At 42.7% G+C, this 141,215-nt stretch overlaps 13 protein-coding genes and 1 non-coding gene across 21 annotated transcripts in view; 10 read left to right on the forward strand and 4 right to left on the reverse strand.

Moving 5' to 3' along the window:
- Window positions 1–3,063: 3,063 nt before the first annotated feature.
- Window positions 3,064–7,865, reverse strand: LOC112214734 (perilipin-2). 2 transcript variants are annotated; one of them, XM_024373711.2, is made up of 9 exons: window positions 7,763–7,865; window positions 7,410–7,441; window positions 6,854–7,049; window positions 6,332–6,414; window positions 5,726–6,011; window positions 5,249–5,433; window positions 4,923–5,030; window positions 4,444–4,734; window positions 3,064–3,682 (listed from the first exon to the last, which is right to left on the reverse strand). In XM_024373711.2, exons 2-9 carry the CDS (start codon window positions 7,437–7,439, stop codon window positions 3,560–3,562), a joined length of 1,302 nt encoding a protein of 433 aa, XP_024229479.1. In that variant the 5' UTR covers window positions 7,440–7,441; window positions 7,763–7,865; the 3' UTR covers window positions 3,064–3,559. The 2 variants fall into 2 exon arrangements, with proteins under 2 accessions (XP_024229479.1, XP_024229480.1); XM_024373712.2 differs by lacking the exon at window positions 3,064–3,682 and having other exon boundaries at window positions 3,977–4,734; window positions 7,763–7,849.
- A 3,164-nt stretch (window positions 7,866–11,029) lies between these two features.
- Window positions 11,030–12,808, forward strand: LOC112214737 (stabilizer of axonemal microtubules 1-like). Its single transcript, XM_042298388.1, has 4 exons — window positions 11,030–11,306; window positions 11,777–11,959; window positions 12,096–12,295; window positions 12,389–12,808. The coding sequence occupies exons 1-4, from the start codon at window positions 11,248–11,250 to the stop codon at window positions 12,790–12,792; spliced, it is 846 nt and encodes a 281-aa protein (XP_042154322.1). The 5' UTR covers window positions 11,030–11,247; the 3' UTR covers window positions 12,793–12,808.
- A 130-nt stretch (window positions 12,809–12,938) lies between these two features.
- LOC112214736 (stabilizer of axonemal microtubules 2-like) lies at window positions 12,939–13,876 on the forward strand. Its single transcript, XM_024373714.2, has one exon. The coding sequence runs from the start codon at window positions 12,957–12,959 to the stop codon at window positions 13,392–13,394; it is 438 nt and encodes a 145-aa protein (XP_024229482.1). The 5' UTR covers window positions 12,939–12,956; the 3' UTR covers window positions 13,395–13,876.
- Window positions 13,877–14,011: 135 nt separating this feature from the next.
- On the reverse strand, window positions 14,012–23,440 carry larp7 (La ribonucleoprotein 7, transcriptional regulator). Its single transcript, XM_024373713.2, has 13 exons — window positions 23,135–23,440; window positions 22,605–22,838; window positions 22,171–22,271; window positions 21,984–22,067; window positions 21,729–21,893; window positions 21,525–21,630; window positions 21,006–21,362; window positions 20,699–20,837; window positions 20,309–20,463; window positions 19,955–20,070; window positions 19,681–19,840; window positions 14,949–15,040; window positions 14,012–14,765 (listed from the first exon to the last, which is right to left on the reverse strand). Exons 2-13 carry the CDS (start codon window positions 22,819–22,821, stop codon window positions 14,688–14,690), a joined length of 1,770 nt encoding a protein of 589 aa, XP_024229481.1. The 5' UTR covers window positions 22,822–22,838; window positions 23,135–23,440; the 3' UTR covers window positions 14,012–14,687.
- A 1,947-nt stretch (window positions 23,441–25,387) lies between these two features.
- Window positions 25,388–27,661, forward strand: LOC121839347. Its single transcript, XM_042297809.1, has 6 exons — window positions 25,388–25,489; window positions 25,842–25,875; window positions 25,987–26,164; window positions 26,263–26,299; window positions 26,439–26,839; window positions 27,121–27,661. The coding sequence occupies exons 1-6, from the start codon at window positions 25,412–25,414 to the stop codon at window positions 27,659–27,661; spliced, it is 1,269 nt and encodes a 422-aa protein (XP_042153743.1). The 5' UTR covers window positions 25,388–25,411.
- A 572-nt stretch (window positions 27,662–28,233) lies between these two features.
- Window positions 28,234–35,796, forward strand: LOC112214738. Its single transcript, XM_042298389.1, has 9 exons — window positions 28,234–30,116; window positions 30,221–30,322; window positions 30,674–30,707; window positions 30,820–30,997; window positions 31,096–31,132; window positions 31,272–31,786; window positions 32,068–35,065; window positions 35,266–35,356; window positions 35,604–35,796. The coding sequence occupies exons 1-9, from the start codon at window positions 28,287–28,289 to the stop codon at window positions 35,765–35,767; spliced, it is 5,949 nt and encodes a 1,982-aa protein (XP_042154323.1). The 5' UTR covers window positions 28,234–28,286; the 3' UTR covers window positions 35,768–35,796.
- A 173-nt stretch (window positions 35,797–35,969) lies between these two features.
- Window positions 35,970–44,652, reverse strand: gltpd2a (glycolipid transfer protein domain containing 2a). Of its 2 annotated transcripts, none has more exons than XM_042298390.1 (7): window positions 44,515–44,652; window positions 40,279–40,415; window positions 39,187–40,143; window positions 39,015–39,085; window positions 37,964–38,085; window positions 37,455–37,823; window positions 35,970–37,270 (listed from the first exon to the last, which is right to left on the reverse strand). In XM_042298390.1, exons 3-7 carry the CDS (start codon window positions 39,269–39,271, stop codon window positions 37,042–37,044), a joined length of 876 nt encoding a protein of 291 aa, XP_042154324.1. In that variant the 5' UTR covers window positions 39,272–40,143; window positions 40,279–40,415; window positions 44,515–44,652; the 3' UTR covers window positions 35,970–37,041. The 2 variants fall into 2 exon arrangements, with proteins under 2 accessions (XP_042154324.1, XP_024229488.1); XM_024373720.2 differs by having other exon boundaries at window positions 37,964–38,181.
- Window positions 44,653–48,453: 3,801 nt separating this feature from the next.
- Window positions 48,454–55,594, reverse strand: LOC112214742 (zinc finger HIT domain-containing protein 1). Its single transcript, XM_024373727.2, has 5 exons — window positions 55,451–55,594; window positions 53,598–53,774; window positions 53,346–53,425; window positions 49,350–49,519; window positions 48,454–48,867 (listed from the first exon to the last, which is right to left on the reverse strand). Exons 1-5 carry the CDS (start codon window positions 55,473–55,475, stop codon window positions 48,846–48,848), a joined length of 474 nt encoding a protein of 157 aa, XP_024229495.1. The 5' UTR covers window positions 55,476–55,594; the 3' UTR covers window positions 48,454–48,845.
- Window positions 55,595–65,219: 9,625 nt separating this feature from the next.
- LOC112214743 (coronin-1B) lies at window positions 65,220–81,363 on the forward strand. 3 transcript variants are annotated; one of them, XM_042298391.1, is made up of 11 exons: window positions 65,220–65,825; window positions 66,849–67,054; window positions 67,706–67,828; window positions 68,167–68,296; window positions 73,084–73,265; window positions 75,679–75,798; window positions 77,614–77,718; window positions 77,840–77,985; window positions 78,229–78,286; window positions 78,480–78,806; window positions 79,380–81,363. In XM_042298391.1, exons 2-11 carry the CDS (start codon window positions 66,851–66,853, stop codon window positions 79,500–79,502), a joined length of 1,518 nt encoding a protein of 505 aa, XP_042154325.1. In that variant the 5' UTR covers window positions 65,220–65,825; window positions 66,849–66,850; the 3' UTR covers window positions 79,503–81,363. The 3 variants fall into 3 exon arrangements, with proteins under 3 accessions (XP_042154325.1, XP_024229496.1, XP_024229497.1); XM_024373728.2 differs by having other exon boundaries at window positions 65,248–65,825; window positions 78,480–78,818; XM_024373729.2 differs by having other exon boundaries at window positions 65,248–65,466; window positions 78,480–78,818.
- An 11,587-nt stretch (window positions 81,364–92,950) lies between these two features.
- On the forward strand, window positions 92,951–98,886 carry LOC112214744 (major centromere autoantigen B). Of its 2 annotated transcripts, XM_024373732.2 has the most exons (4): window positions 92,971–93,104; window positions 94,885–95,002; window positions 96,448–96,577; window positions 96,898–98,886. In XM_024373732.2, the coding sequence occupies exon 4, from the start codon at window positions 96,900–96,902 to the stop codon at window positions 97,548–97,550; it is 651 nt and encodes a 216-aa protein (XP_024229500.1). In that variant the 5' UTR covers window positions 92,971–93,104; window positions 94,885–95,002; window positions 96,448–96,577; window positions 96,898–96,899; the 3' UTR covers window positions 97,551–98,886. The 2 variants fall into 2 exon arrangements, with proteins under 2 accessions (XP_024229499.1, XP_024229500.1); XM_024373731.2 differs by lacking the exon at window positions 94,885–95,002 and having other exon boundaries at window positions 92,951–93,104.
- A 230-nt stretch (window positions 98,887–99,116) lies between these two features.
- Window positions 99,117–99,188, forward strand: trnaa-cgc. Its single transcript has one exon. It is a non-coding gene; the product is annotated as a tRNA-Ala (tRNA).
- A 664-nt stretch (window positions 99,189–99,852) lies between these two features.
- LOC112214745 (E3 ubiquitin-protein ligase DTX4) lies at window positions 99,853–116,396 on the forward strand. The gene is made up of 9 exons (XM_042298392.1): window positions 99,853–100,319; window positions 100,518–100,732; window positions 103,528–104,352; window positions 104,409–104,631; window positions 112,091–112,152; window positions 112,457–112,618; window positions 112,824–113,206; window positions 113,352–113,441; window positions 113,595–116,396. The coding sequence occupies exons 2-9, from the start codon at window positions 100,525–100,527 to the stop codon at window positions 113,823–113,825; spliced, it is 2,184 nt and encodes a 727-aa protein (XP_042154326.1). The 5' UTR covers window positions 99,853–100,319; window positions 100,518–100,524; the 3' UTR covers window positions 113,826–116,396.
- Window positions 116,397–122,468: 6,072 nt separating this feature from the next.
- LOC112214746 (myb/SANT-like DNA-binding domain-containing protein 1) lies at window positions 122,469–125,194 on the forward strand. 3 transcript variants are annotated; one of them, XM_024373735.2, is made up of 4 exons: window positions 122,469–122,691; window positions 122,790–123,090; window positions 123,358–123,645; window positions 124,021–125,194. In XM_024373735.2, the coding sequence occupies exons 2-4, from the start codon at window positions 122,831–122,833 to the stop codon at window positions 124,319–124,321; spliced, it is 849 nt and encodes a 282-aa protein (XP_024229503.1). In that variant the 5' UTR covers window positions 122,469–122,691; window positions 122,790–122,830; the 3' UTR covers window positions 124,322–125,194. The 3 variants fall into 3 exon arrangements, with proteins under 3 accessions (XP_024229503.1, XP_024229502.1, XP_024229504.1); XM_024373734.2 differs by having other exon boundaries at window positions 122,470–123,090; XM_024373736.2 differs by having other exon boundaries at window positions 122,470–123,084.
- Window positions 125,195–131,003: 5,809 nt separating this feature from the next.
- The window catches only part of LOC112214747 (regulator of G-protein signaling 12), an 82,170-nt gene continuing 71,958 nt past the window's right edge, over window positions 131,004–141,215 (forward strand). Inside the window, exons 1-2 of the mRNA XM_024373737.2 lie at window positions 131,004–131,188; window positions 132,911–134,881. Coding sequence (XP_024229505.1) covers window positions 133,004–134,881 — 1,878 coding nt within the window. The 5' untranslated portion in view covers window positions 131,004–131,188; window positions 132,911–133,003. The remainder of the gene's footprint in view (window positions 131,189–132,910; window positions 134,882–141,215) is intronic.

Below are 141,215 nucleotides of genomic sequence, written 5' to 3' on the forward strand. Positions count from 1 at the left end.
TTGGATAATGAAATTATGGTCATTTGTAATACTGCTTTCAAAATAATTTGTGTAATTGGTAAATATGTTTCTTATCCATATGTGTAATTTGGACCAGTGTGAAGAGAGAGTAGGGCATTGCTTTTAACTAAGGGTATGCTGCTTTAAGTCTATTTTCCTATGACCATAGGGGTTAAATAATTTTTCTTTGTGGAGTTTTTTTTTAGTTTGGTGATTTTAATTTGATTAGGTTAGCTGAAGTTTAGTTTTACATTACTCTCATACGGAGAGATGTGTGTAAAACATGGGGGAGGATTCAGTGTTGTTTTACATTACTCTCATACGGAGAGATGTGTGTAAAACATGGGGGAGGATTCAGTGTTGTTTTACATTACTCTCATACAGAGAGATGTGTGTAAAACATGGGGGAGGATTCAGTGTTTTACATTACTCTCATACGGAGAGATGTGTGTAAAACATGGGGGAGGATTCAGTGTTGTTTTACATTACTCTCATACGGAGAGATGTGTGTAAAACATGGGGGAGGATTCAGTGTTGTTTTACATTACTCTCATACGGAGAGATATGTGTAAAACATGGGGGAGGATTCAGTTTTTGAGGGTTTGAATTAAAGTTAAACAATTTAAGTGATATGTGAATGAGTGTATTGTATTGTTGAGTGTATTGTATTGTTGTGTTTGTTTTGTTCTATTCCTGAGAGATATAGGTCTAATTTCTTGATCCTTGGCTCTACGGTGGAGTTGACAGTGAGATGGGGAGTATAAACCATTTGAAAGAAGTTTCAATAGAATGTTTTGATATTCTCTGTGAAATATGTTTAGATATGTGTGTTAAGAATAATTGGTAAAAGTAATCATTTATCATGTAGTTAATGAACTGAACTAAACTGTTGTTCTGATCTGTTCTTTCGAGGTTATCATGAAAAGTGACATCAGACGGTATCTTAATGCATGGAAGAGATCATTTGGACCGAATGGTGTGTGTACCTCAAAACCCCCTCTACCTGGCTGAAGAAGAGAGACAACGGCATTGAAGGAGGCTTTCCTAACCACTTCTACCGAGAGAAAAGAACCAAGCCAGAAATTGGTGTACAGTATCAGATCTAAGCTATCAACTGCTTTTCTTTCATGGTTCTGTCATACTGTGAGGAGTCCACTTGGAGTGATCATGGAGAAAGATCTGTTCTAACATTTTCTTATGATACTGGTATATTGGTTGACGAATGGACAAGACATGAGTGGTAAAGATGAGACATTGAAATTGGGACATTATCATGGGCCGTCCATTTTGAACTGTAAAGCTATCTGAAGAAAAACGAAGATGCCAGAAGATGCCGTGCCTGTGTAAGGGGGGTTTAATCAAACTGTGCCATTAAAATTGTTTATACTTTTGTGGTATCAGATTGATTGAAGAGGTCTACACCATGTAAATTGTAGTAATTTAGATTAAGAATGCATTGAGATACTGATCTGTATTAAAATCATGATTTAAAAAAGTTAGTAGTAGAATTATCCCATAATTCTACTACTATGTAAATCTGCTAATATTTGATGTGTGTTAAATTGAGGTTTTTACTTTAAGTGATAATGACCCATTTGAATCACTGAGGAATGTTGGATAAATAGTTGGGTTGTTACTTATGATTTGGAATATGAATGATTTCACTGCCCTATTCTCTATTCCTGAGTATATTTCTGAGCATGAGTACTTAGAGGGATGTCTGTCCTATATGTTGTGAGGAGGCCTGTGTTTAGACACTGTTTCTCATGTAACTGAAAGAGCATAAATATGTTATGTTTTTATTTTCCTCAAATGGATTATTCTGTGTTATTAAAACATGTGCAAGTTTGTCTTGTAGAATAAGGGTTGTAATCTTAGTTTCAGAAGGGAGAAAGCTTACGTATAAGCTAAGGTATTTGACATTAAGGGGATTCTTCAAAAGGGACTTAGTCCCTTGAGAGGGGAATGTCGTGGAATTATCAGAATTTGTTGGTAACATTTGTAAGATGTTTAATATTCATCAAATGTGTGAAAGTTACTTCTCATAAGAATGTATTTTGTTGTACTATAGTGGTGGCCATTGGCAGTTATCTGTTCTATGTCAGAACTAAGTTGCCTGGGCCGCTGAGAGGGGAGAGGTCAAAGTGTCATCATGTGTAAACATATCTTTTACTCCCTACCTTTTCTCAGGGGGGGGAAAGGAGGGTGGAATCATTCTATGCTCCCTCTTTGTTGACCTGTAGGGTCACTCTCCTATCTGTGAGTTTGTCCAGGAGTTTGTATTTAGAGTGGGTTGTATCTAAATGGCAATTTGATATATGCCTGTTGATATGGAGGATTTGGTTTATGGTTCTGAGGTTTGGAAAAGGAGACAAAGCTGAACGATGAGTTATGTCTATGCTGTCTGGCTATGGGTGTCTTTGCTATTAAAGGAACTCAGTTGCATTGTAAGGGGACTCTCAGAGAATTCACTGAGGAGACACTGAATTTATCTGAGAGTCACAGGATTGTGATAAGAGCTCATATAATTAAAGATGGACTTTTATAACTAACTCTGACGTGTGTGGTTTGCTCCCATGATTTGGTAAATAGAGGAAATTTCCACGACACTACCAAATACTAATTGAGTGTATGTAAACATCTAACGCACTGGGCATGTGATGAAAGAAATAAAAGCTTAAATAAATTGACATTTCACATCCTTAAAATAAAGTGGTGATCCTAACTGACCTAAAACAGGGAATTTTTACTAGGATTAAATGTCTGGAATTAAGACCTGATCGGAAGACATGTGAAGGATTCCTGGCAATGTTTTTGTAGAGATTTTGTGTAAATGTCTATTCCTCATATTTGTTAGACATTGTCTTGAAGGCTTTTTGAGCAGCATGTCAAATAAAGTGGTCCCAGCTTTTCTTTAGTTTGTAAGTGTCTTTACTGAATAAAGAACTGATCATTGAAACACAACAGGTTACATTTACTCCTAAATGATCTGCAACTGATTATTGTATTCTTGTTAGTCTGTATCCCACTGTCTTCCATTATGTTCAGCTAAGGACACCATGGTTACTGTGTAGCTGCAATGTTTATTTAAAGACTCACACACCTGACATGAAAATACGCTGGGAAAGTGGCCGCCTTCTGTGCCTTGTAGTTTTTAAACGGTTCAGTGCAAGAAGTACAAAAATAAAAAATGCTGTCGCTAAGGCATCAGTAGATAATCCACAAAAACAGTATCTTAAATGACTGTGTTCATGAATTCTATGATATGTTGAATCCCATTCAAAACTGTATTGGACATGGAAGTAAAACGGAAGAGGTGGTCACTTTCACAGCGAATAAATATTTTTTCAATCCACAACAGAACAGACCTTTGTTCAAATCCATGCGTATTTAATACCTACATATTTAAATGCATAGTGTATTTTCAAATACACTGGCCAAATCAACTACTATGATTGTTTACCAATGGTATTTCAAAAATATTAAAATCTATTTTCAAATATAACTAAGCATTACAGACAGATGACCTGTGGACATTTGATTTATCTGACAATGCAGATTATTGGTGAGCAAGGGGAGCTGATAGGGGTTCGTTGCTGTTGGACTCATCTGACATGCCATCGTCCTCAACTGAGGAGAGGTCAGGTTCCGAGGCCAAGTCTGAGAAGGTGAAGTCTGGTACCTGCCAATGGAAAATGCAACTAAGTCCAACAAATGAAATGTGTTGGTATGTTCTTCAAACTACAAATAAATACAGGGAGGGTTGTATCATTCTTGCAAAACCTAGTCCTGGAAAAACATACCACTACTGTTCAGTTAGTTGAATCACTCAACTCCATATCCAAGATATCTCAATGCATTACACACACAATTCACTGAAGCGGAAGATGGGTGCGACAATGTATAAAAACACCAAATTCCATTTTCTCATGCTTTCAAACCGGTGTATTTTCAAGGCAGCAAGACAACACACAGATATATTAACCCATTTATTAGACTTGTATAAAGATGAAAGCATACATGGTTATGCGCTAACATGAGTCTATAACTACTATATGGCAAGTTATGATTACAACAGGATATAAAATGATGTCAAAAACAACCGTATCAAAAGCATTGTGCTGCACAAGACAAGGCATGGGCAAATGTAGCTAGATTATTGAGCACACATGGAGCAACGTTCAGTCGGAATGCCTAAATATTGTCAAACAGTATGTCATCATTTATTCATCAACATGCTGAATAAATGCAGGCTCATTAGTGTGACTCAGGGATGTTTGATGAAGGAATAATACTATGGTATATGATAGAAAGTCGTTAAACAGGCAGCTAGTGCTTAGAGTCCATGGATTTCATCTCCACCTCTGCGGGGGCTGGTGTCTTCTGGGACGGGGAAGATGCAGCGGTGTGGGGTGGGGCCAGCCGGGGGTAAAAGGGACCTACCAGCCAGTTGAGGGGTGTGTTGTTCACCAGGTAGTCCATGACGTCATCCAGCGACTCCTTCATCTTGTTCAGCTGGGCCTTGCTGCTGGCTAGAACGCCATCCGACAGGTCCCCGAACGCCGACGCCTTGCTGAAGCTGGAGTAGATTTGCGAGGCAGAGTGGCTAAGGGACAGCGCCTCCTCCTGGATGTTCTGTGGAAGGCCCTGCAGACCAGAGACTAGCGCCAGGCACGTTGTCTGCAGCTGCTGAGTGAGGGAGCGCGCCATCGCCAGGGTCCTCGATTCTATGTTCTGGGGGAGAAATAAGGAAGTCCATTTAATTAATCTATGTTCACATTAAAATAGCCTTTCCCCAATGATTAGCCAAATAAAATAACTGAAATATGCAATTTAGATGCAACCTGCCAGAGGGTAGATGTACAATATCACTTGGCTAAAATAGTATTTTATGAGACTGCTCTTTGGAACGTGATCATTACCTCTGCCTCATTGCCATCTCCTTCATTAGACTTCCACTCGACCAGGGAGCTCAGTTTGCCTTTCACCTTCTGGTTAGCTCCGTCAATATTCTTTCTGGCGTAATCAATCTAAAAGGGTTGGGGGAAAAATAGATTAAAAATATATAATGTTCCATCCATACAAAAATTATGTTTGTATTCTGTCTCAGTGTAAAACGAGTCTCATGAGATCTATAGGATCTTCATTTTCAATCATTTGAAAGAAAGGTTATCTCCTCATCCTCTGAAAATGTCCACATTCTTTGGACAATTAAAGTTCTCGATTTCCACAATTTGATGTCACTCACCAGGTCCACAGTGTGGTTGAGCTGTGAGATGGACTCCTGGCTGCGCTGCTTGGTGTCTTTGATCTGGGCCAGGGCCTTGTGGTACGCTCTCTTACGCAGCTTGGTAGACAGAGAGCCCAGACGAACATAGTAGTTAGGTGCATCCTTGGCCACGTCGAACCCTTTCACCGTTTTAGCCTCCATTTCTGTCCAGATGAAAAGAGGAGCATGAAATAAAGCATTGCATTACTTTGAAAGTTTTGTGTAAAAAAACCTCAAGCGCCTTATAAAATCATTATTGTAATCCTCAGAAATGCTGTCCTTGTATGTGTTTAGAAGTTATGCGTTGTGAATATTTTCACACATTCTAGGAAATGGATTTATGAGTAGTTCACTTTCTAACAGAGTCCATTGACAACATTTATGTTTTGGATTGTAGGAAAACATTGTGTACAGGATTATGCCCACTGAGCCACAAGTTAGAAGTCTGACACTCACCCAGCTCGTCCTCAGTGCGAGGCAGGTACTGGTCCACCAAGCGCTCAGAGGTGGTGAGGGCCGTCTCCATTCCGCTACTGACCATCTGGGCCATGCGGCTCTCCATCACCGTGTTTACGCTACCACTGACCGCAGCCCGGGTCATCTGCACGCTGTCCTGCACAGCGCCCCTGGTCCGGTCCACCGCGCTAGTCAAGGTGTGGGACACACTGTCCTTGGCCCCCGTGACGGTGACAGACATCACGTCTTTGGCACCGGTCACTGCATCCTTGGTGTTGGCAACAATCTAAACAGGAAGATTTGGATTGAGAAAAAAAAGGGTAATTTTTTCAGTTTATCCTTCATTTAAAAAGTTAGATCACATCGAGGTTGACATCTGATTTTCAAGTGAGCCCCGTGCTTTAAATGACCTCTAACTGACTAGACACTTTTTTACGACACAGGGAGAGACAGATCCAAATGGGTGACCCGTCACTGGTTGCCACCCAGGGTACGAGTCATTACTCCTCCCTCTACGGTTGGCCTCCCTGACTGGCATGCGCTTGATTCGTTGTGAAGTGTGACAGTCAGTGCTAAGTAAAGACTGGGCAGTGAGTCATCACATACCTGCTCAGAAGGCTGGTGCAGGATTGGCAAGGTCTTCTCAATCTTATCCAAACCTTTACAGGCCAGGTCATTGGCCATGGCAACTGGGGTCAGAAAAAGGCAGAAAAGAATGAGCTAAATGTATCACATTCAAGGTTGGGAAGGGAGAGTAATAATTTGTATCACTACACATAAATACATACAAAAGAAAAAGTCTTACTGCTTCAAGGCAAGGCCTTACACATTACTGGGTAAAAGGTCATGTTGTTGAGCAACAGCTCAGAGATGACTGCCAGACTTCATGCTCCTTACAAATGAGGAAGTCGGACTCAATCTTCTCAGCGTCACAAAAGGCTTGGCAGTTGACCTTTGTGTTAGTAATAAGCATGTGCTTATTCTGGCATCTCACAATAGAGTATTTTATTCTGTTTTTTTTCAGTTTCTGGATTTTACCAATGAATCAAACAGATGAAACTCTATGTAGGTCTACATTAGTGAAAGTATACCAGGTTGCTATAGATTTGGAGATGGCTAGATTCTTACTTTGTGGCTCCAGCTTGCCGATGATGGGCGCTGCACCAGTGAGGGCCACAGTGGTGATGGTTCGCACCCCCAGCTCGGCCACCTCGCACATGGACTTGAGGTAGGGGTGGTTATCCTTGGTGGTGCAGTAGGCACTGGACACCATGTCATAGGTGGAGCTCACCAAGGGGAGGCTGGCCACCCTCTCAACCACATTCTGGTGACAGTTGAAAGTGGATGTTAGAACACTCGGTCAAGAAAATATCTCAAGTACAAAAAAATACTAGGTTACAGGTTGCTAAGGAGGTTAGGATGAGCAACCCAAATCATATCCACTGGAGGCAATTAGCAAAATAATGATTGTGAATCCATGTCTGGGATACTGGTCCTGCCTACAGTAGTATAGTGTAAAACGGTGTAACTAGCTAGGATTTTTCACAATACTGGACAAGAAAACACAAAATCAATAAAAAAAGTAATTATCAATGCCACTTGAACATGTTAGTTATTTGAATTTGTGTATGTTATATTCTGCTCTCATGTTTTATTTTTAGATACTTTAGTCCCAAAGTCAAACCTGATTATTGACGACTTCAACTGACTCCATGTCTGCAAACATAAGCAAGAGGAGAAAAGTAAATGTTATACAAATCAGTCGTTTCATTAAAAAGATAAAAAGAGAACTAGTTGATTATGATTATTTTCTGCTGACGAGACGAATTAAACTATCTACCTCTGTATGTTCTGACATACCCCACGACAGCATACACATTAGTGCAAGTGATATTGATTGATACAGTATAGCAAAGGTTACAGCAGCGCAGTCAAAATCGAAAGATGAACTCTCACGTTCGGACAGTTTTCCACAAAACACAACCACCGTCACTCATAAGCAGCCTATATAATAAAAACTTTGAAAAATGTACCTACCAAATCTGTTGGGTAACTTTGTTAAATGATGTTCCCAGCAGTATAGTAACTCACTCTATATCAGGTTTGATTTGACAGTGAACAGACAGCGTCCGTATTTATAATATCTGCTTCTCGCGAGATATTGCTCATAATTTGACGTGGTCGCCACTAAAAAATCTAGGGCAAAGGTAACGAACTGCCCTGCATCACTTGAGAATAAATGATGTCAGACATACATTGTATGTGCTTTATACTTGATAGTCAACATCTAGTGTATATCCCATAGTGATATGGTCTATTTATTTCAGTGCATACAATGTCATAACTTTCTGCTGTTTGGATTCTATTCTATGCTGGTTGTGTTCAGAGAATGTCTTTGAATCATAGTCCCTAAAAGTAGGTGCTGGCCATTTTGGATTATATCCCGAGCAAAAAGTCCTAGGATTCCATAGACTGACCAGCTATTGAACCTGGATTTTACAGTACTTGAGTCTTTACAGTCATGGGTGTCAGAATAATGGATACTTTTATCAAAACGTTTAGGTTGTATGGTACAGTCATTGGGCCCTGGACAGTGTGCCTATAATTACAATGCCTGTAATTAAGTGTAATTCATCTTTAGGCTGAGTCATCATGCCATGTGATTTTGAAATACTCAATACTTTGGTGTTACTCAATTAATTATTCCCCAGTTGGCTATTATTTTTGGCCATGCTCAAACGTCTGGTTTAAATAGATATTGAACTAAGATACTGATATTTTCTACATAACTGAACTAAACCCCATTTCCTTTGCCTTTTATAGTTATAAGCAGGAAGGTAGTGGTAAAATAGGATAAATTCTGAACACCATGGGTAAATAGGTGGGCATAAATCAATGAGCAACAAAAAAAATGTAACCTTTATTTAACTAGGCAAGTCAGTTAAGAACAAATTGTTATTTACAATGACGGCCTACACCGGCCAAACACAGACAACACTGGGCCAATTGTGCGCCACCCTATGGGACTCCCAATCACGGCCGGTTGTGATACAGTCTGGATTCGAACCAGGGGGGCTGTAGTGATGCCTCTAGCACTGAGAGGCAGTGCCTTAGACCGCTGCACCCTTCGGGAGCCCAAATGATCTATAGTAATAGGTGGTTAACCCTATTCACCAAATAAACAAGTGGGTAAAAACAAAGTTTACACTCCACTACGTCACTGGTTATAAAATGTAGGCTAGAACCTTCCAATGACTAAGTGACGTTTGTGATTACTACGCTGTACTGGTGTGAACTATGATACGATCACATAGTGTATTATAATCCAGAATGGATCATCATATAATTTGAATTGCCCAGCATGATGTGATGACAAGCAAAGTACAACCTATGGATCAAGAACAAACAATGAATGTCATCACTTTTTTTCATTCACTTTGTGATGTCACCATTGTACTAGTAGTTACTGATGTCTTGAATCTTATACCATAGGTGCTCTAGACCTATACATATCATAGACAGTAAGCGATATTTGCATTTGGAAATATTAGGAAAGTCTAACGCAGCTTTAACTAATCAACAAGTTGAAGTTGTCTAGCAGCAATGCATAATCAAAGTGTAACTTTGTGTTTTTGTCACATTGTGTTTTGTTATTAGGCCTAGGCTATGTCTAGCATGTGACATGAGAAACTGACAAGATGATGTATTTGTACAGGATGTGGTAGGTTTTGTAATCCCAACTTTATATAAATGTTTACTCAATGTTGATTGATAGTGAAATCAGCTCCAATGGCCTGTTAAGTGTTATCAAAGTTCAATGTCCTATTTTGACTTCCTTGACTACATCTGTCATGCCACAGCTTTACAGTTTAAAGTTAACTCTCTCGCTCTCTCTCTCTCTCAATGTGATTCAATCATGTAATATGAAACCAAGCAGGTAGTACGATTGTGTTGATAATGAAAGAAACAGGATATGGCTGCCTCTGTGTGGACTTTTTGAGACATTGCAGGCTAAGATTGGAAATGCTTTTGGATTAGGGTCCACTCACTACATACTGTATTATGGGCCTTATGCCCAGCGATGCATTAATGGCATAATGGAATTGATTTAATATAGGTTGAGGTCACTATGACAAATCCACAGAAATATAATGAGAACAGCCCAGATATCAATGTCATAAAGTCTGTCACATCCAAAGAATTTTTTACAATTCTATGATCACACTCGTGGAACAAGCCTAATTATGACACAAAAACAATAGCACATTCTCAAATATTAAATTGCAAGCTTGGAATCATTATTCTCTCAAAACACTGTTATAAAAAAATGACGAAACCATAGCAATCCAATGCATGTGCCAGATATGCACCTGCGGGTAGGTACCAATATCCCTACCGACCGGTGCACTCACCCAACGCTTTCAGCTGCAGTCTACTGCTTTTTTTGGCTAGGAAAGGGTAACAGATGGACAGCACTGCAACTACGACACGGCCTAGGTCATGGAGATGGCACACTGACTCAAAATCTGCTGCAACATGTCTCATGGCCTATTATAACTGGTAACCTACACTGACTGTACAAAACATTAGGGAAACACCTTCCTAATGTTGAGATGCACCCCCTTTTTCCCTCAGAACAGCCTCAATTCATTGGAGCGTGGATTCTACAAGGTGTCGGGTGCTGGCCTATGTTGACTCCAATGCTTCCCACATTTGTGTCAAATTGTCCTTTGGGCGGTGGACCATTGTACTTTGGGCGGTGGACCATTCTTGAGACACACAGGAAACTGTTGAGTGTGAAAAACCCAACAGAGTTGCAGTTTTTGACACAAACCAGTGCGCCTGGCACCTACCATACCCCGTTCAAAGGCACTTAAATATTTTGTCTTGCCCATTCAACCTCTGAATGACACACATACACAATCCATGTCTCAAGGTTTAAATATCCTTTAATATGTCTCCGCCCCTTAATCTACACTGATTGAAGTGACATCAATAAGGGATCATAGCCTTCACTTTGATTTACCTGGTTAGGCTATGTCATGGAAAGTGCAGGGGTTCCTAATGTTTTGTACCGTCAGTGTATGTCAATCATTCATTTCCACTCCAATTTCGTAATTGGAGTGGACATGGAATGACCTATATATATGCTGTTCATTCATTTAAATGTAACTATTTTTGTTTACTAAAAGTAGCTGGACTTTATGTAATCCATTTCCACCACAAAAACCCTAAAAATGATCCTCTAGTACAGAGCAAAAGGACAGCCGCGTCCAGAACTTCTCACCCTCATCAAATATGGACAGCACTGCGTCTTCGCTCAGTGCTTCAAACGCGCCAGTTAGAGAGGGAGTAATCCACTTGCATTTATTTTTTAGAAGCGCTCTGTCACTACGCACTTCATTTGTAGCCTACTACAACACAATACATGTTCTTCTGGTCAATAATTTCAAATCTGTTTGGTACGATGGATTGGGTCACAACGCCCTAGCGTAAAGCGTAAAGATGCGCAGGGATATTCCATGAGGGCGATGTTTCAAGGTATATCCAGAATTTGGAGATGCCCACCTTTGCCAAGGAGGTAAGATTAATGTTTAAACTTTGCGGTCGTTAATACATCGGAGTTCCTATCTGATCGTGCATGGGGTGCGAGTTATATTCTGGTGATAGCGAGAGTAAACTATATGACTGATAAATCGTTGATGAGAGGAAGAAAAAACTGGGTATGGGTTGCAAATGCATGTTTACTTGAAGGTAGGGTAGGCTTAGGGCTATGCCTTCCAAAAGAATGCAAACATACTGACTGAACTGATTAAACGACATTATCAAGTTTAAGGGCTGTAGACTTGATTTCCATGCTGTGTGGGAGCAAATAATTATTTGAATGTAGCTGAGAGACACAAAATAACTGGAGATCAATATAATTTCTGATAAGAAAAACTACATTCCATTACTGTTTTGAACACCAATTTGGTCTAAAGCATATTCTCAACAACACACTCTCTTGGCCATTCTAACCAATCCCAACACTTAATCCCTTTTTCTTGGTAGGAAGCACCACTGTTTTCAAGGATCCCATCCAGAGGAGCCGTGTGTCCTGATCCCAGGCTGCATGGTCTCGGAATACCAGGAAAAGTACCCTGCCTACTGCAACACTGTTGTCCGTGCAGCCAAGAAGCTGAAGAATGAGTACCAGCCAATGGAAGGAAAGATATCCAACATGACCACTTTCAGGTAAGAGACAAACACATAATTCATCAAAGACGATATGATATTCTGATTCTGACAACATTCCCTCTTTAATAGTTTGCGTAGTTCATTCAGTCTGCACGTTGCAAGTCATGAGTGTAACGTCTTTAATGTCTTTCAGGTCAGACTACGTGGCCCATGAAGTGACCCAGAGGCCACCAAAGGTCACCAAGTTGTATGTGCCACCTGATGGGAGAATGAGACACAGCAGCACTTACGTCAGGGACTACCCAACTCACCCTGTTCAGAAGCACATCGTGACCAAGCCAGATGGGTACCATCCGCCCACAGCAAAGATGGTTGCCCAGTCTTTATACAAAGGTACAGTATGTGCATCTTCGGGAATGTCATCAGATACCAATAACCTATAGATTTCAAATGAAACTAAGTCCTCTCTTTCATTATTATTTTCAGAGGATTTTCGAGAATGGCAAATCCAGAAAGTCCAACCCTACAGGACGAGTGACAACCTGAAGTTGAACAACAGCAAATTTGAGGTGACCACCACCTATCAAGACGAATTCTGCTACAAGGGCCCAGCCGAGGCCAGGGAGAGATTCAAACCAGCCCCCGATGCCCCAGAGACCCTGCCCTTCGATGGCGCCACCAACTACCAGACGCAGTATATGTCCCATCCTGTCTTGCCCAGGCAGCCCAAGGAGAAGGCCGTCTACAGGCCCTCCAGCCCCCCCCAATGGGGTCTCCACCTACAGGCAGGACTCTCTGGGCCTGCCGGCCAAGCCCGTCAAGCCCTTCAGGGCCAAGGTGGCTTGGGAGAGCAGCCCGGCAATCTTTCAGGGGACCACCGAGTTCCATGATCAGTACAAGTCCTGGCCCCTGCAGCCCAAGCACCGGCACCATGCTCAGGGCACTATGGTTGGTCTGCCCACAGCTCATGCTGACCATGTCGGTCAGCTCATGCTGACCCCCGGTCGAGGCCTGGACAAAGGAGGCCAGGGCACCCCTCCAGACCAGGTCCACCATGAAGGAGCACTACCGTGCCTGGGACATGTTGCGTCGCCGCCCCACTTTACACACAGATGAGCTAGAGAAACCCATGGGGGCTTTCACCAACACCACCACCTTCCACTCAGCATACACACCCAAGACAGCCCAGCGCACCACTAGCTTCAAGCCCACTCAGACGCTGCTGAGTCCCAAGGCCATGAATGAAGACTCTGTCTGTCGCCCCACCTACACGCCCAAGGAGATCCCACCTTGCCCAGCCTGGGATGGCTGTCCTCCTGGCTTTGAGTACAGCTCCATGGGGGCTGGAGGACACAGGCTGTACCGGACCATCTCGATACAGGAAACAGGGCCGAGTCAGCTGGCCGCAGCCACGAGCGATGAGTCTCCTTACTCCCACAGCAGGAAGAGCTGCATGGTCCCCAGCCAAGCCAAGAGGGTGCCAGAGTCCTGACTACTAACCTGTACACACACAGCTAGCTAGAGGACTTTCTTATTTTTCTATTCAAATAGAGCACCTTTGGTATTTTTTATAGTCACATTTAAAAAAATGTGATAATGCTAGTTGTGCATTTTATTTATTTTATACAAAGATGTCAGAAATTCTTACTTGAACATTACATCGTTAAGCTTTTTGCTATTTTATGTTACATAAGTTAACAATGTGGACACAAACGTAAAAGATCAGACACCATATAGCATAGTAACGCACCAGATGCAGCAGAATGTGTGTACCAGCAATATAATCAATGAAGTTTTTATTAATGAGCTGAATAAAAAGCCAGTCCATTAAAGGCCCAATGCAGCTGTTTTTATCTCAATATCAAATCATTTCTGGGTAACACTCCATCCTGGTTACTGTGTTATCTGGGTGAGGGTGGTAAGTACCTTAGTGTGATTGTTTTCAATTAAAATGGTCAAAAAGAAACAAAAATAGCTTCTTAGCAAAGAGCAATTTCTCAAGCAAGAAACCGTCTGGGAGTGGTCTGTGTGGGGACGGGAAAACTGAAAACAAGATGTTATTGGCAGAGGTTTAGAACTCTTTGTTGGTCTATTAACTCATTTATCTCCTGGTGATGTCTCCAGGCAGGCTGAAACTCCATCCCACCAAAACTGGCAGAAATTTCAAACAGCACTTTAACTAAAAGGGCATTTTCACAGTGTGGAAACGCATAAAACACAGGAAATTCACGTTTTGTTTTTTTACTTCACTGGGCCTTTAACCACCAAAATGTATGTTTATTAATTAGAAAATAGGTACATTACTTCAAAAAGAAAAGTTTATCGGTGCCATGACAAATTACAGAAAACAGATCTTGGGCGAAGCTCTGAGCAAGTTTTGAAATCCTATGTACAGCATATATACATTCATATTTCATAACTGAAATCTGGGCAGCTCTCACTACAACACAATAAAAGAAGACTAGTGAGCGAACCTATTCGCAATTTAAATAATGCAGCTGCTTTCTGCTTGTAGAACATACATAACCTTCCAGTTAGTGGAACTGAAACTACATTGGACAGAATGGCTGTTTAAAAAATAAACACAACGTTACCATGACTTATTAAAATTCAATTTTAAAACCATGGCTTCTCTGCTTGTACCACTCATGAACAGTAAAACAAAAACATCAAACTATTTAGGAATGACAAAATGGCCGACATTTCAATAAACTCTTAGGGAAGAAAAGGATTCCGAAAATGATTCAGAAAAGAAAGGACGCACAGTAGAACTTGACAGTCTTGATCAGTCTTCCATGAAGCGGATGTGCTTAGTGGCCTCCTTGGCCCGGGCTATGATGATTTTCTCGGCTTTGGAAATGAGCTGGGGCAGAAACAGAGATGAAAGGGAGACATTGCTCTGTTAAAATCAATTTTAACGCCTAGAATAATATGAGTGAACAACATGCTCATTCAAAAATGGTTTTCCTCAAAAGAAAAAGGTTGGGTGCTGCTAGAGATACTTGTAAATAATCCATTAAAAAATGTAAATAGGACAGAACTCTACCTTCTCTGTGCCCCGTTTCTTGTCTCTGGGCCGGTTCAACTTAGCTTGGCGGTCCACCAGGATCTTCTGCCAGTACCTTTGTTCATGGTCGCCTACAAGTACAAATTAATGAAGAAATTAGCAATTGTCCATTTCAATGTAACCACCAGCCCTTCCACTAGAATGCAGCAGCACATGAAAACACACCCGAACATCTCTTTCCAAAGTGCAACAAATAATTCAGCTACATTCTTCTCTTAATAAGCAAATGAAGCCAAAACAGTCAGACATATTTTGGTTAAGATGTCCTTCATGAATATGCTTTCTTGATCCTCAAATTAAGATGCAGTAAGGGGACTCGAAAAACATCATGTATAATAATAATATATAATAATGAATTACTGTATGAAATATTAGAATAATAAAATGCCATTTAGCAAATGCTTTTATCCAAAGGGACTTAGTCATGTGTGCATTTTACGTATCGGTGGTCCCGGGAATCAAACCCACTATCCTGGCATTGCAAGAGCCATGCTCTACCAACTGAGAGACAGAGGACCAGCAATTGTTAATTAACAAAGATATTACAGTGCATTTGGAAAGTATTCAGACCCCTTGACTTCTTCCATATATTGTTACGTTACAGCCTTATTCTAAAATGTATTAAAATGTTTTTTTCCCCTCAAAATCTAAACATAATATACCATACCAGGCTTTTAGAAATGTTTGCAAATGTATAAGAAAAAAAGAGAGAGAAAAAAAAAAAACACATTTACCTAAGTATTCAGACCCTTTGCTCAGTACTTTGTTGAAGCACCCTTGGCAGCAACTACAGCCTTGAGTCTTCTTTGGTATGACGCTACAAGCTTGGCACACCTGTATTTGGAGAGTTTCTCCCATTATTCTTCTCCCAGATCCTTTCAAGCTGTCAGGTTGGATGGAGAGTGTCGCTGGACTAGAGGTCGACCGATTAATTGGAATGGTTGATTAATTAGGGCCCATTTCAAGTTTTCATAACAATTTGTATTTTTGGAAATCGATCATGGCCGATTACATTGCACTCCACGAGGAGACTGCGTGGCAGGCTGACTACCTGTTATGCGAGTGCAGCAAGGAGCCAAGGTAAGGTGCTAGCTAGCATTAAACGTATCTTATAAAAAACAATCAATCAATCTTAACATAATCACTAGTTAACAACACATGGTTGATGATATTACTAGTTTATCTAGCTTGTCCTGCGTTGCCTATAATCGATGCGGTGCCTGTTCATTTATCATTGAATCATAGCCTACTTCGCCAAACGGGTGCTTCAACAAGCGCATTCGCGAAAAAAGCAGTCGTTGCACCAATGTGTACCAAACCATAAACCTCAACACCTTTCTTAAAATCAATACACAAGTAAATATTTTAAACCTGCATATTTAGTTAATATTGCCTGCTAACATGAATTTCTTTTAACTAGAGAAATTGTGTCACTTCTCTTGCGTTCTGTGCAACAGAGTCAGGGGATATATGCAGCAGTTTGGGTCGCCTGGCTCGATGCGAACAGTGTGAAGATGATTTCTTCCTAACAAAGACTTCAACTTTTTTCCAACTTCACCAAACGGGGGATGATTTAACAAAAGCGCATTTGCAAAAAAAGCACAATCGTTGCACGAATGTACCTAACCATAAACATCAATGCCTTTCTTAAAATGTATATATTTTTAAAACTGCATATTTAGTTAAAAGAAATTCATGTTAGCAGGCAATATTCAACTAGGAAAATTGTGTCACTTCTCTTCCATTCATTGCATGCAGAGTCAGGGTATATGCAGCAGTTTGGGCCACCTGGCTCGTTGCGAACTAATTTGCCATAATTTTACATAATTATGGCATAACATTGAAGGTTGTGCAATGTAACAGGAATATTTAGACTTCTGGATGCCACCTGTTAGAATACAGAACGGTTCCGTATTTCACTGAAATAATAAATGTTTTGTTTTCGAAATTATAGTTTCCGGATTTGACCATATTAATGACCTAAGGCTCGTATTTCTGTGCGTTATTATATTATAATTAAGTCTATGATTTGATAGAGCAGTCTGACTGAGTGGTGGTAGGTAGCAGCAGTCTCGTAAGCATTCATTCAAACAGCACTTTACTGAGTTTGCCAGCAGCTCTTGGCAATGCTTCAAGCATTGCACTGTTAATGACTTCAAGCCTATCAACTACCGAGATTATGCTGGTAATACTAAAGTACCTATTAGAACATCCAATGGCCAAAGGTCTATGAAATACAAATGGTATAGAGAGATATAGTCCTGTAATAACTACAACCTAAACCTTCTTACCTGGGAATATTGAAGACTCATGTTAAAAGGAACCACCAGCTTTCATATGTTCTCATGTTCTGAGCAAGGAACTGAAACGTTAGCTTTTTTACATGGCACATATAGCACTTTTACTTTCTTCTCCAACAAGTATCTGACTGAGCGGTGGTAGGCAGAAGCAGGCGCGTAAACATTCATTCAAACAGCACTTTCTTGCGCTTTGCCAGCAGCTCTTTGTTGTGCGTCAAACATTGCGGGGTTTATGACTTCAAACCTATCAACTCCCGAGATGAGGCTGGTGTGACCGAAGTGAAATTGCTGGCTAGTTAGCGCGCGCTAATAGCGTTTCAAACTTCAATTACTCTGAGCCTTGGAGTAGTTGTTCCCCTTGCTCTGCATGGGTAACGCTGCTTCGATGTGGTGGCTGTTGTCGTTGTGTTGCTGGTTTGAGCCCAGGGAGGAGCGAGGAGAAGGACGGAAGCTATACTGTTACACTGGCAATAATAAAGTGCCTATAAGAACATCCAATAGTCTCTAAGGTTAATGAAATACAAATGGTATAGAGGGAAATAGTCCTATAATAACTACAACCTAAAACTTCTTACCTGGGAATATTGAAGACTCATGTTAAAAGGAACCACCAGCTTTCATATGTTCTCATGTTCTGAGCAAGGAACTGAAACCTTTTTTTACATGGCACATATTGCACTTTTACTTTCTTCTTCTTCTATTTAAAACAAATTGAACATGTTTCATTATTTATAATGAGACTAAATTGATTTTATTGATGTATTATATTAAGTTAAAATAAAAGTGTGTTCATTGTTCATTCAGTATTGTTATATTTATCATTATTACACATACATATACATATATATATATATATATATATATATACACACACACACACACACACAGAGGTCGACCGTAGAGATACCAATACCGATTTATTGGAGGTCCTCCAATAAATTGGTATTGAAAAATCATAATCGGTCGACCTCTACGCTGGACAGCTATTTTCAGGTCTCTGCAGAGAGGTTTGATCGTGTTTAAGTCCGGGTTCTGGCTGGACCACTCGTGGAAATTCAGAGACTTGTCCCGAAGCCACTCCTGCGTTGTCATGGCTGTATGCTTTGGGTCGTTGTCCTGTTAGAATGTAAACCTTCTCCCCAGTCTGAGGTCCTGGGTGCTCTGGAGCAGGTTTTCATCAAGGATCACTCTGTACTTTGCTCCGTTCATCTTTGCCTCGATCCTGACTAGTCTTCCAGTCCCTGCCGCTGAAAAACATCACCACAGCAGGATGCTGCCACCACCACGTTTCACCGTAGGGATGGTGCCAGATTTCCTCCAGACTTGGTGCTTGGCATTTAGGCCAAAGAGTTCGATCTTGGTTTCTCATGGTCTGAGAGTCCTTTAGGTGGTGCCTTTTGGCAAACTCCAAGCGGGCTGTCATGTGCCTTTTACTGAGGAGTGGCTTCCATCTGACCACTCTACCAAAAAGGCCTGAGTGCTGTAGAGACGGTTATCCTTCTGGAAGGTTCTCCCATCTCCACAGAGGAACTATGGAGCTCTGTCAGAGTGACCATTGGTTTCTTAAATCACCTCTCTAACCAAGGCCCTTCTTTCCCGATTGCTCTGTTTGGCTGAGTCTTGGTGGTTCCAAACTTCTTCCATTTAAGAATGATGAGGCCACTGTGTTTGGGGACCTTCAATGCTGCAAACATTTCCCCAGATCTGTGACTCGACACAATGCTCTCTCGGAGCTCTGCGGACAATTGCTTCGACCTCGAAGGCTTGGTTTTGCTCCGACCTGCACTGTGAACTGTAGGACCTTATATAGACAGGTGTATGCCTTTCCAAATCATGTCCAATGAATTGAATTTACCACAGGTAGACTCCAATCAAGTTGTAGAAACATCTCAAGGATGATCAATGGAAACAGGAGGCACCTGAACTCAATTTCAAGTCTAATAACAAAGGGTCTGAATTAATATGCAAATAAGCGTTTTTTTATTTTTAATACATTTGCAAAAAAAATCTAAAAATATTTTTTTGCTTTGTCATTATGGTGTATTGTGTGTAGATTGATGAGTAAATCAATTTTAGAATAAGGCTGTAATGTAATAAAATGTGGAAAAAGTCAAGGGGTCTGAATACTTTCCGAATGCACTGTATATAGCCATTGCCTCTTTTCAGATGTAGTAAATAGTTTATGGCCCCATTTGAACTCTCCCAAATACATCCATCCCTTCTCCCATCCTTGAAAAAAAATCACTAATCTAATATGATTTGATCGGCGTGAGCAAGGCTACCTCTGTGTTGCTGTCACTAGTAATGTCAGCGCTTGCCTCAAAGAAGGGAGGAAGAAAGAATGCAAATAAAGATTATTTGAACAGGGCCCTTGGTGAACTATAGTGGTAGTAGTGGGAGAGTCAGCCTACCAGAAAGGATCTCCAGCTGCCAGCTGTGTTTGTGCTGCAGCTCGGTACGAGCGTCAATGATGGCCTTGGCCTCTGCTGGAGTCTTGAAGCGGACGTGACCCTCGGCATCCCCCTCTAGGGTGTCCACATACACCACTGGGGACACCTCAGAGAGAGCGTCCTAGATACACACAAACTTGGAGTTAGAAGAACACATGGCTCTAATCATTTATATGTGAAACAATGAATGCATAATAAACATGGTAAAAGAAGAGCGTTAAAAGCTCATCTCTACCTTGATGACTTTTCTGCCAGGTAAGGGTGTGGTGTGGGTGATCCTGACGATGCAACCACTCTCAAACTGAGGGCCAAGGGGGCTCTCCTTTTCACCTGCTTTCTTACTCTCCTCAGCTTAGGAAAAAAAAATGGTGAAGAAGACATAATATTGTGTGTGGAAATGGTCAACTGTATGGGAACCGGTTTCAAATGATTTTCAGCATTTATTCTGATGTAATATGTGGACAGCAAACTAACATGTGACTCAGTATCAATATGTGGGAGATTTATATGAGAGTACTAGGGGATTTAAACATGCAGAAGTTGTACTACTGACAGATAGGTAAGTAGTGGATAAATATTAGGCACTAACAAGATGTCTGTTTCTGTTGGAGACTGGTGTCCATCTCCATTTTCTCTCCTGCTCCTGCCCCCTTGTGGTGGAACTTGGTCAGGCACGCCTTCAGAGCTCCCATGCTCCTCTTTTGCAGGGTCAGATACTCCACCTTCAACTTCAGCCAGTCTTTCCTTCCATCCAGACAGCAAACGGGAGAGAAGGAGGAAGAGAAAGAAGAGAACGAGAGAGAGCAAGCTCTCGATTTGAATAACAATATCTTGTCTAACACTGGGGTATTGGATTGTTCAATAAAGATGCTATGGTTTAGACCAATTTAATTAGGGATTTATTTAGATTAAATCAATGCCATTGGTCTGATTGACTCAGAGCAGGCTATTAGTCATAAAGACGCATGAAGGTTCTTACTTGGAGAGAACCCGGAGAGGAATGACCTCTTCACCAATCTTCGCCCTCTCCTTGTGCTTCTTCTTCCTCTTCCTCTTAGCTTTTAGCAGGGAGTCGTCCATCTTCTCCTCCTCTTCCTCCTCAACCTTGACAGGCAAATCTGAAGACACCAGATTACTATTAGGCATTATTTGTCTCTGCTGACCAGTAGACCATCTTTTGGACTGGATTTAGTCAAAACTGCCCACATGTATTTTCTTGTACCCAAAACCAGTGATTTTATCTGTTCACAAGCAATGTGTAGGTTCAATACAATGAAGATCCTTACCTTTCCCATCGCACACCTTCACCTTGTCTTCCTCCTTCACCTTGCCCTCCTCCCCCTCGCTCATCCTTCTCAGCTTAGCGGGCATGTCTCCCTGGACGTCACTCTCTGTGCTTTCCCCTGCCTGGGACCGCCGTCTCTTCTTCTCTAGCCTTTTGGCCGGGGCCTTATCTGTGCCCCCTTCAGGTGCTACAACCTCTGCACCCTCTGCCGTGCATTTCCTCTTCCTGTCAGAGGGCTTAGACTCAGATTCTATTTCTTGTTCTTTGGCCCCGCCCACTGTTGTCTCAGCCTGTGACGGGGTGTCCTCTTTGGTGCTACCCCGGGACTTCTTCTTCTTCCTCCTTTTCTTTTCCTCGTCTGCAAAAAACAGGCACAGTAGTTTAACAGATGGTAAAGGGCTTTAACTTGACACTTAAATGTTGGCACTTAACTAAAAAGCTTCCAAAATATGCATTTGTTGTAATTGTGTGTAGTCACTCTGGAGTTAACCAGCAATGCTTTATTCTTCCCAATACCCACCTAGTGTGGTGTTCAGGGTGGGTGGATCGGGGATAGGCTTCCTGTTCTTGGTCTTAGGGAAGATGCCAGGTTTCCTGGGGGCGTCCTCTGGAGGGTTGTTCAGCATCTGGACGAGGAGAACATGGTTAGTTCTCTACCTTATTACTAGGTAGGACACATCCATTTGATCACAAAAGTAATTACAGAGGAATCTTTATATCTCACCTCTATGGCTTTCTGTGCCTCCTCTTCCGTCTCAAACTCAATGAAGGCGAACCCTTTGGAGTGGCCCGTGGTTTTGTATCTCGGTACACTGACGTAAACCACATTTCCACATTTGGTAAACACTCGTTCTAGCCAGTCGTGTGTTACTTTCTTGGGCAGAAGCTCCTGGGGGAAAAATATATTTATTTAATATAGCATTTTGTATTCAAAGGACCACATCATGACTTGACAAACATGAACAAAACTGGTATTTACCACATAGACTGTTCGGTTGTCTACATCTTTCGGATCCTCTCCAATTGGACGCTGCCGTCGCACTTTAGTTCCCTCTAGGTTGACCTGAAAGACCAAAACAGATCACAGTGAACACCATATGTCTAGGATTTCAATACAAAATTCCAACCAGCAACTGAAAAACTGATTATGTACAGTAATACTTGACCTCAACAACAGATGAATTTTTCAGTGCCCTTGCAATCAATTTGCAATCAGTTGTCAGATTTTTCATTCGGTTGAAGGACGTCAAAACAGATATATCAACATCTGTAGAAAATAAAACCACTGTTAGTTGACAGGAACATAATTCCAAAGGAGCAGTACAGGACAAGTGAGAATAGGATGATTGTTGTATGTTATCCCTTAATCTCCATCACAAATCTGGGCCAAAATTCTACCCTGACCACAAGATAGACAACACACTTATTGTTGGTGTTTTCAGCTATGTTAGCGTGGTCCCGGATCTGTTTGTGCTGTCTTGCCATTTGTCAACTCAATGACCATAGGAGTTGGCAAGACAGCACAAACAGATCTGGGATCAGGCAACAGCTATGTAGGATGGGACAATGACGCCAAATGCTGCCCATTACAACTACTTACATCCATCTCGTGACTCCTCAATGAGTCGTCTTAGAAACCTGTCCTTGTGAAGGTTGACATCCCCAAACCAAAAGTCCACCTGCTTCTTCACGTCTGCAAGCAGCTGTTTCACACGGGACCTCTTCTTCTTCTCATTCTCTTTGTTCTTTCCACCTGGGTTCATGGTAGATGATAGGGCACCACCACCACCTACGACTCTTTCCTCTGTGTCTACCATTATGTGTTTAACTACACCTGTGAATGATCATATCTCATGATATATCTCATACTCATGGCTGAGTAACATTGCACTGAAGGTATTGGCATTCATTCATCATTAGTTATCTAGTGTTTTGAATTCTACAAGTGAGAACACGGAGTCTACGTTATGTAGCTAATGTGCATGCTTATATGTATTTAGCTCATTCGAACTAAGTTAGCTAACAACCTAATTAAACGTTAACTTCCTAGCGACTTACGCAGTCTAACAAATAACAGTATGGCTGTTTCAAAAGATTTTAGAAGGTAGCAAATCAAACAGAAGACATTACCTTATTATCTGCGGCAATAAGTAATCATTTAGCTAGCTATATATTAGAATCCAGAGCTACTGGCGTGTATGTTTCGTTTTCCAGTGAGGTCCTCGCACAGTTGAGAAACAGTCAGAGTCGCTCAACCTTTCTTGACGAATAATTAATTAGTTAACACACTATAATTTAGCAAATTAGTATACCCAAATTACAAATGTGATTATACATATCAGAGGAAATGCGTTAAACACAGGTAATAGTACCAAAAGCTAAATTAGATGGTCTGTATTTCTCTAAAAAGGCTTTCCTTTGGAAACCTATTTTGTCTCTTCTTGATGACGTTTCCTCCACGGGAATACGAAAAAAGGAGCGAAATACAAAAATACGTGTTCGAGAGGATCAAAACCATAATGTGTCATGGGTAAATTGTGTTTGACTGACGGATCTACAAATAACAATGAGATTTATTGAGGATGCAAGGTTCTTTGTATTGTAGATCAGTCATTCAGAAATCGCCTGCACTTTCGGCTGCAATGTAGAACAAGCCTACAGACACATCGTTATGTCATGTACAACTAAACATAATCAAAAACTTCTATTTTGCTACCATTTAGATTAGAACCTTGGAGACAGTGTCATGAGCCCGTGTCGTTGTTTTCCCCTAGTTTGCCTTAAAGCTAAAATCCTTCATTCGTTTTTCAGCTAAACAGCACTGCTGCCCAGCCACTTTTTCTATAGGCCTATTACTAAGGGATGAGGTTGGCTCTATGGTGAACAAACCATGTTATGGATTTAGAATATGTTTTAGACATGTGTGAATGCTTATGGCAAAACTGTTTTATTTTAAAATCTTAGCATTTATTTTGCCTCATGAAAAGATTGATAACGCCACAAAGACATACACACGCCCATCTCTCTGTTACGTCATGTACAACCATTGTGTAGCCTATCATTATTAATTGACATCCCACCACAGAAACATTTTCATCAATTCAACACAGAGATGGATGAAGAAACAGTAAGTGCCTTATCTCGCTTATTGAAAGCTATGGCTATATTTCAAAAATATTTCTTACTTTGCCTAATGCAAAATATAGTCAAAACCTTGTGTTTTGCTTACCATCCAGATCAGAACGGACAGATAGTGCTATCGCCTGTGCCATTTCCCCCCATAGTTTGCCTTAAAGCTACAATCTTTACTTCGTGTTTTCACCCAAACTCCAGCCCGCCACTTTTTGTTATAGGCCTATTACTGAAGGATGGGGTTGCACGAGAGACGACCGCTGTCCACTGCACTTTGGTGCTGAACGCGAGATCGCGGTATTCCGATTCAGTCGTTGTCAATTACAATTATTCTTAAATTGAATCTCCAATCGCGTCTGTTTTCGTGTTGTTTGCGTAGTCCTACTTTCACACCATCGTTTTTTTTTTGCTGACAGCTGTGACAAAGTCGACACACGGTTTTTGTCAACGTAAAGAATGGTGAGTAATAGCATACATCTTTTTTGAAATCAACCAAGTTGAACTTCTATTGGGTTGACTTGCAGGTGATGTTGACTTGCATGTGATGAAGGAAATCTATCACAGAGGCCTAGCTGTTATATTGTCGCGTAGGTCTAACTGTGTGGATGGAACCAGTTATTATGCCTTGTCAGAGGACTTGGGATAAATGCGGAAGACACATTTCATTTGAATGTAATTCATTTGCGCAACTGACTAAGGTATCCCCCTTTCCTTCCATATGCCGGCCTTATTATTACTTCAACCGAGATATTTATTTTTATCATATTAGGCTATTTTTAATGGTTGCATTCAAATTCCTGTGCAGGGCCACCCGTTGTACACTATGCCATCGTTATGACGTCAATAAGGTCAACACCATAGAATTAGGAATTAGAACCTTGGAATTAGAATGCTTTTATTTAATAGGATCTCTAATGGTCAACACCTATTTGAGTACTTTGGCTGCAGTTCAGGCGGACCCTTCTCTGCTGTGTCCTTGGTGCAGACTGTGCTTAGATGGCATAGCATATAACTAGAACACATTTCTGCACTTTTTGGTTTCGTTTTACAAATTCATTCAAAGTCAGACAAAAAGGAGGTAGGTCTATTTTGGCAGCTTTGTGTTACCTCTTATTAACACAACTTTTCACAATGTCTACAGATAAAAAGCTTCATGGGTTAAAAGACTTTTAATGACTTTAATTTTGAGGATAACTGCAATAGGCTAGTTATGATGATTATAACAACAACACTTGATTACAACAGGACTTGGAAGATAGCCACCAGGAGAAAGGGATGGAAGAGGAGGAAGAGGTGGAGGCAGAGAAACCAGACGCTCAACTAAAGGAAGAGAAGAAGGTCATGTCTGGCGAGGTAAGATTGGTCCTCTTATCATTTCTTTACATTTTTTTGCTAGGTTTTAATCTATCCTGTTTCATTTTACAAACTCGATTCAATGTCAGATGAAAAGGAAGCAGTCTTTCAACAGCTTCACAGCTTTTCAACAAAAAGTTTACAGAATCTCTACATATTAAAAAAACTCACTTTCATTTTGATAAACACTGTATAGGATAGAAAGAATGAGAGGAAGGTGTGATTGGTCCTCTGGCCACTTGGGTTATTTTCTAGGTTTGAATCTATCTTGCTGTCAATTGGCTAAATAATGGACTGCTTTAACTTGATGTTACAAATAATAATGTGTGATTTGAAAACTGTATTCTTGAAGGCCCCCAAAAAATCAGCAGACCAAGGCACTGAAGGTTAGAGATTTTTCTATATTAAACTATTTATTTTCCTAGTACATGTACTGTTTTGTTCCTTTTGTTGTGCAGATTCATTATTTTAAAAACTAATTTATTTTTGTCCTTTAGGTTCCTCAGTGGCATTCTGTTCACCCCGAGCTCACTATCCAGATAAATACCGAAACAGAGCGGCCGTAATTCAACTCTTACATGAGGAATTACACAAGAGTCAACTTTACCCCTCAGGAATGGAAGAGGACGTCTGCTTCCCAATCCTCATCAATTTCATGAGGAATCTCACTGATAGGTATGATCAAAAACTTTAAATAGCATCCATTCTTTATACAACAACCCTGTCTGGACCACTACAAAACAACTGAACATGTTAACTTGTGTCTTTATCAGGCAGTGGGAGGTTATTCAGGAGGGCATGAGAAATCCTGTAAGTTTATCTGTCAACATTTGATGTGTGATTATTTGATAGAAAGTTGGACATGAAGTTTATCATATTGACTAACTAAGCACTTGACAACACAGCCCCTCAAGAATAAATATTATGCTCTTTTTTTTTATTGAAACAGACAACCAAAGTACAACTTGCCAAAATGTGTAGGAAGATAGCGAAAACGGTTTCCCACATTGCGGTAGAGATCCTCATCCCGACCCTTGCACAAATATTAGAGCTTGATTCCGCTGGAGAAGCTAGTTCCTCTCCCTCGCTGACTGGTTCAGAGTGCGCCAACATTGCAAGCATCCAGGAACATGTGGTGAAATTGAATGAAGATGGTCTACCTCAGAGGCCTGGCAGTGGAAGGTCCCTGTGCAGTCAATGGGTCAAGATTCCCTACCCCTCATCCACTGAATTTGAACAGAGGCTGGAATTGATCCGCGGACACAGTTACCACAACAGAGAATTGAGGACGAGCGACAGTGGCAGACATTATTACAGCTCCCACACACCCACTCCACGTTCTTCCTCAAGGTATGTTCACCGACCACACTTCAACTGTGTGCCTGATCTTAGCACTGTGTACATACTGAATTCAAACCAACTTTTTCACACATTACACAGCATATGACACTTCTAAGAATGAAAAGCTAATGAATGACTGTTTTTATGGTAAAATAAGAAGGCAGACACCACATCTTTAGAGAACTAAATATTATAATTATTGGGATTTAGGTGAATTTAAAGTATTGATTTGCAGAGATCAATATGTAAACATTAGCCAAGACTGATAAATTCTTGTGTTTGTTTTGAAGTTCCCAGACGTCGTTGCAGAGGGCACATCGAGTAGACATTCGACTGACAGATCCTCTGAATGCCCTCTTTGGGATCACAGAGGCCACAATTCTCCAAACGCTGGGTGATCAATCCTGCTCTTCTGGCTCACCTGGATTGACCAGATCTGTGGTCAGAGATGTCGTGAGTCAGGTGAACTCTGACATCTCACTGATCATCTCCTGTTCCAGCTCAGGTAAATCAAGACCAGTGTTGTGTGACACTGGCAGGCGATATGCCATGCAGGCCGCCCAGAAGCTGGTGTCTGTTATCTGTGCCAAGTTGCGGAGGTTTGGAATCACTGGACAGGCTGCGCCTCAAGCCAAAACCAATCCATCTAAGGAGAATGTGGACATTGAGGCTTCTCTTGCACCATTGACAGGAGAGGTCATGGCTGTTATGGTCAACTCCAGAGAATGCCAGGGAGGAGAGCAAGGAACAATGGATGTGCTTCGAGAAATAACACACAAAGTAAATGTTTTGGCTTCAAGGGATAGTGTTGGTCTTCTGGAAGACTCCTAGCAGAGGAAAAAAATCTGAAAGAGACTGTATCCTCTGGCAGCTTGGTGAGTCCAAACATCCTCATACTTTCACCTTCTGAGAAAAAGCTTGGATCTCCTGTAATGACAACCATTGAGAAATTCTCCAGTGGTGAATTGAAGTCAGAAGCCACTAACGCTATTAGCGAAGTGCTCATTAGGTCTAGCAGAAGTCTATCTGCACAAATGTCTGCTTGCACACCTGAGCATTCATGTAATCTGGCCAGTGAAAGGAATCTGCCAGCTATGCCAGAACTTTTAACAACTACAATTAATGTAGGTTCTGAAGCCTCTGAAATTATGGATTCCTTTCTGAGCGATATGACATGTATCGCACAATCAGATTTCACAAAAATGAAAGCTCTACCCGCGGCCCTTAACCTTTCTAAAAGGTTGCAGAATACGCTGAGGGGATTTTACTCTCGACTTTTGGCCCCTAACAGCTCAGAACGAGACAAAGAGGAGAATCTAGAGCAAGCTAAAAACATTTCTGCTCCTACTTTGATCCAAAAGTCATTTGGATCCAACAAGAGTGAGCGTATGCTTCCAGGGTCATATCACCAGGAGAAGTGGCTCTTCATAGACATCAGAGCGAAAGCTCCAGACCTATGGCTCTTAGCCCTCAGATCATTCAGCTTCACCTCGACTCTACCACTAAGGAGGTTGTGAGCACAATTGTGTCATGTTACAAGCCAGAAGTTCCTGAGGAAGAATTGACATATTCACATGAAAAGATGTCATCGGATACGTCCCTTTTGGCTACTGAGTTTGTGGACCATGTCATAGCTTGGTTAAAGGTCATCTCTGCCACAAGTTCTGCAACTTCTTCATCAGAGAGTTTGTGCGTTTCTCCAAATGCATTCATTTGCGAACTCTCCAGTGAAACGTTTCAGACACAGGCTGTGAAACGAGTGAAACAAGTCCTAATTGAATCTGTCAGGTGCTTTTCCAACTCAGGAAGTTCCAGCATATCAGAGTCCCACACTAGTCGGGTCAGTCAATCAGATTTTGGCATTCAACAGGATTCCTCCTCAACTTCCTTTATGAGCATGGACTCATCCTCTTTTGGTGTTGTTGCAGCCGTTGTGAAAGACATGAAGAGCCTGTTGCAGACCACCGAATCAACTGATAGTCTACAGCCAACTGATCCTGCCCTTCTACATGGTACCACAAGTTATTCTGAGACATCAAGAAAGAGCTGGCAAAGTGGTATTGCCATTTCTGACTTTAAACTTTGGTCTACAGCACAGACTATTTATAGGCACCTGCGGAACAACCTGAGAGAGTTTTTCATCCGGCATCATCAACCAGATGTAAAAACCACAGATGCTATCATAACGCAAGCCAAAAAAAGTAGCAGTCAAATCTTGCTTGCCATCCAAGAGGAAATGACCAGATCGGAGGAATTGATGACCTCACCGGAGCTGGTGCAACTCCATGGCATTGTGGGAATGATGCTGGAGGGTGTGGAGACAGTTTGCAGTGAGGATGATACAGAGCAAGAGTGGCAAGAGCTTCAAAGGCCTTCAACTTCTTTATCTACTGCTTCAAAAGGCTCAATGTCTCAGAGATTGAACAATACTCACACTCTCCCAGGAACTCCAATGTCAACTGAGTTACTGGACAGTAGCTTACCTGTCATTAGAAGCACATGTATTGATGCAAGAGATGATATTGCATCCGGGGCCTCATTGAGTGACCTAGGAAAAACCCTGAATGGTGTGGCGTGCTTCATCATTGAACATCTTGATCCTGAAGTGATGCAGCAGATCACTTCTCCAGACTCTGATCTAACATCACTAGAAGAACTTATCTCAAAGGAGAAGATTCACTCATTGTGCCATGACCTTGTTGCTCAACTTGAGAGCCTCATTCAGGAGCAGAACAGCGTCCCACTAATCAAATCGGTGGCAGTCGCTAAGTGTGTCTCTGACACAGTTTTGCTTAACCTAGCAAGGAGGGAAAACCAAGTGGGGAAACCCTTCTCCTCCAAACTCATCTACATGTTCGCTGAGGAGTTAGTGAAGCAATTGCTGCTTCCTTTGATCTTGCCTCCTTCATTGTGGGGCTTGGATCAGGAAGCCTCCCTTTACGATGTTCCATCGAGCACATCTAGTCACCGCAGCTCAAGTTCCACTACTTCTCTAGTGACTGTACTTGATTGTAGCAGCTCTCAGGTGTCTGCTAGTTCTTCGCAGGTTTACGATGACACAGTGAATCTGTTCACAAGCGCGATCTGTCACCAAGTGATGGACAACATTTCTGGAGCCTCTAGTCACACAGTGGAGGACAACATCCATGACAGAGAGGCATCCATCATTGCTACTGGGTCTGTGGAGCAGGCCCAGAGTGATTCCAGTTCTCCCCGGGCTGTGAAACAAGGCAAATGGAGGTTCAGATTCCTCCCAAAGTTTCCCAAGTTCAGACTCAACCTCAAGGTAAACCAGAAATGGGTCTAAGTGAAATGTTGTCATTGAGTTTTGCTGTAATTTCTTTACAGGCTAGTTATGATGATTATAACAACAACACTTGATTACAACAGGACTTGGAAGATAGCCACCAGGAGAAAGGGATGGAAGAGGAGGTGGAGGCAGAGAAACCAGACGCTCAACTAAAGGAAGAGAAGAAGGTCATGTCTGGCGAGGTAAGATTGGTCCTCTTATCATTTTTTACATTTTTTTGCTAGGTTTTAATCTATCCTGTTTCATTTTACAAACTCGATTCAATGTCAGATGAAAAGGAAGCAGTCTTTCAACAGCTTCACAGCTTTTCAACAAAAAGTTTACAGAATCTCTACATATTAAAAAAACTCACTTTCATTTTGATAAACACTGTATAGGATAGAAAGAATGAGAGGAAGGTGTGATTGGTCCTCTGGCCACTTGGGTTATTTTCTAGGTTTGAATCTATCTTGCTGTCAATTGGCTAAATAATGGACTGCTTTAACTTGATGTTACAAATAATAATGTGTGATTTGAAAACTGTATTCTTGAAGGCCCCCAAAAAATCAGCAGACCAAGGCACTGAAGGTTAGAGATTTTTCTATATTAAACTATTTATTTTCCTAGTACATGTACTGTTTTGTTCCTTTTGTTGTGCAGATTCATTATTTTTTAAAACTAATTTATTTTTGTCCTTTAGGTTCCTCAGTGGCATTCTGTTCACCCCGAGCTCACTATCCAGATAAATACCGAAACAGAGCGGCCGTAATTCAACTCTTACATGAGGAATTACACAAGAGTCAACTTTACCCCTCAGGAATGGAAGAGGACGTCTGCTTCCCAATCCTCATCAATTTCATGAGGAATCTCACTGATAGGTATGATCAAAAACTTTAAATAGCATCCATTCTTTATACAACAACCCTGTCTGGACCACTACAAAACAACTGAACATGTTAACTTGTGTCTTTATCAGGCAGTGGGAGGTTATTCAGGAGGGCATGAGAAATCCTGTAAGTTTATCTGTCAACATTTGATGTGTGATTATTTGATAGAAAGTTGGACATGAAGTTTATCATATTGACTAACTAAGCACTTGACAACACAGCCCCTCAAGAATAAATATTATGCTCTTTTTTTGTTTTGAAACAGACAACCAAAGTACAACTTGACAAAATGTGTAGGAAGATAGCGAAAACGGTTTCCCACATTGCGGTAGAGATCCTCATCCCGACCCTTGCACAAATATTAGAGCTTGATTCCGCTGGAGAAGCTAGTTCCTCTCCCTCGCTGACTGGATCAGAGTGCGCCAACATTGCAAGCATCCAGGAACATGTGGTGAAATTGAATGAAGATGGTCTACCTCAGAGGCCTGGCAGTGGAAGGTCCCTGTGCAGTCAATGGGCCAGGACTCCCTCCCCCTCAGCCACTGATTTTGAGCAGTCACACATGGTGACATTTGATGACAAAGATCTATCCACAAGGCCCAGCAGTGGAAGGTGTCTGTACAGTCAATGGGTCAAGAGTCCCTACCCCTCTTCCACTGAATTTGAACAGAGGCTGGAATTGATCCGCGGACACAGTTACCACAACAGAGAATTGAGGACGAGCGACAGTGGCAGACATTATTACAGCTCCCACACACCCACTCCACGTTCTTCCTCAAGGTATGTTCACCGACCGCACTTCAACTGTGTGCCTGATCTTAGCACTGTGTACATACTGAATTCAAACCAACTTTTTCACACATTACACAGCATATGACACTTCTAAGAATGAAAAGCTAATGAACAACTGTTTTTGTGGTAAAGTAAGAAGGCAGACACCACATCTTTAGAGAACTAAATATTATAATTATTGGGATTTAGGTGAATTTAAAGTATTGATTTGCAGAGATCAATATGTAAACATTAGCCAAGACTGATAAATTCTTGTGTTTGTTTTGAAGTTCCCAGACGTCGTTGCAGAGGGCACATCGAGTAGACATTCGACTGACAGATCCTCTGAATGCCCTCTTTGGGATCACAGAGGCCACAATTCTCCAAACGCTGGGTGATCAATCCTGCTCTTCTGGCTCACCTGGATTGACCAGATCTGTGGTCAGAGATGTCGTGAGTCAGGTGAACTCTGACATCTCACTGATCATCTCCTGTTCCAGCTCAGGTAAATCAAGACCAGTGTTGTGTGACACTGGCAGGCGATATGCCATGCAGGCCGCCCAGAAGCTGGTGTCTGTTATCTGTGCCAAGTTGCGGAGGTTTGGAATCACTGGACAGGCTGCGCCTCAAGCCAAAACCAATCCATCTAAGGAGAATGTGGACATTGAGGCTTCTCTTGCACCATTGACAGGAGAGGTCATGGCTGTTATGGTCAACTCCAGAGAATGCCAGGGAGGAGAGCAAGGAACAATGGATGTGCTTCGAGAAATAACACACAAAGTAAATGTTTTGGCTTCAAGGGATAGTGTTGGTCTTCTGGAAGACTCCCTAGCAGAGGAAAAAAATCTGAAAGAGACTGTATCCTCTGGCAGCTTGGTGAGTCCAAACATCCTCATACTTTCACCTTCTGAGAAAAAGCTTGGATCTCCTGTAATGACAACCATTGAGAAATTCTCCAGTGGTGAATTGAAGTCAGAAGCCACTAACGCTATTAGCGAAGTGCTCATTAGGTCTAGCAGAAGTCTATCTGCACAAATGTCTGCTTGCACACCTGAGCATTCATGTAATCTGGCCAGTGAAAGGAATCTGCCAGCTATGCCAGAACTTTTAACAACTACAATTAATGTAGGTTCTGAAGCCTCTGAAATTATGGATTCCTTTCTGAGCGATATGACATGTATCGCACAATCAGATTTCACAAAAATGAAAGCTCTAACCGCGGCCCTTAACCTTTCTAAAAGGTTGCAGAATACGCTGAGGGGATTTTACTCTCGACTTTTGGCCCCTAACAGCTCAGAACGAGACAAAGAGGAGAATCTAGAGCAAGCTAAAAACATTTCTGCTCCTACTTTGATCCAAAAGTCATTTGGATCCAACAAGAGTGAGCGTATGCTTCCAGGGGTCATATCACCAGGAGAAGTGGCTCTTCATAGACATCAGAGCGAAAGCTCCAGACCTATGGCTCTTAGCCCTCAGATCATTCAGCTTCACCTCGACTCTACCACTAAGGAGGTTGTGAGCAAAATTGTGTCATGTTACAAGCCAGAAGTTCCTGAGGAAGAATTGACATATTCACATGAAAAGATGTCATCGGATACGTCCCTTTTGGCTACTGAGTTTGTGGACCATGTCATAGCTTGGTTAAAGGTCATCTCTGCCGTAAGTTCTGCAACTTCTTCATCAGAGAGTTTGTGCGTTTCTCCAAATGGATTCATTTGCGAACTCTCCAGTGAAACGTTTCAGACTCAGGCTGTGAAACGAGTGAAACAAGTCCTAATTGAATCTGTCAGATGCTTTTCCAACTCAGGAAGTTCCAGCATATCAGAGTCCCACACGAGTCGGGTCAGTCAATCAGATTTTGGCATTCAACAGGATTCCTCCTCAACTTCCTTTATGAGCATGGACTCATCCTCTTTTGGTGTTGTTGCAGCCGTTGTGAAAGACATGAAGAGCCTGTTGCAGACCACCGAATCAACTGATAGTCTACAGCCAACTGATTCTGCCCTTCTACATGGTACCACAAGTTATTCTGAGACATCAAGCAAGAGCTGGCAAAGTGGTGTTGCCATTTCTGACTTTAAACTTTGGTCTACAGCACAGACTATTTATAGGCACCTGCGGAACAACCTGAGAGAGTTTTTCATCCGGCATCATCAACCAGATGTAAAAACCACAGATGCTATCATAACGCAAGCCAAAAAAAGTAGCAGTCAAATCTTGCTTGCCATCCAAGAGGAAATGACCAGATCGGAGGAATTGATGACCTCACGGGAGCTGGTGCAACTCCATGGCATTGTGGGAATGATGCTGGAGGGTGTGGAGACAGTTTGCAGTGAGGATGATACAGAGCAAGAGTGGCAAGAGCTTCAAAGGCCTTCAACTTCTTTATCTACTGCTTCAAAAGGCTCAATGTCTCAGAGATTGAACAATACTCACACTCTCCCAGGAACTCCAATGTCAACTGAGTTACTGGACAGTAGCTTCCCTGTCATTAGAAGCACATGTATTGATGCAAGAGATGATATTGCATCTGGGGCCTCATTGAGTGACCTAGGAAAAACCCTGAATGGTGTGGCGAGCTTCATCATTGAACATCTTGATCCTGAAGTGATGCAGCAGATCACTTCTCCAGACTCTGATCTAACATCACTAGAAGAACTTATCTCAAAGGAGAAGATTCACTCATTGTGCCATGACCTTGTTGCTCAACTTGAGAGCCTCATTCAGGAGCAGAACAGCGTCCCACTAATCAAATCGGTGGCAGTCGCTAAGTGTGTCTCTGACACAGTTTTGCTTAACCTAGCAAGGAGGGAAAACCAAGTGGGGAAACCCTTCTCCTCCAAACTCATCTACATGTTCGCTGAGGAGTTAGTGAAGCAATTGCTGCTTCCTTTGATCTTGCCTCCTTCATTGTGGGGCTTGGATCAGGAAGCCTCCCTTTACGATGTTCCATCGAGCACATCTAGTCACCGCAGCTCAAGTTCCACTACTTCTCTAGTGACTGTACTTGATTGTAGCAGCTCTCAGGTGTCTGCTAGTTCTTCGCAGGTTTACGATGACACAGTGAATCTGTTCACAAGCGCGATCTGTCACCAAGTGATGGACAACATTTCTGGAGCCTCTAGTCACACAGTGGAGGACAACATCCATGACAGAGAGGCATCCATCATTGCTACTGGGTCTGTGGAGCAGGCCCAGATTGATTCCAGTTCTCCCCGGGCTGTGAAACAAGGCAAATGGAGGTTCAGATTCCTCCCAAAGTTTTCCAAGTTCAGACTCAACCTCAAGGTAAACCAGAAATGGGTCTAAGTGAAATGTTATAATTGACTTTTGCTGTAATTTTTTGGGTGTTTATTACTTGCTGTTGGGTGTCTTACTACACAATATGAAAACCTCTCAATGGCATTACTTTATAATTGTTGCTGTTGTATAAATGATGTTGTTTTAAGAATTACATTCAGTAAGACATTTTATTTTGAAACAATAAGTGCTTGAGGCGGCGCAACAAAAAGCAGGTACAGCCCTCAGAGGAAGCCCAGGACCAGATTAAGGTTCCCCGGGAAGAGGACCATTGCATATGTAAGTCTAACGGCTAATTATTATTTTATCACAGTTTTTTATATAAACTCTGATAATATATATATATTAAATGTATATATATTAAATATATATATAAATATATATATATAAATATATATAAACTGCATAATATTTCACAGTCGCACAACATTAGCAACATGAAAGGATGAGCACACAATCATTTTAAAACCAAGTTCATGTAGGTTTGTTGACTAAAGTTCATGCCAACTTTCCCTTCGGTCTCTAGTACCCAACACAGTGCCAAAGGCTGTCATGGCTCCACTTCAAGAGAGTTGTCTCTCCACTTCTCAACCCAAGGAGAAGAAACACAAACCCTCCATCTTTGTCAGGATGTTCTCGGCCATCAACAAATGCTTTTGGAACGCCTTAAAATGTCAATCTAACAAATAACAACACCTAATTAATAAAATAAAGATTTACTGCATTCAATTAATTTCCTTGTTATCTTTTCATGTCGTTTTTCACAAAAAAGACACTGTAAAATTAAATGTAACTCACTTAAATGTATTTCAAAACAGAGTATTCATGCTGCTTTGTGATTGCCACTAGAGCATTAGGAGGCTCTGAATGTGAAAGAAGTAGTTCACTCATCAGATGCTCAACAAACACGCTGTTTATTTATCAGTTTGCATTTGCTTCAGCATTGTCAATATTGAGTGAACACTGTAAATAAGGGCTCAGTAAACTACTTACTTCATTTGATTGAAAAACTATTGGTATAATATGGACCTCGAGGGGACCTGTAACATCAAGCATGTGAGAGATCTAGGATAAATACACATAAAATATACAGCAACATATGCACTGTAGCCTACATAACAAATGGCTACCTCTGAAAAAGAGTACACGATTACAAAGGGAAAGAACGGGTTAAGAAATTATTCTGAAAACAATGTATGGCCTATCACATGCTGCCTTCAGAGATAAAGTCTCACCGGAGATACAGATTCATTTTCAACATCATAGGATTTGGGGAAAATAACTTTGAATTCTAGAAATAACTGAATCTGTGAAAGTCAATCCTCTGCTATTCAAAGAAAAGGAAAACCTCACAGAATAGTAAGGCATGGTAAACCATAACCTCAAATTCTATCTAGACTACAGAGAGCTCAGTCTGTGAGAGCCAATCCTCTGGGGGTCACAGAAGAAGGAAATAAACAATTCACATAATAGTAGGGTAAAGCATCACTGACATAGGACTCTAGTCTAACTCCCATAACTCAGCTGTGGTCTTAAAGCAATGAAGCCAGAACCCAGGATAGAGGGGCTGCGTGAATCTGGTCTGGACACTGTGGAGGAGGGTCATTGTGTCAGAGACACTGTAGAAGGACAGAGTGCCCGCCTGGTGATCCAGGTACTTAATTCTACTTCTGTGATTTACAGCAGTAGACACACACACAGAAGAACAACTACAGACATGTGAATAAATAACATGTTTATTCACTCCTTTCACTGACACAAAGCAAGTATTCCACGGTTCTCATTAGTTATAAGGGCTTTTCTACATATATAGTTGTTAACAGGCTTATACGGCAGGCCTAACTAACTGAGTTGCTGTGTGTTTCTAGTCTTTCTATCACGTGTCTTTATAGTCTGTGCAGGCTATGTGTGCTGGCATACCTGTCTGTCTGTCTGTCTGCCTGTCTGTGTCTGTCTGTGTCTTTCTATGGCAGCTCTATCATGTTGTGTTCTTCCAGTATGCTCTGTGTGCGTGTGTATACCTCTCTCATAACGTCTACAACAATGTTGAGCACCGGCCCAACCTCCTCCTCTTTTCTCACACAAACTATATCCAGGAACACTCTTCTGTCTGGCAGAGCTACAAACACCAGCTCAGCCGCACTGCGGATCAACCAGGGGTGATGGGGGGCCAGGGCCACGGTGTACGCATCCCTAGGGAACAGGGGCAAGGTTAGGGTTAGTGCGTGTGTGAGAGAGCAGGCGTCTGTGCCCACGATACTGGCAAGCTGGCATGGCCATCAGGCTATGGGTAGTGTGAGACTTGGTCTTCAATCATTTAGTGAAATTGTGAAGTAACCTTTTGAGTGTGTGTGTGCATGTTTTCTGTCTAAGATACCTGCAGAGCTCCCCAGGGGTGCGGTAAACCCCCTGTGCGTCCGGTCCCTCCCCCAGGCCCTGCAGTAGCAGCAGGATCCAGAGCAGCGAACGGTGGAGCCGCAGCAGATTTCTGCAGCCGGAGCGCGTCCGCACACTGAAGTTCACCAAGCCCCTTTGCAGCTCCGACTCCACCATGGAACGCACCGAACTGTAGGCCGCTGGGCCTTGTAGTCCTGATGCGCGAGTTTGTAGTCCAGAGTGTCCTTCTACTGGACTTCGTTTCTCAAGGGCCTCTTTCTCCTGCTGGGCCAGCTCTCTGATGACAGCAATCTTATCTTTGACCTTCTGAGAGAAAAAACTGACCAGAGGTCCGAGAGATTCCATAAACCTAGAGAGAGAGCGAGAGAGAGGAGTGGGGAATCAATGTAGAGCCCTTCACCTAACAACTCCTTACTGTATCATTTATGGCAAGTTTAAAAGGTGTTCCCCTTATAAACACTCTCACACACAGACACACACACACCGTACTTGATGAGTTCATCCCAGCTGTAGAGGTAGTGCTCCATCAGAACATCATCAGAGTGCGTAGCCATGGAAGAGGTCAGGTGGGACATGAGACGCCACACCTGGAATTGTTGACCTTGACACACCTGGAGAGGGGGCACAGAACTCAACACTACACCCCTCTCACCCTGCTGTCCCCCACTCTGCACCCCTCCTGGATGAGGAATAACAGGGCTCTCCAGCTGGAACAGGAGAGAGAGGGAGAGAGGCGGAGAAGATGAAGTATCATATCTACACTACATGACGAAAAGTATGTGGACACCCATTCAAATTAGTCAATTCAGCTATTTCAGGCACACCTGTTGCTGACAGGTGTATAAACTGAGCAACACAGCCATGCAATTTCCATAGACAAACACTGACAGTAAAGCTGCCCTGGTAAACTGTAAGTGATGTTATTGTGAAGTGGAAACTTTCAGGAGCAACAACGGCTCAGCCGTGAAGTGGTAGGCCACAAAAGCTCACAGAACGGGACAGCGGAGTGCTGAAAAATTGTCTGTCCTCGGTTGCAACACTCACTCCCACGTTCTAAACTGCCTCTGGAAGCAACGTCAGCACAAGAACTGTTTCGTTGGGAGCGTAATGAAATAGGTTTCCATGGCCGAGCAGCCGCACACACGCCTAAGATCCCCATTGGAATGCCGACTGCAAGCCAGGCCTAATCGCCCAACATCAGTACTCGACCTCACTAATGCTCTTATGGCTGAATGGAAGCAAGTCCCAGAAGCAATGTTCCAACATCTAGTGGAAATCCTTCCCAGAAGAGTGGAGGCTGTTATAGCAGCAAAGGGGGACCAACTCCACATTAATGCCCATGATTTTGGAATGAGATGTTCAACGAGCAGGTGTCCAAATCATTTTGGCCACGTAGTGTATGTCCTATTTATCTTTATTATATATTACAATCTATCACTTGGTTTCACACTACAATGTAAATTATAGAACAACTAACTAACTGTTAAGACATTTCTCTACAGGCTAAATTGTGTGTGAGTGTGTGTGTGTGTGTACTCACTGTTGGAAGGTAGAAATTGAAACTCAGACAGGGGTGCCAGGAGGTCTCACAATCACGCATTGCAATCTGAGCTGAGAACGAGAGAAACACGTGTACAGTTTGTCACAATATACACACACAGCCACACAGAGAACAGTATCAGCTAAATCCTATGGTTAAAGTGGAAACTCACGGAGCCAGAAAGAACTGAGGAAGAGCAGCAGAGCCGTGATGGAGGCTGGCAGCAGGTAGCGTTGCAGTCGCCCATTAATGCCCATCTTGTCTACACAAACAGGTACTGTCCTGAACACAGACACACTCAGTAGACCACCCCTCACATACTGGTAGGTAACCTCGTCCCCAGGCTATTCGCGACAGAGAGATCCGGCTGGGGAATACAACTAACTAGTAGTAAACGGCTGTCCACCCTAGCTGTATTTCTCTATCTTCTTGTCCCTTTGCAGCTTACACTATTTCTTAGTTTTGTTTTCCTTTCCCTCTCTTTCTAAATGCATTACAGTAAAGAAACACTTCCTCTTTAAGCCACACCTTCTGGAACACTCTGTACTTGACCTTTAACCTTTGGCTCTTATCTCAACCACTGTTTCATCAGCCCTCTATCAACGCACACACAGTCTCTGTATCTCATGATGTCTCTAGACTCTGGCCATGGGTTGGATCTTATCAGTGAAGTTACACACACACACACACACACACAATAGAGACAAACAAGTATGTTGTGATACATTTGATAATTTATTTTTTTACAGAGAGAGACCTACTTCACCTCACCACATTGCTTTCCATGTCTTACATGAAGAGGTACAGTGTGTGTGTGGGTAAGTCTGTCGGTGGGTTGGCATTGTGTCTATGATGTTAATGTGTTGACAATGGCACATGGCAGTATAGATAGTGTTTGATAATGTGTCATTCAGTTCTCAACTCCAGTTCCCGGAGGGCCACAGGACTGCTGGTTTTCATTCATTTCAATTACATTATACAGTAGCTGGGGTCATCAGGGGCACTTTAGCTTAGTCTAACGCTTTGTCCCATTAGACAGCCTGGGACCTGCCTGTCCTCTCCTATTGGCCATGGAGTCTGAGCGGAGTGTCTGGTTGGCTGCTCCTGAGGCAGTGGCAGGGCTAGGATTCTGGAGCACAGAGAGAGAGAGAGTCAGGAAGAGTTTATATACACAACAGTAGATCAATTCTCACATCTTGCCCCAAATACTTTCTGTCCGCCCCCCGTCCAGAGAAGACAGTGGTGTGACACACACACACCTTACCGTTATGCCCCTGCCCCGTCCAGAGAAGACAGTGGTGAGTCCTTTAGAGACAGAGACGTGCTTCATAGGACGGGACTGAGATTGACACAGCTCAGTTAGCAGCTCAGGACTGGAGAGAGACAGGAGAGTAGTGCAACCTACACACACACACACACACACGTTATTGTACACCACTATGTTACACACAGCAGCTCGACTGGACACACACACACACACATTACTACTGTACTAGTATACCATAACTACACTACACTACTACTAGAAGTATACTATAACTACACAACTACTACTAGTATAATATAACGACACTACTACAACTAGTATACTATAACGACACTACAGCTAGTATACTATAATGACAAAAGTACAACTAGTATACTATAACGACACTACTACTTGTATACTATAACGATTCCTTATATTAAGCAAACCAGACGGCATAATTTTCTTGTTTTTTAAATTTATGGATAGCCAGGGACACACTCCAACACTTAACACATCATTTACAAACAGCCAGATCAGAGGCAATAGGGATGACCATGGATGTTCTCTTGATAAGTGCATGAATTGGACAATTTTCCTGTCCTGCGAAGCATTCAAAATGTTACAAGTACTTTTGCGTTTCAGAGAAAATATATGGAATAAAAAGTACATTATTTTCTTTAGGAATGTAGTGAAGTAAAAGTAGTCAAATATAAACAGTAAAGTACAGATACCCCCCAAAAATACTTAAGTTGTACTTTCAAGTATTTTTAATGAAGTACTTTACTGCTACTAGTATACTATAACTACACTACTACTACTACTGGTATACCATAACTACACTACTACTAGTATACTATAACGACACTACCACTACTAGTATAACTCCGTTACTAATACTAGTGTACTATAACTACACTACTACTACTAGTATGCTATAACTACAATACTACCACTAGTATACAATAACTGAACTACTGCTAGTAAACTACAATGACACTACTACTACTAAAAGTAGTATATTATAACTACACTACTGGTATACTACTGGTATACTACAACTAAACTACTCCTAGTACAATATAACTACACTACCACTAGTATACCATAACTACACTACTTTAGTAGTATACTATAACTGCTCAACTACTACAATAGTATACTATAACTACACTACTACTGGTAGTATACTATAACTACACTAATAATACTAGTATACTATAACTACACTACTAGTATACTATAACTACACTACTACACATTCTATAACTACACTATCACTACTACTAGTACACTATAACTACACTTCTAGTATACTATAACTAAACTACTACTACTAGTATACTATAACTGCACTACTACTAGTATACTATAACTACACTGCTACTAGTATACAGTAACGGCACTACTACTAGTATAATATACCAACACTACTACTAGTATACTATAACGACATTACTACTAGTAGTAATATACTATAATGACACTGCTACCAGCAGTATATTATAATGGCACTACTACTGTTAGTATACTGTAACTAGACTACTAGTCAGTGGTGGAAAACGTACCCAATTGTCATACTTGAGTAAAAGTAAAGATAGCTTAATAGAAAATGACCTAGGTATCTTTATGAAGGTCACCCAGTAAAATACTACTTGATTAAAAGTCTAAAAGTATTTGGTTTTAAATATCCTAAATTATCAAAACTAAATGTAATTGTTAAAATATACTTAAGTATTCAAAGTAAAAGTATAAATCATTTCAAATTCCTTATATTAAGCAAACCAGACGGCACCATTTTCTTGTTTTTTTATTTACGGATAGCCAAGGGCACACTCCAACACAGACATCATTTACAAAATAAGCATTTGTGTTTAGTGAGTCCGCAAGATCAGAAGCAACAGGGATGACCACGTATATTTTCTTGCTAAGTACATGAATTGGACAATTTTCCTGTCCTGCTAAGCATTCAAAATGTAACGAGTACGTTTGGGTTTCAGAGAAAATGTATTGAGTAAAAAGTACATTATTTTCTTTAGGAATGTAGTGAAGTAAAAGTAGTCAAATATATAAATAGTAAAGTAAAGTTCAGATACCTAAAAAAAAGACTTAAGTAGTACTTTCAAGTATTTTTACTGAAGTACTTTACACCACGGCTACTACTGCTATGACTACACTACTACTACTAGTATACTATAAGCACACTACTACTTCCACTACTACTAAAACTACTACTAGTATACTATAACTACACTACAAACACTAGTGTACCATAACTACACTACTACTGGAATACTGTAACTACACCGCTACTACAAGTATACTATAACCACACTACAACTACTACTAGTATACTATAACTACACCACTACTACTAGTATACTAAAACGACACTACTACTAGTATACTAAAACGACACTACTGGTATACTAAAACAACACTACTACTAGTATACTATAATGACACTACTATTAGTATACTATAGTAACACTCATACTATTAGACTGTAAGTACATTACTAATAGTACACTACTACACTACTCCTACTACTTGTATACTATAACTACACTATTGACAGTAAACTACACAGTCACTACTAGTAGTATTCTATAACGACACTACTACCACTGCTAGTATACGATAACTCCATTACTACTACTGGTATACTATAACTCCATTACTACTACTAGTATACTATAACTACACTACTACTACTACTACACTACTACCACTACTGGTAGTTTACTATAACTACGACTACACTACTACTAGTAGTATACTATAACGACACTGCTACCACTACTAGTATACTATAACGACACTACTACCACTGCTAGTATATGATAACTCCACTACTACTACTACTACACTACTACCACTACTGGTAGTTTACTATAACTACGACTACACTACTACTAGTTTACTATAACTACACTACTACTACTACTGGTGGTAGTTTACTATAACGACACTACAACTAGTAGTATACTATAACAACACAACTGCTACTCTATAACGACACTACAATTAGTAGTATGCTATAACGACACTACTACTAGTAGTATACTATAACGACACTACTACCACTACTAGTATACTATAACTCCATTACTACTACTGGTATACTATAACACCACTACTACTTCTACTAGTATACTATAACACCACTACTGGTAGTTTACTATAACTACACTACCACTACTACTACTGGTGGTAGTTTACTATAACGACACTACAACTAGTAGTATACTATAACAACACAACTGCTACTCTTTAACGACACTACAATTAGTAGTGTGCTATAACGACACTACAATTAGTAGTATGCTATAACGACACTACTACTAGTAGTATACTATAACGACACTGCTACCACTACTAGTATGCTATAACGACACTACAATTAGTATTATGCTATAACGACACTACTACTAGTAGTATACTATAACGACACTGCTACCACTACTAGTATGCTATAACGACACTACAATTAGTAGTGTGCTATAACGACACTACAATTAGTAGTATGCTATAACGACACTACAATTAGTAGTGTGCTATAACGACACTACTACTAGTAGTATACTATAACGACACTGCTACCACTACTAGTATGCTATAACGACACTACAATTAGTAGTATGCTATAACGACACTACAATTAGTAGTATGCTATAACGACACTACAATTAGTAGTATGCTATAACGACACTACTACTAGTAGTATACTATAACGAACCTACTACTAGTAGTATACTATAACGACACAACTGCTACGCTATAACGACACTACAATTAGTAGTATGCTATAACGACACTACAATTAGTAGTATGCTATAACGACACTACAATTAGTAGTATGCTATAACGACACTACAATTAGTAGTATGCTATAACGACACTACAATTAGTAGTATGCTATAACGACACTACAATTAGTAGTATGCTATAACGACACTACAATTAGTAGTGTGCTATAACGACACTACTACTAGTAGTATACTATAACGACACTGCTACCACTACTAGTAGTATACTATAACGACACTACTACTAGTAGTATACTATAACGACACTACTACTACTAGTATACTATACTGACAATACTACTCGTATACTATACCGACATTACTACTAGTATACTATAACGACACAACCACTACTACTACTATTCAGTGGCTGAGAACTGGAGAGAGACAAGCATCACATGACTTTACTATCAGTACTAGACCATGGCACTGCTTCAAAACTCACCCTCTTTAGTGGGCATGGAGGAGGACAGGGGCTGTGGGGGGGGGGTAAGGGTGGAGGTGGTGATGGAGGTTAGGAGGGAGACCAGGGTGGAGCTGGGGGAGGTGAGGACATCGCTGGTGTCACAGGAGACAGTTCTCAGACCACGGCTTGCTCTCCTCAGAAACTCAGCCTGGAGCTGGGGACTGGACAGGGAGAGGGGTGGAGGAGGGGAGGAAAGAGGGGTAGGAGGGGAGGAGAAGAGGGACACAGAGGGGGAGACAGAGGGAGAGGGTTGGTGGGGAAGGTTTTTGTGTCTATCCGAATCGTTGTCGGGGGAAGCAGCTCTGGGAGCTCTTCTCAGAAACTCAGCCTGGAGCTGGGGACTGGACAGAGAGAGGGGTGGAGGAGGGGAGGAAAGAGGGGGAGGAGGGGAGGAGAAGGGGAGACAGAGGGAGAGGGTTGGTGGGGAAGGTTTTTGTGTCTATCCGAATCGTTGTCGGGGGAAGCAGCTCTGGGAGCTCTTCTCAGAAACTCAGCCTGGAGCTGGGGACTGGACAGAGAGAGGGGTGGAGGAGGGGAGGAAAGAGGGGGAGGAGGGGAGGAGAAGGGGGAGACAGAGGGAGAGGGTTGGTGGAGAAGGTTTTGGTGTCTATCCGAATCATTGTCGGGGGAAGCAGCTCTGGGAGCTCTTCTCAGAAACTCAGCCTGGAGCTGGGGACTGGACAGAGAGAGGGGTGGAGGAGGGGAGGAAAGAGGGGGAGGAGGGGAGGAGAAGGGGGAGACAGAGGGAGAGGGATGGTGGAGAAGGTTTTGGTGTCTAGCCGAGTCGTTGTCAGGGGAAGCAGCTCTGGGAGCTCTTCTCAGAAACTCAGCCTGGAGCTGGGGACTGGACAGAGAGAGGGGTGGAGGAGGGGAGGAGGGCTGAAGGGGTAGGGGTCGAGCTGAATCCTGGGGCGAAAGTGATGTTGAAGATCTCATTGGAATGATGAGGACTTCTCCAACTGGATGCTGAAGGAGAGGACAAGAAAGAGAGAGAGACAGAAGAGAGAAAGAAGGAGAGGTAGAGAGAGAGGGGTTGGTGTATGATCAGTGGTGGAAAAAGTACCCAATTGTCATACTTGAGTAAAAGTAAAAGATACATTAATAGAAAATTACTCAAGTAAAAGTGAAAGTCACACAGTAAAATACTACTGGAGTAAAAGTCTAAAAGTATTTGGTTTTAAATATACTTAAGTGTCAAAAGTAATACTTAAATATTGAAAGTAAAAGTCAAAATCATTTCAAATTCCTTATATTTTGCAAACCAGATGACATCATTTTCATGTTTTTTTTTTAAGGATAGCAAGGGGCACACTCCAACATTAATTTACAAACTAAGCATTTGTGTTTAGTGAGTCCGCCAGATCAGATAAGTATGAATTTGACAATTGTCCTGTCCTGCTAAGCATTCGAAATGTTTCAGAGAAAATGTATGGAGTAAAAAGTACATTATTTTCATTAGGAATGTAGTGTAGTCAAAAATATAAAAGTACAGATACCCCAAAAAAACTACTTAAGTAGTACTTCCAAGTACTTTACACCATTGGGTATGATGATCAGACGTTCTGCAACAGATCCTGTTTCATTGAATCGCAATAAAATATTCCGATATTACCTCTTTCCTCTCCATGGCAGCAGCAGTAGTATCAATGGGGGTCTGGGCTATAGCCCTGCACACAGAGAAACACATTCATAACATCTGTGCAGTGTGCACACCTCTAATCCAATCGGTTTTGCGCTCCTCAGAGAACACAGAGCTTGGCCAATCAAGGGCTGATGTCTATAGACAGTGTTGTGATTTTCAGCATCAAATAAATATTAAAAACGCGAAAATCAACATTAAAATAAAATCATGCTTCTCTGAGTGAAAACTGCGTTATTTGGCTTGGCTATGCCCGTTTGAAATGGACGCCAGCGGTAGCCTATAGTTTATTGTGTCTAATGATCACCGCGCATCGAAAGAGGGATTAATCTGCCCGCGGTCTCTGCCATCCCCCGATAGTGGTTTGGGTAGGATAATCGGATCCAAGATCTGTGTTAAAAGACGAACCATACACCCATTCTAGTCTACTCACCTTGCGCGCTCCAGAGGTCGACTCGCTTGACAGCCCGAGGAGCCCCCGTTCCCCTACTAGCTTTGCTTGACAGCTGCTCGCGCCACATTACTGGATTTCCGTACACACAACACTCCCTCACCGGGCAAAGTCTGCGGTGCGAACATTGACCGATTATTGTACTGAGCCTAGCGCAGTCATCCGCCATTTTCACAGCGCCCGATGCAAGCGCAGCTTTCACTCGTTGACAGGAGCACTCAACCTCCCAGTTCTGTAAATGGGGTACAAACACATACAGCCTACTCAGACGTCCTGTCTGTGCCAAATCAGGCGCTACCGTGGCTCTCTCATCCACTGGTCGCCACTATAGTTAGCACAGCCACAAAGTCATAAACCCCGCCTATTTCGACCATTTCTCTTTAAAGATTGTAACCCTAATCCTACCCACACTACTGCTGACTTTATGCCTAACTATAAATTAAGAGCACAAAAGCTATTTTTTTCCATTAAGTTTTACAATATAGCCAACTTTTACTTTGTAGCTGTTGTAACTAGTGGAAATCCCCCCAATATGCTTGCATTAATAATTAACGTCCCTTTACAGCTGAGGTTCAGGGGTTGTTGCCCTTAATTACCACCTGACCCCTGTGCCCCCTTCCTCCAATATAATTATATAACCTATTCATAACATGCAATACATAAACATATAATCATATACTTTACCACTGATAGACTTTAGTCAGTTATGCAGAAGGGTGTGTGTTGATGTCAGGATGTGTGTGAGCAGTGGTTTCAGAAAAAGGAACTTGTTTTAATCTTCCTGGAAGCGGATAAGCGCACAACCTGTTGTTCTCTCTAAGAACATTCTCCCTAACAGGACAGAGCTCATAAACAAACATCTGTATACAAACCTGAACCAGGGTACACACACACCAGTCACACAAACAGGCTCCACGTGCACACATACACAGGAGATTACTCTATAGCATAAAGGTTTACAATAAACACACTGAGTCATAATCAGACATGTTTAATTAAATCATTACAGCAAGTCAGACAGTCAGCCCCCCCTACGACACAAACCCCTCCCTTACTCCTGCCCTGTCTCTGCCCCCTTCAGGCCAGTGGCGTGTATTCATGGATGCCAAGCTTCCAAGTAAAAAATAAAAAAAATATATCTTTTTTGTCTGTTTTTCATAATTTTCAATTTGCATGAGGCGGAATGCATCTCACTGGAGAAAGCTTCCGGGCAAGCGAAACAGCGCCCCTCTTTCTCTACACGTGTAGGCCATCTATCTGATGCTGTCTGGTCCATTGCTGCAGCCCGTAGCATTGAATGGAATGCAAGGGAAGCCAACGAGCATCTGGCCTCTTGATAAAAAAAGTATAAACAATTAGCCAGTCAACATTGAGCTAAATTGAACAAGCTCAACTGTGAATGGTCCTGGTCTGCCAAAAAAAAAAAAAGGGTCAAGGGAAGCCAGCTTGGATTTTGGAATTACTCCTATCAAAACGCATTGAAAGCATTAGTCATTGACAGAAACAAATTGAATTGTTGCATCTCGTTGTGTTGTTGTCCTCCGGTGGCTAGCTAGCTAGCTAAAGTTATCCCTTTCTTAAATTAGCCATGGATGGAGATATGGATTTGGACTTGTGGTTCTACTTAATTCTCCGTACCGGCCAATGATTATAACGGCGATTCTGTTCCAACCAGAAATTCATACATTGTTGTGCCCCTGGCCTGAGAGGATGGAAATTCAATATGTAGCTAGATGTAGAAGGCTAATGTTAACTAGATACAATTTCCCATGAATGGAAGTTAACCTAGCGAGCAAGCATTTTAGCCAAGTAATCTAGGACAACAAAAACATTTTAAAAAGTGTTTACTGTATGACAGAGTGATAAACCTATCTGTGAAGTAATATGAATTAACAAGTTATAGAGCAAACAATGCAATTATAACACATAGGTTGTAATATGGCTTTTTTTCTTGCTTCCCCAGTGATTTTACCCACGCACCACTACCCTACTCCACAACACTGACGTCACACCGCAGAGTGCTGAGTCACTGTGTGCATGTTTGTAACTTTCTAGTAGCGTTCCCCATTACTTCTCTGGTAGTGTTCTCTCCATAGCATCTCTGGTACACGGTCATTATCCGTAGCGCCGTTCCTGTGTTGTAACATTCTATACAGCTACTGGTAGAAGAATTTACCATCCACATTTTGTGAGCATGACCAGGTATAGTCAGATCAGCTGCTACAGAGTCATCTTCAGACACCTGAGAGAGAAAGAAATAGAGAGAGATATGAGGCTAAGGGTAGTAGGGTTAATATACAACCCGGTGTGTGTATGGTATTGTGTGTGTGTGTGTGGGGGGGGTGTGTGTAATGTGTGTGTTCAGTGTGTGTGTTGCATTCATGTTACGTAGCCTCTGTGTGTATGGAACAGTGTGTGTGAGTGTTAGAGCTGGGCAATATGGACAAAAATTCTTATTGTGATAAATTGCCTAATTGATGCGGTAACAATAAATCGAACAATAAGTTAATAGCAATGTGCACCACAGTTTTTATTATATTATCCTTCAAACTACTACTATTGGTTTGATGGTTGTAGCCATCAAATTGTCCCATTAACAATCACCCATATTAGCGAACACATTTAATTTCGAACTTCACATTTCTTTAGTATAGGCTACTTATCGTAATGAACGATCATTTTCAGTTTATGGTCCCAGCTCTAGCGTAGTGTAGTGTGAGTTACCTGGTCTCTCTGTGCGTGATAAGACAGCGTGTGGAACAATAGCGCCCCCCACAGGAGCAACAGGTGTAGGAGGAAGGAAATCCACAGACGGAGCAGAACAGACGAGGGGGGAGCGAGGAGGGAGGGGCTGCAGCTGACAGGTAGTTAGGCTCCTCCCTCTCAGACACATTCTGCCAATCACAACACAGCAAGGACAGGGTTAGCCTCTCAGCAAAAACGGGGGCTATAGATGGGTTAGCGAACAAAGCGCTTCCTTGGAGCAGAAGTCAGCGTATTGTTGTGATTCTGGATGGACAGATTGCTAGCAAAAATGACAAGAAACTGACATGTGGGGAATCGTAAGTAGGATAGTTTCAGCTCGTTTTATCTTGTTCTTGAGGTGTTCTGACTGATTTCATATCAATGCTAATATGGCTAAAATTCATTAGCTAGCTAACCAACCAACAACTGTAAGGATGTATTTGAGAGGATACAAGAGCTAGTTGTGCAAATGTATGTTTTCAATAAACATTGGAGACAAAATATAGCTTACATGTTGTCAACAATCTAAGCCAACCCTGTCTATTTTGCATGTATTGGTTTTGTTGCTAAACAACCAACCAGTCTATGGGAAGATCTCAATTAATGATTTCAAAGGAAATTTTTAAGTGTAAGAAAAATGGTGGAAGCTCCCACTAGCCAATTCCTCCACCAATCCAATGCTTTTAGATTTGTGGGTAGTCGTGAATGGGTTTACTTTGGGGCGTTCTGGATCAGACAAGGCTTAAGTTTACTTTTTTGAATTTAGTGAATAAGTTCACACTTCAGGAGAAAAGAGATATTATTGGTACACACTAGAGGTCGACCGATTATGATTTTTCAACACTGATACCGATTATTGGAGGACCAAAAAAGTCGATACCGATTAATCGTCCGATTTATTTTTTTATTTGTATTTTTTTTAATGTATTTGTAATAATGACAATTACAACAATACTGAATTAACATTATTTTAACTTAACATAATACATCAATAAAATCAATTTAGCCTCAAGTAGATAATGAAACATGTTCAATTTGGTTTAAATAATGCAAAAACAAAGTGTTGGAGAAGAAAGTAAAAGTGCAATATGTGCTATGTAAGAAAGCTAACGTTTCAGTTCCTTGCTCAGAACATGAGAACATATGAAAGCTGGTGGTTCCTTTTAACATGAGTCTTCAATATTCCCAGGTAAGAAGTTTTAGGTTGTAGTTATTATAGGACTACTATTATAGTAGCTGACAAGGTGAAAATCTGTCGTTCTACCCCTGAACGAGGCAGTTAACCCACCGTTCCTAGGCCATCATTGAAAATAAGAATGTGTTCTTAACTGACTTGCCCAGTTAAATAAAGATTAAATAAAGGTGTAAAAAAATGATCTTTTAAATAAAAATAAATAAAATCGGCGCCCAAACATACCGATTTCCGATTGTTATGAAAACTTGAAATTGGCCCTAATTAATCGGCCTATCCGACTAATCAGTCGACCTCTAGTACGCACCCAGGGTCACGTTCAGAAGTCTCTATAGCAGAGGTCAACCGATTAATCGGAATGGTCGATTAATTAGGGCCGATTTCAAGTTCATAACATTCGGTAATCAGCATTTTTGGGCACCGATCATGGCCGATTACATTGCACCCCACGAGGAGACTGCGTGGCAGGCTGACTACCTGTTATGCGAGTGCAGCAATGAGCCAAGGTAAGGTGCTAGCTAGCATTAAACGTATCTTGTAAAAAACAATCAATCTTAACATAATCACTAGTTAACCTAGTAATATCATCAACCATGTGTAGTTATCTTGCATGTCCTGCGTTGCATATAATCGATGCGGTGCCTGTTAATTTATCATTGAATCATAGCCTACTTCGCCAAACGGGTGATTTAACAAGCGCATTCGTGAAAAAAGCACTCTCGTTGCACCAATGTTGATGTTAATGGTTTGGTACACGTCTTTCTTAAAATCAATACACAAGTATATATTTTTAAACCTGCATATTTAGTTCATATTGCCTGCTAACATGAATTTCTTTAAACTCAGGAAATTGCGTCACTTCTCTTGCGATCTATATATATGCAGCAGTGTGGGCCGCCTGGCTCGTTGCGAACTGTGTGAAGACTTTTTCTTCCTAACAAAGAGCCAACTTCGCCAAACGAGGGATGATTTAACAAAAGTATATTTGCAAAAAATGCACAATCATTGCACGAATGTACCTAACCATAAACATCAATGCCTTTCTTAAAATCAATACACAGAAGTATGTATTTTTAAACCTGCATATTTAGTTAAAAGAAATTCATGTTAGCAGGCAATATTAAACTAGGGAAATTGTGTCACTTCTCTTCCTTTCATTGCACGCAGAGTCAGGGTATATGCAACAGTTTGGGCCACCTGGCTCGTTGCGAACTAATTTGCCAGAATTTTACGTAATTATGACATAACATTGAAGGTTGTGCAATTTGACAGGAATATTTAGACTTATGGATGCCACCCGTTAGATATTATACGGAACGGTTCCGTATTTCCCTGAAAGAATAAACGTTTTAATTTCAAAATGATAGTTTTCCGGATTTGACCATATTAATGACCCAAGGCTCGTATTTCTGTGTGTTATAATGTTATTATTAAGTCTATGATTTGATATTTAATAGAGCAGTCTGACTGAGCGGTGGTAGGCAGCAGCAGGCTCGTAAGCATTCATTCAAACAGCACCAGCAGCCCTTTGCAATGCTTCAAGCATTGCGCTGTTTATGACTTCAAGCCTATCAATTCCTGAGATTAGGCTGGTGTAACCGACGTGAAATGGCTAGCTAGTTAGCGGGGTGCGCGCTAATAGCGTTTCAAACGTGACCCGTTCTGAGACTTGGAGTAGTTGTTCCCCTTGCTCTGCAAGGTCCGCGGATTTTGTGGAGCGATGGGTAACGATGCTTTGAGGGTGGCTGTTGTCGATGTGTTCCTGGTTCGAGCCCAGGTAGGGGCGAGGAGAGGGACGGAAGCTATACTGTTACACTGGCAATACTAAAGTTCCTATAAGAACATCCAATAGTCAAAGGTTAATGAAATACAAATGGTAGAGAAAAAAATAGTCCTATAATTCCTATAATAACCTCAACATAAACTTCTTATCTGGGAATATTGAAGACTCATGTTAAAAGGAACCACCAGCTTTCATATGTTCTCATGTTCTGAGCAAGGAACTAGAACTTTAGCTTTTTTACATGGCACATATTGCACTTTTACTTTCTTCTCCAACACTTTGTTTTTGCATTATTTAAACCTAATTGAACATGTTTCATTATTTATTTGAGGCTAAATTGATTTGATTGATGTATTATATTAAGTTAAAATAAGTGTTCATTCAGTATTGTTGTAATTGTCATTATTAGAAATTAATATAATCATTTAAAAACATTTTTTTTTTTTAAAGTCAGCATCGGCTTTTTTTGGTCCTCCAATAATCGGTATTGGTATCAGCGTTGAAAAATCATAATCGGTCGACCTCCACTCTATAGAGCTGACGTCATTCCTTATTCTACGTGAGAGAAATGTGCTACATGGCATTTAGCAGACACTTTTATCCAAAGCACTTTAGAGACACGCATGCATACATATTTATCGCTTGGGTGATCCCGGGACTTGAACCAGTTACAAGCATCATGTTCTACCAACTGAGCTACAGAGGACCATACATACGAGGGTTAGCGTCAATTCCGTTTCAATTCAGAAAGTAAACGAAATTCCAATTCAACATTTCCCTTACTGAAAAGCATTGAAATTTCAGTGTACTTCCTGAATTGACTGGAATTCAAATGAAATTGACACCAACCCTGATACATACCATCATAATGTATTTCTATCGGAACGTTCTGTGAGGATGCACCCCTCTGCACATGATGCTAGTGTGTTTCAAATGACGCCCACTTCTCCATATGGCGGACTACTTGTGGGGTTAGAGGTGTTCTCAGTCTATTACCTACCTCTTCTTCTAGTAGAGTCTGGAAGTTTTTGCGAAATCTCTGTTTGAAGTGATCACCTCTAGTTTTCCTCTTCTTCTTACCTAGAGACAGAAAGAAAGAGGGAAGGCGGAAGAGGCAGGAGAAGAGGGAGTGGAAGAGAAAGGATAAAGAGATGAAAGAGAAGGGAGGCAGAAGTACACATGAAGAAATTAATATAGAGCTCTCCACCAAACAATAGCACTGGGCAGATCTAAAAGGCGTTTCCTCACACACCGGGTTCCTCTCCTTCGCTAAAGGCGGGCAGACGGGCAGTAGGACCAGAGGGAGGCAGGGAGGAGAGAGGGTCATCCTGGAAGTTGTCCTTCTCTAGAGCATCCAGCTGCCGATTTAACCTCCGCTGGCGTGTTGCATCGTCCAACACACGCCTCTGTCCTGCCTCCGCTACACGGGCTGGGAGAGATAGAGGGAGTAGGGGTAGTGAGGGAGAGAGAAAGATGTTTTTATTAAAATATCCAATACCTGTAGTCATATGGATTAAGTCATTTGAGTCTACATTGGCCTCATGTTTTAAAGTGCTCAGCATATGTGGGAACTGTTGGAAAAGCTTTCCAAGTGAAGCTGGTTGAGAGAATGCCAAGAGCAAGCAAAGCTTTCATCAAGACAAAGGGTGGCTACTTTGAAGAATCTCAAAAATAAAATATATTTTGATTTAACACTTTTTTGGTTACTACATGATTCCAGATCTGTTATTTCATAGTTGTGATGTCTTCCCTATTATTCTACAATGTAGACAATAGTAAAAATAAAGAAAAAAAATCCATGTTTTGTATCAAGTGAGAAATTCCAGCTTGCATGTAATTTACATATTTTGGTCCACTGTGTGTGACACACTGTCATCTACTTCTACACATGGCCGTGTCGCTTAGAAAAGAGCTGGACACAGACATTTATAAGATACAATTTTCTTCTGAATCGAGAACGAAGAAAGTATCGCCCAAGTACAGGTTAGTTGAATATGTGTCTGCTATGCTTTACTCAGACCGAGTTTTCTTAAAGCTGGAATAGGGCTGGACAGGTTTCCTGTGGAGATTAAGATGCAGCGGAGCCAGCGCGAGATATGGCTCGGAAAGCGTTCCTCAGTCCATGGATGAGAAATGCATTGTACTCCAAACTGTTCCATTATCCCAACTGTTATACAGAGAATTGTACGACTGCTAGTTAAGTAAACTGCCGTGTTTCGTTCTCATGCTAGCTAACAGTAGCCAATCTCTCATTCCATTCAAAGTGGTTTGGAGGCTGGATATTTTTTGAGTGGATTAAAGTGCGCAGGTAGCCTAGTAAAAGACCCATTTGAAGTAATTGTTTGACAATCAGATATAAACATCATGACTGGTTCTGTTTGCCACAATAAAAAGTAATACATTTCTAAAGTTAAATCTCAAATCTTTACAACTAGTCCCACAGAGATCCTATTGAATTAATAACATATAATTACATATAGACTGTATGATTCGGCTCACATGTTTTTGGTTTAGGAGGTACTGTATAGCGAATAAATTAAATCCACTTTCACCCCTGCTTAAGCTACACGTCTGTCTGACCCTAGTGCAGCTGTAAGCAAGTGGGTCAGATCTGCTGGCTAGGTTTACACTAGCTACATATCAACGACTATCACACAGCTGGAACAGCTAAAGCCTGACTCGAAGAGCTAGTAATGGTCGGACTAGACGATGATTTATTAGCTAACCTTGCTGTTGGAAAAGTACTGAAAATTACTTTCTGTTGTCATGTACTTCCTCTCATTGCAATTGAATACCTTTTTCGCCTGCTTTCTAGGTTAATATGAGATGATCTAGTTATATGTTTCGGTATAGTATGTCATAGTATGTATAGTTTATCCGGTATAGTATGCTCACAACCGGTATTTTTTGTGATGATTGCGCATTTGTACGATCTGGACACAACACCACCAGGTTAGCCAGTTAGCAAGCTCAAGTGACAAACGTACGGTTGTTTGTTAATTAAATTGTTATTGTATTATTGACTTGTGAACTCAAGTTATGTACTCGATATAGTTATTATAATCAGAAGCAACCATTTCACTAAGAAAAGAGAGTTAAACTCACCCGAAGACTTCTTTTCAAAAACCATTTGATCCTTTCTACTTTAGCAGGAAACGTGTTCGGATAATCTACGTAGGCCTGTAGCGAACAATTTGTCCCAGATTATTTTCTTGCGCGTTTCTCTTCGTGTGACATGGTCGCCCTCTTGTGGTATCTATGAGCATGGAATTAAAATGATATTTCTAGTGGTACGAAATAGATCAAATATGACCATATGGATTATAATAATTTATTCACCCAAATAAATCACACAAATATATACACCGGTATATAATAATTTAGCGCTATTAAACTATTTAAACTTTATTTCTCAATGATAACAAATCATTCACATTTGTGCTAATCACGAAATAAAAATCAAATCAAAGGGATGACATACTTTGAGAGCTCTAGAGTTGAGCTCAGTTGCATCCTGTTTCCATTGATGATTTTTATTTTTTTAATGTTTTTATCTAACCTTTATTAAACTAGGCAAGTCAGTTAAGAGCAAATTCTCATTTACAATGACGGCCTACCAAAAGGCAAAATGCCTCCTGCGGGGATGGGGGTGAATTAAATATAAAAAATATAGGACAAAACACACATCACGACAAAAGAGACACTACAACACTACATAAAGAGAGAACTGAAAATAGCTGTGCAGCGACGCTCCCCACCCAAACTAATAGAGCTTGAGAGGATCTGCAGAGAAGAATGGGAGAAACTCCTCAAATACCCAAGAGGACTTGAGGCTGTAATCGCTGCCAAAGGTACTTCAACAGTACTGTTCTGAGTAAGTTCTGAGTAAAGAGTTTAAATACTTATGTAAACGTGATATTTCTGTTTTTTATTTTAGCAAAAATGTTTAAAGCCATTTTTGCTTTGTCATTGTGGGGTAGTGTGTGTAGATTGATGAATGAAAAACACACACATTTTAATGCATTTCAGAATAAGGCTGTAATGTGGAAAAAATCAAGGGATCTAAAAACTTTCCAAATGCACTGTATGTGGCCAGCTTTTGATGTGGTTAAATGATACTGACTGCTTTTGCTATACAGTTGAAGTCATACGTTTACATACACTTAGGTTGGAGTCATTAAAACTTGTTTTTCAACCACTCCACAAATGTATTGTTAACAAACTATAGTTTTGTCAAATCATCTACTTTGTAGAGTAAGTCATTTTTCCAACAATTGTTTACAGACAGATTATTTCACTTATAATTCACTGTATCACAATTCCAGCCACTAAATTGACTGTGCCTTTAAAAAGCTTGGAAAACTCCAGAAAATGATGTCATGGCTTTAGAATCTTCTGATAGGCTAATTGAACTCATTTGAGTCAATTGGAGGTGTACCTGTGGATGTATTTCAAGGACTACCTTCAAACTCAGTGCCTCTTTGCTTGACATCATGGAAAAATCCAAATAAATCAGCCAAGACATCAGAAAAAAAATTGCGGACCTCCACAAGTCTGGTTCACCCTTGGGAGCAATTTCCAAATTCCGGAAGGTACCATGTTCATCTGTACAAACAATAGTACGTAGGTATAAACACCATGGGACCACGCAACCGTCATACCGATCAGAAAGGAGATGCGTTCTGTCTCCTAGAGAATAACGCACTTTGGTGTGAAAAGTGCAAATCAATCCCAGAACAACAGCAAAGGACCTTGTGAAGATGCTGGAGGCAAAAGGTACAAAAAGTATCCATATCCACAGTAAAACGAGTACTATATCGACATAACCTGAAAGGCCCCTCAGCAGGGAAGAAGTCACCAAAACCGCCATAAAAAAGCCAAACTACGGTTTGCAACTGCACATGGGGACAAAACACTTACTTTTTGGAGAAATGTCTCTGGTCTGATGAAACAAAAACATAACTGTTTGGCCATAGTGACCATTGTTATGTTTGGAGGAAAAATGTGGAGGCTTGCAAGCTGAAGAACACCATACCAACGGTGAAGCATGGGGTGGCTGCATCATGTTGTAGGGGTGCTTTGCTGCAGGAGGGACTAATGCACTTCACAAAATGGATGGAAAATTGTTGATGTATTGAAGTAACATCTCAAGACATCAGTCAGGGAGTTAAAGCTTGGTCGCAAATAGGTTTTCCAAATGGACGATGACCCCAAACATACTTCCAAAGTTGTGGCAAAAAGGAAAACAAAGTCAAGGTATTGGAGTGGCCATAACAAAGACCTGACCTCAATCGCATAGAAAATGTGTGGGCAGAACTGAAAAAGCATGTGCAAGCAAGGAGGCCTACAAACCTGACTCAGTTACATCAGCTCTGTCAGGAGGAATGGGCCAAAATTCACCCAACGTATTGTGGGAGGCGTGTGGAAGGCTACCCGAAACGTTTGACCCAAGTTAAACAATTTAAAGGCAATGCTACCAAATACTAATTGAGTGTATTTAAACTTCTGAAACACTGGGAATGTGATGAAAGAAATAAAAGCTAGAAAAAATAATTCTCTCTTCTATTATTCTGACATTTCACATTCTTAAAATAAATTGGTGATCCCAACTGACCTGAGACAGGGAATGTTTACTCTGATTAAATGTCAGGAATTGTGAAAAACTGAATTTAAATGTATTTGGCTAAGGTGTATGTAAACTTCCGAGTTCAACTGTATATGTGCAAATACAGTACCAGTCAAAAGTTTGGACACACCTACTCATTCAAGGGTTGTCCTCTATTTTTAATATTTTCTACATTGTATAATAGTGAAGACATCAAAACTATGAAATAACACATATGGAATCACATAGTAACCAAAACAGTGTTTAACAAACACATGTTGGCTGCTTTTCCTTCACTCTGCGGTCCAACTCACCCAAACCATCTCAATTGGGTTGAGTTAGGGTGATTGTAGAGGCCAGGTCATCTGATGCAGCTCTCCATCACTCTCCTTCTTGGTCAAATAGCCATGACACAGCCTGTAGGTGTGTTTGGGGTCATTGTCCTGTTGAAAAACAAATGATTGTTCCACTAAGCGCAAACCAGATGGGATGGCGTAAGGCTGCAGAATTCTGTGGTATTCATGCTGGTTAAGTGTGTGTTGAATTCTAAATAAATCAGAGTGTCACCAGCAAAGCACCCCCACAACATCATACCTCCTCCTCCATACTTCACGGTGGGAACCACACATGCGGAGATCATCCGTTCACCAGTCTGTGTCTCACAAAGACATAGCGATTGGAACCAAAAATCGTAAATTTGAACTCATCAGACCAAAGGACGGAGTCCCACTGGTCTAATGTCCATTGCTCGTGTTTCTTGGTCCAAGCAAGTCTCTTCTTATTATTGGTGTCTTTTAGTAGTGGTTTCTTTGCAGCAATTCAACCATGAAGGCCTGATTCATGCAGTCTCCTCTCAACAGTTGATGTTGAGATGTGTCTTACTTGAACTCTGTGAAGCATTTATTTGGGCTGCAATTTCTGGTAGGTTGGTAATTCTAATGAACGTATCCTCTGCATCAGAGTTAACTCTTGGTCTTCCTTTCCTGTGGTGGTCCTCATGAGAGACAATTTCAGCATAGCTCTTGATGGTTTTTGCGACTGCACTTGAAGAAACTTTCAAAGTTCTTGACATTTTCAGATTGACTGACCTTCATGTCTTAAAGTAATGATGGGATGTTTCTCTTTGCTTATTTGAGCTGTTCTTGCCATAATATGGACTTGGTCTTGTACCAAATAGGTCTATATTCTGTATACCACCCCTACCTTGTCACAACACAACTGATTGGCTCAAACGCATTAAGAAGGAAAGAAATTCCACAAATTAACTTTTAACAAGGCACATCTGTTAATTGAAATGCATTCCAGGAGACTACCTCATGAAGCTGGTTGAGAGAATTTCAAGCTGTCATCGAGGCAAAGGGTGGCTACTTTGATTAATCTAAAATATTTTTTGGTGTTACATGATTCCATATGTGTTATTTAATTGTGTTTTCTACAATGTAGAAAATAGTGAAAATGTAGAAAAACCCTGGAATGAGTAGGTTTGTCCAAATTTTTGACTGGTACTGTATATGCATAGTCACTTTACAAATTACCATGACTAACCTGTACCCCTGCACATTGACTCTGTACTGGTGTTGTGCCGAAAATCTCCCCCCTGACAGAATTCTCCCCCCTCTTCGCGTGAACTCGCACACACTCAATTCTTTATTGCTCTCGACTTGCTTGATAGTTGAGATTTCTGATCACGTTAGACTGCATTTCATTTTATTTTTTATGTCGGTTTGATCGTGGGGGAGGCACTAGTAATGTCTGCAGTTTTTGGTTTGGCTACGTGTATTAGTCTATAAATAAAGCTCTTTGCCAAAATTCATCACCTCCCCAATGTCTTATTCGTCTAGTAGTTGTTCTGAAATGTGTTATGCTTGCCTAAATTTTACTCCCTCCTCTATGTTTAATTCTCAATTGGATTTATATGTTTAAATGAATGACTAGAATATTCCACCCTGAAACCATATGATTGTATGAAATTCATTAGAATCATGAGATTATTCGAATGATGTGTGTGGTTTTAGTCAGTAGAACTATATATCCGTGAGTGTAGTTTTTAGTCAGAATTAGGGTAAAACATTATATCTGTACAATATATTGTTTAAGGTATCTTAAACACAGACTGTCTGAGCAAAATTCGGTGCCAACCTGACAAGAGATTGGGAGAGGACAGGAAGTACGTCCCAAGGTCTCCCTAATCTCTGTCGGCTGGGTAGTGAGACAGTATGTGTGTAGGATATCTACTGTTTGTGTGGAAGTATGTGCGCAGCTATAAAATGGATGTCTTTGTATTCTGGACTTTAGAACGTTCTCTGAATAAACTGTACTAGCCTTTTGCATAAACTGAGTCTTTGACTAATTATTATTATACCCATGGTCTTACAAACCTCGGGGATTAGTCAAAGCTATTGATTGTTAGTAATTATCATTGGGATTGAAAATTCTCGTGACATTAATATAACACACATACAGTTGAAGTCAGAAGTTTACATCAAATCAAATCAAAGTTTATTATCACGTAAACTGAATACAACAGGTGTAGACCTTACAGTGAAATTCTTACTTACAGGCTCTAACCAATAGTGCAAAAAAGGTATTAGGTGAACAATAGGTAAGTAAAAAAATAAAAACAACAGTAAAAAGACAGTGAAAAACAGTAGCGAGGTGTGGCATACAGCAGGTCAGCCACCTATTCTTTTGGACTATTATTTTAATAAATACCTTTGAAACTGAGCTACTCCTACTCTGTCCGTGTCTGATCTGTGTAAATGTTTTGACCCAACCCCATGGTCTGCCACAAGTGGTGGAGATTGCGGGCACTCTGACATCGTGGTCAGATCAGGGTTGACGATTACGCAGCATCAGCATGGACAAGTTGATAGCTCAGTTCATCCGGGCCCAACAAGCACAACAGGCGGTGCAGGAACGAACGCTGGAGGAACAGCGGCTACAAAATGTCCGCCTCATTGAGGAAATCAGGAAGCTACAAGGAGGAGTGTCTACTGAATCACATCCAAACCTATTTTTAATCGAGCTAACAGAAGATGACAACATCGAGACCTACCTCTGTACGTTTGAACTACGGGAAGGATGGCCAAGGCATAAGTGGGCCAGTCTGCTGGCTCCATTCCTCTCTGGGAATGCCCAAAAGGCGTATTGGGAACTGAACGATGAACAAGCGGCTAACTACGACAGACTCAACCAGGAGATACTCAGCCGCTACGGGTACAGCCTGGCCCACGGGCTCAACTATTCCACAACTGGAGGTTCGTAGCCGACGCATCCCCTCGAGCCCAGATGAGCAACCTACTACGCGTCCCCAGGGGATGGCTCCTAACTGACATATCCACCCTCTCCATCCGAGTCAAAGTGGTCCTGGATCGCTTCCTACGGGCACTACCCCACGACATGAAGAGGGCAGCGAGTCTATGCGTGCCCCAGACCTTGGCGGGCCTCCTGGAAGCAGTGGAGATGCATCAGAACACTCAGGCCCTGCTGAGTGGGAGCCGGGCTGAGTCGACGACCCATTCGAAGGAGTCTGAAGGACAGCCCCACTGCTGGGTACCCCAAACCGACAGTCAGCAGGGCCAAAGGACCGCAAACCCATGGAGAGACGGCTGGGGTAGGGCCGACCCGCCACCTACGACCCCAGGTAGATGGAGACCAAACAAGGTGTTTTGAGTGTGGTGCCCGGGGGCACATGGCCTGGAATTGCCCCGCTCGAGAGGAGTCGATGCTATCAGCAAGCCATGGAAGTGAGGTGTGTCACGCAGTGAACTACGTCACCCCCTGTTGGGCACACCATGAATCAACTGCACCTATGGTCCCGGTGAAGGTTGACGGACTCGACACGGAAATTCTATTAGACTCTGGAAGTATGGTTACCCTAGTAACCACAAGCCTGCTGAACCAGGTGACTGAACGGGGTAGGGAGATGTCCATTTCCTATGTTCACGGGGACACAAAACGTTATCCAACCCAATGGGCCAACATTGTGACGCCACAAGGGAACTGCCAGCTGATGGTGGGTGCAGTACCAGAGATGCCGGTACCTATCCTAGTGGGACGAGATTATCCACTGTTCGCGGCCCTGTGAGGGCACGAGCTGAGGAAGAAGATACGAAGCCGTCTGAAGATGAGAGCGAGGACGACCCATCGCCTGTGCGGCCCGGAAGCAAACGGTTGACCCCCCCCCTCCCGGGGAACCACAGGAGGAAGACCTCAGCCTCCCCCTGGGGGTCGAGACACCCCCTGGGGGCCAACTGAGGGGACAATTCGGGACGGACCAGTGGGAGGACCCTAACTTGAAAGCCAACGCAGCCCAAGTGATAGCAGTGGATGGACAGCTACTTCCGGGGGTGAGTGACTGGCGATACCCCCATTTCCAAATCAAGAATAACCTTTTGTATCAGGTGGATTTAACAGATTTACCATGTGAACCTGTTGAAGAAATGACACGAGAGGACAGGCTTGTCCATGTTATGGCCGGGACCCAGGACACCGACGGTAGCAGTGGTGGTCCCGAGCAATGAGGACCAAGAGCAAGAGCTCAGGGAGCAAGAGCTCAGGGAGCAAGAGCTCAGGGAGCAAGAGCTCAGGGATATCGTCGATCGGAACAAGTCAGTGTTCTCCGAGAAGCCTGGGCCGCATGACCCTCATTGAGCACCACATCCGTACCCAGGCCGGGGAAATGGTATGAAAGAGGCAATATCGGATTCCAGAGGCCCGAAGGAAGGCCGTAAACAGGAAGTGGAGGCTATGCTGGGTGTCGTTGAAGTCTCACAGTGCATGGTGCAGCCCCGTTGTGTTGGTGCCCAAACCGGACGGTAGCCTGCCCTTCTGTAATGATTTCCGGGGTGTGAACGATATAAGCTTGTTCAAAGCCTACCCTATGCCGAGGGTGGACGAGCTCATCGACCAATTGGAAAAGGCAGCCTCCTCCCGGGAGAAGACGGTGTTTTCGACACCAGACGGATTGTATCAGTACCGGGCGCTCCCGTTCGGTCTCCATTGAGCCCCGCCTACATTCCATGATATTATCATCCACAGCCAAGGTTGGGAAGAGCACCTGACGCGCCTCCAGGCGATGCTGAACGCACTCAGACAAGCCGGGTTGACCGCGAACCCCAAGAAATGCAAACTAGGGTTTGAGGAGGTGGAGTACCTGGGGTATTTGATCGGACGGGGGAACATCAAACCCCAGTAGAGGAAGGTTCACGCGGTACGTTACTGGCCTGTTCCACGCACCAAGTCCTTCCTAGGACTGGCAGGATACTATAGACGGTTTATCCCCAACTTTGCGGCTATAGCTTCCCCCCTAACCGATCTAACCAGGGCCGACTCCCAAAACAGTAAAATGGATGGACGAGACAGAAGCGGCGTTCAGCTCCCTGAAGGAAGCGCTGTGCTCCTATCCGATTCTCGTAGATGTGGTTAAAGTGACTGTGCATATATGATGAACAGAGAGTAGCAGTAGCGTAAAGAGGGGTTGGCGGGTGGTGGGACACAATGCGGAAGCCTGGTTAGCCAATGTGCGGGCGCACTGGTTGGTCGGGCCAATTGATGTAGTATGTACATACATCAATGTATAATTAAAGTGACTATGCATATATGATAAACAGATTAGCAGCAACCTAAAAGAGGGGTTGGGGTGGGGGGGACACAATGCAGATAGTACGGGTATCCATTTGATTATCTGTTCAGGAGTCTTATGGCTTGGGGGTAAAAACTGTTGAGAAGCCTACACTTGGCACTCCGGTACCACTTGCCATGCGTTAGTAGAGAGAACAGTCTATGACTAGGGTGGCTGGGGTCTTTTACAATTTTTTGGGCCTTCCTCTGACACCGCCTGGTGTAGAGGTCCTGGATGGCAGGCAGCTTAGCCCCAGTGATGTACTGGGCTGTACTCACTATCCTCTGTAGTGCCTTGCGGTCGGAGGCTGAGCAATTGCCGTACAATGGCAGTGACGCAACCAGTCAGTATGCTCTCGATGTTGCAGCTGTATAACCTTGAGGATCTCAGGACCCATGCCAAATCTTTTTAGTTTCCTGAGGGGGAATAGGCTTTGTCGTGCCCTCTTCACAACTGTCTTGGTGTGTTTGGACCATTCTAGTTTGTTGGTGATGTGGACACCAAGGAACTTGAAGCTCTCAACCTGCTCCACTACAGCCCTGTCGATGAGAATGGGGGCGTGCTCGGTGCTCCTTTTCCTGTAGTCCACAATCATCTCCTTAGTCTTGGTTACATACACTTAGGTTGGAATCATTCAAACTTGTTTTTCAACCACTCCACAAACTTCTTGTTAACAAACTTTCACTTATAATTCACTCTATCACAATTCCAGTGGGTCAGAAGTTTACATACACTAAATTGACTGTGCCTTTAAACAGCTTGTAAAATTACAGAAAATGATGTCATAGCTTTAGAAGCTTCTGATAGGCTAATTGACACCATGTGAGTCAATTGGGGGTGTAACTGTGGATGTATTTCAAGGCCAACCTTCAAACCCAGTGCCACTTTGCTTGACATGATAGGAATATCAAAAGAAGTCAGCCAAGACCTCAGAAAGAAAATGTAAACTTCTGAATTCAACTGTACATTAATTATTAATTTCGGTTTGTTCTATAGAAAGTATTTGACACTTGCCACAAAATTAAGGAAATTAGAAGGGCGGGATTTCGGCAAGGCCATGTCTTGCCTTCCCGAAATCGCCCCTTCTAAATAATTTTGTGGCTAGAGTCAAATACATTCTGTGGCACACATCAGAGTCAAATACTTTCTACAGAACAACCTTAAGCAACCGAAATTAATAATTAATGTGCTTTATATTAAACATAGAGGAGGGAGTAAAATGTAGGCAAGCAATAAACACTTCAGAACAACTACTAAGTCGAATAAGACATGGGGGCGATGACGAATTTTGGCAAAGATATTTATTTATTGAAACAAACAGCCAAACCGAAAACTGCAGACATTACTCGGGCCTCCCCCGCGGTAAATCCGACATAATTTTTAAATTTAAATTAAACGCAGCCTAACGTGATCAGTGACCCCAATTTGTATGGGAGTCGCAGCAATGAAGAATTGAGTGCGTGCGCGTTCACGCGAAGGGGGGGACTCTGGCAGGGGGGAGATTTTCGGCACAACACCTGTACCACATGTATATAGCCTCGTTATTGTTATTTCAGTCACATGAGTGCATGTATGGCCTGATATATGCTTCTGATATGGTTAAACAGCTTTTTTTTTGTTGCTGCCATCATGTAATGCCAATGTTGACAGAATACGTCATTTACACACATGCTAAACACTTGTTTAGCATATCAGGTAGTACAGTAGGCCTTTGTTTTTAGTGCAGCAAACCAATCCAATAGAATACTGTTGAGAAATGCGATGGATACAACAACGCCACATCCACTATATCCTGCCAGGGGCGGAAGTCTGGAAGTCTGTTCCAAACAGTAATCATTCCAACACGGAGTGTGAAGTGTCAGCATCTCTCCCGTCGCACGCCCATAATTCCTGGTAACCATTCCCTTGTTGTCTACATTTTAATTTACCAATATTTTGACGCGTTTTTACATGTTTGTTCATTTTAAGTATTGCACCACAGATACGCATTTTTTAACCAACTAGGTGGAAAATCATTTTGCAACAGGATTGTGCACCGCGCGTCTTTATTTTTTTGAGCGCTAATCATCGTGTGTGTTTATCCATCTACAACAATTATTTCCTGCCATCGTGGTAGGTCGGCTGTGTAGCCGTCTCTCAGACATAGCAAAGGATTAAGTTACTGCTGGTGGCGGATTATTCTATTGGCTTCCTCTTGTCACGTTCTAGTCTTCGGCCTTTATCTTTTCCAATTGAAGTTGCCTGCAATCGAGGTAGAGTAACTGAAAAAATGTCCGTTTTGTTTAACTAAAACTCCTTGCTATTGTATTTACTTCGACTAATCTCCTCAAACCTCACATTGTCGAAATGCTTCTCCAAGTAGGGCAGGCTACTTTTAGGCAATTTGTTGACACATTATCTTAGTTGTATTTTGTGTCCTTTTATTTTTATATTTTCTGACCCACCTTTTCCATTAATGTTGATGCTAATAATGTGCGTTGTGCATCTACAGTATTTGCTAACTACACCTACCACTCCCAGTGACAGTCTTACATTCAAATGATCTGGATGCAAGCCAAGCCAACATTTCTCACTATCACGTTGTTATAGGCTACATTGTTACGTTAGATGTAACACATGTTAACACCCTTGTTTAGATGGATACTGGATCGTCAACTATAAAGCATTGAGTAGCACCCCCTCCCCTCTGTAGTCGTCTCTCTCTAACTGCCAACCCCCCCCAATGTTCTTCTTTAGAACTGACTGACTCACATTATTGGAGAATTTGGCTGTTGCACATTGTTTACTTACCTTCTTATCCCCAGCCTCATTAAATGTTACTGATTAACTGAATATACATTTTTTTTATTGGTTAGTGCCATATTGTGTACCCCAATCAGCTCCTATTGAGCTGATAAGGGTTTCACAGAGACAGGACAAGACAATTTGTTTCATAGGCTTGACTCTTGACATTGTAGCCTCCTTGAGGATGTTCTTAAAAGAACATGGCTCAAAAAGTTTTGGAACTCATAGGCCTACCAGTTACCACGAGTCTATTAGTACTGACTTGCAAGAAGCAAAACTAGCACCACCAGAATTCTAATTGCTACTTGCATGTGAGTGTCTCAATATGTATTTGATGTGGTAGATATATTGGAACCATGGTACATTTCTCACCTGGGGTGTGGCTGCATAGGCTAGCTACATCATTAAAAGTTGAGGATAAAAACCACATCGATTTGTCATGTTGTTGCTTAGGGTGTATTATTGTTAACAAGTAATATCTCCCTCTTCAGTCATGTCGTTCCGAAGAGGCGTGGTCAGACAGAGCAAGTTTAGGCACGTTTTCGCCCAGGCATGGAAGGCTGAGCACTGCATCGATGATGTCCGAGTGTCCCGTGTCACATGGGACGGGCCCCTCTGCGCTGTGAACCCCAAATTCACCGCAGTCATCATTGAATCAGGCGGAGGAGGGGCCTTCCTCGTTCTGCCACTCAACAAGGTTTGTACTCGCCCACATAAACATCCAACCTCTCTCAGATTGAGGATAAGCATCGGATCAATACCCCAAAGGTGTTTATGGGCAATTCCATGGTAATGGTATTATGCTGAGACTCTGATTTTTCACTTTAAAATATATACCAAACAAAAACCATTGATTTCAAAATTTAACAAACCAAAGAACTCAGAACATTTTACAAAAACACATTCAGAGGAAGAACTGTGCACCTACAAAGTTTAGAATAAAACTGAGGGCGATTTTACCGTAATTCTGTTACCAAAATTGCATCTGCACAGTTTTTCCAGTAAATGTTTTTATTTATTTTTTATTGACCATGTAAATTGTTCAAAGTAGTCATTGTGCAAGGAGTTCTATGGTTTGTTAAACTTTGAGATCTTGGCTTTTGTTTGACATACATTTTAAAGTAAAGCATAATTCCGTTGCCATGGAATTGCTCTTACTGGGCTGACATTACACGATGGGTTGTAGCAATATGTTAGCAACTCTGAGTCTTTCTCGCCCACTGATTTTCATGTTAAACAGTGCTTTTCGGTTGGTGAGTAAGTAGTATTGAGATCAACCTTGGAGGTTGTGACTTATCTGATGATGAATTGTCACCTGGCCCACATAACACCTGCTTCTCTCCCACAGAGTGGCAGGATTGACCAGGCCACTCCCACGGTGTGTGGACACGCAGCCCCGGTGCTGGACGTCCAGTGGTGTCCTCATGACGACAACATCATCGCCAGTGCCTCGGAGGACTGCACCGTAAAGGTGAGTGATGGGAACGTAGCTGCCTTCTAAAAAAGCAGCGTAAGCAGTTCACAGTAGTCTGTGATGACGCATTCAACCCTTGTCTAGATCTTGGCTTGGATTTAGGTGTACTGCTGGATGATAGTTATGGGTTCATTGAGGGAACATAGCAGATGCACTATTATATGATGGCATTATGTTGGCCTTGTGATAGTTGTTCTACTATCCAGAGGGAATATTTGTGTTGAGAATGTTGCAGATGCAGTCATTGGTTAGGCCTATAGAGTTGAAACAAAGGTTCAGTTGTATGCTCTACTCCTGTAACAAAGTGTTGTCATTGGTTATATTGTCTATGGCAGGTTTGGGAGGTCCCTGATGGAGGGCTGACAGGGCCAATGACAGAGCCTGTAGTGACACTGGAGGGCCACAGCAAACGAGTGGGGATCCTGGCCTGGCACCCGACAGCCTTCAACATCCTCCTAACTGCAGGTAACCTCACCTATCTGCACCTCATTGTCTCACGTCGGATACTGTGATCATAATGCCATGGCCGTCTGAGAGGACAAAGCATGGCAGACTACTTGAGGTGCAGACATTGTCCCCTGTCCTTGGACTATCCAACTCACTAGCGATTCCTCTTGTATCAATGAATGTGATTGGTAAAAGGAAAGGTAGACATGGTAGGGGCACAATTGGATCCCCAGGTCCATGATAATGTGATACCTCTTATGTTAGGACTTTTCTGAGAAAGAAGAACTGAGTGTTTTAAGAGGGAAGTGTTGCATGTAGTCACGCTCACACCTGGAAATGTTGCATGTAGTCACGCTCACACCTGGAAATGTAGACATAATGATAGTGTTAGGACACAGTTTGGTCACGCGTCAGGGTAGCATGTAGCTAGCTAGTTAGCCACCCATGTGTCGAACGTTGGACCCTGTGTGATTGCCAGAGAAAGCTAACATGTAGCAGTCAATGTAAATGGTGAGTCTAAGGACAGCTCTAAACGTACTGGAGAGGTGTTACATGAAAGACAGTTCATTTGAAAGACAGTTCCATTCCAAATGCATTATACAAGCTAGGAATTGAGTTTCCTTCCCTTGCAGTTAACAGCATGTGATTATTATTTGACCCTGCTGGTCAACTATGAACGTTTGAACATCTTGAGGAAAGATCTGGCCTTATTGGCCATGTACTCTTATAATCTCTACCCGGCACAGCCAAAAGAAGACTGGCCACCCCTCAGAGCCTGGTGCTTCTCTAGGTTTCTTCCAAGGTTCCTGCCTTTTTAGGGAGTTTTTCCTAGCCACCGTGCTTCTGCATAGCTTGCTGTTTGTGGTTTTCGGCAGAGTTTCTGTATAAGCATATTGTGACATCTGCTGATGTAAAAAGGGCTTTATAAATACATTTGATGTAGTTTGCAAGTTTTAAAGGAGACTGTGGTTAACATGAAACTAAAGAGGTTTCAAGAGGTCGTAGGAAGGTTTCAAATGTTAGAATAAAAAACATGAGCTGGTGCACACCCAGAGAATTATTTTATGTAGAGGTGCTGACTAATGGCGGATAAACTATAAGCTATAAAAATAATAGTCGCAGTCATATACAGTGAGTACCATAATTCATTGGACAGTGACCATTTTTTTGGTTCTTTTGATTCTGTACTCTAGCACTTTGAGTTTGAAAGGATACAATGACAATGAGGGTGAAGTGCAGACTGTCAGCTTTAATTTGAGGGTATTTTCATACATATCGGATTAACCGTTTAGAAATGACAGCACCTTTTGTACATGGTCCCCCCATTTTAAGGTACAAGTGTTTGTTGTATTGGCTTCACAAATGTATGTCGTTAGGCAGGTGTATTCATTTGTGTCGTTGGTGAATGCAGGAGAGCTGTTGGGGAATAGTATTGATTCTAGACTTTGCTATTGCCTTTGGAGGTTGTTGTTGGGGTGTGACAACATGAGGAAGACAGCAGTGTCGATGCAAATGAAGGTGGCTGTCGTAAGGCTCAGAAATGAAAATCAATCAATCGGGAACATTGCAAAAACCCTGGACATGCCCAAGTCAACAGTTTGGTTCATCATTAACAAGAAAAAAAAACAACCGGTGAACTCAATTATGTCAAAAGACCCAGTAGACTGAGGAAGACCACTGTAGTGGATGACCGGAGAAAACCCCCCAGACAACAGGCCAACAGATCAAAAACACTCTCCTGAATGCAGGTGTAGATGTGTCAAAGTCTACCATATGTAGAAGACTACACCAGCAGGACTACAGAGGGTACACTACAAGATGCAAACCACTGATAAGCCTGAAGAACAGAAAGGCCAGATTACAGTTAGCTAAAAAGCACCTAAAAGAGCTCCAAGAGTTCTGAAAAAGCATTGTGGACAGATGAGACAAAGATTATAATGTACCAGAGTGATGGAAAGAGGAAAGTGTGGAGAAAAAAAAGACATGCCCATGATCCAAAGCATCATCTGTGAAACATGGTGGAGGGGGTGTTATGGCTTGGGCCTGTATGGCTGCCAGTGGAACAGGCTCACTTGTCTTCATCAATGATGTGACTGCAGACAGAAGAAGAACAATGAATTCTGAAGTCTACAGAAGTATTTGTTCTGCTCAGATAAAACCAAATGCCTCCTAACTCATTGGATGGCACTTCATCATGCAACAAGACAATGACCCTGAACATACTGCTAGAGCAACAAAGGGTTTTTTTGATGGCCAAAAAGTGGAAAAACCTTGACTGGCCGAGTCAATCACCGGATCTGAATCCAATTGAACATGCATTTTACATGCTGAAGAGGAGACTGCATTACAGGCAGCCATTACAGAAGATACCCAGCGTCTGGTGATGTCGATACATCGCAGACTTCAAGCAGTCATTGTATGCAAAGGATATGCGACCAAATTTTAACAATGATTACTTTATTCTACATTATGTTAAACTGTCCAAAGTTTTTGATGGCCAAAATGGGGGGACTAAGTACAAAAGCTTCTATAATTTCCAAACGGTTCATCCGATATGTATGAAAATACCCTCAAATTAAAGCTGACAGTCTGCACTTCACCCTCATTGTCATTGTATCCTTTCAATCTCAGTGCTACAGTACATAACCAAAATAACAAAAAAATGGTCACTGTCCAATTAATTATGGTGCTCTGTGTGTGTGTGTGTGTGTGTGTGTGTGTGTATATACTGCTAAAAAAAATAAAGGGAACACTAAAATAAAACATCCTAGATCTGAATGAATTATGAAATATTCTTATTAAATTGTTTTTTACAGTTCTTTACATAATTGAATGTGCTGACAACAAAATCACACAAATTATCAATGGAAATCAAATTTATCAACCCATGGAGGTCTGGAGTTGGAGTCACACTCAAAATTAAAGTGCAAAACCACACTACAGGCTGATCCAACTTTGATGTAATGTCCTTAAAACAAGTCAAAATGAGGCTCAGTAGTGTGTGTGTGGCCTCCACGTGCCTGTATGACCTCCCTACAATTCCTGGGCATGCTCCTGATGAGGAGCTCCTGGACAGTCTGTGGTGCAACGTGGCGTTGCTGGATGGAGCGAGACATGATGTCCCAGATGTGCTCAATTGGATTCAGGTCTGGGGAACGGGCGGGCCAGTCCATAGCATCAATGCTTTCCTCTTGCAGGAACTGCTGACACACTCCAGCCACATGAGGTCTAGCATTGTCTTGCATTAGGAGGAACCCAGGGCCAACCGCACCAGCATATGGTCTCACAAGGGGTCTGAGGATCTCATCTCGGTACCTAATGGCAGTCAGGCTACCTCTGGCGAGCACATGGAGGGCTGTGCGGCCCCCCAAATAAATGCCACCCCACACCATGACTGACCAACCGCCAAACCGGACATGCTGGAGGATGTTGCATGCAGGCAGCAGAACGTCCTCCGCGGCGTCTCCAGACTCTGTCACGTCTGTCACGTACTCAGTGTGAACCTGCTTTCATCTGTGAAGAGCACAGGACGCCAGCGGCGAATTTGCCAATCTTGGTGTTCTCTGGCAAATGCCAAACATCCTGCACAGTGTTGGGCTGTAAGCACAACCCCCACCTGTGGATGTTGGGCCCTCATACCACCCTCATGGAGTCTGTTTCTGACTGTTTGAGCAGACACATGCACATTTGTGGCCTGCTGGAGGTCATTTTGCAGGGCTCTGGCTCTACTCCTCCTTGCACAAAGGCGGAGGTAGCGGTCCTGCTGCTGGGTTGTTGCCCTCCTACGGCCTCCTCCACGTCTCCTGGGGTACTGGCCTGTCTCCTGGTAGCGCCTCCATGCTCTGTACACTACGCTGACAGACACAGCAAACCTTCTTGCCACTGCTCGCATTTATGTGCCATCCTGGATGAGCTGCACTACCTGAGCCACTTGTGTGGGTTGTAGACTCCGTCTCATGCTACCACTAGAGTGAAAGCACCGCCAGCATTCAAAAGTGACCAAAACATCAGCCAGGAAGCATAGGAACTGAGAAGTGGTCTGTGGTCACCACCTGTGGAACCACTCCTTTATTGGGGGTGTCTTGCTAATTGCCTATAATTTCCACCTGTTGTCTATTCCATTTGCACAACAGCATGTAAAATGAATTGTCAATCAGTGTTGCTTCCTAAGTGGACAGTTTGATTTCACAGAAGTGTGATTGACTTGGAGTTACATTGTGTTTAAGTGTTCCCTTTATTTTTTTGAGCAGTGTGTATGTGTGTGTGTATATATATATATATATATATATCTCTCAGTAGACCCATATATACACACACTCTTTTTCAGGTGACCCAATAAATTACTGGGTGTTTATATAGTGTGCGACTAATTTTTATATATAGCTTAAGGTTTCAAATGTTGAAAGAAATTTGGTTTGTCTGCATTACTTGGGATGTTATGTCTGTATTATGACTATTTGCATGCTTTTCAAATACATTTGATTGTATCCATATGACATTTGCGTTTAGATTTTAGTTGTCTACAACTACAGAACTCCTACACACTTTTACTTCTGCACTTTTATTGTGGTTGACATCTTGGTGAACTGAGATTGGTAGTGTGCTTGTTATAACCCTCTTCTGTGAACACTGTTTTGTCTGTGCTTTCCTAGATGCTGTGTAAACACCTGTTTTTGAATGTTGCATCTCTTCTCTCCTTTCTTGTCGCTGTCTGTGTCTTGCTGTGTCTCTCTTTCTCTGTATCGCTCTCTGTGTCTTTGTCTCTCTGTATGTGTGGCTCTCTCCTCTCTCTCGCTCTCTCTCAGGCTGTGATAACCTGGTGTGTGTGTGGGACGTGGGCACGGGGGAGCTGGTCTACCAGATAGCCGATGCCCACCCAGACCTGATCTACAGCGTGAGCTGGAACCGGGAGGGCAGTGCCATCTGCACCGTGTGCAAGGACAAGGCGTTGCGTGTCATCGACCCGCGACGGGGCACCGTCCTCAAGGTGAGTCCTGTCTGTCCTATGTCGTATGACACACCCATGCAAATGAATGGAAAGAAGTCTTAAGAGATTTGGATATAATGACGAGATATCTACAGCTGAAGTCGGAAGTTTACATACACCTTAGCCAAATACCTTTAAACTCAGTTTTTCACAATTCCTGACATTTAATCCTAGTAAAAATTCCCTGTCTTAGGTCCGTTAGGAACTCCACTTTATTTTAAGAATGTGAAATGTCAGAATAATAGAAGAGGGAATTATTGCAGCTTTTTATTTCATCACATTCCCAGTGGGTCAGAAGTTTACATACACTCAATTAGTATTTGGTAGCATTGCCTTTAAATTGTTTAACTTGGGTCAAACATTTCAGGTAGACTTCCACAAGCTTCCCACAATAAGTTGGGTGAATTTTGGCCCATTCCTCCTGACAGAGCTGGTGTAACTGAGTCAGGTTTGTAGGCCTCCTTGCTCGCACACACTTTTTCAGTTCTGCACACAAATGTTCTATAGGGTTGAGGTCAGGGCTTTGTGATGGCCACTCCAATACCTTGACTTTGTCCTTAAGCCATTTTGCTAAAACTTTGGAAGTATGCTTGGGGTTATTGGTTGCAAATGGGTCTTCCAAATGGACAAACTTTAAAGATCTTTAACTGGTGTCTTGAGATGTTTCTTCAATATATCCACATAATTTTCCATTCTCATGATGCCATCTATTTTGTGAAGTGCACCAGTCCCTCCTGCAGCAAAGCATCCCCACAACATAATGCTGCCACTCCCGTGCTTCACGGTTGGGATGGTATTCTTCGGCTTGCAAGCCTCCCCCCTTTTCCTCCAATAATAATGATGGTCATTATGGCCAAACAGTTCTATTTTTGTTTCATCAGATCAGAGGACATTTCTCCACGAAGTACAATCTTTGTCCCCATGTGCAGTTGCAAACCGTAGTCTGGCTTTTTTTTATGGCGGTTTTGGAGCAGTGGCTTCTTCCTTGCTGAGCGGCCTTTCAAGTTATGTCGATATAGGACTCATTTTACTGTGGATATAGATACTGGAGGAAACAGGTACAAAAGTATTTTCACAAGGTCCTTTGCTGTTCTGGGATTGATTTGCACCAAAGTCTCCTTCAGTATGAAGGATGCGTGGTCCCATGGTGTTTATACTTGCGTACTATTGTTTGTACAGATGCACATAGTATCTTCAGGCGTTTGGAAATTGCTCCCAAGGCAACCAGACTTGTGGAGTTCTACACTTTTTTTTTCTGAGGTTTTGACTGATTTCTTTTGATTTTCTCATGATGTCAAGCAAAGAGGCACTGAGTTTGAAGGTAGGCCTTGAAATACATCCACAGGTACACCTCCAATTGACTCAAATGATGTCAATTAGCCTATCAGAAGCTTCTAAAGCCATGACATCATTTTCTGGAATTTTCCAAGCTTTTTAAAGGCACGACCAACTTAGTGTATGTAAACTTCTGACCCACTGGAATTGTGATACAGTGAAATAATCTGTCTGTAAACAATTGTTGGAAAAATTACTTGTGTCATGCACAAAGTAGATGTCCTAACTGACTTGCCAAAACTATAGTTTGTTAACCTGAAATTTGTGGAGTGGTTGAAAAATGAGTTTTAATGACTCCAACCTAAGTGTATGTAAACTTCCGTCTTCAACTGTACATCTCCATCTTAAAAATGGGATTTGTTGTCCACAGAGCAGAACGGTGGGCTGTCAAGCTCCTGCCTATTCCTCTCTTTGGATTGATGGCTGCATTTAGTTTATTTTAATACTTTTTTGAATATTAGAATTTGTGGCGTTAATGTCAACCGCCTGTATTCAATGGAGAGAGATGCGTTGATACCAGCCACATGTCATGAATACGCATAGCCATCTAAAGAAAATTCTGATATAAAAAATGAAATCTTAAAGTTGCCGGGGTGTCACGAGTCCTACTTATATCAGTATGCTCGTAACAACCTAAGTATTATGAAACTTCAATTAGATCAAATAAACCTCACGTAGCAAATAAGCCATTACATTTTTTGGTCGTTGACCAAATTTGAAACTCAATGACTTCCATACCAAAAGTCCTTGCTTGGTGAGTGAAATAAATTAAATAAATCTGTCTGGAGAAGACAGATTTTTCACCCAGCTGTCCCTCTCGCTTTGCCTTTTCCTATGGTCTTTAAGTACCAATAACAAGCAATACAACTTTATTATCCTTCAAGGTGAAAGTAACCAACACAAAGTGGACTGTAACACACAAACTCTCCACTGCTTAAGAAAATCTCCTTATCAAAGAAAATTGGATTCAGCCAAATCCCCCAAGTACTGTATATTGTTTAGATTGTATGAACTCTACCTTCTGTACATGTGGCTTTTGACATTGACTCTACCTACCACTTGTTGCTGTGTGCCTCAGGTGAAAGAGAAGGTCCACGACGGCACCAGGCCCATGAGGGCCGTGTTCCTCTCGGACGGGAAGATCCTGACCACGGGCTTCAGCCGCATGAGTGAAAGGCAGCTGGCCTTGTGGGATACGGTACGGCAGCTGGATGGACACATTTCATATACACTGAGTATAGCAAACATTAGGAACACTTTCCTAATATTGAGTTGTACCCCCCCCTTTGGTCTCAGAAGAGCCTAAATTGGAGCATGGACTTTACAAGGTGTCAAAAGCATTCCACAGGGATGCTGGCCCGTGTTGACTCCAATGCTTCCCACAGTTGTGTCAAGTTGGCTGGATGTCCTTTGGGTGGTGGACCGTTCTTGATACACACAGGAAACTGTTGAGTTTGAAAAACCCAGCAGTGTTGCAGCTCTTGACAAAAACCGGTTCACCTACTACCATACTCTGTTCAAGGACACTTAAATATTTTGTCTTGCCCGTTCACCCTCTGAAGGACACACATACACAATCCATGTCTCAATTGTCTCAAGGCTTAGAAATCCTTCTTTAACTGTCTCCTCCCCTTCTGCACTGATTTTGAAGAGACATCGATAGGATCATAGCTTTCACCTGGTCAGTCTGTCATGGAAATGTGTTCAATGTTTTGTACACAGTGTACATGACCTTGTTGAGTCGTATGGGAGTGTATGGTAGAGGAGAGTGTTGTGCTGCGGTGTCATGACAGTACAGTTCAGGTCAGCCCTGTTTATTTTTCCTTGACGCAGCACCTAGGGGTTCACTACACACTGACCAAGTAGTGGGAGCTAAGTGAAAACTAACTGTAAACAATGGAATCTTCATAGTGCCTTGGAAAGGTAGCTAGATCAACAGGTTCAGCTGCTATATGTTCAGCCAGGCACAGCAGTGACGTACATTATCAGCATGAGATTAAGTACATTCAAATCCAAGCTCATAGTTTCAAGTTTTGTTAGTTGTAAGGGATAAGTACAGATGGTATACACACCAACTATCTCGACAATGCAACAATAATAAATAAATAAATAAATATAAGAATACAAACAAAGTAAATGTCTCAGTAGAATAAAATAAACATTTTAGCATAAGTATAATACAGGAGGGACATTTTTTACATTTAACAATATTAGCAATAAGAGTCTGGTAGCAGTGTGTGTGAATGAGTAAGTGATTGCACTCAGACATCATGCTCCGATACAGTTTGCTTGACTGTAAGGGAGTGAACAGCACGTGGCTGGGGGGTGTGGGGTCCTTGATGATGCAGGACTTCCTCAGGCACCGTTTCAAGTAGATGTCCTGGATGGGTGGGAACACGGCCCCAGTGATGTATTAGGTCCTCTTCACCACCTGTTGGAGGGCCTTGCGGTCGTGGACAGAGCAATTCCTGTACCAGACCGTGATGCAACCGGTCAAGACGCTCTCGATGGTGCAGCGGTAGTATTTGGAGAGAACCCGGGGCGGTGTTGGTCCATGTCAAATCATTGGTGATGTGTACGCCGAGGAACTTAAAAATGCTGACTGTTTCTACTGCAGTCACGTTGATGTTGGGGGCTTGCTTCCTGAAGTCAACAATCAACTTCTTTGTTTTGTTGACGTTGAGGGAGAGGTTAATGTCCTGGCACCACAATGCTAGTTAATTTACCTCCTGATAGGTTGACTCGTTGTTGGTATCTGGCCTACAACCGTGGTGTTGTCAGCAAACTTGATGATGGATGTTGGTGTCGTGCAAAGGCACACGGTCGTGGGTAAACAGCGAGTGAGGACACACCCCTGGGGGGCGCCTGTGTTAAGTCAGTGTGGAGGAGGTGTTGCCAATCCTCACAGCCTGAGGTCTTCCCGTCAGGGCTCTGAGTTTGATGACGAGCTTGGAGGGAACAATAGGATTCAAATGCTGTAGTCAATGAAGAGTATTTGGTATTTGTGTTGCAGAATGATATGTCTGAGCCAATGGCAGTGCAGGAGATGGACACCAGTAACGGTGTTCTCCTTCCCTACTACGACCCTGACACTAACATGGTCTACCTGTGTGGAAAGGTACAGTACACCCATTTCCTACAACACTTTCAACAAATTCTGCTGGTGGCATAGGATCAAATTAGAAGATCCCCCCTCTGGATGTTTGGTTCAGTCCCTTTTGTCTGTTGATCACTCTCAGGGGGACTGCACCATCCGGTACTTTGAGGTGACGGACGAGTCGCCTTACGTCCATTTTCTCAGCCTGTACAGCAGCAAAGAGCCCCAGCGAGGAGCAGGCTTTCTCAGCAAGAGGGGCGTGGACGTCAACAAGTGTGAGATTGCCAGGTGAACAGGTTTTTCAGCATGACTTCATGGTTGTTAGTTGAATTCTTCCTCTGTGTATTTGCTTCCTTTGTTTTCTCTTTCACCACTCCTCTCTCCCTCCTATATTCCCCCTTTCATGCCCTCCCACTATAATTCATTTCTATCTAGTCTTTCTTTCATTCATTCACACTTTCATTGTCTCATTCATTCACTCTCTCGCTTTCTTTCATTTAATCTCGGTCTCCTCTCTTTCTCATATTGCAGGTTCTACAAATTGCATGAGAGGAAAGTAGAGCCCATTTCTATGACGGTACCACGGAAGGTAAGCCATGCAGTTCGAAACAAAGCCATTTGAATTCACACATTTTTGCACTAAGGCCAAATTCCAATAGCCATACTAGCGTCCCACGTAGAATCCATGCCCAAAACATAACATTCTACTAAGTGGCATGTTAATGTGGATATTGGAACAGAGAGTTTTCCTCAAACCTCCCTCTCCTCTCTTGCCGCCTCAGTCAGACCTGTTCCAGGGGGACCTGTACCCGGACACTGCCGGTGTGGAGCCCTCTCTCCTGGCCGAGGATTGGATTGCTGGGCAGGACGCGGCACCCCTGCTAGTCTCTCTGAGCGGGGGCTATGCTGGCACCCCCTCCAAGCAGAGAGACAAGCTCAGGAACAAGCCCAAGCTGCTGTTGCAGGGCTCCGGGACGGATTCTTCCCCAGTCCCCCGGCAGGCCGCCTCTCCCACGGCAACCACCACCGCCAAGGAAATGGAGAGCGAGGGGGTGGGGGTGGTGCAGCAGAGGGTCACTCGAGCAGAAGGAGAAGGAGCATCCGATAGGGTGAGAAGAGAGGTGAGAATGGAGTTTGGTTATACGTGGGTATGGCAGTAAGCATAGCAGGGGTGTATTCACCAGGACACACTGTAGCCACTTTAAAAACGGATCACTTGTCACTTTAATAATATTTATATATCTTGCATTACTCATCCCATATATATATACTGTATTTTATTGCATCTTGCCTATGCCGCTCTGTCATTGCTCATCCGTATATTTATATGTACATATTCTTATTCCATTCCTTTACTTAGATTTTTGTGTATTAGGTAGTTGTTGTGGAATTGTTGGATATTGCTACACTGTCGGAACTAGAGGCACACGCATTTCGCTACACTCGCAACATCTGCTAACCATGTGTATGTGACCAATTGATTTTGGATTTAGCAAAACGTTTTGTAACGAGAGTTTCTTATTGCTCAAGTTTAGGAGGTCTCCCTTAGGGAAGTAAGTATGAGTATGGAGGTAGAAGTGCCAGAAAAGTGACAATTTAGGATATCCTCATGTATGTGACTGCATTCCCCCTCCACCTTCCTCTTGTCCCATCTATCCCTCCATCCCTCTCCCCCGCTCCAGGAGGAGGTGCTGAGTGAGGTGCTAGCAGAGGTGAAGGCCCTTCGTTCGGTGGTCTTGGCCCAGGGCCAGAGGATTGAGCTGTTGGAGAGGCAGCTGGTCCGCATCGAGGACGGGGATGTCTGATTGGCCGATGGGGCATCACCACTACACCCAAAGGGCATTCTTACTAAAACTCCATAGACCATAGCCTTACTAGAATCAACAGCAGTACCTTAAGCTGAGTGGGAGTATGTAGTGAAGTGTAGCTCTGTGACTAACTGTGTATTTCACAGAGGGGCTGAGAATAAGGTGAACTGTTATAGTGAAGGTGTTTTGTGGGTGAATCTAAATTGTTTCCTTGTTCCCTCGCATCCTCTCCCCTCGCCTTCTCAAAACGCATTGGAGGACAAGGTCAGAGGTTCCTCCCCTCAAGACTTCTCTTCCAATGGGTTTTGAGAAGGAAGAGGGAACAAGGAAACACAATTGAGATGCACCCTACATCTCTTTAGATGGTGCTTCAGTTAGATGGCAGGTGATATAGGATGAATGGAGATCATCTGTATAAAACATCCATACTGCAGTAAGACATGTCACCAGATTTTTTGAAGGAGCATCGATGGTGACAGTATTTGAAGGTGTATCACTACAAAACCTAAGACATGCGTAATCAATCATAGCCTACTCACGAATCCTTATGACATCTGGCACAAAGGTCTATGTTAATTTGGTACATTTTGCAAAATGGCACATCAGTATACATTGTATGTGTGTACACCCTCAATAAATGTTACCAAGTAGATTGCCAGATCATTTACAGTTGCTGTGTTCATTGAAGCACTCGCATTGTGAATCCATTAGGGATTGTTTCATCAGGTAGTTACAGCTGCTAATCATGTCATATCAAATGTGATACTCCATTATTAATACTTATACATTTGTACATGTATGGCTTTATACGTTGGCTTTATACATTACCATCATAGGAAGCTATTACTCTAAAATCAGACCATTGGTATTATAAATATAATTGTATATGCTAATAGCGCTATGCTGTTTACAAAACTGCACTGGTTCATTGTGATTGGATTAGTTGTATTGAATTGTGCTGTACAGCGCATATATTGACATATAAAGAAAAACAGATCGGTCAATTTCCAAATCATGTTTATTTTGATATGCTCTTTTTCTTACAAATGATGTGAAGGACGTGAGTTGGAGGTAGCTTAAAAACATTCCTATCATGTATTCATGTATGTTTCTCTTTTTGGATGATTTTTGTAATGATTTTTTTCAACCTTAGAAGGTAATACTTAATTTGTGCTCTCCAACTAAGTTGTCTTAGGTGAATGAAGCAACATGCACTATCATTTGTCACAAATTCCAATGACGGTTTATAACAGAGTTCAAGTTAAGTGTTACCTCAGAGAATGTGTTCCAAGCAGAACTAACGTAATATACCATTAAAACCATAGCAGTTGTATGAGTGTCACGAGGCACAGAACTTTAAAACGTTACAATGAAATTAGATTGAACTTTATTTTTTTTACTGTGAATGATGTAATCCAAGCCAGTAGAACCTACTAGACTAATGTAGCAGCAGCCGCTGTGTTTCTATTTGAAGATGGGAAAGAAAGGGCATACGATGCTCGACTGTTGGACGGAACTGAAAAATAATAGTTCACTGTTACATTTAGATTTGTTTGCATTTATCCGCAGTTTTTAACTCACCCCTTTTGCAGCCTTGGGTACTGTTCACATATAGCCTGGTCCCAGATCTGTTTAAGGCTGTATTGTCTACAATGACTACAGGAGTTGGCGAGACAGCACAAACAGTCCTGGGACCAGGTTAGTTCACATCGGGCTCATGTGTTTTGTTTTATTTACTTGATGAATATTTCTGTATGCTCTGTCATAATACACATTTTATGTGTGTGGTTGTGAACAAATAGAGGATGAAAATAACACTCCACTGTGCAAATCTTCCAATAAACACTCCTTTCTCTTTTGCATTGTGCAACAGGCACTTAATTACCCTCACTGGTCATGTGTCAGGAAGTCATAGCTGTCATTAAAATGTATTAGTAAGCCAGTGTACTGGCATACACACAAAAAAATAGGAAAGTAAACAAACGGGGAATATGTTCTACCAGTAGTACAATTATTTAGTTTCATAGCAAACGTGTATCCTAGTGATTACCATCTTGTGTTATCAAATCAAATTTTGTTAGTCACATGTACCGACTACAACAGGTGTAGTAGACCTTACAGTGAAATTCTTACTTACGAGCCCCCAACCAACAATGCAGTTTTAAAAAATACGGACAAGAATAAGAGATAAAAGTAACAAGTCATTCAAGAGCAGCAGTAAAACTACAATAGCGAGACTATATACATGGGGATACCAGTACAAAGTCAATGTGCGGCTGCACCGGTTGAGGTAGTATGTACATGTGGGTAGAGTTATTTAAGTGACCATGCATAGATGACGACAACCGAGAGTAGCAGCGGTGTAAGGGGGGGGTAATGCAAATAGTCTGGGTAGCCATTTGACTAGATGTTCAGGAGTCTTGTGGCTTGGGGGTAGACTTGGCGCTCCGATCAAAGAGGATATAACTATGTTCAGATTTGTGTGTGTGGAGTATAGGTGTTCCAGAGATTTTTTTTCCTCTGGTTGCACGTTTAACATGCTGATAAAAATTTGGTAAAACAGATTTGTTTCCCTGCATTAAAGTCCCTGGCTACTAGGAGCACCACCTCTGGGTGAGCGTTTTCTTGTTTGCTTATTGTGGAATAAAGCTCATTCAATTCCGTCTTAGTGCCAGCCTCTGACTGTGGTGGTATGTGAACAGCTACGAGAAATACAGATAAACTCTCTAGGTAGAAAGTGTGGTCTACAGGTTATCATGAGATATTCTACCTCAGATGAGAATAGCGCGATACTTCCTTAGATATCGTGCACCAGCCGTTTTTTTTACAAAAATACATAGTCCGCCGCCCCTTGTCTATCTTGCCGGTATAGCGTGTAACCAGCCAGCTGTATGTTGATAGGGTCGACGTTCAGCCACGACGCCGTGAAGCATAAGATGTTACAGTTTTAATGTCCCGTTGATAGTTTAATCTTCCGCGTAGCTCATCGATTTTTTTTTCTCCATGTTTGCTAGCAGAATGGAGGGAAGTGGGGGTTTATTAGATCGCTGACGAATTCACGCAAATCGCCGTGATCTGGGCCTGTTACCGAGAAAGCAGTATATCCTTAGCGTCAGAGTCGTCAAAGGAAAAAAAAGGATTCTGCTTCTGTCTAGAAGTTATTTTCAGTCATAAGAGACGGTAGCGACAACATTATGTACACAATAGGCGAAAAAAGTTGCAAATAAACGAACAAAGAAACACAATAGGTTGGGGACACGTAAAACGTCTGCCTTCATCTCCGGCGCCATAACCCAGTAGTTATCATCTTATGTTATCATCTTGTGTTATCATACACTGTGTAACCCAGTGGTTATCATCTTGTGTTATCATACAGGGTAAGCATGCTCCTGAAGCTTTTCTGATTGGTTCCTCAACTCTTTGGAAAGAAGAACTCGATTATATTCAGCATTAGAAATGGACTGTCAAGTTTAGTCCTCCCACAACATCATAGCAAAATTTACATGAATTCAAATCTACCTCTACGGTTCCCCAGTAGTTTATGGTGTTGTGTTTCTACTAGCCAGTGGAGCACATAACAGGATGTGGTCCCAGGTTGAAAGAGCATCAGCTCTGTGTCTTTTGAACCACTCACTTCCTTCCTCTGGGCTCTGCAGTGTCTGTCAGCCGAGTGGTTCTACACTGCTTCAACTCTTAACATTCGGAAAGTATTCAGACCCTTCCACTTTTTTCCACATTTTGTTACGTTACAGCCTTATTCTAAAATTGATTAAATTGTTTTCCCTCATCAATCTACACACAATACTCCCCATAATGAAAAAGTAAAAATTGAGTTGTAGAAATTTTTGCAATTGTATAAAGAAATACAAACTGAAATATCACATTTACATAAGTATTCAGAACCCAGGCTCCGTTCATCTTTCCCTCGTTCCTGACTAGTCTCCCAGTCCCTGCCGCTGAAAAATATCCCCACAGCATGATGCTGCCACTACCATACTTCACAGTAGGGATGGTATTGGCCAGGTGATGAGCGGGGCCTGGTTTCCTCCAGATATGACGGTTAGCATTCAGGCCAAAGAGTTCAATCTTGGTTTCATCAGACCAGAAAATCTTGTTTCTCGTGGTCTGACAGTCCTTTGGGTGCCTTTTGGCAAACTCCAAGCGGGCTGTCATGTGCCTTTTACTGAGGTGTGGCTTCCATCTGGCCACTCTACTATAAAGGCCTGATTGGTGGAGTGTTGCAGAGATGGTTGTCCTTCTGGAAGGTTCTCCCATCTCCACAGAGGAACTCCAGAGCTCAGTCAGAGTAACCATCGGATATCTGGTCATCTCCCTGACCAAGGCCCTTCTCTCCCGATTGCTCAATGTGGCTGAGCAGCCAGCTCCAGGAAGAGTCTTGGTGGTTCCAAACTTCGTCCATTTAAGAATTATGGAGGCCACTGTGTTCTTGGGGGCTGTTAATGCTGCATAAATGTTTTGGTACCCTTCTCCAGATCTGTGCCTCAACACAATCCTGTCCGGAACTCTACGGACAATTCCTTTAACTTCAGGGCTTGGTTTTTGCTCTGACATGCACTGTCAACTGTGGGACCTTATACAGTCAGGTGTGGCCTTTCCAGGAACGAGTTTGGGAAATCATGATAAAACTGAGATCAATTGCTCTTTAGAGTGTGAGCTGCTTTTATAAGAGTTGGTATTTATTAGCAGAATCACTATGTCCGTTTAGGTTCAGCCACTCTGTGGTCATTGGACTGTATGCGTCTGTGAACCTTGAACTTCAAATCAAATTTTATTTGTCACATACACATGGTTAGCAGATGTTAATGCGAGTGTAGTGAAATACTTGTGCTTCTAGTTCCGACAATGCAGTAATAACCAACGAGTAATCTAACCTAACAATTCCACAACAACTACCTTATACACACAGTGTAAAGGAATGAAAGAGTATGTACATAAAAATATATGAATGAGTGATGGTACAGAACGGCATTGGCAAGATGCAGTAGATGGTATTGAGTACAGTATATACATATGAGATGAGTAATGTAGGGTATGTAAACATATGAAGTGGCATTGTTTAAAGTGGCTAGTGACACATTTTTTACATACATTTTTACATTATTAAAGTGGCTGGGGTTGAGTCAGTATGTTGGCAGCAGCCACTCAATGTTAGTCGTGGCTGTTTAACAGTCTGATGGCCTTGAGATAGAAGCTGTTTTTCAGTCTCTCGGCCCCTACTTTGATGCACCTGTACTGACCTCGCCTTCTGGATGATAGCGGGGTAAGCAGGCAGTGGCTCGGGTGGTTGTTGTCCTTGATGATCTTTATGGCCTTCCTGTAACATCGGGTGGTGTAGGTGTCCTGGAGGGCAGGTAGTCTGCCCCCAGTGATGCGTTGTGCAGACCTCACTACCCTCCTGGAGAGCCTTACGGTTGTGGGCGGAGCAGTTGCCGTACCAGGAGGTGATACAGCCCGACAGGATGCTCTCGATTGTGCATTTGTAAAGGTTTGTGAGTGCTTTTGGTGACAAGACAAATTTCTTCAGCCTCCTGAGGTTGAAGAGGCGCTGCTGCGCCTTCTTCACCACGCTGTCTGTGTGGGTGACCAATTCAGTTTGTCTGTCATGTGTGCGCTGAGGAACTTAAAACGTACTACCCTCTCCACTACTGTCCCGTCAATGTGGATAGGGGGGTGCTCCCTCTGCTGTTTCCTGAAGTCCACGATCATCTCCTTTGTTTTGTTGATGTTGAGTGTGAGGTTATTTTCCTGACACCACACTCTGAGGGCCCTCACCACCTCCCTGTAGGCCGTCTTATCGTTGTTGGTAATCAAGCCTACCACTGTAGTGTCGTCTGCAAACTTGATGATTGAGTTGGAGGCGTGCATGGCCACGCAGTCCTGGGTGAACATGGAGTACAGGAGAGGGCTCAGAACGCATCCTTGGGGGCCCCAGTGTTGAGGATCAGCGATGTGTTTTTGTAATCCACGATTGACTGTAGGCCCTGCCACATACCTCTCGTGTCTGAGCCGTTGAATTGCGACTCTACTTTGTCTCTATACTGATGCTTAGCTTGTTTGATTGCCTTGCGGAGGGAATAGCTACACTGTTTGCATTCGGTCATGTTGATTAAAAGCAGTGGTTCGCGCTTTCAGTTTCGCGCGAATGCTGCCATCAATCCACGGTTTCTGGTTGGGGAATATTTTAATAAATAGTGTGTGGATACAACATCACAGATGCACTTGCTAATAAACTCGCTCACCGAATCAGCATATTCGTCAATGTTGTTGTTTGATGCAATACAGAACATATCCCAGGTCCACGTGATCGAAGAAATCTTGAAGTGTGGAATCAGATTGGTCAGACCAGCATTGAACAGACCTGAGCGCTGGAGCTTCCTGTTTTAGTTTCTGTCTATAGGCAGGGAGCAACAAAATGGAGTCGTGGTCAGCTTTTCCAAAATTAGGGCGGGGGAGGGCCTTATGCATCGCAGAAGTTAGAATAACAATGTTCCAGGGTTTTACCAGTCCTGTTTGCACAATCGATATGCTGATAGAATTTAGGGAGTCTTGTTTAGTCTTGTTAAAATCCTCAGCTACAATGAATGCAGCCTTGGGATATGTGGTTTCCAGTTTACATAGAGTCAAATGAAGTTTGTTCAGGGCCATCGATGTGTCTGCTTGGGGGGGGGAATATATGTGGCTGTGATTATAATCGAAGAGAATTCTCTTGGTAGATAATGTACATAAGGATATATGAATGAGTGATGGTACAGAGCAGCATAGGCATTTGATTGTGAGGAATTCTAAGTCAGGTGAACAGAAGGACTTGAGTTCCTGTATGTTGTTATGATCACATAAGGCATAACATCCCCTCGATTCCCATGATTTCTTCTTACCAGAAAGATGCTTGTTTCTGTTGGCGCTTTGATGCGTGATGGCAGCGGTGAACAGGCAGTGGCCGGTGGTTGATGTCTTGCCATGAAGAAACCAGCTGGCTGTACCGACTCCGATAGCGTGTCTCGAGTGAGCCATGTTTCCGTGACCAGGCGGTGAAGAACGTTACAGTCTCTTATGTCTCTCTGGAATGCTACCCTTGCTCGGATTTCATCTACCTTGTTGTCAAGAGACTGGACATTGGCGAGTAGTATGCTTGAGTTCGGGAGCGGTGCGCGTGAAGAAACCAGCTGGCTGATGTGCCATGTTTCCCGAACGTTACAGTCTCTTATCTCCGGAGCCTGACCAGAAGACCGCTTCTTCTGCCCCTTTTACGGCATCGTTGTTTTGGTTCGCCTGCTGGGATCCGATCCATTGTCCTGGGTGGTAGGCAAAACAGAGGATCCACTTCGGGAAAGTGTTATTCCTGGTCGTAATGTTGGTGAGTTGACGTTGCTCTTATATCCAATAGTTCCTCCCGACTGTATGTAATAAAACCTAAGATTACCTGGGGTAACAATGTAAGAAATAACACGTCAAAAAACAAAATACTGCGTAGTTTCCTAGGAATGCAAAGCGAGGCGGCCATCTCTGTCGGCTCCGGAAGTTGACTTTGCACATATAGTATGTTAATTGGTGGGTTCCTTTAGTGACATCAACCCTCCATGGTTGTACAAATCAATTCCATAGAATATTTTCTTGTGTCTATTTTCAAAGGATAAAGCTAAGAGCTGTTGTGGAAATTATTACACAGGGACACTCGAAGTCAATCTTAAATGAATCATTCTTTTTTGTCAGCAAGCTGGAGAGGTCACGGTCAAACTTAGATGCATAAAGTACCGGTCTGAAGTGAGTTGTTCTAACGGGGCAGTCCCGTTAGTTCCCTTATATACTGACAAGTTATATTTGCATGATGTAGCTTATTCATCATTCATAATTAATGTTTGCTTCATTCATGTGACGACCAAATACTGGGTCATGCATGTGACAGACCAATACCTCACAAGGCTTCTTCTCTCTAAGCTGAGACCTTGAAACTGAGATATCCCTTTCTCTAAACAAGGTTCTAGGGGTACTGCCAAATTACACATACTGACAGTGAGGATTCGTTCAATCAGTCACTTGCATGAACACAGAAATTGGTTATTAGAAAAGCACAAACATTCACATTTCCATAACATTCCATCCTCTTATCACTTATCACGTGTGATGATAATCATTACATTTTAATGTAAGCATTTAGATTATAGCTTCTATATCATAATATTCTATACTCATATTAAAGTTAGGGAAATCAATGCAGAAAAAAACAGGCACTTCATAATTTCAAGCCCTTCATTTTGGGTTGATCAATCTAATTAATGGTAATACAATTTTTTTATTTTACCTTTATTTAACTAGGCAAGTCAGTTAAGAACAAATTCTTATTTACAACGAATGCCTAGGAACAGTGGGTTAACTGCCTTGTTTAGGGGTAGAATTATATATTTTTTTAACCTTGTCAGCTCTGGGATTCGATCTAGCAACCTTTCAAACAGGGATTCCAACCAAGTTGCAGTCGTCCACTCTGGTTGTGGGGAATTATTCTTAGCAACAGCGGCAATGTATTCGGCGAGATCAGTCATATTAGAAGAGTGATCTGGGACAAAGGTACAACATTCATCGCCATTGTTTGCACAAGTGTCCCCTTTACCTGCCAAAAGATAGTTAAGAACCTCTCTGTTTTGCAGAGCCAATTTACGCAATTCTTTTAGCATTGCTAATTTTCTCTATATCTCTAGAGATCTCCCGAATTTGGCCTAGAGCACATTCATATTAACTTTCACAGAGAAGAGAGAGAACACATGTTATAACAGTTTCACACCAACCTTGATAAGAATGGGATTGGGGCAAGGTTAGCCCAAGCTACAATCTAGTGGCTCTCCTCACAATTTAGGGGCATAGCTCTGTCTCTAGAAGCCTCTCCTTTCCATGTCATAATTATAAATATTGATAAATTATCCAACCCAAATTTAGAATGACAGTCCTTAGTGCTTCACGTTGGTTCTATCACGTAAATTTAAGACCCTCATCAATAAATCAAACAGAGTTTTAACGACTAACAAATATTAATTAACAGGTGGGTTGTGTGTTGGTGCTGGCATGTATATAGTAAAAATCGTAGGGTAAAAACAAACAAAATGGCCAGGCCTTACTTAATTTGGGAGCTCCCTTAACAGCTGGATCCGGGTACCTTTAACTGCTCTCCTAAGGCACTTGCCTTGGGCATCCTTTCAAAGGGAGAGATACAGAATCATTGATAAACATAGAAAAAAAACTTGATATACACATCAGATGATACAGTGTCCCGTCAAGCTGAATAGGCACCTTCTAAAGTAAACAAAGCCAGAGTCCCTCTCTTGTAATCATTGTCATTTCGACCTGTTGCGTTGACATACAATTCTGTACAAACTATCCCTGGGACATAAACTTAGTCTCAATATAAAACCTGTTGTTTAACAAATCTGCTAGGACCTTCAAAAAGTTGGTGCTGGCTTATCAGCTCAATATTCGGTACTAAAAACATTTACTTGGATCTACTTCTTCTGGACACAGTTCCACGTAATGGAAACATATTGTTGTTTTAGATGACATTACCTTCTTACTTTAATCCCTGGTGCTACCCATACTATAGAATTGAGTAATACATTGTCAAAAACGTGTCTTATTCAATTATTCATACCTCTGTCCCAAATTTCCCATCGTGTCTTGTACAGCCTGTTTGAATTCAGTGTGTACTGGCAGCTATTGTTCCACAGGAAGCTGATCTCTAACCCAAACAACAGATTACTTAAACACAAGAGCAATGGACCAGGCCTTGAAGAGTGAGCCTGGTCCAATGCTCAATCCCTTTGTCTTACTACTTGAAATTACTCAGATATTATGTTATTGGAGTGCTATCTGAAAGCCAATTACTATTCACTTTGTTACTTTCACTAGTCTCCATATCTGTTTCCTTCTTTCCCAATAGGAAGACCTTCTCAATCACTTTGTTAATACACACAGATCACTCTCAAACAACATTCTGTTTTCTCCCCTATTGCAAGGTTTAAAACAAAACAAACATGATAACCTTCTCCATATTGGAAGGCATTGATTTCATTTTAGTCTAACCTAACAATGTTAGTCTATATATTTATTTCAATTTTCTGTTGGATATTCACTTTCTGCTTCACACTTATTAAATGTCTATTTTAAGCTTCATATGTAATATGCCAAATGTATAAAATACATTGGTCAATTTAGAAGGGGAGAGATAGGCAGTGCTAGCCTAGTTATAATAACTGTTTATCAGTTCACTGTCATTGGAATGTTCTATCCATAAGGTTTCTGGCACTTGAGACAAAATAGACTGGGAGGCAGTGTCAGACCCCCAGTCATCCTGGGGGACTGGTTCAATTTGCCTGCTTACTCATTGGTTTAATATCTCATCGTTTGGGATATCAACAAAAACTCCATCAGAGGTACAATCAATTGTAGCCTTAAGTTTAGTTAACAGAAAATCATGTTCAACATTCATTGGTTCTATTTATAGTTTAAATTGTTAGGGGTAAGTCAAGTCCCATACAATGCTTTAACCTTATCATACCTCAGATTATCCATAAAGGGATCACTCTGAACATTTCTCATAATACCTTTGACACAACTTACATAGTCTACATGTGGGTGTGCAAATTGTATATCTTTTTTTTTCTATTGTTACATCTCTAGTAACCCATTATGCTCAATATTATGTTACTTTATCTCTAAAGTTTCAATCTCTTATTATCCAAATGTCAATCAGCTATTTATCCATATTTCTTAATATCCACATTTCAATCAATCTTATTATTCAAATTTCAATCAGCTTAGTTTGTCATATCTCACAATCACGCAACTTTCACATCGACTTTCACTTTCACAAAATCACTCCCTAAAAACAAAATCCTATGGAACAATCCTTGGATTGCTTTTCAGAATGCACATTGGTCCACATGGACAACTAGGTGAAGGATGTTTTGAACTAACAAAAAGAGTTCTACAAGCAGTTGTTACAAAAATAACAAAATAGCTTGAAGTGTTTTGTCCAAATATAGGTGGAGTCAACTAATAAAAGAATGTATGACCTGACCAGAGAGGTCCAGGACCTGAAGAACAGTTTGCAGTTCTCCCAGTGTCTGCTTGATGAGTTTAAACAGGAGAACGGCAAGATGACAGCAATCTGTAAATCATTGAGAGAGGACATCAATTCTGTGTATGAATCCATGATAACAATGACGGATAAATCAAATTATCTCGAGGGACAATCAAGACGGAACAACATGGTTGTGGACGGAATTGCAGAATCTCCACGAGACATGGAGGGAGTCTGATGACAAAGTGAGGGAAGTGATCTCAGAGAAATTGAAGATGGACCAGCGGAAGATTGAGGTGGAGCGCACCAACAGAACTGGAAATCCCACCACCGGTCCAGGTGACATGCCCAGGCCGAGGTTGCTGTTCTGGAAGGTAGCTGTTCTAGAAAGAGCCAAGAACTTGAGAGGAATGTACATCTTCCTCAACAAGGACTATCCTGAAGCTGTGCGCCAGAAGAGAAAATACCTTACCCCAGCCATGAAAGCTGCCAGAGCGAGTGTGGACATTGCTTACATCCGCTATGACAGGCTCATTGTCCACCCTCCCTCCTAAAAATGCCTGGAAGGGATGAGAGAACCAAGACTATGGATTCATAGCTTTAACCTCACAGCACACACCACACTTTCGAACACCAACTGATTAATGGATTGCAGAATGTATATTTTTGTCTCTTGCTTTCTCTGATAAGCTACCCAGGAAAGGGCTGAAAATAGCCCATATTAATATATGTAGCCTAAGAAATAAGGTTAATGAAATCAATAACTTGCTGACATCAGATAACATTCATCTATTAGCCATTTCTGAGACTCACTTAGATAATTAATTTGATGATACAATACAAGGATATAACATCTATAGAAGAGGCAGAAATGCTTATGGGAAGTGTTGCTGTATATATTCAGAGCCATATCCCTGTAATGCTTAGAGAAGCTCATATGTCAAGTGTTATTGAAGTGTTGTGGTTTCAGGTTCACTTGGCCCATCTAAAGCCTTTTCTTTTGGGGTGTTGCTATAGGCCAACAAGTGCTAACAGTCAGTATCTAAATAATATGTGTGAAATGCTTGATAGTGTATGTGAGGTAAACAGAGAGGTCTACTTTCTTGGGGACCTGAATATTGACTGGTTTTCATCAAGCTGTCCGCTCAAGAGGAACCTTCTTACTGTAACCAGTGCCTGTAATCTGGTTCAGGTTATTAGTCAACCTACCAGGGTGTTTACCAACACTACAGGAACAAGATCATCCACATGTATCGATCACATTTTTAGAACTTTGTTCTAAAGCTGTATCCATACCCATTGGATGCAGTGATCACAATATTGTGGCTATATCCAGGAAAGCCTAAGTTCCAAAAACTGTGCCTAAAATTGTGTATAAGGGATCATACAAAAGATTTTGCTGTAGATGATGTAAAAAATATTTGTTGGCAAGTCAGTTAAGAACAAGTTCTTATTTACAATGATGGCCTACAAAGGAACAGTGCTTTGTTCAGGGACAGGATGACAGATTTTTAAACCTTGTCAGCTCAGTGATTCGATCCAGCAACCTTTAATTTACTGGCCCAACACTCTAACCACTAGGCTACATATCGCCCTAAAATGAATAAGGAGCATCCAGATGCTGCACTTCATGAATTTATGAAATAGCTTTTTCCAATTATTGATAAACATGCACCTGTTAAGAAGCTGACTGTTTGAACTGTTCAGGCTCAGTGGATTGATGAGGAATCGAAAAACGTTACGGTTGAAAGAGATGAGGCAAAAGGAGTGGCTAATAAGTCTGGCTGCACATCTGATCCTCATGTAGCTACCCTGCACACCAGCTGCCAAACCTTCAATCTGCACTACAGCTAAAGTACACAGAACACTACAGCTTCCTCTTTCTATGTATATTTGGGTGGACACTTGACTTTCTTATCACCCCTTGCAACATTTCTCCTTCACCCTGCTTGAGTTAGTGGGTTGGTTTATCTATCAATCTATCAAAGTCTCTCTGTCACTCTCTCTCTCTGTCTTTCTCTCTCTGTCTCAGTACATTGTTGTAATGATGTGCAAACAGTTAAAGTACGAAAGGGAAAATAAATAAACATAAATATAAGTTGTATTTACAATGGTGTTTGTTCTTCACTGTTTGCCCTTTTCTTGTGGCAACGGGTCACACATCTTGCTGATGTGATGGCACTCTGTGGTATTTCACCCAATAGATATGGGAGTTTATCAAAATTGTATTTGTTTTCGAATTCTTTGTGGATCTGTGTAATCTGAGGGAAATACGTGTCTCTAATATGGTCACACATTCGGCAGGAGGTTCTCTCTCTCTCTCTCTCTGTCTCTCTGTGTTTCTCTCTCTCCGCCCACATTATATCCCCTCTCGCTCTATTTCTTACACGTCTATCTTTAAGTTTCTGTATCCCCATCTCTTGTTAAAAAAGTGCCACCACTAACACCTGCCTCGTTGGGTCTGTCTCTCTTGAAACCATCATTCAGACTGTTCATTTTATAGCAACACATTGGTGAGTTTACTTTTTTTTTTTTAAATCAATCATAATTCATCAAATCGCCCCTATGTTTAGCATTTTATGGCGTGGATCTGTTTGAACATTTTCTCTCAACTTCCTATGTGTGACCATCTTGTCACGGCTCTTTCCACTCTCTGTATGTCCATCCTTCAGCTTCCCACTCTCCACTGAATCTCTCCCTCCACATCTCCTCCTCACTTTTCTTCCACCACTGTTTCTCTCCTTCCACTGTGTTTTTATTCAGTCTTTTTAGGACTTTTACATATTTCCACCCCTTTTCTTTTTTTTGTGTGTGACCATGGTGTATTTAGTTTCAGAACTGTTAGAAGAATCTTAGTTTATGTAGTTCAGTCCTTGAGCTGTTCTTGTCTATTGAGGTTTTGTATTATATCATGTTTTATTACTTGTGTGGAGCCCAGGAAGTGTAGCTGCACCTTCAGCAACAGCTAATGGGTATCTGAATAAAATGCCAATAACAATCTACAAAATGAAATAATTGCATTGGGGGTGAAGGGTGTGGTTAATGGTTACATATCAAGTGGGCCTTTGCTTAAAACATTTATGTTATCTGTGCTAATGCTGCATAAGTGCTATGCATATAAACAGAGTATGTAAACAGCACATCCCTCAGTGAGATCCTTATTAAAGATCCTTATTAAATCAGTGTGCCACCCCAATACAGCTACCTTTACAAAGGCAGTCTAATTCTAATATTTCTCCTACTAATTGGTCTTTTGACCAATCACATCAGCTCTGAAAAAGATCTGATGTGAAAAGATCTACTGTGGTTGTTCAAAAGACCAATTAGTGGAAAAAAGGTCAGAATTGGCTGCCTGTCTAAACACAGCCTACTGTACCCTGCCTGCCTGCATCACATGAAAATGTGTAATGGGAAATGTTCAGATATGCCTTCAACTTATTGGCTGGTTGGTCATATGCATAAATGTAAAGGCATTGTAGGATGTAGAAAGAGAGAGAAAACATTGCTTAACATATTTTGCATAATCAAGTTGGCAATCTAGGATTAACTATGCCTTGTTGATAACTTTAATCTGATGAGCAGAATGTCACATTTGTACGTCATATGAAACAACAAGTCCACATACTCTACCGTTCCAAAGTTTGGTGTCACTGAGAAATGTCTTTGCTTTTGAAAGAAAAAAAGCACATTTTTATCCATTAAAATAACATCAAAATGATCAGAAATACAGTGTAGACATTGATAATGTTGTAAATGACTATTGTAGCTGGAAATTGTAGTTTTTTTTGTGGAATATCTACATAAGCGTACAGAGGGCCATTATCAGCAACCATCACTCCTGTGTTTAAATGGCACATTGTGTTAGCTAATCCAAGTTTATCATTTTAAAAGGCTAATTGATCATTAGAAAACCCTTTTGCAATTATGTTAGCACAGCTGAAAACTGTTGTGCTGTTTAAAGAAGCAATAAAACTGGCCTTCTTTAGACTAGTTGAGTATCTGGAGCCAGAAATGGCCAGAAATGGCCAGAAACATAGGACTTTCTTCTGAAACTCGTCAGTCTATTCTGGTTCTGAGAAATGCAAGAGGACAAGTACATTAGAATGTTTAGTTTGAGAAACCAACGCTTCACAAGTCCTCAACTGGCAGCTTCATTAAATAGTACCCGCAAAACACCAGTCTCAACGTCAACAGTGAAGAGGCAAGTCCGGGATGCTGGCCTTCTAGGCAGAGTTCCTCTGTCCAGTGTATGTGTTCTTTTGCCCATCTTAATCTTTTCTTTTTATTGGCCAGTGAGATATGGCTTTTTCTTTGCAACTCTGCCTTGAACAAGAACAAGAATAAGGGTTTTGTAACGAATCTCTTCGTCGTCTGAGGAGGAGTAGGAAGGATCAGACCCATATGCAGCGTGGTAAGTGTCCATGTTAATTTATTAGACTGAACATGAAACAGTTCTGTAAGGTGACATACACTAAACAGAAAACAACTACCCACAAATCATAGTGGGAACACAGGCTACCTAAGTATGGTTCTCAATCAGAGACAACGATTGACAGCTGCCTCTGATTGGGAACCATACCAGGCCAAAAGCAGAAATACAAAACCTAGAACAAAAAAATTGAATGCCCACCCCAACTCACGCCCTGACCAAACTAAAACAGAGACATAAAAAAGGAACTAAGGTCAGGACGTGACAGGTTTTCTAATACTCAATTAGACTTTTAAAATTAGCTAACACAACGTGCCATTGGAGCACAGGAGTGCTGGTAATGGGCCTCTGTACGCCTATGGAGAAATTCCATTAAAAATCAGCCGTTTCCAGTCATTTACAACATTAACAATGTCTACACTGTATTTCTGAAAAATTTGATGTTATTTTAATGGACAAAAAAATGCTTTTCTTTCAAAAACAAGGACATTTCTAAGTGACCCCAAACGTTTGAAAGGTTGTGTACATGAATCCCAATGCATTCCTGTCTGAACCAGAACTATAAATGAATCTTTACTCAATATGTCAGCTATCGACACAGATTTGGGGAAACCACAGGTGCACTTATTTTAAAATTAATTTGTCGGCTCTGACAGGCATCCATATTTATCTATACAAGCATCCATATTCATCTATATAACCGTTTCCAATTGACTGTTATAATTATTCAACTAGAAGTGAGCAAGACCGAAGGGAGAGAAAGCATCTGCTGGCTTCCTGTTAGTGAGTCACACAGGCAGAATCAGGGGGAGAATCTCAATTGCATACTCCCCACGTCCTCTCTCCGCTCTCCTCGCCTCCTTCTCAAAACCCATTGGATGAGAAAAACAGAGGTCCCACCCCTCTGACCTTCTCCTCCAATGGGTTTTGAGAAGAAGGCGAGGAGACAGGAGTGAGGACGCAAAGAGTATGCAATTGAGATTCTCCCATTGCCGCCGCCTCATACTCACTTCCTGTGTTTGGGTGGTGTGACGTGCTGTATCTGCAGGGACAGTACAGCACAATGAAACAATAGCATGGCACATCAATCACCATGACACCACAACTGTCAGAACCATTCACAACCGGTCAATGTGACAGTTTCTGATTACAATAATCATATTATTATTCATGGTCAGGTTTTAGTCTACATTTAAAACCAGCCATACTTTATCCTGTAAAATGTTTTTTTCGAGAGTCCACCTTTCCGCCACAAACATTTCTATTTCAGGTGTAAATATCTGTATATATATTTTTTAAATGCTGCATGGATATTGTAATTGGGAGGTGAAATGTTTTGCTTGTCAGGAGGTATAATGAACACTACTTAATTATACTGCAAACATTTTCGGCAGTAGGTAGCTAATGTTACTATATTTTCTTTACAGATCCAGTCATTAATAAATCAATGTATGGATCACCTCCAATTGAAAGGAAATAAACTGGATCTCCACCGCAGCAGTTTTACCTTGGATTGAGCAAAGATTTCTTCAACTTTTCTGAGAACTATTTGAAGAGGTACGTTGCGACATCAAATCTATCTGATCCTGCTAACCCCAATAATAATGGATTTATGGTTTTGTTCTAATAAGAGGCCAAACATGACTGGATTTGAACAGCTTTAGAATAAGAGACTTGTATTTTGTGACTGTCACAGTTGGGGTCAATTCCATTTCAATTCAGTCTGACAATTGAAATGTAATTTTTATAGTGCAGATGAGGCCAACCAATCACTTCAGGATCTGAATCAGAGATACTGTACATGCCTTTAGATCCAACCCAATGTCCCTGTCAAATGTCAGTTTAAACAGTTTTTCCAATGTTACTCTCCCTTGTAGGCATGACTAATTCCGATCCAGAAATGAAAGACCAAACCACATCCTCCTTTGTCGTCTTGACTGTCTTCTTCATCCTGGTCACCCTCGTTGTCGTCCTGGTCGTCCTGTACATGTGGCTAAACCGCCAGACTAATGGCCAGTACACAGTCCACCAACTGGTCCTTGGGGAGGGTGGGGCCAGGGACCGGGTGAGGGGTGGGGTCCAAGTCCTAGAGGTGTGGTTCAGGCGTCGCCTTTGGCCTCTCAGTGAGGATGAGGAGACTGTAGGAGAGGAGGAACAGAGAGACAAAGAGGAGGATGTAGAGAGAGTGAGTGAGGGAGGGGAAAGCAAGGGGGAGGGGAAGAAGGAGGAGGGGGATGAGAGGGAGGGCCGAGTGGATGACTCTTCGGATGAGTACTCCAGTGAGGAGGACTGTGGCCTGACGGAGAGTGTGAAGGTCATGGACGAGAAGAAGGAGAGGAGAGAGTGTGAGGGGAAGCGAGAGGAGAATATGGAAGAAAATGGGGATAGCAAAGGTGATGAGGGAGCAGTGGGAGGAGAAGAAAGTGGACAGGGAGGTTTGCTGATACACCTGCATCAGTCCTCTGGTAGTGCTATCTGGTCTGAAGATTATGAGGGAGGCAAAGACAACAATCATGTGACTGCATTGTGAGGAAAGGATCAGAAAGGGGAAAGAGTTCCATTAATACATTTTTGTACAGTAATAGCGCTTGACAGAACATTGGCTACTTGTCATCATCACCATCATTGTCATAATTGTCATAATTGTAAACCTTACAAACCAGTGTTATAACAATCAAGGCAGAAAACAACAGAGTGTACTAAATCAATCCAATCATCAAAGTGACTGACAAGAGCAACAATTGCAGCTTGAATACATGAAGCTATATAAATGTATTTTAGATATAAAATATAATTTTTAAACGGTATCAAAGTTTCATGGGTTTCAAAGTTTTGGGGTTTGCACTGTTGCTATGAGATAATTTGTATTGTAAATATTTGTGTTCTGTATATTTTATGAATTTAATAGCTATTTAGATCCTTCTTCCTGGAGATCTACTGTCCTGTAGGTTTTCAGTCTAATCCTAATTTAGCATATCTGATTCAGCTAGTTAAGGTATTGTTGAGCAGCTAATTCGTAGAATCAGGTCTGTTAAATTAGGGTTGGACTGAAAACCCACAGGAAGGTAGATCTCCAGGAAGAGGGTTGTGCAGCCCTGGCCTATGGCTTGACTTTGTGCTATACTGTTTCATGTCTTATGTGCATGATGTTTATTTCCAGAGTGACAATTTTATACTTTTTATTATCTGATACAACTTAAAGGCCCAGTGCAGTCAAAATTATGTTTTGTCTCATGTTGTACAGCAACTCATGGAACAAACACTGTAAAAGTGTGAAAAGATTTGATCAGTGTTATTCCTGATAGTTGCTGGTGGAAAATACAATCTACACAGGGCCTTTACATTTTTATTTTTGATGAGAGACTGTTACAGAGGAGTGTAAATGTTTTTTAAGGCTGGAACATGTTGTTGAATCGTATTGTTGTATGTTGTAATTCTGTAATGTATTGATTGTTGTTGCCTTTTTGGCCAGGTCTCCATTGAAAAAGAGGGTCTTAATGTGCTTTTCCTGGTTAAATGAAGGTTAAGAACATTTTTTTAAATCAGCAGGTTTGCATGGCATTCCCCTCCCACTCAGACCACTTCCTGACAGTCCTAGCAAAATTCTTGCCTGAGAATTTTTTGTTGTTGCAAAAAGGCTATTGTTGTCCATTTTAATGAAAAACTATTATAGTAAGGTTCTTAATTGTTACCCAGAAGTAATTTGATATTGATATAAAAACGGTTGCATGAGGCTTTTAAGTGTTTGCGCTGATGTGATTATATTGTCTGTTTCCTTTTCTTAAAACTGCATTGTTGGTTAAGGGCTTGTAAGCAAGCAATTCACTGTTGTATTCGGCGCATGTGATAAATAATATTTGATTTGATTTAATTTGATTGATAGTTTTTTGTTGAAATAAAAAAAATATTTTCTAAATGATTATTATTTAAGTGTGTTTTTCAAAAAAATTAATGTAAGTATTCTAAAAAGTATAGGCCATAATACTTATACTTTTTAAAGTCATAAATATAATTTTAGTGAAAAATGTATACAAGCTATTATTTTATGAGATTTACTACTTTAATAACCCTTTTTGCAACTTTCTTCGTAGCCAATGGGGATGTAGCTCAGTGGTAGAGCGCATGCTTCGCATGTATGAGGCCCCGGGTTCAATCCCCGGCATCTCCATGTTTTTACCTATTGTCTACCCAAGAAATTCATTACAACACAAGCTGATAATTTGGAGTTAAACTCATAATAACACATTTAATCATGTAATTTATTTATTATGTTTTATTATAGGGCTGTGACTATGGATGCTGCTTGCACATTACGCTTCCTTGTCCGCTCAGCAATGGGCGGAGTATTGGGCATTGCTTCTGGAATTTGATTGGTTACTTTACCTATAAACTGTGCGGGGTGAAACACTGGTCCAAGCATTCACGCCAACATTTAGTCAAATATTATTTTTTGCCGGGAGCACCCACGGAATAATTTTCAGTGGTCCTCTCATATAAATGCAACCCACTCATAAAACCAAGACACATCATGGACCAATTGCACGACCTGGCTATGCAGACCCAAATGCGCTTTCACAGAGATTCAAACAAATAGTCTAAACAAAGCTATTGCATTGAACGTCAGGGCAATTATATAACGTGAATCCGTGATTTATCGCCACAAACGTCTTGGATTTGCAATACTAGGCTATATTTTCTAACAGAACGAGATGGATAATCGCTAAACCGTAAAACCGAAAATACCATAGCCCACACTGGATTGGCTTTGATTGGAGGTAGCAGAAGGCGAACTAAAAGTAGGCTACCCGGCATTGGTAAATATGTCTATATTGATTTACTTTAGGCTATAGCCTACCTACAAATAAACCAATACGCCTAACATGTTAAGGGAATACAGTGGGATAAAGCTGTGGAACTCCTGACAGTTGTTGGTCTTTTCAGTGACCAGTGGGCGCTCGCTGCATATCTGTTACATTGTATCTATTAAAATAATGCATAATGAAACTATATCTGGCACTTGTTACAGTAACCCACTTTATTCATGTTTGATGTATCCAAACTCAGTGCACCACCACCATAGCACATAGCATCTTCACACACCCAAATTGGATTGTGCCATATAAATGATTTCAGTAGCCTAACCTATACGTCATTTTTCTGCATACGGACCAAAATGCAATGAACCTGCTTGTTTTTTTGCCCTGCTATATGAAAAACGATTCTAATGATTTATTGATTCGCTTGAACAAAGGAACGAAATATTGTTGTATGCTACCTGTACGGGATATCAACATGGAAGGTAGGCGGCACAGACAATAGGTAGCCTACCTATGACAGAGCTGCAATATTATAGTTAATATAAACATATTTCGATAGCCTATCCTAGCTGGTAAATGTCTCAAGATGGATGCAGCTGCGCACAGAGATGTGTGTAAAATAGGACATTTCTAAAAAGAAAACCACCTAGACGCGTAATTTGTGCTATTTTCTTTTGCAGGAGTAGGATGTTACTAGCGTCGGCCGTGGTGGTATGGGAATGGCTGAACGAGCACGGGCGCTGGCGGCCTTACAGCCCAGCGGTCTCTCACCACATCGAGGCAGTCATCCGCAACGACCCACGGGGTGGTAGTGTTGTCTTAGGCCAGGTGGACACTCGCCTCTCGCCCTACATCGTCGACTTGCATTCCATGCACCAGTTCCGACAAGATACTGGTAAGACGAATGTGATTGACAACCGTGACATAGCCCTATTTGTATTGAGGGATTTTTGAATTGGCCCTAAGCTATTACAGTGTTATTACTGCAGTGAAACCGATGATGTAGCATACGACACAGCAATACAATAGCCTGCACTTCTAATTTAACTCATATAACCTACATTTGGTTTCATGTTTTAAATGACAGCCTTTATGTTATTGTTTGATGCGACATCTTATGCAGACTAGGCTATAGCCTATGTGTGCATGCACGGTTGCAGACTGTTGTTGTTCACTGAGATTTTTCAAGGCCTTGTTTGTTAACTGCAGTTGCCTACATTATCCCAAACCGTTTTCTTTTTCTTTTTATCTTGATCATGTGTTTTGAATTTTACAAAACATTATTTCACAAGATTCTCTCAGCATCATCACTGTTATCATATTTACATTTTAGATCTGGATAACATGGTTAGGGGCTAAAGAGAAACCTAGCATAGAGATAGTTAAATAAAAATTCTAACATAAAATAGAGAGGTAGCCAAATTGTGCTAGTAATATCTTAAACCTCAACACTGAGTAGCCTGCATCACTTCCATGTTGCTACAAGCTGATTTTATGCTCCTTCTCTCCACATCTTGCAAGTGCAGTCCACTCTTGATAAATGCAACGGCTTGGAATACGCCTTTACATCATGCAGTAAACTGGAGCATGCTGGTATCTGGAAATAAATATATGGAAATATATGGAAAGCTACTGAATTGGGCCTGGAAAACTGCATGCTTAAAAAGTTTGTTCTCATTAGGGAGTCCACTTATCATTAGGTCCATGCAATCTCATTCATTGTAATCTAAAAGGAAAAACTGATCCTAAATCAGCGCTCATATTCTGAGACACTTGATGCATACAGGCCCCTGGAATCTGCTATGTACATTGAATACATACAGTACTACTGGAGGGTTTTTCAGATTCTGTGTTCACTACTTCAAAGGCTGTGAGCGTACAGTGTGCCAATACTCAGCGGTTAGTCACTGGTTGTAGTGTGTATGTGGACATCTACAGTGTATGTAGGCCAAAGTTATGGATGAGCTGTTCAGGCCTCTCATTATGAGTATGCAAAACATGATCATGATTAAAGATGAGAAGGCCGAGGGGAAATTGGGGTCGATTTTAGCTTGCCCGCTTGTTTGTGTGGAGTTATACCACATTGATCAGTAGTATGTTTTTGTTGGAAGCAGAGGGTACATACTATTTTATCACACAGTCATCATGACACATACCCATACCATGCAATCCTGGATTGGGTTCACAGTGCAACTGCAAGGCTCACATGCTTTCTCATGAGCAGCACATTTCCAAATTAAATCTTTATAAAACTCCTGTATATACTATACTCTCACCTATGACTGGCTATCTGAATAGAGAGGGTGAAATGCTATCTGAACCTTCCTTCATCCCCCACTTTCCCTTATAGGCCTCTTATTAAGGATGTTAATGCTCTTCTGTAGAATGGTACTGATTGTCTCAAGCCCTCCAGACTTTAGGTGCTGGCAAAGAGAGAAGTATTCACACATTGAAGTGAAGAAAGTATAGGATAACACAAAGGGAAGAATTGTCACTCTGGCCAAGACCACCGCCCTCCTCTCAACTTTGGCTGACAAAAGCTTTTGTGCAGTCTGCCTGCTTCCCAGGCCGGGATAGCTGTGGGGAGAGAGGGGGTAGGCTGCCCTTGTCCCAAAACTAGAGAGAGAGATGAATTGCAGAAGTCTGAGGTCATTGAGAGAAGGGGGTAGTTGGGTTGAGTTCAGATTCAATTAAATAATTACTCTGTTGCATTCCAGGCATTGTTGTGTGTCTAGTGTAGTCTCTAAATTGTAATAGACTATACTAAGTATGTATGTTTTTCAAGTATACTTTACATTCAAACCCTATTGTTTTGAACAACATACTGTATTGATAAATTAATTATATTGGTTTGTGTCTTCTTAGTTGAAGCTTTAGTTTTCTGTTGTCGCAGTTGTCTTGTTCTCAACTGGCCTATCTGGTTAAATAAAGGTGAAATAAAAATAAATTAAAAAGCCCTTTTGCACAATTTATTCTCCCAAAATGTAGTTTTCGTTAAAACAATCAACAGTCATTCATTGTCTGCTAGTCATTCTCAATGTAATATTTTTGCAGGATTAGAAGTTATTTAAATCCCAGGTAATAGGTGAACAGTATGGACAGGGCTTTATTGAACATTCTCTGAGTTCAGTCTCTGGACTCCCTGGGAAAGCAAACATGACCAGCTCAGAGAACCGACCAAGGCCAGCGACCAATCACATTCCAGATCATGGCGTGCGGTTACCAAGGGAAAGCTGTTAGCCTGTTTGCCCATATTCTTAGCGAGCACACACCTATATGTCAAATTTGCTGGTTGTGTAATCTGCTTGACTACAACAAATATTACAGCAGGGCCTACAGAACATTTAGCTCATGTAGCTCTGTTGGTCTCAGTCAACAACAAAGCCTTATTTTAAAAATGTATTCATGTTTTTCCTTTCCTTTTCTTTTTACTTGAACTGGTCATATCAAATCACATAAAAGTAGAAACACAATCATGTTCTAGAGATATGGCTAGAAACATACTAGTGATTTGTGTCAATGTTTGTCTATTAATGCAGTGTCTTAGTGTAATAATACATGTTGTCAGTGTTGTGAACAATGGGTGTGTGACAGTGTGTGGTTAGTTGACAGGTCTTCTGGAACAGGTCCTTCTTGTTCCCCTCTCTGTAGTTCTGTGGCGTGACCCTCGTCTTTCTACCGTTACCCCAGGTACCCTCAGACCGGTTCGCCGCAGCTTCTACGACCCCACGTCGGCGCCGGGTCAGGGCTGGCTGTGGGAGTGGGAGAACGACACAGGCTCGTGGACAGCCTACGACACAGAGGTGGGCATCGCCATCCAGGCGGCACGCGACCGCCAGCAGCCCTGGCTGGACCTGGCGCCACTGGGATTCTGCTACCTCATCCACTTCCAGAGTATGACCCAGATCAACGGGCAGACGCAACGCTGCCGCCGCATCCAGCGCCGCTCTGACCTGGCTTACCCACTTGTTTCGGGTCCCCTTCCCAAGTCACACCACGCCTGGGGGCCCGGCCCTGGGGGACTGTTGGGGGTGTCCGGAGTAGGCATGGGGGTGGGGTTGAGCGGGATGGGGAACGGGAACGGTAGCGCCTACCCCAGCGGCGCCCTGCCAGCCTCCGCAATCACCTCCCTGGGCCAGCCCTGCGCCTGTCAGCAATGCATGCTGCTCCTAAGCGTCAAGGCGGGCGCCATGGCAACAGCCCACACCCTGGGCAGGAGGCCACCCCAGAACAAGCCTCCCAGCCCCAAACTGGGTGGGGGTTACTCAGCCATGGGGGGGTCCTACTCGCTCACCCTCCCACGTCCCCCCTCCTCCATGGGCAGGTCCCTTCCTCCCCACAGAACGTCTGTGGGCGGAGCTAGCGGTGGCTTGGGGGTCGGAGGGGGCGGTGGCTTTGCCCACTCACTCTCCCTCCTGGGTTCGGCCACTGCTGCCCTGTCCCTCTCCTCCACCCGGCCCCCTCCCCCGCCTCTACCCCCCCTTCCGCCTCCTCCGCCTCCTCCGCCCTCCTCCATCACTTCCAACAGTGCTACTCTTCCCCCTCCTCTTCCTTCTCCATGGCATCCATGGCTTCCTCTGCCCCTCTGTCGATGCCCGCGCCCCCCCCTCCTCTCATCTCCACATCAGCTTCCTCCTGCACCCCCTCGCCCTCTGCCCGCGTCCTGGGGCCGGTGTCTTCAGCGGCGGCGGCCTGTGCCGCCCCCCTACCTCCCCGTGCCAGCCTGGCTGGGCTGAGCCGACCCGCCCTGCAGCGCATCGCCATGGCCCAGTCCAGAGCCCTTATCGCCTCCGGGTGAGTCACTGCTCCAGCTGTTGCTATGTCACTACAGTTCACTTAATATTACACCTTATCCTTTTATATGATCAATTATCCAGGTACTATCCCAATACTACACCTGTTCGGGCAGGGACCTCACTATACAATACTATCACGATACTTACAGTAGGTAAACGATACAATTTGTGTCACAATTTATTACCATTCTATATGCACTTCGATTTGATACTGCGATTTTATTGCAATTCAGTGTTCCAAACATATTGCTCACTGTATGCAGAGGGACAAGAGAGAGCCATAATAACATGAGTTTTGATCAGTCATGTAAATAAAAGTGCTGAAAACAAGTTGGCTCACCATTTAAAAAGAAGATATTGGTCAAGCTATAGGAGGAGAAATACTCAAGTTTTGGTGCAAGCACAGCTGACTACCACTAGCAATTTTTTTGTTGTTGCTGTTGTTGAGAGTCTGTACTTGAAGTCATAGAATAAGTATATTATCATTAAAATCAATAGACATGGGAACACTGCTTGTGTTGTTATTACATATTGAATGGCTCTTCAGAGAATCTCTATTGAACATGCATTTTTATTACAGAACTAGGCTTAACCCATCTCTGGGAAGTCGTCCCAAAGAGTTTTGCCAAGTTTTCTTTCTGAAGACAAGGGCCTTTCAGTGTTGAGAATGAGATTCAGTAGTGTTATGTACCCTATGCAATGGGTAATCCCATCATGATACACGGTCGACTAACCCAACGTATGGACTTGTCTATCGCAGATAAACACCACACGAGGCAGGAAAAATGAGGATAGGCAAGGAATTTATACATTGTGATCCGAAGCGTTTCCACTAGTGTAGACATGCCTCCATAATCACTGCCCATATCTGACATAAACAGCTCATTAGAATTCATAAGCCTTTAATCCTTATGACAAATTCTGTTAGCTTGTTCATTTCCATGTGAAAGCAACGCCCAAACAACGTATTCATATAAAGAATGCAGTATTTTCACAAGTGTCACTCAGATTTGATTCACCCAGTTAGAATGTGAGGGACAGGAGGGGAGAGGAGGGAGTGGGGAGATACTGACATCTAACACACACAGTTCCCAGGCCTATTCTCATTCTTACAGGCCCCTCTACCCCTGTTAGTGTGAGTTAGTGTGTGTGTATGTCTGGGTGCGGTCACCGCGGCAACCATTGTGGGCACAGCCGAGGCCTGGTTCCCATTTACAAAACAATGTTGGGACATGGGCAGAGGCAGGGGGTTCTCAGGGCAGGGGGTATGGGGAGATCCCAACGTTGTAGCGACTGGCCCAAGTGTTACCCTGAGAAACCGAAGCTGCGTGACTGTCCTGTGGTATTGGTTGGGGATGGTTGGGGAGTTGGCCCTGAGAGTGAATGTGACATTGATGGGAGGTGGCAATGGGGGTAATATGGAGACATGAGACTTGTTGATAGGGGACATTTGGTTGAGGAGGGACTGGGAAGGGGAGGGGGGTTGTCAAAGGCATACGTCTCCAGTCTTAGAGACACAAAGCAGCGTCACAGTTTGAGATGTGTTCCCGGTTCCTGAGGGGCTTGGTTTAGACAACTACCATATTGCTTTCACCAATGGCATCTTTTCAGATTGACAAGGGGCCATTGAGAAGTGTCTAGGGGTAGGGATTTGGGGCCATGTCACACTGGTAAATGCTATAATGAGCCACTATCCAGTACCCACGCATGTGTAAATGGGAAAGGATGGGAGAGACAGGTTTAAGCTCCACCTTCTTCCATATCACTTTTGCATGTGCCATATTACCTGTCTAATTTTTTCAAATCTGTGGGTAGGGGTAAGGGGGTGATTTGGGATTGAGTGCAAGATACTGTGTGGTATGGGATCCTGGCAAAGGACAACCCAGGTCGTTTTTTTAAACTGAGGTAGCAGATACTTAGGTAATACATACATGCAAATAGATGAGTTGTCACCTGAGGATAGGCCCACAGGGCGAGTATCAATATTGACATAGTTACTGGCCCTGTTTGGAGGAATGTGTTATTGTGAGAAGAGTGAGAGTGTAGCAATGATCTCCTCTTAGCACTAGAGGGCTCTTTTGCTGAGTGACCAACTCACTGGGAAGAGCTAAGACGTCTTTTTATTTTACCTTTATTTAACTAGGGAAGCCAGTTAAGAACAAATTCTTATTTACAATGACGGCCTACCCTAACCCGGACGACGCTGGGCCAATTGTGCGCCACCCTATGGGACTCCCAATCACGACCGGTTGTGATACAGCCTGGAATCCAAACCAGGGTCTATAGTGACGCCTCTAGCACTGAGATGCAGTGTCTTAGACCGCTGCGCCACTCGGGAGCCCCAAACTATACTTGAACTATACCAGACAGACAGTAGCTGAAGTCTGGTGTCAGTGGCTGAGAGATGGATTCGTGGGTTTGTGGAGGGTTGGCTATTTGTGGAAGTCTAGTTTGTTTGACAAGAATCACTGATAACTTGCTTATGAATTAATTTTCAATTATATTTTTTTGTGAAGTGACATATAGTTTTATGAGAGGGCAGTTTCAGACAGTTTCAGGCCTATTTTATGGGGGGAAAATGTGATTTCCAAAATAATAAACTGATTACCAACAATGGCGAGACAGCCTACAGGGAGGAGGTGAGGGCCCTGGGAGTGTGGTGCCAGGAAAATAACCACTCACTCAATGTCAATAAAACAAAGGAGCTGATTGTGGACTTCAGGAAACAGCAGAGGGAGCACTCCCCTATCCACATTGACGGGACCGCAGTGGAGAAGATGGAATGCTTCAAGTTCCTCGGCGTACACATCACTGACAAACTGAAATGGTCCACCCACGCAGACACTGTGGTGAAGAAGGCGCAACAGAGCCTCTTCAACTTCAGGATGCTGAAGGAATTTGGCTTGGCACCTAAAACCCTCACAAACTTTTACAGATGCACAATTGAGAGCATCCGGTCGGGCTGTATCACCGCCTGGTACGGCAATTGCACCTGCCCTCCAGGACACCTACAGCACCCGATGTCACAGAAAGGCCAAACAAATAATCAAGGACAACAACCAACCGAACCACTGCCTGTTCACCCTGCTATCACCTAGAAGGCGAGGTCAGTACAGGTACATCAAAGCTGGGACCGAGAGACTGAAAAACAGCTTCTATCTCAAGGCATCAGACGGTTAAATAGCCATCACTAGCATATTAGAGGCTGCTGCCCTATATACATAGACTTGAAATCACTGACCACTTAATAATGGAACACTAGTCACTTTAATCATGTTTACATATTTATATTCTGTCTTCTATTCTATTCTACTGCATTTTAGTCTATGCCGCTCCGATATTGCTCTTCCAAATATTTATATATTCTTAATTCCGTTCCTTTACTTTAGATTTGTGTATATTGTGTATATTGTTGTGAAATTGTTAGATATTACTTGTTAGATATTACTGCACTGTTGGAGCTAGAAACACTCGCTACACCCGCAATAGCATCTGCTAAACACGTGTGTGTGACTAATAACGTTTGATTTGAGGGACAAATTCAAGGTGCTTCCAGGACTAGGCTTAATCCAGGACTAGGCTTAAGCCAGGACTAGGCCTAATACGTTTAATTGATTAATGCATTCAACACTTCATAGCATAGTTGTAAACTCACATTTGTTTGGCAAGTGAAGTGTGTGAGGACAGACGCTGGGAGACGACAAGCAAGTACAGGGAGTACAGGGAGTGAATATTTAATAAATAACCGACATGAAACAAAACAAGGACAGCGTCTGGACAGGGAACAACACAACATTAATGCTGACATGGGTATGAAACAGATATAGGGGAGGCAATCAATAAGTGATGAAGCGCTGATGCGCGTAACGATGGTGACAGGTGTGCGTAATGATGGGCTGCCTGGCGCAGGTGGAGCGGGAGTAGGCGTGACAGTACCCCCCCCCCCGGGCGAGCCTGGCGGGCCGTCTGAGGCATGGGAGCTGGCTGAGGCGTGGAAACCCGACGAGCCGCCTGAGGCGTGGGAGCCCGACGAGCCGGCTGAGGCGTGGGAGCCCGACGAGCCGGCTGAGGCGTGGGAGCCCGACGAGCCAGCTGAGACTTGGGAGCCCGAGGAGCCGGCTGAGGTATGACTTGGGATGGGAGCCTGCCGAGCCAATTGAGGCAAGAAAACCTCTCAAGTCAGCTAAGGCACCCCCGGTTCTTTCGGCAGCGGCACCCGGACCCGAAGTCACCAACAACAAAACAAGAAACAAAAAACTCCCTTATGCTTCCAGTATTGTGGTGTCAGCATTCTGTGATGACAAATGCTGGGATACGAGAAGCATGTATAGGGAGTGAATATTTAATAAATAAACGACATGAAACAAAACAAGGATAGCGTCTGGACAGACAAAACTACATTAATGCTGACACGGGGATGAAACTGAGGAATAGACAGATATAGGGGAAGCAATCAATAAGTGACGGATTTCAGGTGATTCCAATGAACCGATGATGCGCATAACGATGGTGATAGGTGTGCATAAGGATGGGCCGCTTGGCGACTTCGAGCGCCAGAGAGGGGGAGCAGGGGGCAGGCGTGACAAAATGAGTGGTTGAGGCATGGTCAACCATGTCAAGAGATTAACCCATGATGTTACAGGGTCAACTCCTTTCTCCCCTGTCACGTGTGTGCATGTCAGTGGTCCAGGCACAGTGTTCCTGGCAATTGTGTGTGTATTTCCAGGTATCTGTGAACCAGACAGTTGTTTTAGGATCTGACCCACAACACATGATTTTAGATCTTGTGGGTGTATATGTTTCCTATGGCCAGGCTGTGTGTGACTATTCTTGTCATGTAATTTCTATCAAACAAACATCTGGGCCCCTCAGGGGTGTGTACTTAGTTCCCTCCTGTATTCCCTGTTCACCCATGACTGCATGGCCAAACATGACTCCAACACCATCATTAAGTTTGCTGACGACACAACAGTGGTAGGCCTGATCACCGACAACGATGAGACAGCCTATAGGGAGGAGGTCAGAGAACTGGCAGTGTGGTGCCAGGACAACAACCTCTCCCTCAATGTGAGCAAGACAAAGGAGCTGATCTTGGACTACAGGAAAGGCGTGCCGAACAGGTCCACATTAACATTGACGGGGCTGTAGTGGAGCAGGTCGAGAGTTTCAAGTTCCTTGGTGTCCACATCACCAACAAACTAACATGGTCCAAACACACCAAGCCAGTCTTGAAGAGGGCACGACAAAGTCTATTCCCCCTCAGGAGACTGAAAAGATTTGGCATGGGTCCTCAGATCCTCAAAAGGTTCTACAGCTGCACCATTGAGAGCATCCTGAACAGTTGCATCACCGCCTGGTATGTCAACTACTCGGCATCTTACCGTAAGGCGCTACAGAGGGTAGTGCGAACAGCCCAGTACGTCACTGGGGCCAAGCTTCTTGCCATCCAGGACCTATATAAAATGCGGTGTCAGAGGAAAGCCCATAAAATTATCAGAGACTCCCTTCACCCAAGTTATAGACTGCTTTCTCTGCTACCGCACTGCAAGCGGTACCGGCGAGCCAAGTCTAGGACCAAAATGCTCCTCAACAGCTTCTACCCCCAAGCTATTAGACTGCTGAACAATTCATAAAAATCGCCACCGGACTATTTACATTGACTGCTACTTGCTGTTTGTTACCTATGCATAGTCACTTCGCCCCCGCCTACATGTACAGATTACCTCAACTAGCCTGTACCCCTGTACACTGACTCGGTACCGGTGCCCCCTGTATATTGCCTAATTGTTGTTATTCTTATAGTGTTTACTTTTTATTATTACTTTTTATTTTAGCCTACTTGGTAAATATTTTCTTCTTGACCTGCACTGTTAGTTAAGGGCTTGTAAGTAAGCATTTCACGGTAAAGTCTACACTTGTTGTATTTGGCGCATGTGGCAAATAAAGTTTGATTTGATATGCAATAGTTAATTGGATCAGTCTAAAAGTTTGCACATACACTGCTGACATCTAGTGGCCAAGGTCTAAATTGCGCCTGGGCTAGAATAATTTGTTATGGCCTTTCTCTTGCATTTCAAAGATGATGGTACAAAAAAACACATGTTTTTTTTCTTTGGATGATCTTTTACCAGATCTAATGTGTTATATTCTCCTACATTTATTTCACATTACCACAAACTTCAAAGTGTTTCCTTTCAAATGGTATCAAGAAAAGGCATATCCTTGCTTCAGGTCCTGAGCTACAGGCAGTTAGATTTGGGTATGTCATTTTTGGCACAAAAAAAAAGGGGTGGATCCTTATTAATCACCGAGACCAATCCCAGCCCCTGCTTCACGTCATGTACTATCCCTCAGTGAAATCCCACAGCATTGCCTAGAGGGTTAGTGGGTGTGACCCCAGATAATGTCACTACTACAGTATGTCTGCCGTATGGCGGCCTTGCACGAGTAATCTCGGTGTGGTGACATCAACAGACATCAACAGATTATCCCTATAAGAGCCAAGGGAATAAGATGGGACAATCATACACCTACTGACTGATCTAGAGAGGAGAGGGAGACTGGAGCAGGGAGATACGGCATGTCTGAGGTTAACAAGGATTTATTCTTTAGATTTGGAAAGGAGAAGGAAGAGAGAATTGATAAAGATTAAAGCTTGGAGAAGTGTTAAGCAGATAGCGTCTTTGGGATAAAACATTTATTCGTAGCTGAGGGGTTTTGCAGATTCAGCTGAGAAACAAACTCCACAATCAATGTCAAGATGACCATAATCAAATTCAACGCAAAGTGAGTACGGTTTCTGATTGGATTATACTGAGAATAATGTGGAGTCTCATCATGAGAATGATACATCACAGCAGTCTTTCAGTTGTCCCACAGAGAAGACCGTAGGGAATGATGGGCCATTTAAATCCTGGCTATTGAATTCTGTTTCAATTCCTGTCAGTTATATTGGGCATGGAATTTTTCTACAGGAGTGATATTCCATTTCTGAGGTGATTGGAATTAAGATGAAATTGACCAACGGGCCAACTCTGCTGACTCCAAAGGGTTCTATTTCACAACCTTCTATGTACTGAACAATAAAGCAGTGCTGGCTCAGGTGAGGGTTGTTGTTTTCAGCCAGGGTTTAGACAACTAGGGGAGTCCTGGTTGGCGCAGCGACATGTCAACATGGTGCTATTCTAGTCCATGAGCCACTTAGCCATTGTGTCTAAAACGTGACTTGGTAAAAGCTCTTTGACTTGCTAACAAGATGTGACCCGTGACACAGCAAACAGCAGACGCTATGGTCACCTGTGCGTTTCTCACCTGCAGTTTACCTATGACACAGCAATTAGTGTGCCTAATCCTAATCTGAGTGTGTGTGATTGTGTGTGGTGTGTGTTTGTGTCTGCTATGGGTGTGTGTGTGTTACGAAGTGTAGTTTTAACCCTAGTGTGTGTTTTGTATTTCAGAGTCCCAACGGTTCCTGTGAAGAACCTCAATGGATCCAGCCCTGTTCACCCTGCATTGGCAGGTAGGAACAGCCATTAAGACACTATCAAAACAATATAAACAACAAGCCTAGTTTCTTAGTTGAGCTATTAAAGGAAATGCCAGTGTCCAAATTAATTTTCGCTCTTAGTTTCTAGGCCTATCAACGGCCACTTTATCTAACAATGATAGACAGTGTTACAGAGAATCAGGCTTAATTTCTTAATTAATGTGACCCACATATGGTCAATGAGAGTAGCTTCTGATGGATGAGATTGTGTCTAAACAGTGTCAATAGATGGTGATGGAGAAGTGGTCTCACTGCTCCTTCTGCTGGTTGTCTTTAGGTATTACAGGGATCCTGATGAGCGCCGCAGGACTTCCTGTCTGTCTGACCCGTCCCCCCAAGCTGGTGCTCCACCCCCCTCCTGTCAGCAAGAGTGACATCAAGCCCGTTCCTGGCCTCGGCCACTGCTGCCGCAAGACCACCAAGAAGCAGGCTCGCAAAGGTAGGTGTAGCATGCACAGACACACACACACACACACACACACACACAGACAGACAGACAGACAGACTCAGACAGACGCGCGCACACACACAGACAGACACACAGAGACACACAGACAGACACACACACACATACACACAGTCAGACACCAGCATAGGAAATGTTTTAATAAATGTGAAAATATCTCTTCCTCCCTTTCTCTCAGGCAAGACCCCTGAGGAAGTAGTGAAGAGGTACCTTCAGAAGGTACGCAGTCCCCCAGAGGAGGACTGCACTATCTGCATGGAGGCCCTGCCTGGGCCCTCGGGCTACAAAGGCCCCGGTGTTGGGGGCATCCAGCGGGCAGAGTCGGTGGGTCGCCTGGCCCAGTGTGGGCACCAGTACCACCTACAGTGTCTGGTGGCCATGTACAACAATGGCAACAAGGATGGCAGCCTTCAGTGCCCCACCTGCAAGACCATCTACGGCGTGAAGACGGGCAACCAGCCGCCTGGCAAGATGGAGTATCACGTTATCCCCCATTCACTGCCTGGCCACCCCGACTGCAAGACCATCCGCATCATCTATAACATCCCGCCAGGCATCCAGGTAACAGCCTTATTGCTTATACACATCTGATGTTCTGTAAATCATGACGTTGGCCATCATTTTCAATTCCCTCTTTAGTACTTAGGAATAACTACTGTACATGTCACTTGTTTATATTCTAATCGTGACCTTTCAACTTTCCCAGGGCCCTGAGCACCCGAACCCAGGCAAGCCCTTCACCGCCCGGGGATTCCCCCGACACTGCTACCTCCCTGACAGCGAGAAGGGACGCAAGGTAAACACCAGCCTACTTCCTGTTTAATGTTTAACTTCTTGATTACTCGTTTACCCAGTTGTACCAGTTTGCTGTGGATGAAATGACAGGACTATGTGGCTAACTCATTTCCTCTTTCTCTCTCTCTCACTCCGTCTCTTTTCTCCCCCCCAGGTACTGAGGCTGCTGCTGGTGGCGTGGGACCGGCGGCTCATCTTCTCAGTGGGCACATCCAGCACCACGGGCGAGTCGGACACAGTCATCTGGAATGAGGTGCACCACAAGACGGAATTCGGCTCCAACCTGACGGGACACGGCTACCCCGACCCAGGCCACTTGGACAACGTTCTGGAGGAGCTTAAGGCCCAGGGGATCACCGAGGAGGAGTGCCTACCCAGAGACTGAGCTAAAGACGGGCCGATGGGGAAACAGCAACAGAGAGACTTGTCAGACACTGGAGGGCAGAGCTAAAACAATGAACATACAGAGTCAGAGAGACAAAGGAATGGAGGGGGGGAGTCATAGACATATAAATATGTTTAAAAAAAGAGAAGTACAGAAATGAACACAGACGGTACAATTGTGACACCCACAGAAACAGACAGCCTGAAAGACAGCATACGAGAAGAAATGAATGAACCGATGAACAGATGAGCCAAAAAAAGAACCAACGGGGGACATAAAACAAATAGAGAAACAGACAAATAGACTTTCTGGCTCTAGTTTCTAGGGACGCTAACTGAGGTACCACATTAGAAACCCTCTGAACAGGTGGGCTGTGGGTCGGCTCCGCTGCATGGGTCACTTGTATGATGGAATGTATATTTTCTTCTGCTACATTAATGGGGCTGTCACAAAATGTAATTCAGTGAGAGGTTTGAGGCCACAGTGCACATGCAATTCAGTGTTGGACAGAAGCTGTCGTTTAGACCCTGAGAGTTTGACAAGAATGTACTGAATCTTAATTGGTCCATTTGAATTCAATGGTGTACCAAGTTTACCAGAGCGGCTGTAAGTGGTAGGATGAGCGCTACAAATGGGTATTAAAGGGAATATGCTCAATAGGGTATTGAATGGAAGAGAATACTAGGCTTAAAGTATTAGACCTTTGGCAGCATAGTAACAAATCTCTCGTTACAGAAAACATAACCTAACATAGCAGGCTTAAAAGAATCGTCTGAGCTGCGTTTCTTTCTTTCTAGTCCTGACAAGAAAATAAAAAAACTGTTAGGGGATTATCTCCTCTGAATCTGCACTGTTTAACCAATCCAGTAAATGTGGAGGAGTTGAGATGGAGTGTCCCCAAAGACGGTTAGCTCTGTGATGTCGCCTCGTTAACGTCCAAAAGAAGAAGTCTGTCTCTATTTCCATTTGCTATGAAAACCGGGTGCGTCTGGTTAAACCTACCCCACTGAGGGTGCAGAAAACTTTACAGAGAACATTCAAAATATCTCAAGTTTATGACTGGATATGTGTGAGCATGAGTGTTTACTGCCCTCTAGTGGTACTTATCGAAATTACATTCCCTTTTCCTCTCTAGGTTCTTATCGGTATTTTATTAATTGCTGTACCATTTGGAAAATGCATTGTTGTACATTTTAAATAGTTGATATATATTGGCTCAGTTGAGTTGAGTATAATTTTTACATTCCATTTTGTTCTTAATTTTTAACATTGTACGTTGTCTATTTGATTGCCAGAGCATTATTTTCTATATGTAAGGAGACGTGTCAAGCTTGAGTCTTCTCGGGAGGGCTCCTGAGTATTACGAGCCACTATGAGTTGTTCAAAAAGTTTCACTGAACATCGATTTTAGACTCATCCATTGCCAATCAATATTAATATTTTGGGAACCCTCTTGATGGGGTGGGTGAGTCTAAATGTACAAAATAAGAGTCCTCCTCAGACCATGGGTGCATCTCAATAGTCTTGTGTAGCTTCCTCTCCTATTCTTTCATGTCAATTCAGATGAAAGAACAGGAATGGAAAAAAGGCCCCTATAGACAGTTGAAAAGTCAGAAATAAAGTTATGATTGGACCTGCCACCAGAGGTCAGATTTGCACTGTACAGGGCATACTCTCTTTTTTCCTTTAGTCAGAAGGAAACATGGAAAGTTAGATATAACAGTTAAAACTACTTTGGGTTTCATTGTATTTTCTTTGTTTTGGACACCATTGGCAGCTCTAAGGAAAGCAAACCTATTGTTTTTGCCATAACGAGGTACAATTTGAAAGATTTGCTCTGTCGCCAAAACAACCTGTGGTCAAGCAGTCCAGTCAGTTTGTGTTAGGTTCATGACGGACCTGCTTATAAAGCGGTACTGTTGACAATATTTATCAGTATGTGTTAACATACAATGTTAGGCCAACATTTATACTTTCTGTATGCAATGGATGTATGTGTTCATGTACACGACTTAAAACCATTAAACCATTTTTAAAAGGTATAACGTAACTGTTCACTTAATACCTCCTTTATTTAATGTGCTCTCTAGTTTTTTTAATCGTTTGTATCAAATTGTTTTGTTAAAATAATTAAAAACCACTATTTTTTCACTTTGAGCTATTGTTTAGCCACATTTAAAGCTGTGTGACTACACGAAGACTTACATACCCATTCTACTTTGTGAGTAGGGGTACATGCATTTGGTACGTCATGTGACCTTGTAATTCTTTCGACGACTCCTGCAGGTGGATTGGGAAATGTAGGACTTAATGTAGTTAGTCGTGTTTTATGTCAGTTCTTGCAATGCTCAGTTTGGTACATATCATTTCCTTTCCCAGGCACATGTCTGTAAATGGGAATGAAACAATGGTTGAAGGCTCATTCACACTTTGTATAAAACCTCTGTAAACGTTGTAATGGCGAGAACGAGTGACGTGGAGACATCTATGTTGGCAGAGAAAGTAGTAACATGTATAAAAGTAAAAAAGATTTGAAGTAACCGTGGGACTATTAAATTAACATGACTATTATAACGGTGTTGGTGTTTTTTTAATGTGTGGATGTGTGGCATTAAGGGTTTCCCTATTGGCAGGGGCAAGTAAACTAAGCAGTTGTTAAAGGCGTGCAATTATTTTACTGAAACAACCAAACTGCAATAATTCCAGTAGCCTTAATTAACCTGATCTCTCTGATTCCTCACCATTGTTAAAGTGAAAGATGGCCAATTATTGCCATTTCTATGGGTAAACGTGTTTGGGCAAGTGACCATTTTCAAGCAACCAAAAAATGTTCCTGATTTGCCAGATGGAAAGTGCCTTTCAGAATACAGTAATTCTCCCTCCCCCATTGTTCTCATTTATGCATTATTTATTTTTACAAAGAGTACAGTAATTCTATTAGGTTCTTCTCCAGATTAGTTACAGTCTATTGGTTCAGTCTAACCTTGTCAGGGATTTCCTCCTCTTCTTCCGAAGAAGAGAGGCAAAAAGGATCAGAGGACCAATATGCGGCGTGGTAAGTGTCCATGGTTCTTTTAATACGTAAATGTGTAAATGTACACATGAACAACTGACTACAACTGACTACAACTGACTACAACTGACTACAACTGACTACAACTGACTACAACTGACTACAACTGACTACAACTGACTACAACTGACTACAACTGACTACAACTGACTACAAAAACATGAAAACCCAAAACAGCGCTATCTGGTGCAAAACACAGAGACAGGAACAATCACCCACAAACACACAGTGAAACCCAGGCTACCTAAGTATGATTCTCAATCAGAGACAACTAATGACACCTGCCTCTGATTGAGAACCATACTAGGCCGAAACATAGAAATGCCCAAATCATAGAAAAACAAACATAGACTGCCCACCCCAACTCACGCCCTGACCATACTAAATAATGACAAAACAAAGGAAATAAAGGTCAGAACGTGACAAACCTTGCGAAACCACGAGGGACAGTTCATCTCTAGATTAGTCTATGCTCTGGATTAGTTGTCTGGATTATGTCCACTTTAAAGAATGAGAAAAGCCATATACAGTAGTGTGAGTAGCCTATTAGATTAAACAATGACTGCTGAATTTCTGCTCTTCTTTTAGTTGCTAGGCAAATGTGTAGCACAGTAGCCAACACTCCGACTAGCATTTGGCAATCTTTGTAGACTAGCAGTCAGTTGCTATATATCACTGTGCGGTTATGAGAGGGCTTTTGTGCCACAAAGTGCAATTTCTGGCCAATTAAGTCCAATTTCTCATTAGGTTTTGATTTATTTGACAGGCTCGAGCTGCTTGAATACATTTGCGGATATGCAGACGGTCAAGAGGTATAAGTAGATTAACATAGTCTGTAATTCATGAAATGGATATGGTTGGAATAGGCTCCAAATTCACAAGGATTCTATGAGGCTTGCCATTGTTGGAAATCTTGGAGTTCACTTTTTCAGATAAAAACACATTATTTGATTTTTGTACAGGGTTAATTTGACGAATGAAGTGAGAATATGGCCCTGGCACCACCAAGCTACTACAGGCATAATCCTTACAATGTCAAAAAGGGTATCTTGAAACATTATCCAAGTTTGATATTATACAAATGATTTAATTTTGTATAATGAACAAAAATAAAAATGCAACATGCAACAATTTCAACCATTTTACTGAGTTACAGCTCATTTAAGGGAGTCAGTCAATTGAAATAAATTTATTAGGCCCTAATCTATGGATTTCACATGACTGGGCAGGGGCGCAGCCATGGGTGGGCCTGGAAGGGCAGAAGCCCACCCACTGGGGAGCCAGGCCCAGCTAATCAAAATATATTTTTTTCCTCACAAAAGGGCTTTATTACAGACAGAAATACTCCTCAGTTTCATCAGCTGTCCAGGTGGCTGGTCTCAGACGATCCCGCAGTGTAGTTTCATGTGGTCTGTGGTTGTGAGGCTGAATGGATATACTGCCAAATTCTCTAAAATGACATTGGAGGAGGCTTAAGGTAGAGAAATTAACATGACATTTTCTGACAAGAGTTCTGGTGGACATTCCTGCAGACAGCATGCCAATTGCATGCTCCCTCAAAACTTGAGACATCTGTGGCGTTGTGTTGTGTGACAAACTGCACATTTAGAGTGGCCTTTTATTGTCCACAGCACAAGGTGCACCTGTTCCTGTCAGCTTCTTGATATGCCACACCTGTCAGGTGGATGGATTCTCTTGGCAAAGGAGAAATGCTCACTAACAAGGATGTAAACAAATGTTTGCACAAAATTTGAGAGAAATAAGCTTTTTGTGCCTATAGAACATTTCTGGGATATTTTATTTCAGCTCATGAAACATGGGACCAACACTTTACATGTTGCGCTTACATTTTTGTTAAGTATAGAACTAGAAATACATATGAAGCAAGGTTTGCTCTTCTGCCATCTTTTGCCACTTCAGGACAGACATGAAAACACATCCATATGTAGTGTTTTGTGGTCATGTGTGACTTAGCAACGATCATGGGTTCAAACTCCCACAGGGAACACTTACAAAAAATGTATGTAATCAATTTATTGTAAGTTGCTTTGGATAACAGTGTCTGGTAAGTGCTCTAACATAAACCTCTAGTTCTCTGTCCATTTCAATAATGGATGTTTTCTATAGATAAGTGACAGCAGTGATGGATTGTGAAAAGCTGCCAGTGTTATGGCATGATTAAATGACTGTCAGTTTCTATGGAGCAGATGGACCAGGAGGTCAAATAAGGGTAAAATAGTGTAAAGACATAGTGACAGAAAGTGTCACTAATAAAGACAAAGTGATGGTAAGTCACAGATGGATCCGTCTATTAGTGGCAATATAATCTCTTTCGACTTCAATGAGGCCCCTTCTTGGAAATCTGAGGATTGGTTGGGGGTGTTTTCACATGTAGCCCTCTTTAAAAGCAAGCTCCAAGGTGAGAAAAGGATGTACTATGTACTCCTGTTGGAGATCTCAGCAGGCTACCCGAACAGACACTATTACGTCCATGTTGTCTCCAGAGTGTTTTGTGTAAACTAGTATTGAAACCTGCCATTGAATACAGTATAATAGAAACTAGTATTGAAACCTGCCATTGACTACAGTATAATGGAAACTAGTATTGAAACCTGCCATTGACTACAGTATAATGGAAACTAGTATTGAAACCTGCCATTGACTACAGTATAATGGAAACTAGTATTGAAACCAGCCATTGACTACAGTATAATGGAAACTAGTATTGAAACCAGCCATTGACTACAGTATAATGGAAACTAGTATTGAAACCAGCCATTGACTACAGTATAATGGAAACTAGTATTGAAACCTGCCATTGACTACAGTATAATGGAAACTAGTATTGAAACCTGCCATTGACTACAGTATAATGGAAACTAGTATTGAAACCTGCCATTGACTACAGTATAATGGCTCGTATTCATCAGTGCACACTATTTTGTAGGCCCGGGGTGATACCGGTATTGCAATATTTATTCCATGCCAAAAATTAAAATGCAAAGCAGACCAAACTCAGACCAAATACATCTTGTATGTAAAATATTGTGTGCTATAGCTTGGGAAATAAATACATGTGACTCTGGATGACAACATAATGATGTTCGTTTCCAACATTAGGGCTGTTTTCCTGAAGAAGTTAAATCTGCGAGAGAGAGAGAGTGAACCTGAGAGAAAGAGAGAGAGAGAAAGGGAGGGAGAGACATTGTAAAAAACACCAATATTGATCTGTTTATTTACTGGATCTTCCCCCACTATTAGTACTACAACTATTTTCACATTGCTAAAACTAACATCAACAAAAAACTATTAGAAATTAACAGTAAACATTGCACTAAAAAAGGTTGAAAAAAGATAAGCATTTCAAGTGTTATATTATCAGTGTTTTAGCAATGTGAAAATAGTTGTACTGCAAATAGAGGGGGAAGATACAGTAAATAAACAGATCAATATTGGTGGTATTTACAATGCCTCTCCCTCCCTCCCTTTCTCTCTCTCTTTCTTGTTTTTTTTGTTGAATTTTAAATGTATTTCTTCTCACTTTAATGTATTGTTTATTTCACTTGCTTTGGCAAGGTAAACATATGTTTCCCATAAAGCCCCTTAGAAATGAATTGAGGGAGATAAAAAGAGAGAAAGAGAGAGAGAGAGAGAGAGAGGGGGGGGAGAAAGAGAGAGAGACATCCCAATTAGGATCTGGCTAAAAATACTTGAAACAGTTATAGAACCCTTTGATGTCTGGGTTCTGCTTACCAACCAATAATTCACAAAATGGGACAAACACCAAACTGCATGCAGAATTCTGCAAAAACATCCTCTGTATCGAACGTAAAACACCAAATAATGCATGCAGAGCAGAATTAGGACGATACCCAATGATCAAAATCCAGAAAAGAGACGTTAAATCTACAACCACCTAAAAGGAAGCAATTTCCAAACCTTCTATAACAAAGCCATCACTTACAGAGAGATTAACCTAGAGAAGAGTCCCCTCAGCAAGCTGGTCCTGGGGCTCTGTTCACAAACACACACCCTACAGAGCCCCAGGACAGAAACAAAATTAGACCCAAACAAATCATGAGAAAACAAAAAGATAATTACTTGACATATTGGAAAGAATTAACCAAAAAACTAAGTAAACTGGAATGCAATTTGGCCCTAAACAGAGAGTACACAGTGGCAGAATACCTGACCACTGTGACTGACCCCAAATTAAGGAGAACTTTGACTATGCAAAGACTCAGTAAGCATACTGAAAGGTTGCTGGATCGAATCCCCGTGCTGACAAGATAAAAATCTGTCGTTCTGCCCCTGAGCAAGGCAGTTAACCCATTGTTCCCTGGGAGTCGAAGACGTGGATGTTGATTATGGCAGCGTCTTTGATTCAGAGGGGTTGGGTTAAATGCGGAAGACACATTTCAGTTGAATGCACTTAGTTGTACAACTGACTAGGTATCCCCCTTTCCCTTTCCCTTAGCCTTGTTATTGAGAGAGGCCTCCGTAGGCAGACCTGGCTCTCAAGAGAAGACAGGCTATGTGCACACTGCCCACAAAATTAGGTGGAAACTGAGCTGCACTTCCTAACCTCCTGCCAAATATATGACCATATTAGAGACACATATTTTCCTCAGATTAGACAGACCAACAAAGAATTTGAATACAAATCAGATTTGGATAAACTCCCAAATCTATTAGGTGAAATACCACAGTGTGCCATCACAGCAGCAAGATGTGTGACCTGTCATCACAAAAAAGGGTGAACCAGTAAAGCACAATCACCACTGTAAATACAAACTATATTTATGTTGATTTATTTGCCATTTTGCACATTGTTACAACACTGTACATAGCCATACTATAACATTTGAAATGTCTCTATTCTTTTGAAACTTTTTTGAGTGTAATGCTTACTGTTAATTTCTAATTGTTTATTTCACTTACGTTTATTATCTATTTCAATTGCTTTGGCAATGTAAACATGTTTCCCATGCCAATAAAGTCCATTGAATTGAATTGAGAGAGAAATAACATGCTGAGCTCACCCTTGCAGGCCAAGGTCCATATTGTGGTGTGGGTGGGGGAGGGTGTTCAATTGTCCACACATAAGCTGAACTACTGACAGGACTCCCATTGTCTTGGATAATTAGAATACACTGACTCCCCCCCTGAATGTACTCTACAACTACCAATACATACCCATTTCAATACAATTGTTCCCCCTGCACTTTCATATAATTTGCATATCATTTAATTGTGCATTGAGAATAGTATCCACACACTGCCAAAGTATGCTGCTTTTGATAAAAAATGTAGGTGTCTTTTCCTCAGGTGAAGAGTAATATACTCCTGTTTGCACCACTTTGACTGCAAAAAGCCAGTCCCTGTCTGTTATTAAAAGCATTTAAATGCTTTACATCTTGGCAGCCTGCCCAGTCCAAAGGCCTGTTACCAAGGAAACAAATGACACCTGCTCTCTTGCTCTACTCCCCCCCAAGGCTCATATTTCAAATCGGTTTTTCCTGTAATCTCTGGTATACCTCATTGCCTTTCAGCTAAAAGCTTTTTGTTGTGGCATTGGAGCAAGAGAGCGAGAGAGGAAGTGAAAGAGAGGGAGTGGTTAAGAGAGGGGGGGGGAGAAAGAGGGGCCTCCTCCTAGTTGCTAGGGCAACTTGACATCACAGTGACGATTTCCTCCATTTAAAAGCTTTTAACCGGATCCCTCTCCTGCCCTAGGGCCCATTTTGAGTCCTCTTTCAGCTAAGCTCGGGGGAAGGGCACAGCACAGGCAGAGCGGTGTGTGACTGTTTGCAACCACATTCCACTGACATAATGCTAGACAGCAGAGAAGGGCTTCAAACTAAACCGTTTTTGGGGCCTATTTTTGTTTACAGAACCAAAACAGGAAGAGAGTGCTTTTGAGAGGGCTTTCAAAATGGCTGCAGAGGAGAGTTTTAGTTACCTCATTCCGGGCCACAGCGAGAAGCACAGAAGGGCCCGAAACTGGACCGATGCAGAGATGAAGGGGCTTCTGTATGTATGGGAACAGAATGTCGCCGAGCTGAAGAAATGTAAGAGGAACGCCAAGATCTACGAGAAGATGGCCCAGAGGTTCTTTGAGCTCACTGGAGAACAACGCCACCGGGAGGAGATAAAGATGAAAATCACCAACATGTCTTTCCAGTACAGGCAAGTGTAAGAAATACCTTCTATTTATTTTGGGGGGTGGGGGTTGAAAAAGGTGGCAACATAAATCCATAAAAATCTTGTATTGTATGAATGCACTTTAATATCCAGAAAGAACTGAAGTAGGCTATGTTGAAATGTAACTCCACAGGTGTCAGAGCATCCTGCATAACTAGAACTCAATACAGGCTGCTATGATACTTAGAAACCCAGACTTCTTATGTCACCTACTTTACCCAAACCAATATATACCATCCTTAACTCCTTATTTGACAGGAAAATGAAGTGCACAACCAATGGGAGCGGTGGGACACCCGACTGGCCGTACTACAAAGCAATAGAGAAGCTCCTCACCAAGACTGACGACAATGGGACTATGAACTCGTTTGAGCTCCAGTCTCCTGGCCCCTCCACCTCCACAGAGGCCTCAATGTCCCATGCAGAGGGCCTCCCCACGGGCTTCCTTCCGGAGTACACAGGCTCCTCGGACGAGATGGAGATGAGGAAGGACCTGATTGGATGGGAGAGCTCTGGCAGCCTGCACTCTGGACTTCCCTGTCCCGAGTAAGGCCATGTTTAAATATTGGGCTTCAAATGAGGAAACAGAGAGAGAGAAAGAAAAAGAGGACACCTCCTGAGCGAAAGAGAGAGAGAGAGAGAGAGAGAGAGAGAGAAGAGAGAGAGAGAGAGAGAGAGAGAGAAAGAGAGAGAAAGAGAGATAGAGAGAGAGAGAAAGAGAGAGAGAGAGAGAGAGAGGGGGGGTATCAAGCTGAGGTATTGAGCTAAACTGCCTAATTTCACATTATTTTGTAGTGAAACCGCTTTACCAAGTTTGATCGAAAATGGCCCTACATACAGAACTCTTGAATGCTTGTATAACTCTCTCTCTAAATGATGTCATTATCATTGCTTTAACTAACAAAATCCCTTTCTGTCCAGTTCCCACCCGGCGCCGGCCAAGAGGAAGAAAGTGCACCAGCACCTGTCTCTGAAGCGGCGGAAGCTGAAGGTGATGGAGGCTATGCTGCAGGAGCAGCGGAAGGTGAGCCGGGCGGTGGAGGAGACGTGCCGCGAGGTGCGCCGCGTCATGCACCAGCAGAACTTCCTCCAGGTCCAGAGCCTGCAGCTCCAGGAGCGCATGATGAACCTGCTGGAGAAGATGATCCAGCCACTGACGACCCCTACGCCAGCCTGGGGTGCTGCTGCCCAGCCTGGGGTCAAAGAGCCAGGCCAGGGATGAAGGGTCCAGAGTGAGGGGTCAAGGAGGGTGGTGGTGGTGGTCAGGACTCCCTAAAAACACGCCACTTTGATACAAGTGACTTTTCGTAGCAGGTTAGGTGAGCATTTCTGCTGACCCTAAAACCTAACCCTTTCCCTAACCTTAACCTAATTATCCTAACCTGCTACATTAATTATCCTAACCTGCTGCGTAAGTTCTCCTAACCTGCTACGAAAAGACATAGCTGTATCGAAATTGCATCCCGGTGGTGCTCACTATATGGCTATGCTAGAAAATAAATGCCATATGCTACATGACTATGTGTTATATGCTACATGGCTATGTGTTATATGCTACATGGCTATGTGTTATATGCTACATGCCTATGTGTTATATGCTATAATATGGCTATGCTTCACCTGGTGTATGGCACTTTTTAACAACTGATTGAGAGTAAATAATGTCAATCTCACCCTAATCTTACCCCTGACCTGAATGCTCAATGGCAGAGAGAGGAAAAAGCAACTTGCTCATCAGTGCTGAGGCCGGTTTTGTCCTTTCTAGCATGGCTATCTAGTGGTTGCTGTGAGAGAGTGAGAGGTCAGGCATGAGGGTTCAGAGGTGTATGGCTGAGGCTGCTTTAAGACAAGTTCCACCATTCATTGATCGTTTTGAGCGATATCTACAAGCTAGGAAAATACTGTGCTTATTCACATTAACAAAAGACAACGTTTGTCCACAAATTCTATATTTTAATGACAAAAGGCATGGGCATTTGGTGTTGTATCACTTATTTTTTAATGTGTGTCCTGCTATGGTGTATGCATCTTCCAACTAGCATAGCCTACTTGTTTGAAATGTATGACTGAAATAAAAACATATGTTCTGTTGTCATTTTTTGTCTCTTTCAACTATTCCTGATACAATCTTGTCTCCCTTTCATCCTAAATATTGTCATAATGTAGCCGACATAAAGTCAGCATTCACACTGTGTGTACTGTAATGTGATATGATCTCCAAACAATAACACATCATATTAAATGATAACATACAGTACCAGTCAAAAGTCTGCACACACCTGCTCATTCAAGGGTTTTTCTTTATTTTTCCTATTTCCTACCAAAAAAGTGTTAAACAAATCAAAATATATTTTAGATTTTAGATTCTTCCAAGTAGCCACCCTTTGCCTTGATAAAGTCAGAGCATCTACTGTCTTAGCCACTGCCTGTCACCAAGGGTGTACCCCAAGGCTCGATCCTAGGCCCCACACTTTTCTCAATTTACATAAACAGCAGAGCTCAGCTGGCCCCTCCCCGGATTTTATGTTAAACGCTCTACGAAAAAGCTTTCTTAGTGTCCAACAAGCTTTCTCTGCCCTTAACCTTGTTCTGAACACCTCCAAAACAATGCCCCTTTCCCCACAGGTGTGATTACTACCTCTGAGGGTTTAGAGCTTGAGGTAGTCACCTCATACAATTGCTTGGGAGTATGGCTAGTCGATACACTGTCCTTCTCTCAGCACAAAGCTGCAGGCTAAAGTTCAAATCTAGACTTGGTTTCCTCTATTGTAATCGCTGCTCTTTAACCCCAGCCGCCAAACTAACCCTGATTCAGATGATCATCCTACCCATGCTAGATTACGGAGACGTAATTTATAGATTGGCAGGTAAGGGTGCTCTTGAGTGGCTAGATATTCTTTACCATTCGGCCATTAGATTTGCAATCAATGCTCTTATAGGGCACATTACTGCACTCTATATATACACTCTTCTGTAAACTGGTCAGCTCTGTATACCCGTCGCAAGACCCGCTGGTTGATGCTTATTTATAAAACCCTCTTAGGCCTCACTACCCCCTATCTGAGATATCTACTGTAGCCCTCATCCTCCACATATAACACCCGGTCTGACAGTAACATTCTGGAGGTGTGTTGAGTCATTGTCCTGATGAAAAATAAATGACAGTCCCACTAAATGTAAACCAGATGGGATGGCGTATCACTGCAGAATGCTGTGGTAGCCATGCTGGTTAAGTATGCCTTCAAATCTAAATAAATCACAAACAGTGTCACCAGTAAAGCACCCCCACACCATCACACCTCCTTCTCCATTCTTCCCGGTGGGAACCACACATGCAGAGATTTTAATTTTAATTTTATTTAATCTTTATTTAACTAGGCAAGTCAGTTAAGAACAAATTCTTATTTACAATGACGGCAAAGGCCTCCTGCGGGGACAAAACACATCACGACAAGAGAGACACCACAACACTACATAAAGAGAGACCTAAGGTCAACAACATAGCATGGCAGCAACACATGAACACACAACATGGTAGCAACCATGATCATCCGTTCACCTACTCTGCGTCTCACAAGGACATGGCTGTTGGAACCAAAAATCGCACATTTGGAGTAGATGTTGACATGTGTCTGTTACTTGAACTCTGTGAAGCATTTATTTGGGCTGCAATTTCTGAGGCTGGTAACTTTAATGAACTTATCCTCTGCAGTAGAGGTAACTCAGGGTCTTCCTTTGCTGTGGCGGTGTCACAGCATACTAGGAGTGGTGGGTTGGAATCAGGCGCATAGAGCAGGGTTCAGTAAATCTTGATTTATTCTCCGGCCAAAAAACGGTCTCGCCAACATACAGGGCGCATAAAACAGACCAGCCCAAACACAGGACCAAACAGTCCGGAGAATACAAACATGAAAACCACAACCAACAGAGTAACAAAAAACAATCCCGCACAAAACAAGGGCGGGTCAAACTACTACATATAGGGAAGCTAATTAAACCAAAATACACACAGGTGAAACTAATAAGACAAAACCAACAGACAAACGAAAAAGGGATCGGTAGCGGCTAGTAGGACGGTGACGACGACCGCCGAGCACCGCCCGAACAGGCAGGGGAGCCAACTTCGGTGGAAGTCGTGACAGGCGGTCCTCATGAGAGCCAGTTTCATCATAGCGCTTGGTGGTCTTTGCGACTGAAAAATTGACTGACCGGGTTGACTGACATTCATGTTTTAAAGTAATGATGGACTGTCGTTTCTCTTTGCTTGTTTGAGCTGTTCTTGCCATAATATGGGCTTGGTCTTTTACCAAGTAGGGCTATCTTCTGTATACCACCACTACCTTGTCACAACTGATTGGCTCAAATGCATTAAGAAGTAAATACATTTCACAAATTAACTTTTAACAAGGCACACCTGTTAATTGAAATGCATTCCAAGTGACTACCCCGTGAAGTAGGCTTGAGAGAATGCAAAGAGTATGCAAAGCTGTCATCAAGTCAAAGGGTAGCTACTTTGAAGAATCTCTGATATAAAATATATTTAGATTTTTTGACACTTTTTTGGTTACTACATTCAATGTGTTATTTCATAGTTTTGATGTCTTCACCATTAGTGTCTATCACTATTCTACAATGTAGAAAACAGTAAAAATAAAGAAAAACCTGGTAATAAGAAGGTGTGTCTAAACTTTTGACAGGTACTGTATAATGTGTAACAAAACATACTACAGATGTAGGATCTTAATTTGATCATCCTGAGAACTTATTTGCGATGCAGGACGTTGTAACGATTCTCCTCGTCATCTGAGGAAGAGTAGTCAAGATCGGACCAATGCGCAGCGTGGTATGTGTCCATGTTAATATTTAATAAATCAACTGAACACTGAATAACAAAACAACAAAGAGAGTGAACGAAACAGTCCTGTAAAGTGCAAATACACAAAACAGAAAACAACTACCCACAAAACAAGTGGGAAAAACAGGCTACCTAAGTATGGTTCTCAATCAGAGACAACGATTGACAGCTGCCTCTGATTGAGAACCATACCAGGCCAAACACATAGACAACCAAAACTAGAACAACACATAGAATGCCCACCCCAACTCACACCCTGACCAATTTAAACAAGAAACATAACAAAGGAACTAAAGTCAGGACATGACAGACATGTTTAACTTGTAGTGTATTTGAGGTTTTAAAAGGCTTCTGAATTTCCACTTTCAAATGGCAGACTTGATTTTCCCTTATGAAAATGTATCAACCCTTAAAGTGCATGAAATATAATCCACACCATTCACATTTTCTGTTGCTGCAGGATTATTTTCCTGCTGTAGCAAACTGGCTCAAATTAAGATCCTACATCTACACTACAGTTCAAAAGTTCGGGGTCACGTAGAAATGTCTTTGTTTTCCATGAAAACATGCATGAAATTAGTTGCAAAATGAATAGGAAATATAGTCAAGACGTTGACAAGGTAATACATAATTATTTTTAATTGAAATAATAATTGTGTCCTTTAAACTTTGCTTTCGTCAAAGAATCCTCCATTTGCAGCAATTACAGCCTTGCAGACCTTTGGCATTCTAGTTGTCAATTTGTTGATGTAATCTGAAGAGATTTCCCCCCATGCTTCCTGAAGCACCTCCTACAAGTTGGATTGGCTTGATGGGCACTTCTTACGTACCATACGGTCAAGCTGCTCCCACAACAGCTCAATAGGGTTGAGATCCAGTGACTGTGCTGGCCACTCCATTATAGACAGAATACTAGCCGACTCCTTCTTCCCTAAATAGTTATTGTATTGTTTGGAGCTGTGTTTTGGGCCATTGTCCTGTTGTAGGAGGAAATTGGCTCCAATTAAGCACTGTCCTCAGGGTATGGCATGGCGTTGCAAAATGGAATGCTAGCCTTCCTTCTTCCAAAGAGATCAGATCCCTTTTACCCTGTACAAATCTCCCAATTTACCACCACCAAAGCACCCCCAGACCATCACATTACCTTCACCATGCTTGACAGATGGCGTCAAGCACTCCTTCAGCATCTTTTAATTTTGTATGTGTCTCACGATTGTTCTTCTTTGTGATCCGAACACCTCAAACTTATATTAGTCTGTCCATAACACTTTTTTCCCCAATCTTCCTCTGTCAAGTGTCTGTGTTATTTTGCCAATCTTAATCTTTTCTTTTTATTGGCCAGTCTGAGATATGGCTTTTTCTTTGCAACTCTACCTAGAAGGCCAGAATCCCGGAGTCACCTCTTCACTGTTGACGTTGAGACTGTTTTTTTGCGGCTACTATTTAACCAAGCTGCCAGTTGAGGACTTGTCTGTTTCTCAAACTAGACAATCTAGTGTACACGTGTCCTCTCTATTCTGGTTATATCCAGTTTGCTCTGTTCTGTGAAGGGAGTAGTACACAGCATTGTACGAGATCTGCAGGTTTTTGGCAATTTCTCGCATGGAATAGGCTTCATTTCTCAGAACAAGAATAGACTGACGTGTTTCAAAAGAAAGACCTTTGTTTCTGGCCATTTTGAGCCTGTAATCGAACCCACAAATGCTGATGCTCCAGATACTAGTCTAAGAAGGCCAGTTTTATTGATTCTTTAATCAGCACCACAGTTTTCAACTGTGCTAACATAATTACAAAATGGTTTTCTAATGATCAATTAGCCTTCTAAAATGATAAACTTGGATTAGCTAACACAACGTGCCATTGGAACACACGAGTGATGGTTGCTGATATTGGGCCTCTGTACGCCTATGTAGATATTCCATTAATTATCAGCCGTTTCCAGCTACAATAGTCATTTACAACACTAACAATGTCTACACTGTATTTCTGATCAATTTATGTTATTTTAATGGACAAAAAATGTGCTTTTCTCTCAAAAACAAGGACATTTCTAAGTGACCCCAAACTTTTCAACAGTAGTGTATCTGCATGTGATATATCTGAAATGGCAGCTAGTGCCTTGACTGAAAAAGTCCTCATTCAGAGGGAAGGGAAATACAATATATGTTGTTAAAACCATTTTTTTGGATCACATTGAGCGATTGAAAGTGCAAGACATCCTAATTAGACAAATCTAGGAAATGGTTAGTGTTGTGGATAATTTGAGATGACAGTTCCATTAACTCACTTAAAACTGCATTGTCTTGAAGTGCTCTCTTATGTGAAACCATGGAATTAAATAGAAGGGAGTTGAATGTAGTTTCGCCACATATAGGCTTTGCATTTTACATTTGTGAAAACAGCTAAATAATATACAGAAAAATAAAATAAAAATATCAATAGCCTGCTTATTCGATTCAAATGACTATCTATCACTTCACTATCTTACAAGGCCTAAGGTTTTTGTCCAGGGTTTTAGTAGGCCTAAACATGCATAAAACTTCTCGGCTTTCACTGTTTCCATTGACTGACTCACTGTGTCTATTTGACTGTGGTGTGCAAAAGGACCATGTGACTCACTCCTATTGCGACCTTGCAGCATTTTGACCATAATTCACTGTTTTTTTGTTGTTGTTTTTCTTTCCTGGCAGGATGCAACAAATTATCACCTCTTGAGAGGTGTAATTCATCCTGTCATGTTAATTAGCTTGTTATATGTACATTATTAATTTTGTGCTGGTTGCATTTAATAGCCATTTAGGCTACATCTGCATAGTTATTTGTCATGCTTAGTGAAGTGTAAATTAGCGCATGTTGGTAATAAATATGTGTTTGAAATGTGACCTGAACAACATCAACAATGTTTTTATTTAGGCTATCAATTTCAGATGATCAGAACCAATAGGATCACCGCAAATATTTGAATATTGAGCTCTCAGACAGGGGGATTGGCGTAAGAAATCACGTGCTCTGAAAACGATGTCATGGTTACTATGAAAGACGCTTTGTATTCCCCAACAATGAATGGAGGCGGGTGGAGTTTGTCATCCGTGGTAAATGGAATACCATAATACCGGAGGGAAACTTTGGAAAATATAAGTTATGTTACGGAAACTACGCACGTGTGGATTTCTAACTAGTTTGGACTGTTGGGAGTATGCAACCTTTAAACTGACTTCATGAAGCTTTTAAACGGTAATTTCAGTCTCAGCACTGGCAACATTATATCTAGACGTCGAGAGTTTTGGAGACTACTTTACATTTAATACTAGGAAATATTTTAGCAAGGCTATATTTTGTTTTGTTGTATTTCGATGGACAATGCCGAACTAGTCTGCTGTTTTGTAAACATTTAACTAAGAGCGGTAGAGAAACGATGTCAAACGAAACCAAATCAAGGCGCTCGAGCATGTTTCTTTAACAAACGTCTCGCTTGAATGCTCGTGCATTGATTGAACGGTTCTCGAGAAGGGGGCCAGCTGGCGCTGTCTACTCTTTGGCAAGGAGATGGTTCATTTGCACGCTGACATGGAACGAGGCTAAATGGTCTCTTCAACCCACACTTGTCTGCTTAAACTATAACAACTCATGTATATATTTTCGTTAAAAAAATTGGAGATTGTTTTAGTGTGCAGCATTATTGCTGCAGAATGACATTTTACAGTATTTTCTTTACAAAAATCAAATCAAATCAAAATGTATTTGTCACATACACATGGTTAGCAGATGTTAGTGCGAGTGTAGCGAAATGCTTGAGCTTCTAGGTCCGACAATGCAGTAATAACCAACAAGTAATCTAGCTAACAATTCCAAAACTACTACCTTATAGACACAAGTGTAAGGGGATAAAGAATATGTACATAAAGATATATGAATGAGTGATGGTACAGAGCGGCATAGGCAAGATACAGTAGATGATATTGAGTACAGTATATACATATGAGATGAGTATGTAAACCAAGTGGCATAGTTAAAGTGGCTAGTGATACATGTATTACATAAGGATGCAGTAGATGATATAGAGTACAGTATATACGTATACATATGAGATGAATAATGTAGGGTATGTAAACATTATATTAGGTAGCATTGTTTAAAGTGGCTAGTGATATATTTTACATCAATTCCCATCAATTCCCATTATTAAAGTGGCTGGAGTTGAGTCAGTGTGTTGGCAGCAGCCACTCAATGTTAGTGGTGGCTGTTTAACAGTCTGATGGCCTTGAGATAGAAGCTGTTTTTCAGTCTCACGGTCCCAGCTTTGATGCACCTGTACTGACCTCGCCTTCTGGATGGTAGCGGGGTGAACAGGCAGTGGCTCGGGTGGTTGCTGTCCTTGATGATCTTTATGGCCTTCCTGTGACATCGGGAGGTGTAGGTGTCCTGGAGGGCAGGTAGTTTGCCCCCGGTGATGCGTTGTGCAGACCTCACTACCCTCTGGAGAGCCTTACGGTTGTGGGCGGAGCAGTTGCCGTACCAGGCGGTGATACAGCCCGACAGGATGCTCTCGATTGTGCATCTGTAGAAGTGTGTGAGTGCTTTTGGTGACAAGCCGAATTTCTTCAGCCTCCTGAGGTTGAAGAGGCGCTGCTGCGCCTTCTTCACGATGCTGTCTGTGTGGGTGGACCAATTCAGTTTGTCTGTGATGTGTACGCCGAGGAACTTAAAACAGTGAATGTTTCTAAAATAAAGGGGAAATATATTTTATGGCTTTTGTGCACAATACATTGTATCACACCATTATTATTTAGTTTATACATTGTATAACAAAAAATATGTTGTGTACCATAATGATATCACATGATAAGTGTTACAGTTTGTTTGTTAAAAATAATGTTACAGTAGGCCTATGCCTAATCATTATTTGATACACTGTATCTCACTCAGCTTAAATCTCTCTCTCTTGTCCACTTTTAGTGTTTACACTTCAGTGTTGGCACTAAAAAGATACCACTCCAGAGTGACATTCGGTTCCAACGCTCTGCATCTGAAAAAACGGCCACATTCAGGATGAGGATGCCGGGACAGGCTGAAGGGGCGCGGAGGCGTCTGGATTTGACCTCTCCTCATGAAGTCAGACGGGTTGAGGTTGTTCGAGGACGTGTAGGATACGGGTTTACCTTATCGGGACAAGGCCCGTGCCTCTTGAGTGGAATATTGGAGGGCAGCCCTGCAGACCATGTAGGACTGAAGCAGGGGGATCGTATAGTGAGCGTCAATGGAACTGATGTGGCAAAGGCATCCCATGAGGCTGTGGTGCAGTTGATTGGCACCTGTAAAGGCCCTTTACGGTTGGTGGTGCTTGTCGGGAGTGGGCCCTTGGTGGACCTATCCTCCAGCGACGAGGAGTTAAGGATTTCTAGAACAGAGGGAAAGGAGCTTTTTCAGAAGGGGGGAGTTTTTCGTACTGTTTCAGCCCACTCTGGCAACTTGTCCTCTAACTCCGTAAATGCCACCCCAGCTAATCCACGACCTGTGTCAGAACCTGACATGTCCCACTGGTTCCAGCCTTCGAACTCCAAAACTCAGCCTGTCTTCCTGTCTGCGGAGGAAACCGCCCGAGTAGCAGACGGCGACTCTGTTTTCAACGAGCAGGAGGATGATGTGAATCGAGACTGGAGTATTCTGAACACAGCCATGGTGGTGGGCTACCTGGGCTCTACTGAACTGATATTGGCCTTGTCCAGACACGGCTCAGAGGACGACTGCCTACAGGTGATCCGCGGGTGTATCAGACATATGGGCACAGAGCAGGAGACCCACACGCTGGTGATGATGAAGATCATGTTCGACTGCGTCCGCCTCTGTGATGACACAGGAGCCGTCCTGGCCGCCTTCCCTGCCGAGAACCTTGTCCTGGGCCTGGTGTGTTCCGAGGACAGGCGCTTCTTTTGTCTGGTCACCACTGCACACATCTCTGGCGGCCACGTTGGCCAGAACGGTCCCCTGAGTACCTCATGCCACGTCTTCTTCATCGACCCTGAGCTGTGCCACCACAGTGACCACCTGGGCATCACAGGGCGCTTCGGCTTCGACTGCACCCCCGACCCAGACACCCAGGGCTGCCTGGAGTTCCCCCTCACTCCCCCCTCCGTTCTCCAGTTTGTATCTGTCTTATACTGTGAAATGGGGGAGGCAGTGGAGAGGCTTAGAACCAGGCTGGACAGAGACTCAGCCCACCACCTCCACACGCAACAGAATCGCAGCAGCACCGGTAAGAATGGCAGCGCCAGCAGCAACGGAGACAGTGGGATCGGAAACACCTCCCCCCCTGAGGAAAGAGCGGACAGGGATTTCCCCATCGCCCGCGGAAACGACCCTGGGGGCCAGCTCCCCAGCTGTCCATGGGAGGATTACCCCCAGGCTGAAGGAGACCTCACCCAAATAGTAGCTCATCAAAATGGCTGGCTAAAACTAAATGGCCATCCTAATCCAGGCAGCACAAATTCCCTTTCTGAATCTCTACCTGGCCCGGCGTCATTAACCGGCCTATGCGGTGGTCCTCCTCCCAGGTTGGAGTTTCAGTTCAAGCCCCCGCCACCACCGTACCCTCTGGCTAAGAACCAGAAAGAGAACCTAACAGGAGGAGGCTCCTTCAGAAGCAGTCAGCGCTGGTTCTCTATGAGTGTTAAGCAGAGGTGGCCTAAGGGCCGAGGTGGAGAGCCCGAGTCCCAGGCAACACCGGCCACTAACAGCTGGTCAGGACCAGCCACGGTGGGTAGCACCAACGCTCTGCCACCCCCCATGAGCCAGATCCCACCAGACAGGTACCTGGCAGCAGAGACCATGATGCTGCTGCCCCAGAGGGAGGAGTGGGCCAAACGACTCTGGAGAGTAGAATCTGGAGAGCTGCTGAATGGAAATCCCAGGAAAGATGCCAATACCAAGGTGAGATAAGAAGAGGGAATGCTGTTGTGTTGCATGATGTGTCAATGCTTGTATGTGTTTACTGAATGTATTTATCCTTTATCAAACTAGGCAAGTCAGTTAAGAACAAATTCTTATGTACAACAACAGCCCACCCCAGCCAAACCCTAACAACACTGGGCCAATTATGCACTACACTATGGGACTCTCAATAACAGCCAGTTGTCATACAGCCTGGAATTAAACCAGGGTCTGTAGTGACTCTTCTAACACTGAGGTGCCGTGTCTTAGACCACTACACCACCCAGGAGCCCAGAGTAAAATTTTCCAGGGTGTAACCCTAACCCAAAGTTAAGATGGCTCCTATATTTGCTTTGTGCAACGCAACAAAAATACATTTGCATGCTCCCTTCTGTTTAGCATCTGGTTTTGTGTTTCTGTTTGCTTTATGTTCATCTACATTCTACAGGAAGTGATAAAACAGTTGCAGGAGTTGAGTTGCCAGGCACTGAGAGGTTGGACAGACCATTCACTCTGACACAACAGCCATTTCCCTGCTGTGAATTGAGCTTGAAAAAGCCACCTGTTAGTGTATACCTCAATGATGTCATTGTCATAAATCCACATCCAGAGAAAGTTCAGTTCCAAACAGCCTTTTCCTGTTCTTCTCCTCATTGTCCACAAGATGTCCCTGTTTCACTATTTAACTGTGATGGGAGTGAGTTTCCCCGTGGAAGAAGTACTTAAATGGCTACTTACAGGTAACTGCAAAAATAATGGAAACACTTTAGTAAATGTGGGATACAAAGTTTATTGAAAGCAGGTGCTTCCACACAGGTGTGGTTCCTGAGTTAATTAAGAAATGAACATTCCATCATGCTTAGTCATGCATAAATATGTTGGGCAGGCCATTATTTTGGCCATTATCACAGTAAATAAAATTATATTCGTCACATTCTTCGTTAACAACAGGTGTAGACTAACATTGAAATGCTTACTTACGGGCCCTTTCCAGCAATGCAGGTGAAAGAAAATAGCAAAGTAATAATAAATACACAATGAGTAACGATAACTTGGCTACACAGGAGGTTGGTGGCACCTTAATTGGGGAGGACGGGCTCGTGGTAATGGCTGGAGCGGAATTAGTGTAATGGTATCAAATACATCAAACATATGCTTTCCATGTGTTTAATGCCATTCCATGTGCTCCGTTCCAGCCATTATTATGAGCTGTCCTCCCCTCAGCAGCCTCCACTGCTTGGCTATATATATGGGGTACCAGTACCAAGTTGATGTGCAGGGGTATGAGGTATTTGAGGTAGATAGAGTGCCTTCATAAAGTATTCATACCCCTTGACTTATTCCACATTTAGTTGTGTTACAGACTTTGTTTCTCACCCATTTACACACAATACCCCATAATGACAAAGTGAAACATGTTTTTAGATTTTTTTTAGCAAATTTATTGAAAATGAAATACAGAAATATCTTGTTTTCATAAGTATTCACACCTGAGTCAATACTGGGTAAGTCTATAAGAGCTTTCCACACCTGGATTGTGCAACATTTTCCCATTATTCTTTTCGAAATTCTCCAAGCTCTGTCAAGGTCTGTCTATGGCAAGATCATTTTCAGGTCTTGCCATAGATTTTCAAGCAGATTTATGTCCAAACTTTAATTCGGCCATTCAGGAACAAGCATTTCGCTATACCCGCAATAACATCTGCTAAATATGTGTTTGTGAACAATACAATTTGATTTGATTGATGTTGTCTTCTTGGTAAGCAACTCTAGTGTAGATTTTGCCTTGTGTTTTAGGTTATTGTCCTGCTGAAAGGTGAATTCATCTCCCAGTGTGATGGAAAGCAGATTGAACCAGGTTTTCCTCTAGGATTTTGCCTGTGCTTAGCTCCATTCTGTTTCATTTTTTATCCTGGAAGAACTTCCCAGTCCTTAACGATTACAAACATACCCATAACATGATGCAGCCATCACTATGCTTGAGTGGAGAGAGTGATAATCAGTAATGTGTTTTATTGGATTTGCCCCACTTTGTATTCAGGACAAAAAGTGGCTTAATTGCTTTGCCACATTTTTTGCAGTATTACTTTAGTGCCTTGTTGCAAACAGGATGCATGTTTTGGAATATTTTTATTCTGTGCAGGCTTCCTTCTTCTCATTCTGTCAGTTAGGTTAGTATTGTGTAGTAACTACGATGTTGTTGATCCATACACAGTTTTCTTGTCACGACTTCCGCCGGAGTCAGTCCCTCTCCTTGTTCGAGCGGCGCTCGCCGGTTGACGTTACCGGCCTTCTAGCCATCGCCGATCCACTTTTCATTATCCATTTGTTTTGTCTTTATTTTCTACACACCTGGTTTCAATTCCCCCATTACACGTTCATTATTTAACCCTCTGGTTTCCCCCATGTTTGTGTGTGTGTTTGTTTTATTGTTCAGGCTGTTACTGACGACTGGTATTTTGTTGCTTTTTTATTACGCCCGTTTATTTCGTGGTGCCGGTATTTTTCCCGCACCATAGTATTGTGTTTATACTGGTGTTATCTTGTATTAAACACCTTGTCCACGCATCTCAGCTCTCTTGTGCCTGACTCCTTTCACCAGTTACCCACAGCCTTGACAGAAACACGCACCTACTCGGAATGGAGTCAGCAGGAGCAGGTGCCCCTGCAGCAGGGGTTGAGGAGCAAGTCCAGCAGCACGCTGCCATGCTACAGCATCTCGGCAGCGCCATGGATCGTGTTCTACAAACCATGGAGTGCTGGGAGAGAAGAGGAGTCCCTCCAGCGTCTCCACCAGCACCACCAGTCTCACCATCACTCACCCCTCCTTCACCCGGGCCCAGTGGGATTCGGCTCGCCCTCCCGAGGGAGTATGATGGAACGGCGGTGGGTTGTCAGGGGTTCTTGTTCCAGCTAGAGCTCTACCTGGCAACCGTCCACCCGGCTCCCTCGGGCCGTGAGAGCGTGGCCGCCCTCGTCTCCTGCCTCTCAGGGAAAGCTCTGGAGTGGGCCAACGCCGTATAGGGAGAAGAAGAAGCGGTGTTGGACCACTTCGAGGATTTCCCCCACCGCTTCCGGGCAGTCTTTGACCACCCGCCTGAGAGTAGAGCGGCGGGTGAACGTCTCATCCACCTGAGGCAGGGGATGAGGAGCGCACAGGAGTTTGCGTTGGAATTCCGAACCCTGGCCGCCGGTGCGGGATGGAACGACAGGGCCCTGATTGATCACTACCGGTGCAGTCTGCGCGAGGGCGTCCGGCTGGATAACCTGCTGGCTACCCGCGGACATCCAGATCGGGGTCTGTCGGTTCCATCCCCCAGCACCACTGCTCCGACGCCCATGGAGCTGGGAGGTGCTGCACTTAGGGCGACCGGAGGAGCGGCCATTCCATGCACCATCTGTGGCCGCAGAGGGCACACTGCCGGTAGGTGCTGGGGAGGTTCCTCTGGGAGTCGAGGCAGCAGGCAGGGCACTCTCGTGTCACCCCAGGTGAGTCGGCACCAGGCTCAACCAGAGCCCCCTGTTGCTCACATGTTTTTGTTTATTCATTTTCCTGAGTTTTCCCCGAATTCCCAGCATAAGGTACTCGTAGATTCAGGCGCAGCTGGGAATTTTATTGACATATCATTTGCCCATAGTTTAGGGATCCCCATTGTTCCTGTGGATATGCCCTTCCCTGTGCACTCCCTAGATAGTCGACCATTAGGGTCAGGGCTAATTAGGGAGGCCACCGTTCCACTGGGCATGGTTACGCAGGAGGATCACAAGGGGAGAGTCAGTCTCTTCCTTATTGATTCTCCTTCGTTTCCCGTGGTGCTGGGCCTACCCTGGTTGGCCTGTCATGACCCCACTATTTTGTGGCAACAGAGGGCTCTCTCGGGGTGGTCACGAAAGTGCTCAGGGAGGTGTTTAGTGGTTTCCATCAGTGCTACTACGGTGCAAATTCCAGATCAGGTCTCCACCGTGCTCATCCCCTCTGAATATGCCGATTTGTCTCTTGCCTTCTGTAAAAAGAAGGCGACTCAATTACCACCCCATCGACGGGGGGATTGTACGAAAAATATCCTGGTAGACACAGCACTTCCCAGGAGTCACGTGTATCCCCTGTCGCAAGAGGAGATGGCGGCTATGGAAACATATGTCTCAGAATCTCTGGGGCAGGGGTACATTTGGCCCTCCACTTCACCTGCCTCCTCGAGTTTCTTTTTTGTGAAGAAGAAGGATGGAGGTCTGCACCCATGTATTGACTGTCGAGGCATCAACCAAAACACTGCGGTACAGTTACCCGCTACCTCTCATCGCCAGTGAGTCAATGCACGGGGCGGGCTTCTCAGGAAGCAGGAGCGCTTACAACCTGGTGTGTATCCGGGAGGGGGACGAGTGGAAGACGGCATTTAGTACCACCTCAGGGCACTATGAGTACCTCGTCATGCCGTATGGGTTGATGAATGCTCCGTCAGTCTTCCAGGCCTTTGTAGACAAGATTTTCCGGGACCTGCACGGGCAGGGTGTAGTGGTGTATATCGACGACATTCTGATATAATCTGCGATGCGTGCCGAGTACGTGTCCCTGGTACGTAGGGTTCTTGGTCACTTTTGGAGCCTGTACGTCAAGGCTGAAAAGTGCCTGTTCTTTAAACAGCCCGTCTCCTTTCTAGGGTACTGCATTTCCACTTCAGGGGTGGAGATGGAGAGTGAGCGCATTTCAGCCGTGCGTAATTGGCCGACTCCCACCACGGTAAAGGAAGTGCAGTGGTTTTTAGGGTTTGCCAACTACTACCGGAGGTTTATCCGGGGTTTTGGTCAGGTAGTGGCTCCCATTACCTCACTGCTGAAGGGGGGACCGGTGCGTTTGCAGTGATCGGCTGAGGCGGACAGGGCTTTTGGTCACCTGAGGGCTCTGTTTACCTCGGCTCCGGTGCTGGCTCATCCGGATCCCTCTTTGGCGTTCATAGTGGAGGTGGACGTGTCCGGGGCTGGGATAGGAGCCGTGCTCTCTCAGCGCTCGGATACGCCACCAAAGCTCCTTGTGCCTTCTTTTCGAAGAAGCTCAGCCCGGCGGAACGAAACTATGACATGGGGGACCGGGAGCTGTTGGCTGTTGTCAAGGCTTTGAAGGCATGGAGACATTGGCTTGAGGGGGCTAAACACCCTTTTTTCATCTGGACGGACCACCGCAACCTGGAGTACATCTGCGCGGCGAGGAGACTGAACCCTCGCCAGGCAAGGTGGCCATGTTCTTTACCCGTTTTGTCTTCACCCTGTCCTACAGACCAGGTTCCCAGAACGCGAAGGCAGATGCACTGTCCCGGATGTATGACACAGAGGAGCGGTCCATGGATCCCACTTCCATACTCCCGGCTTCTTGCCTGGTGGCACTGGTAGTGTGGGAGCTGGACGCGGACATCGAGCGGGCGTTACGTACAGAGCCCACTCCCCTCCAGTGTCCAGCTGGATGTCTGTATGTTCCGTTTGCTGTTCTTGACCGTTTGATCTATTGGGCCTACACGTCACCCTCCTCTGGTCATCCTGGCATCAGTCGGACAGTGCGCTGTCTTAGAGGGAGGTACTGGTGGTCCACCTTGGCTAAGGATGTGAGGGTTTATGTTTCCTCCTGCTCTGTGTGCGCCCAGTGCAAGGCCCCTAGGCACCTGCCCAGAGGGAAGTTACAACCCTTACACATTCCACAACGGCCGCGGTAGCACCTGTCGGTGGACTTCCTGGCGGATCTTCCTCCCATACAGGGTAACACCATGATCCTGGTCGTTGTGGATCGGTTTTCTAAGTCCTGCCCTCTCCTACCTTTGCCCGGTCTCCCTACGGCCCTACAGACTGTGGAGGCCCTGTTCACACACGTCTTCCTGCACTATGGGGTGCCTGAGGACATAGTATCTGATTGAGGTCCCCAGTTCACGTCAAGGGTCTGGAGGGCGTTCATGGAACGTCTATGGGGTCTCGGTCAGCCTTACCTTAGGTTTTCACCCCGAGAGTAACGGGCAGGTGGAGAGAGTAAACCATGATGTGGGGAGGTTTCTGCTGTCTTATTGCCAATACCGGCCGGGGGAGTGGGCGGCGTTCATACCCTGGGCAGAGATGGCCCGGAACTCGCTACGCAACTCCTCTACCAACCTCTTCCCCCTTCCAGTGCGTACTGGGGTACCAGCCGGTTCTGGCGCCATGGCATCAGAGCTAGATCGAGGCTCCTGCGGTGGAGGACTGGTTTAGGCACTCAGGGCAGACATGGGACGCCGCTCATGTGCACCTTCAGCGGGCCGTGAGGCATCAGAATGCCAGCGCAGACCGCCACCCCAGTGAGGCCCCAGTGTTCGTACCG

Source organism: Oncorhynchus tshawytscha, linkage group LG15, assembly GCF_018296145.1.
Source record: "Oncorhynchus tshawytscha isolate Ot180627B linkage group LG15, Otsh_v2.0, whole genome shotgun sequence".
Classification (NCBI taxonomy): domain Eukaryota; kingdom Metazoa; phylum Chordata; class Actinopteri; order Salmoniformes; family Salmonidae; genus Oncorhynchus; species Oncorhynchus tshawytscha.

Coding starts and splice junctions, on each gene's coding strand:
- larp7 (XM_024373713.2), bottom strand. CDS start 22,821: ATGGTAGACACAGAGGAAAGAGTCGTAGGTGGTGGTGGTGCCCTATCA. Junction 22,068..22,170: donor AAAATTCATCTGTTGTTGAG/GTCAAGTATTAC, acceptor TTGGTCTTTCAG/GTCAACCTAGAGGGAACTAA. Junction 21,894..21,983: donor ACAACCGAACAGTCTATGTG/GTAAATACCAGT, acceptor TTTTTCCCCCAG/GAGCTTCTGCCCAAGAAAGT.
- LOC112214738 (XM_042298389.1), top strand. CDS start 28,287: ATGGCTCTTAGCCCTCAGATCATTCAGCTTCACCTCGACTCTACCACT. Junction 31,133..31,271: donor AGGAGGGCATGAGAAATCCT/GTAAGTTTATCT, acceptor GTTTTGAAACAG/ACAACCAAAGTACAACTTGA. Junction 35,066..35,265: donor AGTTCAGACTCAACCTCAAG/GTAAACCAGAAA, acceptor TGAAACAATAAG/TGCTTGAGGCGGCGCAACAA.
- LOC112214746 (XM_024373735.2), top strand. CDS start 122,831: ATGGCTGCAGAGGAGAGTTTTAGTTACCTCATTCCGGGCCACAGCGAG. Junction 123,091..123,357: donor TCTTTCCAGTACAGGCAAGT/GTAAGAAATACC, acceptor CTTATTTGACAG/GAAAATGAAGTGCACAACCA. Junction 123,646..124,020: donor TCTGGACTTCCCTGTCCCGA/GTAAGGCCATGT, acceptor CTTTCTGTCCAG/TTCCCACCCGGCGCCGGCCA.
- LOC112214744 (XM_024373731.2), top strand. CDS start 96,900: ATGACTAATTCCGATCCAGAAATGAAAGACCAAACCACATCCTCCTTT.
- LOC112214736 (XM_024373714.2), top strand. CDS start 12,957: ATGAAGGAGCACTACCGTGCCTGGGACATGTTGCGTCGCCGCCCCACT.
- LOC112214745 (XM_042298392.1), top strand. CDS start 100,525: ATGTTACTAGCGTCGGCCGTGGTGGTATGGGAATGGCTGAACGAGCAC. Junction 113,207..113,351: donor ACATCCCGCCAGGCATCCAG/GTAACAGCCTTA, acceptor CAACTTTCCCAG/GGCCCTGAGCACCCGAACCC. Junction 113,442..113,594: donor ACAGCGAGAAGGGACGCAAG/GTAAACACCAGC, acceptor TCTCCCCCCCAG/GTACTGAGGCTGCTGCTGGT.
- LOC112214742 (XM_024373727.2), bottom strand. CDS start 55,475: ATGGTTTTTGAAAAGAAGTCTTCGG. Junction 53,426..53,597: donor TAGCGAAGGAGAGGAACCCG/GTGTGTGAGGAA, acceptor TTCTGTCTCTAG/GTAAGAAGAAGAGGAAAACT. Junction 48,868..49,349: donor ATCACGCACAGAGAGACCAG/GTAACTCACACT, acceptor TTTCTCTCTCAG/GTGTCTGAAGATGACTCTGT.
- gltpd2a (XM_024373720.2), bottom strand. CDS start 39,271: ATGGGCATTAATGGGCGACTGCAACGCTACCTGCTGCCAGCCTCCATC. Junction 38,182..39,014: donor TCAATTTCTACCTTCCAACA/GTGAGTACACAC, acceptor CTCCTGTTCCAG/CTGGAGAGCCCTGTTATTCC. Junction 37,824..37,963: donor AGCTGGGATGAACTCATCAA/GTACGGTGTGTG, acceptor CTCTCTCTCTAG/GTTTATGGAATCTCTCGGAC.
- LOC112214734 (XM_024373711.2), bottom strand. CDS start 7,439: ATGGAGTCAGTTGAAGTCGTCAATAATCAG. Junction 7,050..7,409: donor TTGAAGTCGTCAATAATCAG/GTTTGACTTTGG, acceptor AACTGTCACCAG/AATGTGGTTGAGAGGGTGGC. Junction 3,683..4,443: donor ACACACCCCTCAACTGGCTG/GTAGGTCCCTTT, acceptor TTCCATTGGCAG/GTACCAGACTTCACCTTCTC.
- LOC112214743 (XM_024373728.2), top strand. CDS start 66,851: ATGTCGTTCCGAAGAGGCGTGGTCAGACAGAGCAAGTTTAGGCACGTT. Junction 73,266..75,678: donor GACGGGGCACCGTCCTCAAG/GTGAGTCCTGTC, acceptor TGTGTGCCTCAG/GTGAAAGAGAAGGTCCACGA. Junction 78,819..79,379: donor CCGATAGGGTGAGAAGAGAG/GTGAGAATGGAG, acceptor CCCCCGCTCCAG/GAGGAGGTGCTGAGTGAGGT.
- LOC121839347 (XM_042297809.1), top strand. CDS start 25,412: ATGGAAGAGGAGGAAGAGGTGGAGGCAGAGAAACCAGACGCTCAACTA. Junction 25,490..25,841: donor AGAAGGTCATGTCTGGCGAG/GTAAGATTGGTC, acceptor GTATTCTTGAAG/GCCCCCAAAAAATCAGCAGA. Junction 26,840..27,120: donor ACTCCACGTTCTTCCTCAAG/GTATGTTCACCG, acceptor TTTGTTTTGAAG/TTCCCAGACGTCGTTGCAGA.
- LOC112214737 (XM_042298388.1), top strand. CDS start 11,248: ATGAGGGCGATGTTTCAAGGTATATCCAGAATTTGGAGATGCCCACCT. Junction 11,960..12,095: donor TCCAACATGACCACTTTCAG/GTAAGAGACAAA, acceptor AATGTCTTTCAG/GTCAGACTACGTGGCCCATG. Junction 12,296..12,388: donor TGCCCAGTCTTTATACAAAG/GTACAGTATGTG, acceptor TATTATTTTCAG/AGGATTTTCGAGAATGGCAA.